The sequence below is a fragment of the Eubalaena glacialis genome, chromosome 13 (assembly GCF_028564815.1).
Source record: "Eubalaena glacialis isolate mEubGla1 chromosome 13, mEubGla1.1.hap2.+ XY, whole genome shotgun sequence".
Classification (NCBI taxonomy): Eukaryota; Metazoa; Chordata; class Mammalia; order Artiodactyla; family Balaenidae; genus Eubalaena; species Eubalaena glacialis.
In genome coordinates this window covers 55611232-55733127 of record NC_083728.1, presented here as the reverse complement: position 1 = coordinate 55733127, position 121896 = coordinate 55611232, and the positions used below count along the sequence as shown (strand labels likewise).

General features: G+C 55.8%; 11 protein-coding genes across 14 annotated transcripts; 4 read left to right on the top strand and 7 right to left on the bottom strand.

The window, feature by feature from the left end:
• Nucleotides 1–2621: 2621 nt before the first annotated feature.
• HBQ1 (hemoglobin subunit theta 1) lies at nucleotides 2622–3313 on the bottom strand. Its single transcript, XM_061208822.1, has 4 exons — nucleotides 3219–3313; nucleotides 3072–3128; nucleotides 2851–2998; nucleotides 2622–2750 (listed from the first exon to the last, which is right to left on the bottom strand). Exons 1-4 carry the CDS (start codon nucleotides 3311–3313, stop codon nucleotides 2622–2624), a joined length of 429 nt encoding a protein of 142 aa, XP_061064805.1.
• Nucleotides 3314–5234: 1921 nt separating this feature from the next.
• Nucleotides 5235–6040, bottom strand: LOC133103112 (hemoglobin subunit alpha). Its single transcript, XM_061208373.1, has 3 exons — nucleotides 5896–6040; nucleotides 5585–5789; nucleotides 5235–5459 (listed from the first exon to the last, which is right to left on the bottom strand). The coding sequence occupies exons 1-3, from the start codon at nucleotides 5988–5990 to the stop codon at nucleotides 5331–5333; spliced, it is 429 nt and encodes a 142-aa protein (XP_061064356.1). The 5' UTR covers nucleotides 5991–6040; the 3' UTR covers nucleotides 5235–5330.
• Nucleotides 6041–8160: 2120 nt separating this feature from the next.
• LOC133103117 (hemoglobin subunit alpha) lies at nucleotides 8161–8966 on the bottom strand. Its single transcript, XM_061208382.1, has 3 exons — nucleotides 8822–8966; nucleotides 8511–8715; nucleotides 8161–8385 (listed from the first exon to the last, which is right to left on the bottom strand). Exons 1-3 carry the CDS (start codon nucleotides 8914–8916, stop codon nucleotides 8257–8259), a joined length of 429 nt encoding a protein of 142 aa, XP_061064365.1. The 5' UTR covers nucleotides 8917–8966; the 3' UTR covers nucleotides 8161–8256.
• A 1670-nt stretch (nucleotides 8967–10636) lies between these two features.
• HBM (hemoglobin subunit mu) lies at nucleotides 10637–11430 on the bottom strand. Its single transcript, XM_061209387.1, has 3 exons — nucleotides 11294–11430; nucleotides 10934–11138; nucleotides 10637–10823 (listed from the first exon to the last, which is right to left on the bottom strand). Exons 1-3 carry the CDS (start codon nucleotides 11383–11385, stop codon nucleotides 10695–10697), a joined length of 426 nt encoding a protein of 141 aa, XP_061065370.1. The 5' UTR covers nucleotides 11386–11430; the 3' UTR covers nucleotides 10637–10694.
• A 625-nt stretch (nucleotides 11431–12055) lies between these two features.
• Nucleotides 12056–13344, bottom strand: HBZ (hemoglobin subunit zeta). Its single transcript, XM_061208815.1, has 3 exons — nucleotides 13250–13344; nucleotides 12349–12553; nucleotides 12056–12248 (listed from the first exon to the last, which is right to left on the bottom strand). Exons 1-3 carry the CDS (start codon nucleotides 13342–13344, stop codon nucleotides 12120–12122), a joined length of 429 nt encoding a protein of 142 aa, XP_061064798.1. The 3' UTR covers nucleotides 12056–12119.
• Nucleotides 13345–23926: 10582 nt separating this feature from the next.
• Nucleotides 23927–58840, top strand: NPRL3 (NPR3 like, GATOR1 complex subunit). Of its 3 annotated transcripts, XM_061210348.1 has the most exons (13): nucleotides 23927–24290; nucleotides 28338–28407; nucleotides 35100–35229; nucleotides 36127–36201; nucleotides 41190–41343; nucleotides 42515–42596; nucleotides 49737–49874; nucleotides 50775–50931; nucleotides 53552–53658; nucleotides 54097–54226; nucleotides 56137–56326; nucleotides 57017–57209; nucleotides 57773–58833. In XM_061210348.1, the coding sequence occupies exons 1-13, from the start codon at nucleotides 24173–24175 to the stop codon at nucleotides 57936–57938; spliced, it is 1710 nt and encodes a 569-aa protein (XP_061066331.1). In that variant the 5' UTR covers nucleotides 23927–24172; the 3' UTR covers nucleotides 57939–58833. The 3 variants fall into 3 exon arrangements, with proteins under 3 accessions (XP_061066331.1, XP_061066333.1, XP_061066332.1); XM_061210350.1 differs by lacking the exon at nucleotides 57773–58833 and having other exon boundaries at nucleotides 56970–57019; XM_061210349.1 differs by lacking the exon at nucleotides 28338–28407 and having other exon boundaries at nucleotides 24218–24290; nucleotides 57773–58840.
• MPG (N-methylpurine DNA glycosylase) lies at nucleotides 58546–66662 on the bottom strand. Its single transcript, XM_061210351.1, has 4 exons — nucleotides 66497–66662; nucleotides 64248–64481; nucleotides 61391–61595; nucleotides 58546–58990 (listed from the first exon to the last, which is right to left on the bottom strand). The coding sequence occupies exons 2-4, from the start codon at nucleotides 64467–64469 to the stop codon at nucleotides 58584–58586; spliced, it is 834 nt and encodes a 277-aa protein (XP_061066334.1). The 5' UTR covers nucleotides 64470–64481; nucleotides 66497–66662; the 3' UTR covers nucleotides 58546–58583.
• Nucleotides 66663–71632: 4970 nt separating this feature from the next.
• On the top strand, nucleotides 71633–87776 carry RHBDF1 (rhomboid 5 homolog 1). 2 transcript variants are annotated; one of them, XM_061207989.1, is made up of 18 exons: nucleotides 71634–71754; nucleotides 80307–80447; nucleotides 80517–80647; nucleotides 81594–81807; nucleotides 82248–82457; nucleotides 82531–82653; nucleotides 82726–82883; nucleotides 83394–83651; nucleotides 83752–83863; nucleotides 83984–84058; nucleotides 84139–84300; nucleotides 85384–85484; nucleotides 85645–85708; nucleotides 86094–86188; nucleotides 86404–86479; nucleotides 86552–86652; nucleotides 86760–86913; nucleotides 87118–87776. In XM_061207989.1, exons 2-18 carry the CDS (start codon nucleotides 80331–80333, stop codon nucleotides 87535–87537), a joined length of 2571 nt encoding a protein of 856 aa, XP_061063972.1. In that variant the 5' UTR covers nucleotides 71634–71754; nucleotides 80307–80330; the 3' UTR covers nucleotides 87538–87776. The 2 variants fall into 2 exon arrangements, with proteins under 2 accessions (XP_061063971.1, XP_061063972.1); XM_061207988.1 differs by having other exon boundaries at nucleotides 71633–71754; nucleotides 80307–80647.
• Nucleotides 87777–88395: 619 nt separating this feature from the next.
• Nucleotides 88396–91243, bottom strand: SNRNP25 (small nuclear ribonucleoprotein U11/U12 subunit 25). The gene is made up of 5 exons (XM_061208461.1): nucleotides 90999–91243; nucleotides 90131–90221; nucleotides 89800–89905; nucleotides 89100–89174; nucleotides 88396–88667 (listed from the first exon to the last, which is right to left on the bottom strand). The coding sequence occupies exons 1-5, from the start codon at nucleotides 91038–91040 to the stop codon at nucleotides 88610–88612; spliced, it is 372 nt and encodes a 123-aa protein (XP_061064444.1). The 5' UTR covers nucleotides 91041–91243; the 3' UTR covers nucleotides 88396–88609.
• A 177-nt stretch (nucleotides 91244–91420) lies between these two features.
• POLR3K (RNA polymerase III subunit K) lies at nucleotides 91421–94680 on the top strand. Its single transcript, XM_061209083.1, has 3 exons — nucleotides 91421–91574; nucleotides 92641–92728; nucleotides 93927–94680. The coding sequence occupies exons 1-3, from the start codon at nucleotides 91464–91466 to the stop codon at nucleotides 94052–94054; spliced, it is 327 nt and encodes a 108-aa protein (XP_061065066.1). The 5' UTR covers nucleotides 91421–91463; the 3' UTR covers nucleotides 94055–94680.
• A 6729-nt stretch (nucleotides 94681–101409) lies between these two features.
• LOC133103908 (interleukin-9 receptor-like) lies at nucleotides 101410–110773 on the top strand. The gene is given in 11 exon segments (XM_061209508.1): nucleotides 101410–101452; nucleotides 103558–103699; nucleotides 103701–103776; nucleotides 103778–103909; nucleotides 103911–104098; nucleotides 104179–104357; nucleotides 104649–104974; nucleotides 105301–105502; nucleotides 105795–106089; nucleotides 107449–107533; nucleotides 110276–110773. Coding segments are annotated over 11 exon segments (2166 nt in total).
• Nucleotides 110774–121896: the final 11123 nt, after the last annotated feature.

Genomic DNA, 121896 nt, shown 5'->3' with positions numbered 1-121896 from the left:
TTTGAGGATACCATTTCTTAAGAGAATTTCTCCAAGGAACTTCCCTGGTGGTCCAGTGGTTAAGACTCTGTTCTTCCACGGCAGGAAGCATGAGTTCGATCCCTGGTTGGGAAACTAAGATCCCACCTGCTGCACTGCACGGCCAAAAGAAAAAAAAGAAAATCTCTGCACATGTGCCTAGAAGGACCTGGAAGGCTTACATTACATGCTACCTTGTCACATGTCTCTGTGGGGCTGTTCTGCCTGTGGGTGTTTGCACCTGTGTGTGTGTGTGTGCATGTGTGTGTGTGGTATGTCTGTTCCCTTCTTTTTTTTTTTTAATTAATTAATTAATTTTTTGCTGTGTTGGGTCTTTGTTGCTGCACACGGGCTTTCTCTAGTTGCAGTGAGCAGGGGCTACTCTTTGTTGCAGTGCGAGGTCTTCTCATTGTGGCGGCTTCTCGTTGCGGAGCACGGGCTCTAGGTGCGCGGACTTCAGTAGTTGTGGCACGTGGGCTCAGTAGTTGTGGTTTGCGGGCTCTAGAGCGCAGGCTCAGTAGTTGTGGCGCACGGGCTTAGTTGCTCTGAGGCATGTGGGATCTTCCCAGACCAGGGCTCGAACCCGTGTCCCCTGCATTGGCAGGCGGATTCTTAACCACTGTGCTGCCAGGGAAGCCCTCTATTCCCTTCTTATCCACTGTTTCACTTTCCATGCTTTCAGTTATCCACAGTCCACCCAAGTCCAGAAATGTTAAATGGAAAATTCCAGAAATAATTCATAAGTTTTAAAATGTGCATTCTAGTATTGTGATGAAATCTCCGGTGTCGCACTGCATCTCGCCTGGGATGTGAACCATCCCTTTGTCCGGTGTGTACCACCCATTTGTCACTGAATAGCCCTCTCTGTTATCAGATAGACTGTCCCAGCATCTCAGTGCTTGTGTTCAAAGTGATCCTTATTTTACTTAATAATGGCCTCAAAGCACAAGAGGAGTGATGTGCCAAAGAGAAGACCTCACGTGCTTCCTTTAAATGAAAAGCTAGGGCTTCCCTGGTGGCGCAGTGGTTAAGAATCTGCCTGCCAATGCAGGGGACACGGGTTCTAGCCCTGGGCAGGGAAGATCCCACATGCTGCAGAGCAACTAAGCCTGTGCACGCTACAGCTACTGAGCCTGCACTCTAGAGCCGGCGAGCCACAACTACTGAAGCCCGCATGCCTAGAGCCCGTGCTCCGCAACAAGAGAAGCCACCGCAATGAGAAGCTTGCGCAATGCAACGAAGAGTAGCCCCCGCTCTCTGCAACTAGAGAAAGCCCGCACACAGGAACGAAGAGCCAACACAGCCAAAAATAAATAAATTAATTTTTTTTTTAAAGCTAAAAGTTCCAGACTTAATAAGGAAAGAAAAAAATCGTATGCTGAGGTTGCTAAGATCTATGGTAAGAACGAATCTTCTATCTGTGAAATTGTGAAGAAGGAAAAAAATTCATGCTGTTTTGAAGTGAGTGCTGTCTCACTTCAAACTGCAAAAGTTACAGCCACAGTGCGTGGTAACTGTTCTGGTATTGAGATGGAAAAGGTATCAAATTTGCACAGCAAGATATTTTGAAAGAGAGAGACCACATTCACATAGCTTTTATTACAGTACATTGTTATCGTCTTATTAGTTATTGCTGTTACTCTCTTACTGTACCTAATTATAAATTAAATTTATTGTAGGTGTGTACATATGGGAAAAAACATAGCATGCTTCAGGTTCGGTACTGAGGTTTCAGGCATCCACTGGGGGTCTTGGAATATATCCCTCAGGATAAGAGGGGACTCCTGTCTGTGCATGTCACACGTGTATTCTTGGATGGGACTCCCATGCCCTCCATTTGTTCACGCAGTTTCCCCATGTGTCAGGTGGGGAGTGAAGGAATAATGGATGTGCTGGGCCCACTGGGATACACAGGCAGGTGCAGCAAGTGGAGTAGTTCTCCGAATTTTTTAAAGGAAGGCGCTCTGAGGTCTGCCTCCTGAGAAGTGTGGCATGTGGGCAGGGCTCTCTGACGGCTCCCTGGTCCGCCCTGTCCGCTGCAGGAGCCACCTCCTTCCACCAGGTCCAGAGTCTGGCAAAGGCGCCTTTGACCCCAAGCCTACCGGTTACCCAAGGTCCCCAGCACGTTCCGGAGGCGGAGTTCCGGTCCGCGCCGGCAGGGGCGCCGGTCCCTAATTTTCTCCCAGGCTGTGCCGCGCGGTTCTAGGTGGATCTGAGGTGTCCGAAGTGGGCAGCCCGGAGGAGGGTCCGGCCTCGCCAGCTTGTGCCTATGACCGCCACCTGCCACCCCTTCCAGAGCGGCCGAAGCCCCGGGTCTGCACCGCTAAGTGGCCGCGCCCAAGGGCCACGAGTCGGGGTTTACCACTTGGGATTTGGGACCCGCTGTCCAGACTTGCCTCGGGCTGCCGGGGTTCGGGGGGCGTCCGCGCTGGGATCTGACAATTGGGAGTGAGACTCGGGCTTCCTCAGACCCCTACTTCCTTTGGGAGGGGTGCCCCCGCCCCTCGTCAGGCCCAGGGCGCGCTCCCCTAGAGAGAACACGCGCGCACGTGAGGCTTTGTCCGCGGACTTAAACACGAGCCCCACGCGACCACCCTCCCAATTTAGTGACAGTTGGGGACCAGCGCCGAGATCACGTGGCTCAGAAACTTGTCCAGCGAGGCCTGCAGGGAGGGGCTGAAGTCTCCGGGGTAGTGCCGGGCGAGGGTCACCAGCAGGCAGTGGACCAGCAGCTGCGGAAAGAGGGAGTCGTTCCCACGCGGGTGCACACCCCTTCCATGACGGGAGCCCCCTCCCCCGGCGACAGGGGTCAGGCCCCGCCGGCGAGCTCACCTTGAACTTGACGGGGTCCACGCGCACCTTGTGCGCGTGCAGCTCGCGCAGAGCCGACAGGGCGCCGGGCAGGTCGTCCAGGTGGTCCACGGCGAGGGTCAGCGCGTCGGCCACTTTCTGGCCGTGCGCTCTGACCCCACCCCCACCCCCACCCCGGGCTCTCTTCTCCACTGCTGCACTGGGGGGAGTCAGTGGGCCTCAGGGTGATGCAGTGGATCCAGGGGCTCAGGTCCAGGTGGAGGAAGTAGGTCTTGGTGGAAGGGAAGGCCAGGAAGGTCCTGCGGGAGGAACGGCGAGTCAGGCTGGGGAGGAAGGAGGACGCTTTCCCGAGCGGGCTGAAGGCAGGGGAGCTCGGGGCCTGTGCGCACCTCTCCAGGGCCTCGGTCGTGTAGACGCCGACGTTGCTACCCAGCTTCAGCCACAGCGCGCGCACCGCAGCCTGGTCCGCCGCCTCCAGCACCATCGTGGAGCCCGGCCGGCTGCGCGCTCGGCGCCTTGATGAAGCCCGGGTTGCGCCTGCGCGTATCTGCCCGCGGTCCCCTTGGCCTCCGGGGTTCGCCGTGCCTCTGGTCTCAGAATCTGGCCCCAGGGGCCCGGACCGCTCCACGGAGCGTCTGCTCCGACCTGGGGCCTTCCTAATCGCTCTGGACTCTGAGGCCCCTATTTTTGAAGGTTTACTCTATGGAAACTAATATTTAGTATGTATCATTAATATTAGGTAGCCCTGAATTTTAGCATGGATTTTGGCATTGAACGTCAGCTTATTCTACCTCCCTCCCGATTCTATTATGACACCTTTCTGAGTCTATTTTCTCATTTATGGTATATAAGGAAAGTAACAATTTCTTCTTTCCAAGGTTGTGCCTGGTTCATAACAGACGCCCCTTTCTGACAGTGAGCATTTATATTGGGTGCCTGGGATATATCCCAAAATAATAGCTAATACCTATGCAGCACTCATGCTGTGCCAGGCATCACTATACATACTTTTTTTTTTTAATTGCGTTGAAATTCATATAACATAAATTTTACTGTCTTAGCTATTTTAAGGTGTACAATTCAGTGTCTTTAATTACATTCACAGTGTGTGCAACCATCACCACTGTCCAGTTCCAGAACGTTTTCATGGTCCCAAATAGAAACTCTGTCCCCATTAGCAGTCAGTCCATAACCCCTGCCCTCCAGCCCCTGGCCATTACCAGTCTTTCTGTCTCTGTGCATTTGCCTATTCTGGACATTTCATGTGAATAGAATCATGCAATATATGGTCTTTTGTGTCTGGCTTCTTTCACTTAGCATGTTTCCGAGGTTTATCCATGTTGTAGCGTGTATTGACACTTCGTTGCTTTTTATGGACGGATAACATTTCATTTTATGGATAGATAGATCACATTTTGTTTGTCCACTCATCTGCTGATGGACATCTGGGTTGTTTCCACTTTTAGCCCAGGCCCTCATTTTTCCTAATAATAAAATAAGGAAGACTGCCTCTTACAGAGCTCATACTGTGCCACCAGCTGTGCTAAGAGCATGACACACTGAGTCAGGGAACCCGCCATCGCATTTTCTGAGGATGACACTTGGGCCCAGGGAAGAAAGGACACTGCTCTCAGTCGGGGGCTCAGGGCTGGACGACTACCAGGACTGGACACTAGGGGCACTAGGGGCATTCTCCATGGGAAGGAAGCACATCGGAGTGCAGGCGCCCCACCCCCACCCCCACCCCGGGCTCTCTTCTCCACTGCTGCACTAGGGGGAGTCAGTGGGCCTCAGGGTGATGCAGTGGATCCTGAGCTGGGCCCCCCAAATCAGGCCTTTAGACCCTGTGAGTGTCCTGGGGGGTGTACCAGGTGAAAGGGGCATATCCAGGAAATTGCCTGGCTCTGCAATGGCACTGCTCACCCCAATTTCCTCTAGACTGTGCATGTACTTGGGAGGCACTTGATGGGGAGGGGGCACTCAGTGAGCCTCTGAAGAAGTGTGATCTCTGTGTTCTCCCCACCACCCAACTCTGGGAAGAGCCCTGTGAGAGCTCCAAGGTCCTAGGCTGGAGGTCCACCAACTCTCAGCACAAGTGTGTGTGCCATAAAATGTAAAGACAGGAAACAAACCCATTATTTGAGCAAACCCGCGATGAATATGCAAGTCTCTAGAATTAATTCGGTAAAGGGCGGATGTACTCAGCAAGTCACTCCAGGGTGAGGGTGAGGGCTGCCCAGGGAATCCCGGGCAGTGGCAGTGGGACCGGCTCCAACCCACTCTTCTGTACTGTTTTCCCCTTCTCTCTCTTCACCTGCCTCGGAGAGTTGCTTGGTCCAAGGCAAAGAGAACCACTCCGACCCCTGGTACGGTTCGTGGACACAGAGAACTGAGGCTACAGAGGCTGCAGCCCACTCAGACTTTATTCAAAGATTGGGAAGTGAGGGTGCCCAGAGCTCCAGAGGGCCCCAGGCCAGGGTAGGGATCGCGGAGGCTCCAGCTTAACGGTATTTGGAGGTCAGCACGGTGCTCACACTGGCCAAGAACTTGTCCAGGGAGGCATGGACCGAGGGGGTGAACTCGGCGGGGAGGTGGAGAGCCAGGGTCACCAGCAGGCAGTGGCTCAGGAGCTGCGGAGAGAGGGGGTGTCAGGGGGCGTGGGGTTGGGGGGCACCGCCGTGCTCCACCTCTGGAACCCCACCTCACTCTCTGCCTTCCTAGCTCAGATCTCTCCCGGTCCGGCCCGCGAGCTCACCTTGAAGTTGGCCGGGTCCACACGCAGCTTGTGGGCGTGCAGGTCGCTCAGATCAGACAAGGCATCGAGCAGGTTGTCCATGTGGCCAACGGCTTTGGTCAGCGCGTCGGCCACCTTCTTGCCGTGCGCCTTGACCTGGGCGGAGTCGTGTCCCAGGTCGAAGTGGGGGAAGTAGGTCTTGGTGCTGGGGAAGTTCATGAACATCCTGAGTGGAGAAGAGGCGGGAGAGCCGGGCTTAGGCCGGTCGGCCCAGGACCAGGACGCGATGGGGCGACTGGCCCCGGTCCCAGCCGGGCAGGTGGGCTGCTCACCTCTCCAAGGCCTCTGCGCCATAGTCTGCACTGTGGTTGCCAATCTTAGCCCAGATGGCCTTGATGTTGCTCTTGTCGGTGGGAGACAGCACCATGGTGGGTTCTCTCTGAGTCTGGGTCAGGACCAGAAGCGTGCAGGGCTCGGAGTGCGCGAGCCTTTATGCCTGGGGCGCGAGGGGCACGCCCGATCGCGCCGCGCTCATTGGCTGGCGCGGGGCCGGGATGCGCCTTTGGACCTGGACAGCAGGGGGCGCGCGGCGCAAGGTCTGCGCCTGGCTGAGCGGTGGGTGCTTCGCTCCCAGTTTGTGGAGGGACCTGGAGACTCTGGCCAGGGTGTTCTCCCTGCCACCGGCTGCTTCCCGCCCGCTGCGTCCACCTTCCCCGGAAGTGATATCCTGGTCCCAGCTGGCGGGGGCCGGTTTGTGGAGCGGGGTGGATGCCCGCTCTTCCACCCTTTAGAACCCCCGAGGGATGGAAGGGAGTAGGTCATCCCGTCCCACCCACCCTGGACCTAGGCTTGGCACACGCTAGGCATTTTAAATTTGGGCAGAATCAGTGAATGAATGGGCGATTCAGTGCGTCTAGTTCAGGCCAGAGACGGATGCACACAAGACGTGTGCGCATCGCTCACATGTCCTCAACAAATCTCTCCTGGAATCCCTCCGGCTGGGGGGCTCCGGGTTCAAGTTTCTTCTTCCAGGGCGGTAGTTGCTGCACCCCAACCTTTTCTTTTTTTTTTTTTTTTTTTGGGCGAGCCGCGGGGCATGCGGGATCTTAGTCCCTGGACCAGGGATCAAATCCGTGCACCCTGCAGTGGAAGTGCAGCGTCTTAACCACTGAACCACCAGGGAAGTCCCCACCCCGGCCCTTTTAAGGCAAGATTTGAGGAACATTTCTCAGCTGATGTCTTACATTCATAATATGGGAAGACCTCCCACAAAGTTATAAGGAAAAGACAAATGACTTATGAGAACAGTTGACAGAGGATTTTAACAGGAAATTAATGGAAATATCAAAATGACCAACAAATACATGAAGTGAGACAGAGCTGAATGAATTGGCCAGAAGACAGGTAGAGGAGACACAGTTCAGTGAGAAGAGCAGGTTGAAGAAGAAAATGCCTAAGGTAGAATGGTATTTTTGACCAAAAAAAAGTACAGTTGTAGACGTAGCTGTGTCCCCTCAGCGCAGGATAGGAGCCAGTGGGCTCAGTCCCAAACTGTGAGCCTTGGCTCTTTCTGCGGGGGTTAGGTGGACAGGACAGAGGGACTCTCTCCCTCCTTTGAATCACACAAAAAGGGTGTGTGCGTTTGTGTGAAAAAAACCATGGGTGGATTTTAATTTAATTCTTCAGTGTTTTTCTATATTTAAATGAAAGTGAATTGGACTGTGGGGCAGAGGAAGAGTGCGTGGTGGAGAGGGGGAAGCCACTCCCCAGCTGTTCGAAGAGGTCCTTGTCCAGAAAGAAAGTGGTGAGCAGGGGCCCCACCACCCTCCCCAAACTTTTATCCAGCACTGGGTGTTGCCCTGAAGATTAGGGCTGGGCCGGAGGTGCTGATAGGGTCCCTAAGAGCTACAGGGTGGGTAGGGTGTGCAAGGTTCCAGCGTGGAGTCCGGGGCACTGGCGCGTGGGATGGGGGCCTTTGTGAAGGTTGCTCACAGCACCAAGGCAGAACTGCCGGGAGACCCCAGGAGCCTGGGGCTAGAGGTTGGGGGTGGGGTGCGTGATGAGCTGGGATCACAGGGCTGGGTGCACAGTCAGCTATTCAGGTGTATCTGGGACTACAGGGACAAGGGAGAGAGGAACTCTGCTCAAGGCTGCAGACAGCTCGAGGCCCCTCTTCTTCCCTGACTTCCCGCCTCCCTCCACACCACCGCAGGGAGTTACTGTGACCCAGGAAGGGTGCCTGGGCCTTCGACCCCTGTTCCAACTCACCTTCCCTCTGGTAGGAAGGAAGTGGAAACTCAGGGAGGTTGTCCAGCTCCTACATTTGCACCAGGAAAAGCCTATTTGTGTGGTTTGTTTGCTTGGATCTAACTATCTTTAAGGGGGATCAGAGAAACTGCAAAACAGGGTGGCCATTTTAGGACTCCCCACCTCGGGGAGAGCCCTTGCAAGTCAGAGCTTGGTTCACTTGGTTCAGCAGATTCTGGGAGGCCTCAGCCTTAGCTCCCGTCCCTCGTCCGCACTCCCACTCCTCGCTGCTGGGAACCACCCCGATCCCGGCACGGTTCGTGGACACAGAGAACCGAGGCTACAGAGGCTGCAGCCCACTCAGACTTTATTCAAAGATTGGGAAGTGAGGGTGCCCAGAGCTCCAGAGGGCCCCAGGCCAGGGTAGGGATCGCAGAGGCTCCAGCTTAACGGTATTTGGAGGTCAGCACGGTGCTCACACTGGCCAAGAACTTGTCCAGGGAGGCATGGACCGAGGGGGTGAACTCGGCGGGGAGGTGGAGAGCCAGGGTCACCAGCAGGCAGTGGCTCAGGAGCTGCGGAGAGAGGGGGTGTCAGGGGGCGTGGGGTTGGGGGGCACCGCTGTGCTCTACCTCTGGAACCCCACCGCACTCTCTGCCTTCCTAGCTCAGATCTCTCCCGGTCCGGCCCGCAAGCTCACCTTGAAGTTGGCTGGGTCCACACGCAGCTTGTGGGCGTGCAGGTCGCTCAGATCAGACAAGGCATCGAGCAGGTTGTCCATGTGGCCAACGGCTTTGGTCAGCGCGTCGGCCACCTTCTTGCCGTGCGCCTTGACCTGGGCGGAGTCGTGTCCCAGGTCGAAGTGGGGGAAGTAGGTCTTGGTGCTGGGGAAGTTCATGAACATCCTGAGTGGAGAAGAGGTGGGAGAGCCGGGCTTAGGCCGGTCGGCCCAGGACCAGGACGCGATGGGGCGACTGGCCCCGGTCCCAGCCGGGCAGGTGGGCTGCTCACCTCTCCAAGGCCTCTGCGCCATAGTCTGCACTGTGGTTGCCAATCTTAGCCCAGATGGCCTTGATGTTGCTCTTGTCGGTGGGAGACAGCACCATGGTGGGTTCTCTCTGAGTCTGGGTCAGGACCAGAAGCGTGCAGGGCTCGGAGTGCGCGAGCCCTTATGCCTGGGGCGCGAGGGACACACCCGATCGTGCTGTGCTCATTGGCTGGCACGGAGCCAGGAGGTGCCAGCCTGGAAAGCTCGGTCTCGAGAGGGTGCAGGAGTGCTGGAGTCCCAAGCGGGCCCCACCCAGTCCTGCCTAGAGCTGCCTAGATCCAGCTCTCTAGGGCCCTCTCTTTTCCCGCTCCTGTGGGTCTGGGAGCTCACACATGTTTCCGAGCCACCCAAACCCACTGGCATCCGAGTTTGTCCCCAGCTGGGGTAGCCTCGAGGTGTCTATTTGCCAGTCTTGGAGAGGAGCACAATCTTTTCCGAAGTGAAACAAGCTGCTTTCGCACTAAACTCTTCTCCAGGATGAAGAGCTGTAAACTGCCCATGTAAATAATGTGGGTGCAGGATGTAACAGGGGGGAAGTCCTTTAAGCAGCGTACCCACAATGGTGGGCAGGCCCTGGGGCAGCGCGGGTTAGCAGGTGTTGTCATGGACGGCGGGGGCATTCCACCCAGCCAGGGTCAGGGCTTAGCATCCAGCAGCCCCTCCCCACCCCCTGCTTTGGACTTGGTCCCCCACTTCCCAGCCCTGCACAGATGTGAGATTGTCAGTCGGGGAACCATTCTCATTCAGAGTTTGGAGAGCTCCCAGGGTCAGGCTCCTGCATTCGCAGAGGCTCTATCTAAATGGAGCACTAAGATCCCTGCACCAGTGCTGCAGAGGGAAGAGAGATTGACAGGGCACGTGTGTGTGTGTGTGTGTGTGTGTGTGTGTGTAAGGTGGGGCGCCATGGCCCAGGGACCCCAGAGACTGAGCGGGGCGGCTGGAGCTGGGGTGGGGTTTGGGTGGCTGTGGGCCTGCCAGGCACCCACCCTACATTAGGATCTTCTAAATTATTTCAAAGACCCAGCGAGGTTGGGGATTTTCCATCGGATGCATTAGGCTCAGCTCGCTTAGGGACAAGCCTAGTACCGCACCTCATGTTGACATGACACGGGTTGTGGCCGTAGAGGTCTTCCTTCCTACCCCCACTCCCTGCCCCAGGAGATTCAGAGGAAGGGACTAACTCGGACCAGGGCAAGGCAACTACAGAGTGAGCGCTGGAGGCAAGGGAGAAGATGGGAAAGGACCGAGATGAGGGTCCGTGGAGCCCTGGGTCACAAAGTCTGTTTGACCTCAGGCCAGAAACTTGCCCCCTAGGCCTCAGTGCCCTGCCTGTCTGTTAAAGAGGCGAAGATTGAGGCTTGTAGTTCCCGGAGCGAGGTAGGGACGGAGATGAATGAGTGTGTGAATGAGGACGTGCTTTGCGAATGGTACGGCACCGCACGGGTGTCAGATGCGAGATGAAGCTGAAGACCCTTCCCCCATCCGAGCACGCGCTAGGCCCCACCACATTCCCCTGCCCCGGGAGGGCAACTGTTCTGTGCAAGCCTCTGGGTGTACACACCCGGCCCGGACCCCCAGACTGTCAGACCGGGAACTGTCCTCGTTCAGGGTTTGTTGAGTGCCCAAGGTTCCGTTCCTGTGCCCCTGGTTCCATTGTCAGCAAAGGTTGGGGATCCTGCCCTAAGATTCCGCAAGGCTCCCCTCAGGACCCGGAGCTTCTCTGCCCGGCAACTGTGACGTCAGTCCGCCCGCTCCCCAAAGACCACACCTGCGCGGGGTCCAGCTTTTTGAGGCTTGTTTATTGACATGCGCAGACCTAGACCTGGGGCACAGAACTCAGTGGTACTTCTCTGTCAGCACTACCGCCAGGCCCGTCAGGAACTTATCCCACACCGCCTGCATCTCCACCGTGAACTCGCCCTGCAGGTGGGAGGCCAGCACCACCTGGAAACACTGGGTCAGCAGCTGCGGGAGAAAAGGCCGGTGAGAAGAGCTCTGTCCTCGCCAATTCCTTGCCGAATGCCTCCCCACCTCGGCTGCGCGCGCGAACCCTGCTGCGTCCCGGGGTGGCTCACTGGGAAGTTGGTGGGGTCCACGCGCAGCACATGTGCGTGCAGCTCGGCAAGCGGACTCAGGGCCGCGCGCAGGTTGTCCATGTGCCGGACGGCCACTCCCACAGCCTCGAGCACGCGTTGTCCGTGGCTCAGCAGCTGCACCTCGTCAGGGCGGTCGCCCAGGTGCTTAAAGTAGGCCTTGGTGCTGGGGTACACCGTGAAGAGTCTGCGCGAGCAAGGGTGAGGAGGGAGGGCGGTCCCTCCAGCGTCTGCGCCGCCCAGACCCCGCGAAACCCCGGTCAGGCCCGCCCCACTCCCGACTCAGGCTCAACACCCCAGTCTCCGCCTCGCTGCGGTTCTGGAGACCCAGCCCCAACCCACCTGAGCAGAAGCTCCGCCCCGAAGGGCGCCTCATGGCCGGCGATCAGGTCCCAGACCTGTGCTACGTGGGCGCGCTCTTGGGCGCTGAGCATGGCGTTGGCGTGGCGTGCTCTGGGGGCCGCGCCCGCAGTCCCGGCCTCCTTATAGCGGCCCTGCCCCCGGCGCCCTGCCCGCCCTTATCTTCAGGAGCGCGGCGCGAACCTGGGGACCCTGGTTGCCAACCCAGGGCCCTGTCACCGCGGAGGAACTGAATCACGCCGTGTGTGTGTGCCTTGGCTGCAGACTTTAGGGGGATCTACAATTATTCCACAGGGAGCCGATGGAGGGATTGGGAGAAAGAGCTCGGAGGGCCAGGAGGTATCAAGGGTCCTCTCAGTGCGTGAGCTGTGACAACAAGCTTTGAGGAAAGGCCCCTGAGTCCCTACACATACCCTACACATACACACAATACGCTGACTGAAGCGACAGACTGGGTGATTTGGGAGGCGGGAAAGAGGCACAAACTCAGGTCTGACCCGAGAAAACGGCGTGGGCGGTCCTGGGCTGTTCTGCTCCCTCCGGTCACGACTCTGGGGTCCTCAGGACCAAGGACCGCCCCCAAAGCACCCTTGGAGTGACCTCCAGGCCGGGGGTGACACTAGGGTCGGCCGTGTTCCTGCGAAGCCCCCATTCCCTCCCTTCATTCTCCTCCGCTTCCCCCAATACTGAGACGCACGACCAGGCTCCCTCCATCCTCATCCATTTATTGGGGGTCCCGGGTGGAATCGTAAGAGGGTGCAGGGGAAGGGGAGGGCTCGAAGCCTGCCCTGGGGGTCGGGAGGCATCCTCAGCGGTACTTCTCGGTCAGGACGCGGGACACAATGGACAGGAACTTGTCCCAGGCGGCGTGCGCGTCGGCCGTGAAGTCGGCGGGGAAGTGCGAGGCCACCGTGACCAGCAGGCAGTGGGACAGCAGCTGGGGCGACAGGGCGGCTCAGGGCGGGCGCGGCGCGAGCGGCGGGCACCCAGCCCCGCCCCCGGACCCCGCCCCGCCCCGGGCCCCGCCCCGCGCCCACCTTGAAGTTGACCGGGTCCACGCGCAGCACGTAGGCGTGCAGCTCGCTCAGCTTGGAGAGGGCGCCCGCCACGTTGTCGATGCTCTTGACCGCGTCGCCCACGGCGGCCACCACCTTGGAGCCGTGCGCGCGCAGCTGCGCGGAGCCCGCGTGCAGGTCGAAGTGCGGGAAGTAGGTCTTGGTCTGGGGGTAGCTGGAGAAGAGCCTGCGGGCGGGGCGGGCCGGGACACGTCACGTTTGCACGCGGGAGTTAAAACGTAAATATTAGGGCAAAAAATGCAACTTGACCCCAATATGAACATTTTAAAGACAGACAGGATCGGTATTGCGGACTTCAGCTGTTGCCCCGGCTCCAGTATGGCCCGGCCCACCTCACCCTCACCGCCCCGTCCTCCAGTCATTCGTCCCTTCCTTCACTCACTCATTCAATCAGCAATGATTGTGGAGACCTGGGTGCTGGGCGCGGAGGGAGAGACACAATCGAACCTCGTCACCCTCCCCATTCCCCTCCTCTTCCTGCCCGCTGACCACCGTGCACCCGCCTCACCGCTGCTCATGCTTACTAAACCTGCATATGTCCCCTCCTCACTGTTCCCTCCTCACTGTCCCTCCTCACTGTCCCCTCCTCACTGTCCCCTCCTCACTGACCCCTCCTCACTGACCATCCTCAGTGTCCCCTCCTCACTGTCTCCTCCTCACTGACCCCTCCTCACTGACCATCCTCAGTGTCACCTCCTCACGGTCCCCTCCTCACTGACCATCCTCAGTGTCCCCTCCTCACTGTCCCCTCCTCACTGACCCTCCTCGCTGACCCATCCTCCCTGACCCCTCCTACTGACCCCTGTCCTCACTGACCCACACTGTCCCCTACCAGGCTCCATCCCTCCCACCTGGCGCTCACCTCTCCAGGGCCTCGGTGCCGATGATGTCTGCCTGTGTGGAGATCTTGCCCCACATGGACACGATGATGGTCCTCTCAGCCCTGGTCAGAGACATGGTGGCGGCTGAGTGGGAGCTGGGCGTGCTGAGAGCTGGCGTCCGTGGTGCTCAGCCCCCAGGGTCCCCTTATATACGTGGAGCCAGGGTGGGGGCCAGGCTGTGGTCATCGCTGGGAGAGGGGAGGGGGCCATGGGGGGCGGGTCTCTTATCAGATCCAGTGACAGTGGGCAGTCAGGGCCCGGTGGGCCTGGTGGGGTGAGGGGCTATCACTCCGGCTGCCCTTGCTGGGCCTTAGAGGGGGCGTTGGCCGCAGCCTGACCAGACTCCAGGGGAGATAGGGGCCCAGGCAGCCTAGTGCCGCACTGCCCTTGTCCGTTTCAGAATCACAAAATGGGAGAAGCCAGAGGAGCAGTGCCCACACACCCTCCTCGGCTGGCCTGTGCCCGTGCTGCCTGCATTGCTCCTCGGTGGGTCCTGTGGCTGGACCCACGTGCCAGCACCCCCCTCCCCCCCAGACACTGGCTCTAGGATCCCTGGGTTTCCTCCAAGAAAGCAATGGTTTTGCCAAGTGGGCCCTGAGGAGAGGGGTACTGACTGGTCCTGTTCCTGAAAAGCTGGAGGAGGTGGCCAGTCAGTAAGAGAATCCTAATGTCATGTGCTTTTGGGGACTGCTCTGTTGCTCACCATGTTATAATTTCAAGATAATGAGGCAAATATGCCTTTTAATTTTATTTCAACAAACAATAAAGCTGATTTTTTTAATGTTCTGCTCTGTGAATTTTGACACGTGTGTAGATTTGTGTAACCCCACCACAGTCAGGACACACAACAGCTCTATCAGCCCCAAAACTCCCACAGGCTGCCCCTTTGCAGTCTCACCCTCCTCTGTCCTCTAAACCCTGACAACCACTATAATTCTGTCTTTTTCAAGAAGATCCTATAAATGGAACCATACGGCATGTCATCTTGTAGGACTGGCTTCTTTTACTTAGAGTAATACCCTTGAGATCCGTGCATGTTATTGCCTGTATCAGTAGTTGGCTTCCTTTTATTGCAGAGTAGTACTCCACGGTACTAATGTTCATTCATTCTCCCACTCAAACATGTGGGCATTTTCCAGTTTGGGGCTATTACAAATAAAGCTGCTATGAACATTCTTGTGTACAAGAATGGTCTTTATGTGAACATAAGTTTTTATTTCTCTGGGATGATACCATATCTAGGAGTAGGATTGTTGGTTCATGCGCTAAGTGTATGTTTAACTTTGTAAGAAACCACTAAACTGTTTTCCAGAGTGGCTTTACCATTTTGCATTCCACTCAGCAATGAAGGGAAGTCCTAGTTTCCGTGCATCTTTGTCAGCATCTTTACATGTTAGTAGTTCTGACGGTTGTGAGACAATATATCATTGTGGCTTCAATTTGCGTTTCCCTGATGGCCAGTGATGTGGAGCGTCTTTTCACGTGCTTATTTGCCATCCATGTAGTCTCTTTTTAATTAATTAATTAATTTATTTATTTATTTATTTTTGGCCGTGCTGGGTCTTCGCTGCTGTGCGCAGGCTTTCTCTTGTTGTGGTGAGCGGGGGCTACTCTTCATTGCAGTGCACGGGCTTCTCATTGCGGTGGCTTCTCTTGTTGTGGAGCACGGGCTCTAGGCACGCAGGCTTCAGTAGTTGTGGCTCGCAGGCTCTAGAGTGCAGGCTCAGTAGTTGTGGCGCATGGGCTTAGTTGCTCCGCTGCATGTGGGATCTTCCCGGACCAGGGCTCGAACCTGTGTCCCCTGCATTGGCAGGCGGATTCTTAACCACTGCACCACCAGGGAAGTCCCATATATTCTCTTTGGTGAAATATCTCTTCTGGTCTTTTGACCATTTTAAAATTGGGTTGTTTGTTTTCTTATTGTTGAATTTTGAGAGTTCTGTATATATTCTGGATGCAATCCTTTGTCAGATATGCAATTTGCAAATATTTTCTCCTAGTTTGTAGCTTGTCACTTCATCCTCTTAATAGTGTCATTTGCGGAGCCAAAGTTTTATTTTTGATGAAGTCTAATTTATCAAGTTTTTCTCTTAAGATTCATGTTTTTAGAGTCATGCCTGAGAATTCTTTGCCTAATCCCAGGTCACAAAGACTTTTATCTATGGTTTCTTCTAAATGTTTCATAGTTTATATTTTACACTTAGATCCATGGTCCATTTTGAGATAATTTTTGTATGAAGTGTGAGGTTTATGTCCGGGTTTTTTTTTCTTTGCCTATGAGTGTTCAATTTTTCCAACACCTTTTGTTGAAAACACTATACTTTCTCTATTGAATTGCCTTCTCTAATTCATTTGTAAAAGATTAATTCGACATATTTCTGCAGGTCTATTTCTGTACTCTCTATTTTGTTCCATTGATCTATGTTTCTATCCTTCACCAAAATCACACTGTGTTTATTACTGTAAACTTTATGTTCGGTCTTAAAATTAGATCCTGTCCCAAGAATGGGAGAAAACATTTGCAAATCATACATCTGATAAGGGACTGATCCACAATGTAAAAAAATCTTACAACTCAAAAATAGAGACAAAAAACTAATTGAAAACTGGGCAAAGAACTTTAATAGACATTACTCTAAAGAAGACATACAGATGTCCAATAAGCACATGAAGAGATGCTCAGCATCGTTACTCATTAGGGAAATGCAAATCAAAACCAAAAAGAGCACACTCACTAAGATGGCTATAATCAAAACCCCTAACCCTGAACTCTAGCCCTAACCTTACCTACACCTATTAGAATGGCTATATTTAAAAGACAAATGACAAGTGTTGGTGAGGAGGTGGTGAAATTGGAATCTTTAGACACTGTTGGTGGGAATGTAAAATGGTGCAGCTACTATGGAAGACAGCCTGGCAGTTCCTCAAAAGGTTAAACATAGAGTCACCACGTGACCCAGCAATTCCATTCCTTGGTATATACCCAATAAAATGAAAACATACATCCACTCAAAAACTTGTACTGTGTTCATAGCACCACTATTTATAATAGTCAAAAAGTGCAAAAAACCCAAATGTCCTTCAACTGATGAATGGGTGAATCAAACATGGTATAATCTATGCAATGGAATAGTATTCTGTCATAAAAAGGAACAAAGTACTGATACATAAATGAACCTTGAAAAAATACATATTGTGGGACTTCCCTAGTGGCACAGTGGTTAAGAATCCACCTGCCAATGCAGGGGACACAGGTTTGATCCCTGGTCTGGGAAGAGCCCACATGCCGTGGAGCTAAGCCCATGTGCCACAACTCCTGAGCCTGTGCTCTAGAGCCCACGAACCACAACTACTGAAGCCCACACACCCTAAAGCCCACATGCCACAACTGCTGAGCCCACATGCCACAACTACTGAAGCCCACGTTCTCTAGGGCCCGTGTACTGCAACTACTGAGCCTGAGTGCTGCAACTATTGAAGCCCGTAGGCCTAGAGCCTGTGCTCCACAACAAGAGAAGCCACCGCAATGAGAAGCCCGTGCACCACAATGAAGAGTAGCCCCCACTTGATGCAACTAGAGAAAGCCCGTATGCGGCAACGAAGACCCACCACAGACAAAAAAAAAATTAAAAATACATATTGTATGATTCCATTTATATAAATGTCAAGGACAGGCAAATCCTTAGAGACAGAAAGTAGATTAGGTTGTCTGGGGCCGGGGTAGTTGGGGGGTGTGACTGCTAATGCGGATGGGGTTCCTTTTGGGGTGATGAAAACGTTCTAAAATTGTGCTGATGGCTGCATAACTCTCTGAATATACTAAAACCCATTGAATTGCACACTTTAAATGGGTGGAATATATGGTATGTGAATTTTATCTAAATAAAGGTGTTAAAAGACTGGATGATGTCATTCCTCCCTCATTATTCTTTTCCAAAATGGTTTTAGTGATTCTGGTTCCTTTGCCTTTCCATATGAATTTTGGAGTTAGTCAAAGAGTTATCTGCACAAAAGCCTATTAGACTTTTTACAGAATGGGTAAACGTTTCCCGCGTGGAAAGTTCTGATCACAGATATTTTGCTGAACTATTCTTAGAGAAAATTGTGAGTCTCAGACAAGCCCTCTGATTGGAAAACGTGTACAAGAGTAAGCAAGGATCGAGCACCTTCTGTATGCCAGACACTGTGCTTGCCACGTTATTGTGCCATGATGTTGGTCTCTTCTACGCCCAAGCCGGGCTTGATGGGAGTGTGGAGGTTTGAGTGCAGGAGCTGAGTCCAATGGATGCCTCCCCACTGCTGAGCAGACAGGGCGGGGATCTCACCCGGGCTGTTGGTGCCTGATTGTGGCCTGGAGGTCGGGTCTGCCTTCATGGAAGCCCCTTCCAGGTCTCTCCCTACTTACATTTCACAGCTGTCCCCCTCTTCTACTGTGACAGGGTCGCCCTCTCCCGGGGAGGCGCTCACCCTCCACTGGCCTTAGGCTTGTTGCTACCTCTCCTGGCAGTGCTGACTCCAGGGCCCCAGGTGTTCACAGGGAGTGTGGCTTTGCCTCTCTGGGTTCGTTCCAGAATGGGATGAGCCCGGCCCTCCCCAGTCACCTCTGGCTGTTGCTTGGTTCAGAAGGAAACTCCAGGGCCACCGCCAGCATATGGGCCTTCCATAAGGGTATGTAAGGCTGATCCTGAGGCTTCAGCTCCTAGAAAGGAGAGGTGTCAGCAGGGAGACAGACAGAGACAGATGGACAGACTGGCAGAGAAAACAGACTGAGCGAGGGAGACAGAGGAGGCTGAGCGCCAGGCGGAAGGTCACGCAGAGGGAGGGAGTCTGGAGGTCCTGGGTGAGGCTGGAGCGGGCCTGCCAGGCGAAGGTATTAGGTCTGCCAGGGGGGAGGCACAGTGGGGTCTCAGTGAGGGATGTGTCTGGGAGAAGCCCCCCAGCTGCAGCGTCTGGGGTCTGTGGCCAGGAGCCAGTGCAGGAGGTAATGAGTGTGGACTCTAGGCCTCCCACTATGGGGCCGGTCCTCCCCTCCTCTCCGGCCTCAGGGCCTCCTGTTTCTCTCCTGGCAGCACTTCCCCCCATCCTTGGCCTCCATAGGAGAGGGAGCCACAGGAAGCCACTTTGTTTCTGAAACTACCAAGCCCTGCAAAGCACTGGTGTGGGCAGGGGTCCTTTTCTTTTTTTACTTTTTTCATTGTAAAATATAGCACAAGATTACATCATAGCCGAATGAATTATGTCATAGCCTAATTAATTATTATAAGGCACATCTCAGCACCCCAATCCTCCCCAAAGGTGACCCCTAGCCTGACTTACCTTCTTGCTTTTCAATAACTTTTTAAAAATTTTATTTATTTAGTTAGTTAGTTTTGGCTGCGTTGGGTCTTCGTTGCAGTGTGTGGGCTTCTCACTGCGGTGGCTTCTCTTGTTGAGGAGTACAGACTCTAGGCTCGCGAGCTTCAGTAGTTGTGGCTCACGGGCTCTAGAGCACAGGCTCAGTAGTTGTGGCTCTGCGGCATGTGAGATCTTCCCGGACCAGGGCTCGAACCTGTGTCCCCTGCATTGGCAGGTGGATTCTTAACCACTGCGCCACCAGGGAAGTCCTTCAGTAACTTTTTACTACCCAGGTATGTGTCCTTAAGCACTTTAGTTGGTTTTGCCTGATTTTGGCCTTTAGGTACATGAAACAGTACAGTGTCTTCTGTCACCCATGTTTGTGACATGCCAGAGATGCTGTGGGTGTTCATTGTCATCTCTGTGTTGTATTTCCTTGTAGGAATATATCACAAAGTTACGCAGGGTACTGGGGAATGGACATTTGGGTTGTTTAGTTCTTGGTTGTTGTGAATGATGCTGCAGTGAACATTCTGTCAGATATATTCCTAGGAGTAGGGCTGCTGCGTCTAGGGCATGGGAATTCTCAGCTTCAGTAATTAATGCCAGACCGCTTTCTGGAGCAGCTGTACCACCTTGCATTCCCCTAGTGATGGTTGAGTTCCTCTTTCTCCACATCCTTACAAACGTTTGCTGTGGTAGGTCTCCTGGTCTCAAATTTTACCTATTCTGGTGGGTGTGTATTAGTTTCTCACGTGGTCTTAATTTGCACTTACCTAACACTGATGAGCTTGGGCCCCTGTTCACATATTTGCTGTCCTTTGGATTTCCTCTTTTTTGAGGTTTCCAAGTCATGGCATTTTTCTACTGTGTTGCCAGTCTTATTGATTTACAGGAATTTAAAAAATATTCTGGATATAAGTTCTTTGTCAGTTTCATGTGTCTTATATCCCCCAGGTCTGTACCTTGCCTGCAGTCTCTTAGCACTGTTTTTGAACGGAAGTTTATAATTTTAATGCAATAAAATGTAGTGATTTTTAAAATTGGGTTTAAAAATGTTGTACCTTTCTATACCCAACAGCCAAAAGGTGGAAACAACCCAAATGTCCATCAGTGGAGGAATGGATCAACAAATACTTCCATACAATGAGATATTATTCAGCCATAAAAATGAAGTACCAACACACCCTGACATGGATGAACCTTGAGAACATTATACTAAGTGAAAGAGGCCAGATGTGAAAGGCCACACATATTGTGTGATTCTACTTATATGAAGCATCCAGAACAAGCAAATCCAAAGAGACAGAAAGTGGATGAGTGGGTGCCAGGGTCTGGGGGGAGGGCAATGGGGAGGATGGGGAATGATGAAAATATTCTGGAACTAGTTAGTGATGATGGTTGCATCCATTACGAATATACGAAATGCCACTGAATTAACTGTTCACTTTCAAACAGTTAATTTTGCGTTGTGCAAATTTTACCTCAATTTTTTTAAAAAGTGGAATAAGCATTGGACTGAAGGCTTCAGTGAAGTGAACCTTCTGTATTACTTTTCTAAGAACTTTACTGTTTGGTCCTTTGAGCCGGGCAACAGTCCACCTTGGACTGATTTTGTGTGGTGTGAGGTGAGGTCTGTTGTGCGGCCCTAGCTAACATTTACCAAGTGCTTTCTAAGTCCTGGGCATAGACCGATACTCTTCATGTTGGGTATTTGACCCTCACAGCTCTGTGAGAGAAGTTTTATTTTATTATCATGACATGTTTTAAGATAAGGAAACAGAGGCTCGGGAAGGTTACGAAACACGTTCAGTTTCAGTGGAGGGGGACCAGCCCCAGTGGGCAGAGGAGACCAAGGTTTGTTGTGGGCAAGGTCTTCTGTCTCTGGGCCTTGCATTCCCCGCCTGAAACAAGAGGGGCCCGAGCCTGTGCAGGACTTCAGGGTGCTGAAACCTGCTGGCCTCTGGGCCGAATTCCAAGCCCCAGGCTTGTTCTGAGCTTGTGTAGCTGGGGCTGAGTTCAGAGGGCCCTGGTCTCAGCAGAAGACCGAAGAGGGATCTGCATACCCTCACCAGAAAGCAGCCCCTGGGTGACCCTGGTCAGGGTCAGGTAACTTGTGAGCCCCAGTTTCCCTGGTTTAACCTCGGGTGGGGGTTAGAATAGCCTCCACCTCACTCTTAGGAGGGATGAGCTGTCACCATGTGACCTTGAGACACGGCAGCATGAATTCAAGATTATCATGGTTCCTATTGTAGGTGAATGATTCTTTCTGGGCAGAGATGGTAGAGATGTCAAGGTGGGTCTGAGATAGGGTCTGTGAGCCCCGCCTGGCCCTCTGGCAGTCAGTGGTGGCTCTATCAGGCCCAGACCAAGTGGCAGGACTGATAAGGCCTGGCCGTCCAAGGAGCCTCCTGGTCCTGCCCCGGGGAGTAGGGGGAGAACCCAGGCTGGGAGGAAAGGTCAAGAGTTTCAGTTTCCAAGAATCCACTTACCTTCCAAAAAGCAGGTTACTAAAGAGAGTTATTTAAATTTAAAATGAGGACTTAGAAGTGTGGGGTGCTGGCAGGGAAGAGTCTGAGGACATACCCTGCAGTGAGCAGAGGCTGGGCCTGGGCACGTCATTGTTCAGGAGACCATTTGTTCCCACTGCTGTTACTGGTGGGGAACCTGAGGCCCAAAGTAGGGCCAGCCTACCCTCGGTCCCTCTGGCTGCCGGCACCAGGCTGGATTGGCCAGGGAGTGACCATGAGCCCTGGCTTCCCTAACAGCCCAGTGAGGCAGACAGACAGACAGACATGGACTGAGATGCTGCCAGTGAGGGTGATGTGGGATTCGGACCCCGCTTCCTCCAGTCCAGCCCTCGACAGCCCTGCACCTGGGCCTTGGGAAGGGTTGTATCCTGTATCCAGGACCTCCGGGAGCGGGGATCCTGGTGAGCTCCCATCACCATTCATTGATTCCAGTGCTTGTTACAATAAAAAGACATTAGCCACACAGCCAGAAAAATAAACAATGGATGCTTTTGTGAAGGTTGCTAGCAGGGAGCGGGCCCTGAGGGGGTAATTGAGGAATAGTGGTTTCTCCATGTCTGGGCCTTCCCCCAGCCTAAGGACAGCCAGGTTCTGGGGCCATAGGACCATCCAATGAGGCAGCAGCATGTCCAGGGAAGTCGGCGGAAGGAGGCCTGAGTCGGAGTCCTGGTTCTTATGTCTGGGCACCCGCAGATTCCCAGCACCCCTGTGGGGAGGCCCCCATTACCACTGCTAGCCCATCTACCCAGCTCTCCCAGCCTCACATCCTGCTCCTGTGCCCTTGTTTCCATTCTGGGGACATTCATGGGAACTGGGGGGAGAACTCAGAAAACTTCTGATGATACATAAAATCAATATATTCTAGAGTGGGAAAAAGGCTTGCAGAATCTGTAACAGAGGGTAACTAACCCTCACGAAATAAAAATACATCAAAGAAGGACAAACAACCCAAAAGGAAACATGAAGGCAATTCTTAGGCTCTGGCAAATAATCAAGTGATACAGTTAGTTCTGCTCCTCAGTAATAAAAAAATGCAACGTAAGACACTATTTCCTTTTTTTTGAAATTTTGGGAAAAAATAAAGTCCATGCTATGCAGCCCTGGGCAGGGCAATATGTTGGTGGGAAACGTCTGAGACATTTCAAATGCATGTACCCGTTATCCTGGCAGATTCAACCCATGAATCTGCCCTGCAAAATACACGTTTGTGTCATCTTCAGTGCAAGAGGTTACTTTGGCAATGAAAATCTCATTCCTTAGCCCATTGGTTACTTTCTCATGCATCTGATGTGCTTGAAAAGATTTGGAAACAGTTGCAGTAGACTGTTCACTACAGTAATCTCTGGGGGAAGACTGGGATGGGGTGGGTGGGGTGATTTTTTTTTTTACTTTTTAAAAACAGCTGTATTCTGAGATAGAATTCACATATCATACATTCCACCCATTTAAAGTGTGAAATTCAGCGGGTTTTAGTATATTCAGAGTTATGTGACCATCACCACAATTTTAGAACATTTTCATCACCCAAAAGAAACCCCATCCCCATTAGCAGTCACACCCCTCAACTACCCCACCCCCAGACAACCTAATCTACTTTCTGTCTCTAAGGATTTGCCTATTCTGGACATTTATATAAATGGAATCATTCAGTATCTATTTTTTCAAGGTTCACTCATGTATCGGTATTTTGTTCCTTTTTATGACTGAATACTATTCCATTGCATGGATTATACCTTATTGGATTCACCCATTCATCAGTTGGAGGATAGTTAGGTTATTTGCACTTTTTGGCTATTATGAATAGTGGTGCTATGAACACAGTACAAGTTTTTGAGTGGATGTATGTTTTAATTTTATTGGGTATATACTAAGGAATGGAATTGCTGGGTCATATCGGAACTCTATGTTTAACCTTTTGAGGAACTGCTAGGCTGTCTTCCACAGTAGCTGCACCATTTTACATTCCCACCAGCAGTGTCTCAAGATACCAATTTCACCAACACTTGTCATTTTTCTTTTGGATTATAGCCATCCTAGTGGGTGTGATGTGTTCTCTTTCTGGTTTTGATTTGCGTTTCTCTAACGAGGAATGATGTTTGAGCATCTTTTCACGTACTTCCAGGCTACTTGTCTATATTCCTTGGGGAAATATCTATTCACGTCTTTTGCCCACGTCTCAGTTGGCTACTTGTCTTTTTCTTGTAGAGTTGTAAGAGTTTAATATATATATATTCTGGATACAATTCCCTCATCAGATATATGACTTGCAAACATTTTCTCACGGTTCGTAAGCACTCTTTTAACTTTGTTGGTCTTGTCCTTTGAAGCACAAAATTTCGCAACTCTATTCAGGCCAATTAACTTCTTCTTTGGTCGCTCGTGCACTTGGTGTCGTATTTAAGAAACCTCTGCCTAGCCCCAGGTCACGAGGACTTACCCCCGTGTTTTCTCCTAAGAGTTTTACAGGGTCAGCTCTTACATTTAGGTCCGTGATCCACTGAAGTAATTTTTTTTTTTAACTTTTTTATTTTTAGTACTTTATGTTTCTAAAAAAGAACTTTCTGCCCAAAGCAAGTGTTCCTTTTATAACGAAGAAAGCAACATTTAGAGAAAGAGTCCTTGAACCGGACGGCTAAGCCTGCCGCACCCTCCCGCTAGCGTTCCCGCTGGTTCTCCCCACTCCAGAAAAATGCCGCCCCCCGCATGCGCGCGAGCACAGCGCCCAGAGACTGCCTCGCGCCTGCGCACACGGCAGCCTACGCCTGCGCAAACTCCTTCGGTCTGCGCGCAGGCATCTTCTGCGCGTTTGCCCCGTGCTGTCGCGCGAGTCTCGCGAGCGTCGCCGGCCGCGTTAGGGGGCGCCTGGGTTGCGTCACTGTCGCGCGGGCGGCGTCGGCCTGGCTCCCCTCGCCCCCCGCCCCCAACCAGTCCTCAGAGCCCTCTGTCCCGCGTCCCCGGCCCGTCCTCCTGGGGGTCCCCACCTCCCCGTCCCGGCCCGGCCTTGGCCCCGGCCCGACTCCTCCCCAGGCCCCCGGCGGGATGGGGGACAACACCAGCCCCATCAGCGTGATTCTGGTGAGCTCGGGGAGCCGGGGCAATAAGCTGCTGTTCAGGTACCCCTTCCAGAGGAGCCAGGAGCACCCGGCGTCCCAGACAAGTAAGTGGGCGCCGGGCGGAGGGCCTGGCGCCGCCTCCCTCGCCGTTAGCGGAGAAGTCGTTTCCTTTTTCCTTCTCCTTATCGTACAGGCGGTGCCTCCTCATCACAAGAGTGTTGGGGAAGGATAGAAAAGCAAAAAGAAGCAGGGAAAAAAAAAAATCACTCGTAGTTTTGGCATGCCAAAGCCACTCCTGCTAACGTTTCATCGGTGTCTCTGGCCTTTTAAAAGAGCTAAAGCACCGTATGAATATATTCAGCTTGGATAAAGTAGGAAATACAGGTACATCGGAAGTTTTCTTTGACCGCTTCCCCCCAGTTCTGCTGCTCCTCCCCTGCTTGCAGGGATAACCACTTACCATGTTCATAATTGTTCCTCCTGTACATAGACACCAAATATACCTCCATAGAAAAATAGTTTATTGCTTTGGGTTTTTCTCCCTCTCACATAGATGTATTGTTCTCAGTCGCTCTTTTTTCCATTGGACCATCTGCCTTGGAGCATTTTCCAACCTAGTAAACAGATAACCTCCGTTTTTGGTTGTACACAGCTGCTTGGTAAGAACATGCCCTTTCCCTATGGATGGAAGTGTAGCTTACTTGCAGTTTTTCACTATCATGAATGTTCAATTTGTAATTTATGTGATTTTAAAAATTACTTTTTTAAAAAAATAAATTTATTTATTTGATTTATTTTATTTTTGGCTGTGTTGGGTCTTCGTTGCTGCACGCCGGCTTTCTCTAGTCATGGCAAGCGGGGGCTGCTCTTCGTTGTGGCGCGCGGGCTTCTCATTGTGGTGGCTTCTCTTGTTGTGGAGCACGGTCTCTAGGCACGTGGACTTAAGTAGTTGTGGCACGCGGGCCCAGTAGTTGTTGCTCGTGGGCTCTAGAGCGCAGGCTTAGTAGTTGCAGCGCGAGGGCTTAGTTGCTCCGTGGCATGTGGGATCTTCCTGGACCAGGGCTCGAACCCGTGTCCCCTGCAGTGGCAGCCAGATTCTTAACCACTGCACCACCAGGGAAGCCCTAAAAATTACTTTTAAGTTTGTTACTATGGTACAAAGTTTTAAAGGTACAAACGGATTTAGATTATGAAAAGAAAGTTCTTTCATCGATCCCAGCCACCCACATCCCCTTGAAGGGTCAGGTGCTGTTACCATTTTCTTGTGCATCTTTCCGAAACCTTCTGTGTAAATACAAGCATATACATGCATTGTTTTATTTTCTAAACACAAGTGAGCACACGATTCACACTGTTCTGCCCTGTTTTCATTTTCACTTTACATCTTGGATTATAGATTCAGAATTATCAGAATCATGGGAGGAACTTGCTGTGATTTAGTCATCCAGTCTTCTGTTGATGGGCATTTAAGTTGTTTCCAATCTTTTGCTAATACAGTGTGAATGTCCTTTATGGATATATATTTTCATTCTGCAGAATATATGATCGATTCACAGAAATGGGGTGTTTTTATCCAAGGGATAATCCGCTATGTATTTCTTTTTAATTTATTTTATTTTTGGCTGCGTTGGGTCTTTTGTTGCTGCACGCGGGCTTTTCTCTAGCTGTGGTGAGCAGGGGCTACTCTTCGCTGCGGTGCGTGGGCCTCTCATTGTGGTGGCTTCTCTTGTTGTGGAGCACGGGCTCTAGGCATGCGAGCTTCAGTAGTTGTGGCTCGTGGGCTCCAGAGCGCAGGCTCAGTAGTTGTGGCGCACGGGCTTAGTTGCTCCGCGGCATGTGGGATCCTCCCGGACCAGGGCTCGAACCCGTGTCCCCTGCACTGGCAGGCGGATTCCCAACCACTGCGCCACCAGGGAAGCCCCTCCGCTATGTATTTTTAATAGATCAGATTTTTCTGTTTGTTAATGAGATAGGTGAAAAATTGTATCTGAAAGTAGTTTTTATGGGCATTTGCCTTCCAGCTGAGAGTGATCATGTTTTCTTGTTTTCAAAGCCATTTGGATTTCCTTTTTAGTGAACCACCTATTCATAACCTTTGCCTAATTTCCTCTTGGATTGCTTGATTTTTTTTCTTTACAGATTTGAAGGAGTTTTTTATATATTTAGGATAAAGATACACCTTTTTGACAAAGCTGTACATATTTAGCCAGTTTGCCTCTGAGTTTTGATTTTTATGGAGTCAAGTTTTCAGTCTGTTCTTTCGTGGTTTCTGAGTTTTGTTACACATAGAAAGGCCTTCTGCTCTCCAAGATTATTAACAAAAGGAGTCTCTCGTGTTTTCCCGTGGAATGTTTATCTTCTTGTTTTTATTTTATTTTATTTTTTTTATTTTTATTTTTTTTTATCTTCTTGTTTTTAAAATTTGTTTCTTTTGGTGTAAGGTGATGGCTCCTCCCTGGAGCTGGTGTTTTCTGGGCACTTGCTGAGAGTTGTGTGTGTGCCCCCATTTGCCTCCTGGAGCCCTGTGGAGCGGGCGCTGTGATGGATGAGGAAGGATGTGGGAACGTGCGGCCCACACACGGCTGGAGAGGGGTTGGCTCAGAGTCAGTATAATTTTCTCTTCCGTGTGGCTGCCTAGTCCCAGCATCATTTTATGGACTGATTCATGTTGCCCTCCTGATTAGTTTTGCTGCCTTCATAACATGCTAAATTCCCATGTTTATTTGAGTTTGTTTTCTGACTTTTCTTACCTCTCCCAATAATCTATCTATCTATGTGTGTTCCACACAGATGAATTATTGTAACTTTATACTGTGTTATACCATCAGGTAGGATTAGTCATTTATCATCACTTTTCTTCTTCAGCATCATCCTGGCGTTTCTGCTTGCTTTCCTGGTAAACATTAGTAGTGACTGTGTTAGGCCCCACTCCCAAGCCATTGCTGTTGTTTTGGTGGTCACATTAAACATGGTGATTAAATGGGGAGAACGGGATCTTTACGTTGAATCTTCTCATTCAGGAACATAGTCTGTCCTCTTTTCATTCTCATCACCCTTGTTAGCATTTCTGTTTTCTTTTTGGGCCTGTTGTACATGAAAAACTTGCCTGTGATAAATGTCCTTAAGTCTTTAAACGTTATTATTTGGGTAAGATATTGTTGTTTTTGTATATGAAGGATATTGCTGTATGGACATTTAAAAATTCTTTCTTTTGCCTTTGCTTTTTCCAACCTAGTTGCCAGCATACAGTGAGAGCGTGTGTGTGTGCATGCGTGCATATATATATAAAATCCCTTTTTATTTATTTATTTATTTATTTATTTATTTATTTATTTATGGCTGTGTTGGGTCTTCGTTTCTGTGCGAGGGCTTTCTCTAGTTGCGGCAAGCGGGGGCCACTCTTCATCGCGGTGCGCGGGCCTCTCACTGTTGCGGCCTCTCTTGTTGCGGAGCACAGGCTCCAGATGCGCAGGCTCAGTAGTTGTGGCTCACGGGCCCAGTTGCTCCGCGGCATGTGGGTTCTTCCCAGACCAGGGCTCAAACCCGTGTCCCCTGCATTGACAGGCGGATTCTCAATCACTGCACCACCAGGGAAGCCCCCTTTTTTTTTTTTTTTTTTTTTTAACTTAACATAGTAGCAAGAGCATTTCCCATGTTATCACAACTTCTTGGAAACTATAATTTAAAACTTTTTTTATTTTTTTGTGGCCATGCCACGTGACATGCGGGATCTGAGTTCCCCGACCAGGGATTGAACCCACACCCCCTGCAGTGGAAGCACGGAGTCTTAACCACTGGACCGCCAGGGAAGTCCCAGTACCATGCTGTTTTGATTACTGTAGCTTTGTAGTATTGTCTGAAGTCTGGGAGGGTTATGCCTCCAGCTCCGTTCTTTTTCCTCAGGATTGCTTTGGCAATTCTGGGTCTTTTATGGTTCCATATAAATTTTAGGATTATATGTTCTAGTTCTGTGAAAAATATCATGGGTAATTTGATAGAGATTGCATTAAATTGAGCAGTATGGCCATTTTAACAATATTAATTCTTCCAATCCAAGAGCAGAAGCCATCACTTTTAATGGTTCAACAACCTTACTGTATGTGGATGGATCCTGTTTTCTTAGCTATTCTCCCCTTTTTGCCTTCACTCAGGTAAGCCTCGTAGCAGATACGCTGTCAACAGCACCAGAGAGCATGCCGAGGACCAGGACGGCGACTCCAGGTACGGGCTCTGCAGTCACTCCGTGGCAGGACTGGTCCTCCCATTGACCCAGATGTTTTCTCCCCTGAGGAACCCCGTGTTCTCTTTTCCACTTGGTGGGTGTTTCAGGCAGACAGAGGTGGGGATTGTGTTGCCAGTCTCTGGCTTTCTGCATAATTCGGTTTCATGGTCCTGCTGTGGGCTGTGTGGTTGGTAGGGCAGGTTGGAGAACAGATGAGGCCGTGTCCCTGCAGGACGTTTATCTCCCATTAGAGGAACATGCAGGACGGCAGATCCCGGTGTTGTCCTCAGACCCTAGTCGTCAAGCACATGTCCAGAGGTCAAATGTAGGTGCTTAGGTGCAGCACAGCCTGTCCAGGTGGTGAGGTGGCCTGAGAGCCAGGGCTGTTGTGACCCTTGCTTTTTAGGGCCCGGATGAAAGGCAGGTCCTGTTCTTTCCTGTGCGTGCTACCCCTCTTCTCTCTGGGAAGTGCTTTCTGGGTGGCAACCTTGAGAAATGACAACTTCTGCCTTCTTATATTCATTTTAAAGCTTAATGAATGGTAACTCAGGCCCAGATGAAGGAGAAAAGATTGTAAATTGCCAGTCCTGCGTGAGGTAATGTCTGTGGGAAAGTCGCTGAGGTCCCCACGCTGGGCCCTCGCCATGCAGTGTGTTAGTACGGTTTCCCTCAGTTCTCTGACACGGCACCACGCCTGCCATAGCGCTGTGTACTTCCAAGAGTGGTTTGTATCCCTTTGTGTAAGGATGTCAGGGGCCTCTGGCATGACCAGTGACTATCTCTGAGGGGAGTGGGTTCTGGAAGAGGGACCAGTGGTGGGGGGTGCTGCTGGATATCCCGTGGGTGTTCCTGCTTGACTTAGAGGCCTGTGGATGTCGTGTCCTTTAAAGATGGCAGCAGGGAACAAACTCTTGTTTGTGAGGCACATAGAAAGCTTTTGCCCCTGCACACCCCCTGAGTGCATTTTGTCCCCCACCTGTGTCATGGAGAGTTCAGAGCAGGGCTGGCCACCTGCCTGCTCCGTGACGTGAGGCTCAGGCTGCTGAAGGCTCAGAAAGAGTTCTTGGAACAGTCTGTGAGGAGGACTGACAACACCTAATTGCTGCAGTTACTTTTCAGAGGATTGTAATAAAATGACCATGAGGATGTTTTCTGGGGAATTCATTCTGTATTTAGCATAATGAAGAGAGGAAACCAGGGGAAGGGAATAAGACATTGTGGGTCTTTCGGGACCCCAGACATCCTTGTTCCCTAAGGAGAACAAGCTGGTCTCTTTAGACGTTCATTAAACTGAAGAATGCCTCTATTTGGTCATTTCAACACATTGTAGCACCTGGTGATCCCACTCCCCACCCCACACCTGCAGAGGTGCAGGTCAGTACCCCCAGGGGCCCGGCTGCATTTTGTCCTACAGACCTGCCAAGCTCCTGCTCTTGCCCTGGCACCCGGGGGGCCCTGTCCCAGCCCAGACATCTTCCCGGAGCCACGCAGTGACGGTGCCTCACACCCATTCTCCATTTTCCTTAGTTGTCATTTTCAGAGGTGCTTTTTCTTCTGCAGCCGGTGGAACGTTCCTGCTTGTCAGTTTGCCAGGTCAGAGGCACGTTAATAGGCCTGATGGGTCGCCTCTGCATGTGGTGATGGCCGGCCTTAGGGGAGGGAGGACGCAGAGCTGCGCTGCCCAGGGCTGTCCTCCCTGGCCCGGGTGGCCGTTTAAAATGAGGTGGACTGAAATTAAATAAAATTAGAAACTGGGACTTCCCTGGCAGTCCAGTGGTTAGGACTCTGCGCTCTTACTGCCGAGGGCGTGGGTTCGATCCCTGGTTGGGGAACTAAGATCCCGCAAGCTGTGCGGTGTGGCCAGAAAAGAAAGAAAGAAATTGAGTTCCTCAGTTGCACTGACCACATTTCAGGTGCTCAGTGGCCACACGTGACCAGCTGCCACTGTGTTGGAAGGCGCAGGTTTAGTGTCTTTCCATCGTGTAGAAAGCTCTGTTGGCTGCACTGCCTTAGAGCACGGGCTAGTTTTATAAGATGAATCATCATCATGATGTGTTTCAGGGTACAGGAATTGACCATCACAATTTTTTTAACCCTTTTCTAGAATTCACTAGGGAGAGAAGAAAATGGTTATTGTCTGTTTTTTCTATGGCCTGAAGGTCAAGCTTAGAAAAGGTGCGGTCTTCCTGTCAGGGAGGTCAGCTCTGCAGGTGGCCACAGGACCTCGGGAATTGGGGCTGAGATACTCACCAGCGCGCTGCGGTTTTCGTGAGGCTTCCACCTGTGGGACCTCATTTGATCTTGTTGAGACGGTTTGGTCAGAAGATTGAACACTTGTGCCCAGGCGTCTAGCTAGTGCGTGTGGTGCTGGGCTCTGACTGGGGTCCTCTGGCCTTGCTCTTGCTTCTGGGAACTGACTCATTCTTGCCTGGCCTGGGTTCACACGTGAGGATTGCAGCGTTGGTGGAAAGACTGTGCAGTACGTCTTCCACGTGGGGAGTGTCTGTCCTTGCTTGTGTGGCAAAGTGGCTTAGCCTTGACTTCAGTAGTTAATGTAAGTGGTGGTACTTCTGCCAGACCTTAGCACTGTGTTGATCACGACCTCGTAACTCTTCATGATTTTTAGAGTCGTTGTGTTCTTGTTTGGTCTCGATGGTTCTGTTCCCGTCTCAGCGAGCCGTGTCCTCCAGGCGATGGGCGGTTGGCTGCAGGGTAAGGCCAAGGGTTCTCCACCATCCTTCTGTCTCAGTTCCTGCCGCCTTCTCCTGTGGTTGTGCTGGACTCCTGATTTCCCTCAGTGTTGGAGAAGGACTGACGGGCACACAGGCTCACTGCCCTGTGCCCCGTGAGTGCCCAGGCTTTCCACAGCCCCTGCCCTTTCTCCCCCTGGACTTAGTTAGCTGGTTCTCTGTACCTGAGTGCCAAGACAGGGTTGGCTGGCACCAGGGACTTCTGGGACTAGGCATGCACACAAATGCCCCCTCCTCCAGGCAGACACCGTGCCCTGGGAGGGTGGTTGGCAAGCAGGAGCAGGTTTGCTTGTCTCACCCGCCTGCTGCCCCCCAGAGAGACCCTTGATCATTGCTCCTTGCCTTCATTTTATCAGAGGGGCTTAGTGGGGGTCTCTACCAAGGGCTGAGTGTTCCATGTGATGCTTGGGCTTGGATGCTGTTGTGTGTGCCCATTAGAGGCAAAAATGTTCCCATGGGGTTTATATGACACTTTTCTGGGAGGCAAGGATACATCCCCGACAGTGTGTACCCCCTGGGTGTTGGAGGTGCACAGAGCATCTGGGAGCCCCCAGAATGGGAGGGGGCAGAGCCAAGCTCTCTTCCGTGCTGTCCCTTCTTTTTTTGGCCAGGTCAGAGAACAAACCCTGTTCCCAAGTGTCTTAGCAGGAATGGAAGGTCTTGGCTTGTCTTCCAGCTGGGCTGATTCATCTTTCTAAATGTGTTTTCTTTCTTAATCTCTAAATTATTACAGGAATGTTAGTTTTTGTAGCAGCGATTTTATTGTGTTACAATATATTTACCAGGCCTTTCACCATCAAAACAAGGGAAAAGTATTTTTCTAAATTTTGGAAACAACAAACAAATATTGAGGGAATTCCCTGGCGGTCCAGTGGTTAGGACTTGGTGCTTTCACTACCAGGGCCCAGGTTCAATTCCCTGGTCAGGGAACTAAGACCCCGCAAGGCATGTGGCGCGGCCAAAACAAACAAACAAACAAACATTGACACTTGTTTTTGTTTCAATTTGCTATTTATGGCAGTTATGTCATGAGGGACATAACTCTGTCTTTGTGCATGTTATGTCAGCAGATGCTGTATAAAGTATAAAGCCACTCAAGTGTTTTTTCTGTCATCAGTGTGTAATATTAAGCTCTGGTGAGTGGATTTCTCTGTGAACCAGACTTGCTCAGACAAGCAGAGTGGCCAGACAGCAGAGGGACCTCCCTGAGTGGCCACTTAGGGCAGTGTGGCTTTTAACTTGAGCAGCACCTGGCTTTCTGGTTGGCTGCCTTCACAGACCCCAGCCTCTCTGGGCCCAAGTAGGGAAAGCGCTTTCTGTTTGGCCTTTGGATTTGGACATTTATAGTTGTGAACTAGGCCACCACTTCTTGCCTCTGAATCTCAGGCCCCATCCCACAGCCCGGCTAACTTAGGTTCCTGGAATGGTGGCTGAGGGCCAGGGCTCAGGCCCATCTGAGGCTCTTCGTGGCAGAGCAGAGGTTTTCGGTAGAGATTTTTGGATATCACGGTAAAAAGTGACGTCTCTGGGGTGGCGGGAGGTTGTTTTTCTATCTGTTAATTGGTGTGTCCTGAGTCAGTGGGTGGCAGAGTAGAGGGAGGTGTTTGTTCAGATAGGGCGGGTAGTGTTGGCACTGGGTCAGGCACTAGGGCAGCAGTGTTTGTTAGGTTCCACCACCCTGGGCCGTCCGTCACCCTAACCGGGCCCCCAGACGCAGCTTCCAGGGCAGAGTGAGCCATTGGGGGCTTTTGGAGAAAGCATGTAACGATTCCGGTCTAAGACACTGGAATATTCCATCTCTGGTTTAATCACTCCAGAGAGCAGTATTGCAGGGCGAGACACCCACAGGGGAGGCCAAGGGCTCCGGCTGTGGGGGCCGCGTGTCCCAGAATGTCTTTGATGGTATCGGTGTCGGAAGGTCTGACTGCAGCCCAGACTGTGCAAGTGGAACGGCAGCCCATTCTGACAGACCCTCTGCATCTGGTTTGTTTGGGGGCCACAGGGTGACTTAGGACGCCTAGAAGACCACGTCAATCCTGGAGGAAGGCTGGATACCAGCGTGACCCCACCCCAGGCTCCCCACCCGCTGGCGGGGAGAGGCTTGGGAAGTCCCGTGCTTTGTCTTGCTCGGTGCTGGTCGAGCGTAGCCAGGCCCTTGTTGCAGGTGGCTCCGAGTCACTCCTGCATCGGTTGGTGAGCCCTGCAGTGTGCGAGGAGCCAGGAGCGAGTGGCCCCTCTCCTAGATCCGTTTATCCTGGAGGTGTTTGCTGTTTTGGAGTTGCAGCAGTGTGCAGCACCCTTCCCTTCTCTGAAGGCGAGGGTTCTGGTGTGAAGTGCTTCCCTTCCCCCAGAGCAAGGGCCTCCTGGAGAGAAGTATCTGGTGTGGTGCCCGTTCACCACAGCTCCTCTGGAAGGCCCAGGACTCAACGCTGAGTGTTTGTCCTTGATGGGCTCTTTAGGACAGAATGCGGCCCCAGGGAGGCTGGAGCCCCTCCCAGCACAACCTGTCTTCCGACCTGCGTGATGGAGATGCTTTCCCCAGGTGGAGAAATGAGCACAGGACTTGTCTGCCTTCTGGCTCCAGGTTAGACACGGTTTCCAGAGTCGAGGCCCGGAGCCTGGGCTCTGAGATAAGAGTCTGCACTGTCCTCTCCTCCCTGCAGTGACTTTCCCTTATCTGATCCCCCCCGGGCAGGAAGGAGACCTAAAGGTGCAGAAGAGCCTGGAAAAGGGACAGTTTTACAGGGATCATATCCAAATCTGCTCTTACCTGCACCCAGTCATTCCTCCTCCGTGGTGTCCAGCCCTGTCCATCCCTCCGTCCATGTCAGTCAGTGGGTCTGCGCATCTAGTGCGTCTGGAACCTTTCTTCCCTAATAAAAACTGGAAGGTTTAAGTGTTGAGGGTAAGGGAAGGGACAGGCAGCCGAGCTGTGAGGAGAGTGATCCATATGCTGCAATTCGTGCTTCCTCTCGGCCTTCGCACAGCACTGAGGGGTGGGGGTCCCGGGGGCTGAGGGGAGCAGCCCAGCACACCTGGGCCGGTGGGGGAGGCCCCCAGCCTGACAAGCCACGCAGGCTCCCGCAGCTTCCTCCTCTCCGGGCAGGTGCCTTGTTCCTCCTGCCTTCCCAGGCGGGCAGGGGCCAGGGTGGCAGCACGCACCTTCCGCCTTGTAGTTCTGGTGACTTTGCGACCCTAGTCTTGGGGATTGCTTCAGAAGGGAGACTGTCAGGGGACTTCCCTGGTGGCGCAGTTGTTGAGAATCCGCCTGCCAATGCGGGGGACATGTGTTCGGTCCCTGGTCCGGGAAGATCCCATATGCCGCGGAGCAACTAAGCCCGTGAACCACAACTACTGAGCTTGCGCTCTAGGGCCCGCGTGCCACAACTGCTGAGCCCGCGTGCTGCAACTACTGAAGGCTGCGCACCTAGGGCGGTGCTCCGCAACAGGAGAGGCCACTGCAATGAGAAGCCCACGCACTGTGACGAGGAGTGGCCCCGACTCGCCACAACTAGAGAAAGGCCACGCACAGCAACGAAGACCCAATGCAGCCAAAAATAAATTTAAAAATAGGGACTTCCTGGCGGTCCAGTGGTTAAGACTTCGCCTTCCAATGCAGGGGGTGCGGGTTCGATCCCTGGTCGGGGAGCTAAGATCCCACATGCCTTGGGGCCAAAAAACCAAAAACATAAAACAGAAGTAATATTGTAACAAATTCAATAAAGACTTTGAAAATGGTCTACATCAAAAAGTAAATAAATAAAAAATAGAGGAAAAATCTCCAATGTCCAAAAAAAAGAAGGGAGACTGTCAGAAGCTTCCAGGTCAGTGGTGGGGGCAGAGCCACCCTGCGCGCAGCTGCCCCCCACCCCTGGGGCAACAGGCTTGGTGCTGTGGCACTTGGTTAACTCTTTTCCACTCTACCTTTTTTTAATTTTAAGGTTTTCAGATGTCATTCTGGCAACAATTTTGGCAACCAAGTCTGAAATGTGTGGGCAGAAGTTTGAACTGAAGATCGATAACGTGCGTTTTGTTGGGCACCCGACGCTGCTGCAGCACGCGCTGGGCCAGGTACGCCCTCCCTGGGCTGACGCAGGCCTGTAGAAGGCAGCCCCGTGCAGCAGACCCCATCAGGTGCTTGCCTAACTGCACCTCCTCCTGGGCCCTGAGGGTCTGGCAGAGAAGGACACAGGCATCCTTGCCCTGGTGTCTCAGCCCCTGCCCTTAGCTTTTGCTGTTTGCATCCAGCCTTTCTCCTGACTGTGGCCTTCTACTTTGTAGATACAATGCCGGTTTCTGGGGGGAGGCCAAGAGAATGAGATCAGCAGCGTTTGTCAGATTCTTGAACTTTATATAAAGTAGTACAAGCATTTCTTCTTACTTATAAAGTGATATCATAGCCAATATTGTTATTAATTTAGCTCTTACTGTTGTGCCATACCCTCTCTGACAGGCCTGATTGAGACGGCCCAGGGACTCCTCTGCCCTCTGGTGGCAACACTTGTAGGCAGCTTGGTGTTTGGGCCCTGGGCTGGCTGGGTGCCCCAGTGGCAGCCCTGTCTCTCCTGGGTGGGAGCATTGTCCTGAGTACTTGTACTGCCTGGGAGGACTCAAGTGGGCACGGGGGTTGGCGTGGGGAAGGGAGGGTCTGGGCAGGGAGCACTCCATCCGCTTGAGCACCTCTCCACCTTTTCTCCTCTGGGCACCTCAGCTCAGTCGAGGTGACTGGGACAGTCTCATCACTTTGGGTCTCAGCACCTTCCTGCTCCTTTCTCCACTGCGACTGTCTGTCCATGCAGCCAGCACTTGCCTGTGCAAAGGTGCTGGTCGCTTGTCAGAGGCCTAGGACTCTGTTTTTCTTTGGTTCTGCTGCATTCTGGAACACTTTCCCTGCCTGAAGTAATAGCTCTAAGTGCTTTTCTTGGGAGGTGGTGGCTCTCATTCACTAGAACTGTGCCTCTTTCACAGGTCTCCAAAACAGATCCATCCCCGAAGAGGGAGGCTCCCACCATGATTCTTTTTAATGTGGTATTTGCACTGAGGGTGAGTGTATAAATGGCTGAAGAGCAGATCAGGGAGGCGGGGTGGGGAGGAGGGTTGGGGAGGACGGTGGGGAGGGGGTGGGAGGGCAGAGCTCGTTTCTGGTGACCATGTTGTTGACTTAGAGCTCAGACCGCTGTGGGCACGGCACTGGCCCTCCTGGGGTGCTGGAAGAGTCTAACTTCATTGTTTCCCTCTTTTTTTTTTTTTTAAGTAAAATATACATAACATCAAATTTACCATTTTAACCATTTTAAAGAGACATTTTGGTGGCATCTGGTAGCAATGTTGTGTTACCATCACCACTATCCAGTTTTCGTTGCCCCAAAAGGATACCGGTTATTCCTCATTCTCTCCCCTCCCCCAGCCCCCAGAAACAACCAATGTGTTTTCTCTTTCTGTGGATTTACCTGTTCTGCATGTTTCATATAAAAGGGATCCTACAATACGTGACCTTTGGTGTCTGGCTTCTTTCACTTAACATAATGATTTTGAGATTCATCCAGTTTTTAAAATCTTTTTTTTTTTTTAATTGAAGTGTGGTTGATTCACAATGTTTCAGGTGTACAGCAAAGTGAATCAGGTATATATACGAACTATCTTCAGTATACTGTAATAATCTGTAATGGAAAAGAATCTGAAAAAGAATATACATGTATATCTACATATACATATATATCTCTACTGCTATACAGTAGGGATATATAGCAGGTCCTTGTGGGTTTTTTAAAATTATTTTTAGTTTTTTTAAAAATAATCTTTTAATTGAATCATCCATGTTATAATGTATATCAGTACTTTATTCCTTTTTATGGCCCAATCATATTCCATTGTATGATAGACCGTACTTTATCTGTTTATCTACTGGTGAACTTTTGGGTTGTTTCCACCTTTTGGCTATAAGAGCAATGCTGTTAAGGACATTTGTGTACAAGTTTTGTGTGGACAGGTTTTCCTTTCCCTTGGGGTCGATAGCTAGGAGTGGAGTTGCTGGGTCACGTGGTGACTCTATGTTTAACCTGTTGAGGAGCTGCCAGGCTGTTTCCCACAGCAGCTGCACCATTTTACATCCCCACCAGCCATGTACGAGGGTTCCAATTTCTCTACATCCTTGCCAACAGTTGTTATTTTCTGTTGTTTTATAATTAAGCGTAATTATTTCTTACGGCAGTTCCCAGCACTGTCTGAAGTTGTGTTTTCACTAGTTACAGGGAATTTCTTTTCAATAAAGCTGTCAAAATACAAGGGATCTAAATAAATATAAAAAGCACCCCTGGGTAAGGACTGGCTAGTGTTACGAAGGGACTTTGAAATTTAGCAAATGTGTATATTCCGTACTGTTAAATAATGGCATTCCTCAGAAATATCCCACTATCAGTTTTCACCAAAGAATCCAGTAGTTCGTTCTGGCTGGGCACATGTGAGCTGCACGACGGCTTTTGTACAGAAGTGTCAGTGAGAAAGTGGCTAGATCTTGGTGACAAGGAGCAATGTGCTCTGTACCCTTTGCTGTGGTGGGGGGGAGCCTGAGCAGGAGGGAACCTGTCCTATCAGGTGCCGTCTTAGTCTCAGAGTGTTTTTCCCACTGAGGCTTTTCTGTTGTGGAGACCACAGATCTTAATGAAGAGTTCAGAATCAAAATAATGCTAGGGAAAAGCTCCTAAATGGAGCTTTCTCCTTTCTGAAGGGAGCTTAATTCTTAAAACTGGCCCACCTTGTTGATAAATAAAGAGCTGCAAGTTAAAACAAAGTCAGCTGTTCCTGGTGGCTGTCCCTGGGGCTCGAGGTTCTGAGAGGAGACTCTTACTTTCTGCTTCGTGCACTGCCATAGTGTTTGCATTTTCACAGTGTCCCTTTATTACTTATATCATTACGTAATACAAACATCCATAAAGAGAATTCAAGTTAAAGACAGACAAACCAAAACCATGACCGGTGCTGTCCCCCTGTCAGCACTGATAGCCCTGTGGGGTGGGCCATGAGAAGCAGCCTCGGCCCCACCCTGGACGTTGCTGGCAAGCCCTCATCTCTGGGGAGCAGGGTGTGATAGCGGAGTGTATGACACCCATGGACATGGCAGTCAAGAAAACAGGCAGATTTTAAAGTTGTATGAAGATTTTTATAATAAGTAGGCTGGAAATAATCCTGGTATCCAGTAGTTGGGGAATGATTAGACAGCGTGGTGGTTTTACACACTGGAACGTCCTGTGGCCACTGAAGATGAGAAATGGGGTCGAAGCCAGACCCTGGAGCTGGTGGGTAGCTCACTGCCAGGTTAAAGCAGTGGGAACAGGGCAGTGTAGGATTTCCGAGCACAGAGGCCGTGAGGTGAACAGTGGGAGGAATTTAAAATAGCGTAAAGGGTGGACCAGTTTTTTTCTTCTTTTCTGTAGTCATTTAAAAATGTGCACGCGGGCTTCCCTGGTGGCGCAGTGGTTGAGAATCTGCCTGCCAATGCAGGGGACACGGGTTCGAGCCCTGGTCTGGGAAGATCCCACATGCCGCGGAGCAACTGGGCCCGTGAGCCACAACTACTGAGCCTGTGCGTCTGGAGTCTGTGCTCTGCAACAAGAGAGGCGGCGACAGTGAGAGGCCCGCGCACCGCGATGAAGAGTGGCCCCTGCTTGCCGCAACTAGAGAAAGCCCTCGCACAGAAACGAAGACCCAACACAGCCAAAAATAAATAAATAAAATAAATAAATAAATAAATTTAAAAAATAAAAAATAAAAAAAATAAAAAATAAAAATAAAAATGTGCACGCTAAAAAAAAAATGTGCGCCCTTTTACTTTGAAAAGTTTTAAACAAACCCTGAGCTAGTGACAATAGATTGATGGTCCTTGCACACCTGTCTCTGAGATCCCACAGCTGCTGCCTTGCACCCTGGCTCCATCTGCCCCCAACCCCATCGCTCAAGCATTTCAAGACAAGTCTCAGACCTCATGTCTGCTCACCCCCACATACTTCAGAAGGCGTCTCTGGAAAAGGGGGGACAGCTATTTTATACCATACCTGACAGAACTCACCGTAAGTTGGTATCAACTACTACCTGGTCCATGGAAACACGCCCTAGTTGCCACAGCGTTTTTTCCCGTTGACCTGTCTGAACCAGAGTGAAAACCAGAAGCCAGCCCACACAAGCTTGGGGGTTGTGTCTCCAGGTCTCTGACTCTCCCCTCCTTTGTCCCGTGAAGGGTCCACGGTCGGACCCATCTCAGTGTGCAGTCAGACTTGCTCCATGTCCGTGTGTTTTCTGCAAGCTGAACGTTAGCTCTGAAGGCCTGACTGGATTTGGGTACAAGTTTCAGGGTGAGAAAGTCTTGCAGGCAAGTCCCTACACTTCATTGTTGCTTCACGTCGCGTGCGGGGAGAGTGGGTGTTTCTCAGAGCTCCATTCAGGGCTGGCACGTCCTGGGTGGTCGCTTTCTCACTGTGGTCCCACGTAGCCCAGGCTCTGTGGGCACCCTGAGCCGAGCCTGGCCTGTGCAGCCGGTGGGGACACCCAGGCACGCTCCATCCTCGCTCATCCCGGAGTGTGAGCGCGCGGCCCCGGATGCCTGACTTGCGACACCATTGTGCCCCAGCCAGTAGGAGCGTGATGGAGGGTCAGGCCCTCAGGTGTGACTGGGCTACTTCTTCAAGGGAGTAACCACGCGCCCAGGTCATTCTCCTCTCTCTGCTTTGCTGCAGGGAGGAATTTTACACAGATTTCTCTAAAATCTAAAGCAAAACATTTTGTTTTGAGGCAGTTGTGTACACCCTATACCCCAGACCCTCCGTTCCGTGACCTTGTGGGGACACTTGAGGGGCTGTCCTGGGCATGGGGCAGGGCTGCTGCCTGTAGGTGGGCCCGGTGTGGAGTCAGCCCTCAGCCCTGTCCCCGCACAGGTGTGCTGCCTGGGGTGTGCTCTGTTTGCGAACATGGGTCTGCTAGGAGCTCAGAAAGTGTCTCCAGCTCCAGGTGGTGAAGGGGTTTACTGAGTCAGGTCAGGGTCTGGCCCAGGAGCCTGGCTGTGGACACTCACCGCAGGGCCCTGCCTGTAGATAACCGGGAGCGGGGGCTACCAGAGGTTCTAATCGTGGGCACCACTCCTCCCCCTCCTCCCCCTCCTCCCACCTCCACCCGCGGGATGACTCAGCTGTTTTGGCGGCCTCCTGGAGCGCTGAGTCACGGTGGGCTGGTTATCTGCTCCGTGGACCATCTTCACAGACCCCACAGCTGCCTGCCCCACCCTTGGCCTGGGTGGATGCGCCCGCCTGGCCTGGCTGTGGCCCCTGATAGGTCCCAGAGTGAGCATGGGCGCGGAGGGAAGGGGGTGGCCTGGCGCCTCCTGCTTCTCTGTTAGCCAGGGTCTCAGGAAGAGCTGCTTACTCTGAGGACAGGTCTTCACTGAACAGTGGGCCTGGTGCTTCTGTTTCTCACACTGTGTCCTTGTTGTAACATGGGCCGTGTGACCAAATTCTCACACAGCCGGTCCTGTCCACTAGCACTCAGCGGCACGTTGGTGACCGCAGACACTGCCAGGGGTTCTGCTCTGTTCTGAGCACTTGACATGTTGACTGATTGCTCAGAGAGGGGCCACTGTTCTCCTTTCTCAGATGGGAGCCTGTGACCCGGGGTCGCACAGCAGGTGACTGATGGGATCTGTGCCTTCCATTGCGCCACTGGGCTGCCCCTGTCATGCCCAAGGTGGATGCCTGAACGTCTTCTGCCTTCCTGGATGGCCCTGGCCTGGGGCCCTGGGCATGGGCACCTCTCTCTGCTTGTTAGAAATGCCTGTGTTCCCCCTCCCTCCCCACCGGGGACCCCCACGCAGCCATCTGTGCTGCCGTCCAGGCGGCCGTTCCATGCCCACGTTGCTGGGACAGGCCCTAGAGGGGACCCGGGACTGGGGACAGTGGTGGCACCCAGAGAGGGGCTCTGAGTGTTGCTGCGAGTCCTCCCCGAGTGCGTGCGCTACGATCGAGTTGGCTGTGGCCTCTCTCCTGCAGGCCAACGCTGACCCATCGGTGATAAACTGTCTGCACAACCTCTCCCGCCGCATTGCCACCGTGCTGCAGCACGAGGAGCGCCGCTGCCAGTACCTAACGCGGGAGGCCAAGCTGATCCTGGCGCTGCAGGACGAGGTGTCTGCCATGGCCGACGGTGAGGACCACGGGCGGCCTCTCTGGGCAGGGACCCCATTGGGTGGGCCAATGTGGAAACTAATGGTCTGTATGGTGGGCTGATCATGCCCTGGGTGCACAGGAAGACCCCCAAGGGACACAGCTAGACCCAGATTCCTGAACTGATATTCCGGGAGTGACTTCCCAGCCCCAAACATTCCCCTCCTCCCAGACCCCTGCAGGGTGGCTCTTCCTGCAGGTCAGGCACCGCCTGCCCCTCCCTGGTCCCGCTGGACAGTCCCCTGAAGCAGGGGGCATGCAGAGGGGCAGCAGGAAGATTGAGCTGGCTGAGGGGGGGCCAGTTCTTTGCTTTCACCTAAATTGAAGGGGGACCCAACTGAGTTATCAGCTGACCAGTTATTAAAAGTAATGTCTGCTAATAGATCCCCATGAGGCTTTGGTGTACTGTCAACATTTTAGAGCAGAGAGATGCCCACCTGTCACAGACTGTTCACCTCCGTCTTCTCGGGTCAGCACCTCCATAACAGAAGAGAAAACTAGGAACAGATTTGCCAGTGAACCTGGGCTAATTTTAGCAATAAGTAGAAGTGTACATGAACTGTGTCACTCGGGTGCATTTTTTCAGTAAAAATTAGCTTTTGATGTTTGACAGTTAGTTGTCAAAATGTGTAATATATTTGTTTTGCCCAGTTATGTACTAGCTAATAACAATCCAGAAGTTTTGTTTTTTAAACATTCTCTTTAGAATCTGTGACATTTTCACAGGAAAGTTTTAAAAGTTCAATTTAAGTACATATATTTTTTGTTAGATATTTATGAGAAAAGATTAACAAGAGACTTTGGATCCTGAAAATAAATTGCACTAGTGTAAGTGTGTGGGGGAAGGAGTGGGATGAGGCAGGGAGTGCTTGGTCTGAGGTCGGGGTGGCTCTGGCGGCCTGCAGGGAGCCTGCAGGGTAGCTGCAGAAGGGTTTCTTCCTGTGAGGGCTGTGGCTACAGGGTCAGGTTGGGCCACTGGTGAAGGGTAAATCCAGACATCCCATATAAAGACGGTTGAGCACACCAGTGGGGAATTTCCTGATGTTTGGTTTACAGCCACTTAAAATTCTTTTTAGGTTAAGCTTGTCTTCTGGCCTGTGCAAGCTCCTCGCTGTGCAGACTGTGAGTCCTCTGTGTTACAATTCTTACAGCAAATGATGGGCCTCAGTCCCCGTTCCATCACATCCTGCCCAAGTGCAAGCTGGCCAGGGACCTCAAGGACGCTTACGACAGGTGAGATGGTGGCCTGCTTCCCATGGGCCTCCCCGGGCTGGTGCCATTTCCCTGCTGTGCCTGAGATGGGGGGAGGCTGGGGAGGAGCCCCGCTGGGACGGTCACCTCCACACTTGTCTTTAGCCAGAAAATGAACCTGAAGAAAGCTGAGCATGGGGCCTGAAATGCACGGTGACGCTGACTGAGTGCAACACCGTGCCAAGTTCCAGGCCCACTTTCGTTAGGCGCGGTCACTGTCACCACCTCACCCACGAGGAGACTGAGGCTCAGAGGCTGGGGCTGGGGTTGGCTCTGCTTCCCCTGTGCCAGGGTCGTGGGGGTTTGGGACCCTGAGTGTGTGAGGGCAGCAGGCGTTGGAGACACTGCTCATATTAGTGGCTCAGCACCAACTCTCTTAAATGTGGACCAGCAAGGCACTTCTCTTCTTTTTAAAGAGCGTCCGTGTGGCTCTGACCACTGCTTCCTGGCCCTGGGTCTGCAGTGGGGATGGGATGGGGAATGGGGGTGGGGGGCCGTCTGCCCAAGTGCACCTGGCCAGTTGGCTCACCAGGGGCCTCTCAGGGCTGAGGGGACCTCGCAGCACCAAGCATGTTGCTGGACAGATAGTGTGCAGGTGCAGGCCTCCCTCCTCTCCACCACCCCCAACTTCCCCACATTCTCCTCTGCTCCCCCACCTCCCCCGCCCCGGCTTTCTCGGGGCTTCGCTCCGTCCAGTGGACCCACATTCCCTGCTGGAGGTGGACCTGATCTGAGAGCTGGGGCCACAGCACCATCGGGGATCTTCGTTGCAGCGTGCGGGATCTTTAGTTGCGGTGTGCGGGATCTTTAGTTGTGGCGTGCGGGATCTAGTACCCTGATCAGGGATTGAACCCGGGCCCCCTGCACTGGGAGCGTGGAGTCTTAACCACTGGACCACCAGGGAAGTCCCTTTCTTTTTTTTTAATGTTAATATTTTTTCTGATTTCACCAATGATATGTGTTTATTATAGACATTTAGGAAATATAAAAAAATATAAAGGAAATAAAAATCATCTATAATCCCATACCCAGTGATAATCACTATGACCTTTTGGTAATTTTCCTTTTTTTTAACTTAAGCCTTTGAAAAGGTCACCTGTCCTTTGAGTCTGAAAGTCAGAGCACAGAGTTTCTTTCCCGTTGCACCTTCGCCAGGTTTCCTTCCTGGTGGCAGGGTGCATTGCATCAGGCAGCCGAGTGTTGTACGCCCTGTCGCAAGGTGCTAAAGCACATACGGCGAACCCTTTCGCAGCCAGAGCGCACTGAGTGCACGGTTTGCCCTTTACCTCCTCACTTTAACGTGTAGCTTACCGACAGGCGTCTGTCTGTTGGTAAATAGGGACTGACTTCTCCTTGCTGTACAGCTGCCTGCCCCCTCCCTGGGGCATCATTGGCTCCAGCTTTTGCTGCTGAAAGACGTGCTGCTCAACTATATGCGTGTTATTTCGTGCGAGTGCCTGTGCATCCATGAGATAAATTCCTAAAAGTAGAATTGCCGGGCTGAATAGGTCAGGTGTGCGTGTCATTTGGAGGCACTTCCTTCTGTGGCTCAGTCTGCATTCCCATCAGCAGCACCTGAGCTTTGCCAGCACAGGGTCTTGTGAGCTTTTGGATTCTGCCCACTGTGATGGGTGGAGGACGGGGTCTCAGGGCAGCTTTATCTGAACGCAGGTGTGCACGACTTCACGTGTGGAACATCCCTATTTCCTTTTCTGTGAGCGCTATGCTCCGACCCCTCACCTGTTTTTTTTTTTTTTTTTTTCTTTTTTGGCCCAGCTGCACAGCTTGGGGGATCTTAGTTCCCCGACTAGGGGTTGAACCTGCGCCCTCTGCGGTGAAAGCGTAGAGTCCTAACCACTGGACCGCCAGGGAAGTTTTCCCCCCTCACCCATGTTCTGTTGGGGGCACAGGTGCCTTTATGTGGGAGGGAGAGCTGTCCTTTGGGGTGTGCATCCAGGCTGGAGTTTCCATTTCTTTATTTCGGTGACCTCTGGGCATTGGGGGAAATCAGAGCAGCATGAAACGCCCCTTGCTGCGTGATTGCCTTGGTTTCTGGTCCCTCCTGCTCTGGAGACCTCTTGGCGAAGCCTTGGTCTTGACCCAGAACAGATTTCTGGTCTTGTAGTCTGACCCTGTCTCTTTTTATCCACATGATCACATGGAAGTTTTTCCTGCAGTAAGAGAATTGCTGCCCTCTGGTCTGGGTGGGCTGGTATGAGAAACCCCTTCCTTGGAAACTGTTGCCATTTTCTGAGTGGGAGTTTGCATGCCTCAAGTAGGACTAGACTACAAGCTAAATTCACGCTAACGTGGAATTACAATAAAAAGCAAACCAGAACCACACTTTATGTTTCTAAGTGAATAATGAGCTGTGATTTCTTAGGTTTGAATTGTGTTGGAAAGTTGGAGGGAATGAGGCCCTGGAGAGTTGGCTGCTTCCTTGGTGACCTGCTGGGCCGGCCAAGCTGGGGCTTGGGGCAGCCCAGCACCCTCTAGTGGCACTAGTTCCAAGGACAGGAGTCAGCGTTTGCGGCAAAAACAGCTGCCAGGGTCCACCATTCAGCACTTAGCTTCCTTCCAGAACCCAGGTGTGTCAGTTTCCTCCAGGTGAAACCCCACCCCATCCTTCCTGTTTCCAGACCCCACTCTGACCAAGTGGGGTCTGGAAACAGGCTCCTGGGTCCGGCCCCAGGGAAACCGGCGGTGCTTCTCCCGCAGGAGTCCCAGGGGCATCGGTGTCCTCCCCGTCCCCTGTCCCCGCCTGGCAACAGCAGCGGCTCTGAGACTTCCCAGGAGCCCCCTGGTCTGTAGCCTTCCCTCTGACCCACCAGGTCTGTGTTGGCCTCGAGGGTCTGGCCTGGCCCGCTCCGCTCCTGCAGGGTGGACTGCACCTTGGAGCTAAGAAGGGGAGGCTGCGCAGGCGGCGGGGAACATGCAGCTCTTTCTTGGTGGAGACTTGCTGGCTGACCCCTGGGAAGGGCGTTCTCAGAGCAGAAGTGAGAGGCTGGAAGCTGTGAGAACTGGTTGAGGTTAGGGGTTGGGGTGGGACTTTGCAAAGGAATGGCTCTGGATTGGCTGCTTTAATTAAAATCTGGGTTTGTGGTGTGGCCTGGCGGTCCTGTGCCCCAGGACCTACGCGTCTGTGGCCGTCTCAACTTGCCCAGCACCTGTGTCTCCCCGTGCAGCTTGGTGACTTGAGTGACAGCACCCCACGAGGTCAGGGATGTCCCCTCACTTTCTGTGACACAGCCCTCGTGCTCGGCATGTGGTTGAAGGGATGAGTAAACAGGAGTCCCCTTGATGTGGATTCCGTGGGGCTCGAAGAAGTGTTTGTTGAAGAGTTCTCAGAGCTGACAGGGCCTGTGGTGGGCCCGGGAGGCTGGGAGCCTGGGGAAGCCACCCAGGTCCGGGCCTGCGGGTGGTGCTGTGTGCGCTGGGAATGCTGCCTCACTGCTGCCCATCCAGAGCAGGGGTGGGCCCACAGACACATCCGCAAGTATCCTGGGAATTTCAGTCCCTGTTGCCATGAAACGCACTTAAACTTAAATGTTAACATTTCAAGGTTGGCCTTTTGGAGCCCACCCAGACCTCGTGGGTCATGTGCAGTTTCGTCCCACTGCATGTTGTGTTTGGGACCAGAGGGTGCAGGGCTGGCTTCGAAGGCCTCTGGCCTGGGGCAGGAAGAAGGGTGACCGGTCCGAGGCTAGAGGAGGATGTTAGGTTAGGAATTGAAATTCTCTCTTGGATGCTGAGGTGTGAGCTGATGAAATGAGCTGGTGCACAGTCGTCTGGGGTGTGAAAGATAAGAGCTTGTTGGAAGGCCGGTGTGGCCGCCTCAGGACTCTGGCTCTGGAGGAGCATCTATCTCAAGTCGCAGGTGGGGCGGCGTCTCGGAGCTGTGTGAGGGGCCGGATAAGCCTCACACAGGGGCAGTGTTTTTCCTCAGTGTTCCCAGACCCAACCGTTAACTGCCAGCAAATAGAAGTGAGAGCTTCCCAGGACCCTTTTCGGGCCCAACTTCTACTCTACTAGTCTTGTCTTAAAACCACACGCACTTGAGAAACCAGGGCAAACGTTTCTCTTTCCTCCTCCTGACAGACCTCAGCACAGCTCCGGGCTCACCTCTTGATGACGGTGGGGTTTATAGGGCATTCCCAGTGCGACGCCCTCCCTCCTGGCTTGTTCCAGGGTGTCCCGGGGTTCGCCTGGACCTGCAGCTGGCCCTCGGGTGCTGCTGGAGGTGGCGCTCAGGGTCTGCACGCTACAGAACTCCGTTTGTTTGTAAAGAGGCATGAGCCTCAGTGCCAAGTGCCCCACGGGAGGAGGTCGCCAGTGTTGGGAACATGGAGTAAAGTCCACTTGGAAACTAGGGACCCAGGGAGGGCGTGTCTCCCCCCAGAGAAGAGGACCCCATGCCAGCGTGTGCCCAGACTGTGTGGCCAGGGCTCTGGGGACAGTGCCATGGTGGAGAGGCTGCACAGGCCTTGACTCTTCGTTTCCCTGGTACCCAGATTCGGCACTTGCAGCTGAGTCTCCATGATGCCTGTCCTGAGCCCCCTCCCAGCCCATACACACCCCTGCAGCCTCCCCCCATCCTTTTCTTACCACTCTCTCCGGCTTCTCGTGTTCACACAGTTTGCTTATGATTCCCCGTGTCTTTCTCGGCACCGCTGAGTGGGAGCCCCCAAGTGCAGGGCTGTAAATTGTGCCCCAGGAGCCCGAACCAGTGCTTGGGGCCTCCGCACGTGCCACGTGGCTCGGCGACCTGCACGCGGCATCCCTGGGCTCCTGGAGGAGCCCACACGGCTACCTCTGAAATGAGAGGCCTCTCAGTGTTTACTTCTGACTCTGTGGCATTCATTCCAGCAGGCATTTTGAGCCGTGTCCTAGAGGGGAGCTCAGAGACAGGAAGGCCTTGATTTTGAATCCACCAGCCTTTCCGAGCAGGGGTGAAGTGAATGGAGGAGGAGCTGGCGCCCGGTTTCCCCCGCCTGCTTCCCTCATACACAGATGCTGAGAGCATAAATGTTGCCCAGTCAAGTGGAGCCGCTACCCTGGGTCCCCTGGGCGAGTCTCTTCGTGTGACTTTTGATCCCAGAAGACGCTGTTTCTCAGGGTTTGACGTGCGCCGTCCAGCCCACAAAGGCCCTTGGCCAAGGAGTGGGGAGGCTCCAGGAGCCTCCGTCTGCTCAGGTGTACTTGCTTCCTTCTGGAAGAAGCCAAGAGCGGTGTCCTCCACTGGGACCTGGGGAAGGACCCGGGGTCTCTTCCCCAAATCGTGACAGTCACGAAACCCGTGCCTGGGTTTCACCCTGAGGGGCTGTGGCATCAGCAATGGCCAAACCTTTGCCCTCCAGACTCAGCCACAGCCTGCAGCCCCACCCCTGCAGCTCAGAGCCTAAGACCATCCCTTGAGGGGGGCTCCTGGGGGCCTGGTTCTCCTGACGCCCTGGTGGCAGGACAGGCAGAGGGAGCAGACGCTGGTGTTGGCAGGAGTCCTGGGGCAGTTGAGGTCACAGACGTGCTCTGTGTTCTTCCCACGGTCCTCTGCCCATTGCCCATTCCCTGCTGGAGACAGTGAAGGCTTATTTTTACATTTGAAACTGCTGACCATGGATTCTGCCGTCCGTCTGGGCGGAGCTGTGGGGAGAGACTGTAAGAACGGCCTGTGGGCGCAGGGCGGGGGCCACAGGGCAGCCTCCCAGCACCCTGCATCTGTGTGCCTGGGAGCCCTGAGACCTGGGCGCCAGCAGGGCCAGCAGAGTGGGGCTGGAGTGTGACGGGGAGGGCACCCCGGGCAGGGCAGGCGGGCCTTGGCTGGGCACAGACCCCCTTGCCCTCTGCTCCAGCAGTCGCTCCCCCCGCGTCCACACCAGGTGCCATGCCACGGAGCCGTGGCCCCAGCTTTGTGTGTGGTCCCCCTGCACGGCACCGCTAGGAGACTGTTCTCCTGGCAGGGGCTTCCTGAGAGATGGTCCCCCCAGAGCGGACACATGTTCCTCGTGCCTTTTCCTTCCTCCATTCAGGAAATGCCCTCAGTGCCCCCACGTACCCCACCATTACCGGCTGTGCGGTGAGCAGTGCACCCTGTGACTGAATTCTGGTCGGGAAGCAGCACTGACCGGCAGACGGCAGGTCGTGCTGCTGTCCGGTGCACAGGACACGGGAACTGTGAGCGGCCTGTGGGGCCTGGCTCATGGTTGACCCACTGAGAAGGTGGCGCTTGAGCTGAGATCTGAAAAGGGGGGAAGGAACCCCGGGGCACCTGGGGGAGAGTGTGTGGCCCAGGGCAATTACACGGGCCTGGAGAGCCGCAGGGCAGCCTATTCTGCTGGTCCCATGGGAGGCGGGGAGGGAGACAGGGTCGGAGAAGAATGGGCAGGTCCCACAGGGCTCCGGCACTCTGGGGTCTTGGTTGGGACTGCTTACGTGGGAGCCCTGGGGGTCTGAGTGGGGAGGGCGGACAGAGGGGGCCGGAGCGGAGAAGGTCTGGACTTTGTCCCTGCCGTGAAGCAGATAGGATTGACAGATGGTTTGAGGTGGGATGTGAGAAATGAGGGTCAGACACAGAGTTGCCATGTCTGGCCTGAGCAAGGCCAGGGCTTGAAAGAACCAAAGTTCCATCACAGAGACGAGGGAAGCCGAAGGTTTGAGCCGAGGCTGGCGTGGGCGGTGGCCGTGGAGCCCCTGGGGCTGCTGGTGTCTGCAGGGGGATGGGCCCCTCCCCGGCAGGACCTTCCTCTCCTGCTCACCTCTCCCTTTTGGTGACAGGCCCTGCCCTGCCTGGCAGCCCACTGTGATGGAGCCTTCCTCAGGTGTGCAGAGGCGGCCTCGAGATACTCCTAGTGCATTGAGCCTGTGGGACAGAGATGGGAGCCCTGGCTCTCTGGTTGGACTACAGATTCCAGGGCTGGCCAGGAATACAGTTTTTGTGGGTGTTCCTAATACTTTTTCTTCTCTTACACATACTGAGGTCTGGGACAAGATGCTTTCTTGCTCTGGAAGTCTTCCCCTGCAGTTTCCTCCGTGTGCCGGGAGGAGGCGCCCTCAGGGGGGGTCTGTGTGGCTTGTGTGCACAGCTGGGAGCTGCTGTGTGGGTGGCTGACGGCCCGCTCTCTGCAGCCTGTGCACATCTGGCGTGGTGCGGCTCCACGTCAACAGCTGGCTGGAAGTGAGCTTCTGCCTGCCCCATAAGATCCACTACGCGGCCACGAGCCTCATCCCCCCCGAGGCCATCGAGCGGAGCCTGAAGGCCATCCGGTGAGTGCCAGCCCCACGCACACCCTGCCGGGGCCCTGCTCTCCTGTGTCCTGAGGTTTACCAAGTACTTGGTTCCAAAAATCGTCTTTTCCTCTTTCTGCCACAGAAATTGGCAGGTAGGGCGCTGCTGTTTACAGAGTAAAAACACACGCTTTTGTGTCCAGTTTTGTCTAGAGATGACCACCCCAGGTTCCCCACGGGCCCTCTCAGCACTGCCTGGCCAAGCGGGGCGCTGTGCTGCGGTCCCAGACGAGGGCCTGGGCAGGGCTGTGGGGCTGGGCATCATGGCGGGGCCCGGGAGCCGACCACCGGAGGCGTTGTGTCTTCATGGTGGTACTCACTGGACCTCCTGCTCAGATCAGAACTTGTGAGATCTGTTTCTTCATGTCACTGATTTCCTTCAAGGAAAGCGCTGAGCCCAATCTTCTGCCTCCCCCTCCTCCACCAAGTCCTTTGTTACCTTAAATGTTTTTTAACCAGAAAAAGAAATCTGGGTACATAACAGAAAATGTTGAGACAACAGAAAGCAAAGCACTGCCTTGTCCCTCCTCCCTCCCCAGGCCTGTGCGCCGCCCTGGGCTTCCATGCTAAGCGTATTTCTAGGTAGTTCTGTTCATAGTCTGCAGTGGGGATTTTGCTTATTTGGGACTCTTTCCTTACGAAAGATTCACTGGTTTTTGAACGAACGTTTGCTGGGCAATCCCAGAGGTGGCGGGATGGAGCCGGGTCACCCATCAGGCCTTCCTCAGTTTTTGCTGTGGGTGATCCTTGCAGGTTTTTAAAGGCCTCAGGGCAGAGCGCTGTCTTCTGCTTCCTCCCTGGCCTCTTCTCTGCAGGTGCACACCCAGGGCAGGGGCCTGGGGCTCGCTGGTTGTGCTGACCCGTGTCTCTGCCCCACAGCCCGTACCACGCCCTGCTGCTGCTCAGCGACGAGAAGTCCCTGCTGGGCGAGCTCCCGATTGACTGCTCCCCAGCCCTGGTGCGTGTGATCAAGACCACGTCTGCTGTGAAGAACCTGCAGCAGCTGGCCCAGGACGCAGACCTGGCCTTGCTGCAGGTACCCTGGGGGCTTGGGGAGACACCCTGGGTGGGCAGGATGGGCAGCAGGGAGGGGCTGGACGCATCACAGCTGGCACCTCAAGCCGCCTCCCGAGGGCCTCCATCCAGCCGAGGGCTGCTGCATGGCCTGCTGTGGTGATGGGTGGATCTGGAGTCCGACCTGGGATCAGGGCCTCGGGATTGATGTCCTCCTCTGTGGAGGGAGGGGGCAGTGAAACTGCGGCAGAGGAGTGAGGCCGTCGTGGTGCCAGGTGATGGGGCCGCACAGGACCAGAGCCAGGGCTGGGGGCTTGCAGGGTTGAAGCAGGGGCACGCAGGGTGCCTTAGCCCATGTGGGAGCCGTGCAGAGCCAGCACCAAACCCAGTGGCCTTGATTCCCCCCGCCACGCCCCGCGGGCACACAGGCCTGTGTTCTGTGCAAGGTGCCACCTCCTCGCTGAGCCACGTGCTCATGAGCTGCCCTTTCTGATCAGATGGGGGCCCCTCCGCCCTGCCCGTGGATCTGGTTTGAACCTGGGCAGGGGCTGGGGCCAAGGAAGAGCACAGGGAGAAGTTGGAGGCCAGGGGCAGGGGGCCTTCCAAGCGACAGCCTGAGGGTGGACTCAGGGTCTGGAACGGGGCACTGTGTGACCGCCAGGGGGCAGCAGGGCCTGGCCCAGGGACCAGCGGCTCCTACAAAGGCCAAGGGTGGAGCACCATGAGGCAGGCCCACCTAGGCCTCTGCGAGGCACCTCCAGGGAGCCCTTGGCCTTTGCTGCTTAGCACATTAGGGGAGCTTGTCTACCAGGCCTGACTCTCAGGCCATTTTTCCCCAAAGCAGCCTTTCTGGATTCTGTCGTCCAGAATAAGCCCTTCCCCCGTCTCTACCCCATGACCTTTGTCCACCCCGTCTGAAAGTGTTTATCGGACTCTGCCTTGGTGTTTCACATGGGCTCCTGGACTGCCTTCCTAGCACCCACGAGACACAGAACATTTAACGCGCTAGCTGTTGTGTGTGTACACGGAGTTTGTGTTCTGACCAGTACTGGCTGATCGGCAGATGCCTGTGAGTGTGCACCTCTGAGGGGGTGACCCTCACTGTCCCCTGAGGCTGCCCATCACGGAGCCTGTTTGGACGCTGTGCCTCACAGTTCCCCCAGACACAGACAAAGCTCTGATGATGTCCCCTTCGCCTCTCCCCGGCCTTGCCATGGGGTCCCCTTGCTGTTTCCTTCCATGCCCCTCCCCACTGAACCCGGTGCAAATCAGGGTTTGCCGCTGGTGTGGTCGTGCAGACGCCCCCTGGGGCCCAGCCCTGGTGGTGGACCTTACCAGCCTCTGGGACTGCTGCTTCCTGCAGCAAACCACCTAGCAGAGGCCCCGTGGGGAGGGAGGCCAGCGAGCCCAGCTGGAACCTCAAGCGCAGGTGTGAATGTCACCAGATGATTTAAAATCACTCATGTTCCATCCTAGGCAAAAAAGCTCTACAAGTATTTTGAGGGTTTTTTGTCATGATGAAATTAATATATTCTTACAAAAATTCAAATATCATACAAATTATAAACAGAAAAAGAGAAAGTCCCTATAATCCCATATCCTAGCGGTAACCTAGATTCCTCCAAGCTTTTTATATACGTATTAACACATAATCTTTGAATAACAAAATTAGGATCACACCTTACTTGTGATTGGGTGAACAGTGGCCCCGTAGACCTAATCCCTGGGACCTGTGAGTGTGACCTTCCTTATGTGGGACTTTGCAGACGGGAATAACGCCCTTGAGACAGGGTGATGATCCTGGATGATCTGGGTAGGCCCTTGTTAGAGGGAGGCTGGGATGTGACCATGAGGCAGAGATGAGACGTGTGGTCACAGCAGCTTGGAAGCAAAGAACAGAGTCTCCCAGCTGACAGCTTGACTCCAGCCGGGTGATCCTGATTTCAGACTTGTGGCCTGCAGAGGGCGCTCTGGCTGCAGGGAGAGGTGGGAGGTGGAGCCCATTGGGCGAGGGTGGTGGCAGAGATGGAGGGAAGGGGGCCTGTGTCCTTTAGAGCCATCAGCACTGGGACTTGGGCTGAGAAAGAAGAGGGTCAGCGATGGAACTGAAATTTCCTCTGTGTTCGAGTTGGCTGTGGCACTGGAGGCCCTGTTTGCCAAGACGAGGTAGAGGTGTCCCCGGCACTGTCACAGGTATGCATGCACCCTCAGAGGCACTTGGCCGTGGTGCTGCAGGATGAGCGGTGCCCGTTGCCGTGGTCTCACCCTGGCTCCCTGTCCTGGCATCATGGTCTGTGTGTGGCCCATCCTGATGTCTTGAGAGTCCAGGGCAGCAGGATGGTGGGATGTTCTCCAGGGATGAGTGTGTGGAGTGAGGGCAGGTGCAGTGACCCACATCCACTATCACGTGGAGCCCCGTCCCTGTGCTGGGCGCCTGCTGGGCTGTGGGCTGGCCTCTGCCGGGATGTGCAGCCAAGCCCCTTGATCAGCTGGACTGGCCTCATCTCGGGTGCCCCAGCGTCCCCGTGCTGGTGCCAGCCAGAACGGCTCAGGGACCAGTGATGGAGAGGCTTGAGGCCATGAGCCAGGGGGCTGCGTGGGTTGGCCTCCCCAGCAGTGCTCTCCCGGCCCTCTGCCCACAGGTTTTCCAGCTTGCGGCGCACCTGGTGTACTGGGGCAAGGCCATCATCATCTACCCGCTGTGTGAGAACAACGTCTACATGCTTTCTCCCAACGCCAGTGTGTGTCTGTGAGTCCCCCTGGCTGCCAGAGCCCAGGGCCCCCGAATGGGCAGGGGTGTGGCTGGCAGGGCCGGCCAGGTGGTGCTCCCCAGGTCAGCTGGGCCCATGTTCCAGTTCTGGCCTGGTCCAGCCCTGCATGGCACCCCTGGCCTGTGCTCTTCCAGCACCTACGGCCTCCAGGAAGGGTCTGCGCCTGCCTGTACCTGTCGGCCAGTGGGTGCTGCATGGGGCACCTGGTGGGAGGTCGGGAGCCTTGGCCTTGACTTGGGGGCTCATAGGGGCTGTGGTGTGGGGAAAGCATCTGGGTTCTGTCCTCATTGCACCCATCCTGGCTCACCCGCCAGGCTGCACCTCCTCCTGTCCACCACAGGCTCATGGCGAGGGTGCAGACGCCTGAATGGTGGGGAGGTCTGCTGAGCTCACGGACCCTCACCCCCTGTCCCCAGGTACTCTCCGCTGGCTGAGCAGTTCTCACGCCAGTTTCCGTCTCACGACCTGCCATCTGTCCTCGCTAAGTTCTCCTTGCCGGTCTCCTTGTCAGAGTTTAGGAACCCCCTGGCCCCCGCTGTGCAGGAGGTGAGTCTCAGGAGCTCAGGGAGCCCAGGAACCACCCACCTGGCGTCAGTCCCTGATCCCAGGCTCTCAGTGCTGCCGTGCTTTTAGCCTTGGTTTGTGGGGAGGTGCTTGCTGTGTAGGTGGTACCTGCCCTGCCAGGGTGACCAGAAGCCGGGTCCCTGGCTAGGCAGCCTGCAGACACTTGGGCATTGCAAGTCCCTCCCCCCATGGAGCCCCCCTGCCCATGGTGGGCACTTCTTAGGGTTAGAACGCAGTTAAGAGGCCCAATTGGCAGGAGATCGGTGACCTCTCCTGGGAGGACAGAGCCACTTGGTGCCCCCTTCTGGGCCTGGGGATCCCATAGTTGGGGGACGCAGAGGGAATTTTGCTTTCACTGAGCCTGGTCCCTACACTCCTACTCCCTCCCCTGCCTGCCATGGTCCAGGTAGCCACAGGGTCTGTGGGTATAAGTCCTGGGCTCACTGGTCCCCGGAATCTCCTCATCCAAGGGGTCCTGGGTCTTGGTCAGGGCGAGAGGCAGGCAGGGGTGCTGGGTGTGGTGGGCTGGCCACCAGGGAGGGGTGAGACGTGTGGAGCGAACTGGTGAGTTCTGCGTTTGTGGCAGGGTTGAGTGTAGCCTGCATCCGAGAGGCTTTGCCTCCTCCCCTCCACTGCAAACCTGGGGCTCTGGGGCTCTGGGGCTCTGGGCAGGGCCAGGTGGGACAGGTGTCGGAGATGGGTCTGGGTGTTCTCAAGGCTTTGTCTTCAAAAGTAAAGTATTTGTTTTAATAAGTGCCAGGTCTGTTAGGCAAAAACAGTCCTTAAAAGCTTAAGCAAACTCAAGCTGTGAATGAGGAGACCCTGTTGGTCTGCTCATTTAGATGCCAAGCGTGACTGTTCTGAATGCCGTCTTTCATGGCACCTTTGGTTTCCAGGAACTGTGCCAGGTCGTGCCAGCTGAATAAAAGACACACTATGCATGTTCACCCTCTCCCCTCCCTAGTGGAAACTTCCCGATGGTCCGGATGGCGGGTGGCTTTTCTAGGCCGAGCCCGAGGGGCCCGGATGGAGCCGGTTCTGGTTCTGCTCAGTCCCAGGGTGAGGCCGCCTGCCTTCCATACCTACTATTTCAGGCCCAGAATGTGCTCAAGTGCTGATGAAGTCTCTTAATTTAATATAATTTTTATTTATTTATTTATTTAAATTTATTTATTTATTTTGGCTGCGCTGGGTCTTTGTTGCGGCGCGCAGGCTTAGTTGTGGTATGTAGGATCTTAGTTCGCCGACCAGGGATTGAACCTGAGCCCCCTGCATTGGGAGCAAGGAGTCTTAACCACTGGACCACCAGGGAAGTCCCTCATAATTTAATTATTTTACAATCCTTTTCAATTTTCTTTGGTGTGACTGGGTCACATATGCCCCTATTTCCATGCCCGGTCAGCCAGCCCCTCCCAGCAAGGGACCCCCAGGGATGAGCAGGCGGGTGTGTGGGTCTGAGGACGTGGACGCCATGTGCACACACGCCCCCCACTCACGGCTGCTGGAGCACCACCTGCACAGGCTTCCCTGTCCCCGGGCAGGCTTTCAGGTTGACCCAAGGGGAGGACTTTTCTGCTCTCAGGGCAGCTGCCAGCAGCCTCTTTCTGAACAGTGTCCAGGGACCCCAGAGGCCAGTGGGCTGGGGAAGAGGAGGCAGAGCAGGTCCTCCGTGTCACAGGTCCTGCTCCTCAGCTCTGGGCAAGAAAGGACAGCCGTGGGCAGCCCGGGCGTGTGATGGAGCAACGGCAGGTGTGGCCCCGCTGCCTCCCCTGGACGGGAGTTGGGGTTGCAGAGCGGCTGGCAGCTGGGCGCTCCCTCTCTTGAGGTGTGGGGCCTCACCCTGACCTCTGGGGTGACCTGGGGGTCATGTCTCAGGCCTGCCCATCCTGCAGACGCAGCTCATCCAGATGGTGGTGTGGATGCTGCAGCACAGGCTCCTGGTCCAGCTGCACACCTACGTTTGCCTGATGGCCTCGCCCAGTGAGGACGAGCCCCGCCCCCGGGAGGATGACGTGCCCCTCACCACCAGGGTTGGCGGCCGCAGCCTCAGCACGCCCAACGCCCTCAGCTTTGGCTCCCCAAGTAGGACCCCCTGCCCAGGGCATCTGTCTGGTGGGGGATAAGCACCTTGGGCGCCCTTGGAAGAGGCAGGCGGCCAGGAGGCCCAATTTGGGCGCCACAGGGAATGACCACAACACCTTCACAGGGCTGCACTCGAAAACGTGCACACACAGTGCCCGTGGGCAGCTGTGTCCCCGAGGATGCCACTTCGCCCAGCTGGGCAGCTCTCCCTGGCCCCCTTGCCTGCCTCCCTGAGGACGAGGCTCTACCTTGCTGAGTCAGGAGCAGCCTGGCCCAGCCTGGGGTCAGAGCAGACCGCACCCCATCCCTGGGAGGACCGCTGAAACCTCCGTGCTCAGGGCCTATGAGGAGACAGTGACTGTCATAGTCCCTTTTCGAAGGAGCTGTTTTGGCCACAGTGTGCCCCCTAAGGCGGCAGCCCCGAGCCCCAGGTCCCTGGCTTGGGGAAGACGAGGGGCTGGAAGGCTTAGGGGGAGGCACCTCCCCAGGCTAAGGCGGGGCCTTGGACGTCAGGCTCAGTGCCGGACCTGCCTGCCCAGGGCTCCTGTCCTCTGAGTGGGTGGGAGGGGTTGGATGACCAGGCTGGCCTTGGGGTGAGGGGCTGCCCCCAAGGGCACAGCAGTTAATTCCCAGGTGGGCGCAGGTGACTCGGGCTGGGGGTAGCCGCTCCCTGACTCTGCCCGTCCTCAGCCAGCAGTGATGACATGACCCTCACCAGCCCCAGCATGGACAACTCCAGTGCAGAGCTGCTCCCCAGTGGGGACTCGCCACTCAACAGGAGGATGACGGAGAACCTGCTGGCCAGCCTGTCCGAGCATGAACGGGCAGCCATCCTCAGCGTGCCCGCGGCACAGAACCCCGAGGACCTCCGCATGTTTGCCAGGTGGAGCAGGGGCCACATCTAGGGTCAGGACAAAGTGGATCTCAGCTTAAATCCCGATGGCAAACAGCCCTCACTGGTTGAGGTGGCATCTCCAGTACACAGCCGTCCCCACCTGGCATCTGCATGTGGGGGTCTCTCCTGTACTCCTGGGTGTTTCTTGTCACGTCTTGGGAAGCAGCAGCAGGTTCTTGTCCTCATGGGGATCGGGTGGGGCCCTTGGTCTCCACACCATAGGTGACACAGACTTGTCACACCCAACCCTGAGTTGGGTGCGCTGGGTGTATGGTGTTCTGGGAGCGTCAGGTTGTCAGGGACTGAGCCCCCAGCCGAGGTGCCCCAAGAGCCACAGCAGCATGAAGCAGAGAAGCTGCCAATGAAGCAGAGAAGCTGCCAGCTGACCCTGCACTGCCCTCACCTCTGTCAGGGCACTGAGGCGGGGTGATATTTCAGGGGCCACGGTGGGCAGCGGGTGCAGGGCACTGCTCGGGGCAGGGGCCTGTCTGAGGAGCCCCCCCCTCCCGCCAGCTCCGTAGTTGTGCTCATACCCACCCCCCACCCCCCAGGCTCCTGCACTACTTCCGCGGCCGCCACCACCTGGAGGAGATCATGTACAACGAGAACACGCGGCGCTCCCAGCTGCTCGCGCTCGTGGACAAGTTCCGCAGTGTCCTGGTGGTGACCACCCACGAGGATCCGGTCATCACTGTCTTCCAGGCCCTGCTCACCTGAGCTGGGGCACCAGAGGGAGCCTCCCCACGGGGCCCCTGCTCTCCACATCCTCACCCGCCTCCAGTCCTGGAAACAGCCTCAGGGGCTCTGAGCTGAGAAGGTGAGGCTCGAGCTGGGAGAGCGTCCAGGACTCTTGCCTCTGAGTGAGGGTTGCATGCTGCCCACACCAACTCGGCCCGTGTTTCTCTCAGAGCCCCGCCCCTCCCCCCCCCCCCCCCGTGTTCCCCAGGCCTGGGCCGTCCAGAGCTTCAGGTCCGAGGGCCTAGCCTGGACTGTATGGCCAGCACTGGCCGCCTGCAGGCACCCTTCCCCCCAGCTTGCCGGTGCCTGGCCCAGCCCCTCCCCCCTCCACAGTCCTGTGTTTGTTAGCCACCAGGAGGCCATGGCCAAGCGGTCACCCCCGTGCCACCTGAGGCACGAGGACCTGGGCTAACGGTGTCCCGCAGCTGTCTTAGCTTCCCCTTGGGGGGGGGGGGTGTCTGCACCGGTGCTCCCCACACACGGCTGCCTCAGGCCTGAGGAGGCAGTCTGCCTGCTGGCCCCGGGTCCTCCCACAGAGACGAGCTGACCACCGACGGGGGCTCCGGCCGAGACACAAGTGATACTGTTTTCTATAAACACAGCATTTATTTCATTTTTAAACAATTAAAAATCCTCATCCCGGCTGGCCTTTGCTCTGGCCTGTGCGTCCCGCTCGGCCGCTCTGTCTACCACACTGACCCAGGGGCTGCCCTGCACATAGAAGCGCAGGGGCTTCAGGGCCCACTCTCCTGCGTAGCCTATGCCCACTCGGGCTGCTGCCACCACAGCTGGCTCACTGGGCCCCAGGGGGCCCCGCTCCAGCCACACAGCCTCGTCTGTGGCCAGGTCCCGCTGGTCGAAGCTCTTGTCGATGGCCAGGGCCTGGCACAGCTTGGAGGGACCGTTGCAGAGCTCAAGGTCTTTGAGGGCTCGTCCGGCAGCGCCTTTGCGGAGGGTCTGGCGAAGCTGCCGCATGGCCTCCAGGCCCCCCAGGGGCTCCAGCGCTCGGAGCAGGACACACGCCCCGTCCCCTGTGGAAGAGATGGAGCCTCCCAGGCTGTTGCCCCGCTACCCAAGACCCGACCAAAGCTTCGGGGGTGACACCTGTGCTCACTCACCGTCCAGACCCTGTGCCTGCCTCCCCCTCCTGCACACCTGCACCCACAAGGCACCTGTGCCTCCTATGGGCACCAGCTGGGGAGGCATGGAGCTCCCTGGCTCCCTCTGTGAGGTCAGCACAGAAAACCCCAGGGTCCCCCAACCATCTCCCCCACTGGCTGTTGGGGAAGCTGGAAGCCTGGCTTGGAGCAGCCACCAGTGTGCACAGGACGCAGGTGAGCCCCACCCCAGGACCCAGTGCGGAAACTGACAGAGCAGGAGGTACCGGATATAGCGCCCCACCTCCGCGGGGTCCCCTCCCCAACCAGGCCACTTGTGGGATGGCAAACAGACACCCAGGCCCAGGGATTCCCTCGAGAAGACACATCTGTCCAGACCCTCTTGGATTCCTGGCTGGGGACAGTGATTACTTCCTGCACCCTGGACAGAGGCACCCTGACCCTCCAGCAAGGCCACTGTCCTGGGACACCTGCTCCCCTGACTCTCAGCCCACCCGCTAGCTGGGAGTCTGAGGGGCTCAGCCTGAGGTGTGGCCAGGCCAGTCCCTCTCTCAGGCCTCAGCCACACAGGCCTTCCCATCAGCACCCAGGAGCTGGCCTGCACAGCCAGCAAGTGGGGGGGGGTGGTGTACGACCAGATGCTCCTTAACCAGCTAGCTTTCAAAGCACTTCAGGATGTGCCCAAGGGCATCTAAAGCCTTGAGTTTTAGTCCCTCTGTGATTCCTGGGCCACTCCCCTCACTGGCCTCAAAGCTCCCCCGGTTCCATCCTGAGCGTAGTTGGGTACCACCTACAGACAGGTCTGGAGGAGTAGCTGACCCCTCCTCTCGTGGGACACACCTGAGTCCAGACTCTTGACGAACAGGACACCCCTACCTCGTCGCACCAGGCTTCCCCATCACCCCCCCGCCAAGCCCGTCTGCCTGCACCAACCGCGCAGCCCCAAGTCCGGTCTCTGCACGGCCTCCACCCCACAGGCAAGGACTGTCTCGGCTGCCCCTCTCCCTCACTCCACCCGGATGACCCTTGACCCTGTCTGTACCCATGTGGTTTTCTGCTCCCCTAACCTCGACGTTCCTGGGGCATCCTGGTCACGTAACCAGAAAGTAACACACCACCTCCCACATCTGCTCTGTCCACTGTACCTGCAGAAACTTGGGCTCCTCCCTTTCCTGACTGCAGCCCTTTGTCCAAGTGCAGTCTCCTCTCACGTGAGGGGTTGGTTCTAACGCCAAAGAAAAGCTCAGCGACCGGAATAAGCTCTGCGCCTGATAACAGGGCCCTCAGGGGCAGTCCCTGTCACTCAGTTTCACACAGCACCTGCCTTCTGCTGGGCACAGGGCCAGTCGTGGATTCCCCGTGTCCTCTGGCCCTGTGGCTCTGGCATCAGGCATCCCCAGCTGTCCATTCTGGGCAATCACAACTCACACGTCAATGGAATCCTTCCATGTGTGTGACCGGCAGCCCCTTACTGTCCTCGAGCCTTCATTCATCTTGCGACGGCGGCGGGAGGCTCGGCAGATGGACGCTAGGACTGGCTAGCCAGAGTGGGCTGGGCAGACCACCACCCACTCCTCACCTCCGCCGCTGCTGGTCAGCAGCGGCTCTGGCAAGACGGTGCTGGGCGCTTCCTTCCCAGCACAGACCACTCAGAGAAAACAGCTGCCTACCCACGGAAGACCCAGTGGGTCCCCCAAGGTGCGCGGACCCTCCCGGGAGCTTTAGAGCAGCATCTCTCCCATCGGCACCACTGACCTTTGGGGCCATGATTCTGTGGAGTTGCCCATCCTGTGCACTGTGAACTGTTGAGCATCCTCCCTGGCCTCCACCCACTAGAGGCCAGGAGCATCCCCACAGATGTGATGACCAAAAATGTCTCCAGACATTGCCTAATGTTCCCCAGGGTGGCAGTATCATCCCCAGTTGAGAACTGACCCAGACCCCATAACTGGCCGCCTGGCGAGGCTCCTGCCTGAGCCCAGCTCACCCCAAATCAATCTCACTCTTGTTTCCCCACATCAGCCCCTCCTGAGTCCTCTCTGGGCTGGCAGTGACACCAGCACTGAGCTCTGGGGCCAGCGGTGGGCTCGTGAACCCATGTGCTCTGTGTTCAAGTCAACCCGTGACCTCTATTCTGTGGGGCCCCTGGCACCTCTAACCACCATCCGTGCAGCCAAAGCTCCTGCAACCCCCGCCTAGCCTAGCAAGGGAACCCCTTGCTCAATCACCTAGCCAACCTGGTCCTCCCGGGGTTTGCCAGCTGAGGGGGCTCTGCCCAGGCCTCCTGCTTCCCCAAGCCCCAGCACTGCTCACCTTGGCTGGAGACATTCATGCAGAAGTACATGCCATAGATGAGGTACACATACAGCGTCCCTGGCTTCATGAACATGCCGCGGTTGCGGGGTGTCTGCCGGCCGCCCCTTGAATGGGCAGCTTCATCCTCTGGCCCCAAGTATGCCTCAGTCTCCACGACGCGGCCACGGAGCTCTGTGCCATCATCCAGCCGTCGGACCAAGACCTGCTCAGCGTAGGAAGGAGCCGGGTTCGCTCCACCCTGACAGTCCACAGCCTGGACTCATCTCCCCAGCTCAGGGTGTACAGGTATAGGACACGCAGGTACAGCCGGCTCTTCCCCACCATCCCCTCCATCCTGCTGGACCACTGGACCACAAGCCCTGCTCACCAAGTGCCCTGTCCACAGGGTGCAGCCATCTCAGGCCGGCCAGGGCTGGGCTGGGCACCAGCACTGGTGAATTCTCGCACTTCCTCTCAGCAGGGTCCCCTTGGACTTAAAGCTTAGCCTGGGGCCGAGCAGTGTGAAGGGCACAGGGCCCTGCCTGGGATTCCAGAGCCTGTGGAGCCCCCTCCCCCTGGACTAACTGCAAAGGACCATCACACTCAGCCGCCACCCAGCCAACTCTGAAAGCAGCAGGACCAGCTGCCCCGCACTGCCCCAGGCCTGGCCCACGACCCTGGGGGTAACGAGCTCCACAAGGAGTGGGTCAGCGCAGGCAGCAGGCCAGGAAGGCGAGCCTGGCGACGGTTGCCTCGGACAGCACACTGGGCAGGGTGGGTCCAGGAGGGGACAGAGGGGCCAGCCGAGGACAGGGCAGGGGGCAGTTGTCAGGGGCTGTCCCCAGAGGGGTGGGTGCTCTCAGGCCAGCAGAGCACCTAGGAGAACAGAGTAGGCCACAGGAGAGCCAGGCAGGGCCTGCGGAGCGCTGAGTACCCCAGGAGCTGAGTCCTCCCCCGCCTGGAGCCCCTCTGCCCTTCGCCACGCATCACCATGGTACGGCCCCAGGAATGGCCAGCAGTCATGCCCGTGTCCGGAGCCCCAGGTCTGACTCAACCAGGGTTCACTGTGGAGTTTCAGGGGCCAGCCACCTCACCAGGGCTGTCCCTAGCACCTGCCTTGTCCTTAGGCAAGTTGGATGGCCAGGCCACCATGCCTTAGCCCACGGAGCTCAATGTGTCTGCGGCCAGGGTCAGTGTCGTGGGGGCAGGGAGGGGTGTGCTGGAGGCTGGACTCGGGGGTAAGGGTTAGAGGAGGCCTTCCTGGAGACAAAGCCCATAAATCCCCGTATGTGTGCACAGGTGGGCTTGGCCAGAGCACCTCAGGTGAGGCCTCCTGCCCATCTTCCCAGGGGATGAGAGGGAGCATTCCCTGTCAGCCTGACACCTCCATGGGGCCTGGGGAGGAGCCTCCCACAGCCCTTTCCTCACTGTCTTCTTTCCTGTCCTGAATTTCACTGATATCATTTCCAGATAGCAGATGGTGGCTGCCCCTCACCCCCATTATAAGCATCTCCTCCTTGCTGGTGGAGGGTCCCGAGAGAGGCAAGACCCTTCTCAGCCGAGAGGGTGACACAAGAGTGGTCCGGGTTGTCATGGCAACTCATTGCTCCTTGCAGTGACCTGCTTAAGGATGAGTGCATGACCCAAGCCTGGTCAAGAGGTCTGTGAGGACATCCACTGGGAGGTAATGAAAAAGGCTCTCCTCCCTAACCAAAGGCACATACAGGATGAGACCCTCCCTTCTCTGCTGGACATCACCCTGTCTACCCTCGGGCTCCAACAGGCGTGATGTGAGCCTAGGGGAGTCTAGGGGGAGACTGTGACACACTGAGGCCCTTGGGCCCTCGACCTGATGCTGAGCCCACCTGCCCCATGTGCCCTTTTACGTGAGATCATAACCTCTCCTGACTTAAGGTGCTTTTACAAGGACCTTCTGGCCCTTGCAGCTGAAAGCATCCTCATGGGAACAGACTCTGGTCCCTTCTCGATGAGGTCACACTTTAGGTCACACTCCACTACCTCACATTTTAGGATCTGTTCCTGGCACCAATTTTCTATTAGCCACAGAAACTGACTCTCCTTGGCCATTTTAACCTAAAAGTAGGCTCACTAAAGGACACAGGGTAGCCATGGAACCTCCAGGAGGACCAGAAAGCCAGGCCTAGCCAGATGGTACTCCAGACGGATGTGGCCAAAACTCTGCTGCTGCGGCACATGCCATGTACACACCGCATGGTGACAGGCTCCACCCCCAAGGGCCCTGGGTGGTCCTGTTTCCCACCCCAGAACTTGGAGCTGCAGGGGCTGCTGGGAAGCCAGCTCTGGCACTGTGAGCCACTGTGGGGAGAAGGAGGCTGTCCTTCATCTAGACAATCCTGATGCTGGGCAGCCCGTAGGCCATGGCCTCAGCTGCCATGTGTCTAAAGCTGCTACACACATAGACAAGCTCCAGCAGGGGCACTGACTGTGTCAGGGGACGGGGCAGGCAAGAGCAGCCCCTCACAGACAGAGGGGCCAGCATTGACCGTGGTCCTTGTAAGAAACCTGCCCTGAGGGCAATCCCAGGTGGACCAGGGGTAATGCTCCCACAGCCCCAGGGGGAAGGCTAATGTTGTAGCTGCCCCATCCTCACTGCCCAGAGCAGGCAGGCACCCCTAACAACCTTTGCATTCTTCCCAGCTGACCCTGGACCCAGACGCTGCCCCAGATGACTGAGGTGAAGCTACCCAGGAGCAAATGTGGGCAAAGCGGCTGACTGCATGAGGCCACGCAGGGCCAAGTCAGGGACGTGAGCCCAGCGGGGAGAGGGCTGGGCCCACAGATGCTGCACGGTGATGACCCTTCAGCAGAGGCCACGCCGCTACATTTCCATTACCTGTCCCAGAAATGCCTGTGCCAGGGGGACTGCGGGCTGGTTGAAAAACTCTGATCCCAGGCGAGCAGGGCGGCCCTTTAGGCTTGAGAAATAGATGCTGCGCTGGGGGCCGAGGGTCGTGGGTGGCCCCAAGCGGGGCTCCTTGGGGGAAGCTGTCCGGGGCCCATCTGGTGGGCTCTGATGCCGCTTGGCCTCCAACAGTCGCTGCTTTTTTTGCCCCATTCTTCAGGAAAGCTGAAACAGGAAAGGACAAGATAAAGGGTCTGAAGAGGAGAGGACAGATGGTTGTGCAGTGAAGTCAGGAGCTCAAGGACTCATTCAACTGCCTGCCTGTCTCCTGATGTGCAAAAAGGGGGCAACCAGCCTGTGCAAACAGAATGCCATACCTGAGCCATACCTGGCATGCTCAGCCCTGCGCTGGGACCCAGGAGGACTTGGGAAATGACAGTACGTGAAGGCAGGCTCGTGGCGGCAGTGACAAGGTAGCCACTCTGCTGCACGTGCCATCCACAAGCAGGAGTGGCAAAGGGCTGCAGGGCCTGGGGAGGGGACAGTGGCACCCAAGCCTGGGACAGGAGGGCTACTACCCTCTGATTGCCACTCATCACGTGGTCTCCAAATGAACTTCTGAGCTTCTTTCTGGAACCCTGCCCTTTGCACCTGCCCCTAACCAGGAATTTTAAAACAGCTGTGACCTCAGTGGGGCCTGGTCGAGGAATGGACTGTGGGTCACTGTGTCATCCACACCCCTCCCCAATGCTGGCAGGGCTCCCACTGTGCCAGACCCCTCCTAGAATGGCCCAGAAGGCCTGACACACGCACATGGGTGAGCACCAGGCAGACCGTCTACTTGGCCCCATCCCAAGCGCTCAGGGTGTGACCCCCGATGAGTCCCCAGCTGTCCTCTGTCTCATGACCCAGGATGTCAGAATAAGGAAAAGTGAGGCAAAAGTGAGGTGCGAGGAATGAGGAGGATCTGCTGAGACCGGCGCACTGTCTGCCTCCCACCTGCTGCCACAGGGCCTGGGAAACCTGACCACACGCGCTTGGCCGTTCTGGGACCAGCTGCTCTCCAAGGAAAGGAGCAGCAGGGGAGCACTGGGGCCTGGAAACACCCTCCTCAGGGGCTGATTCCCGTACCTCCCTGGCATGTGACAGACCCATTATTTTTAACGTAAGTGCTGACATTCTATGCTGTCCGGAGCCGGAGCCGCCAGCCTGCTGAGAATGGATGTTGATATGACCGTGTCTGCAGCCAGGCGCATCTGCCAACACCCACCACAGGCTGACTCCAGGACGCTGCGGGCCCCTGTTCTCCGCCCAAGTTTGGCCCCCGGCCTGCCCCGAGGCTCTGGGGTGGCGCTGGGTCTCTGCCCTGACCCACCCTGTGCGGTAGGGGGAGCTCATGCAGATGCCCTGGGACTGAGGCTTAGAGAGGCCTTGACTCCCCCCCTGCAGACCTAGGATTTGAACCTGCCTCAGAGCCTCAGGCTGAAGAGTGGGGTGACCCTGCCGTTGCACCCAAGAGTGACCGCTGCCCCAGAAAGTGACCTAAGGTGTCTGTGCCTCTGTTTCATCTGCAGAAAGGGAACCAACATTGTCACACAAGATGGTTCTGAGAATAAAATGAGAAGCTGGGTAAGCACTTGTCTGGGTACAGCGAGCGCTCCCCAATGTTAGGAAGAAACGCAAAACCTGGGGACAAGGGTCTCTTCCCAAGCTGGGCCCAGCCAGTGGACGGCAGAAAACAGCAGCCTGGATGGGGGCACCCAAGGGACCCGCCAGCCCTCCATCAAAACCTGGGCAAACAGTGGGTTAGTAAATAAAGGGAGAGCATTTATCCGTCTGGGACAGACACTGAAGGGAAGAGTGTGGGGAACTGGCCCCTCGAGCCAACCCTATGGTCATTTCTGCGGCAGGCGGGCTCGGGGCAGGGGGCGTCTGAGCCAGGCTGAGCGCCCAGCACGTAACCAGGAAACCGGTGGCGGGCGCTCCTCCCAGACCTCACTGGCGACCTCGGGCCGGGCCTCGGCTTTGTTTCTGGCAAGTGGAGCAGCCAAGCCGGCCCAACCCCGCCGTCAGGCGCTCGTCTGGGAACTGCAGACGCCGAGGGGCGGCCCGTGCGCACATTACTGGCTCCCACTCAGGGCTCACTGCGGTGGCGGTGCGACTCCGGGGGGGTCCGCCCCCGAGCCAGTCCTTCGGCCGTGCGCCCGGCGAGGAGCACGCTCACCTGGGCGCGCACTCACCTGGGCCCCGCGGCGCGCGGGCAACCGGCGGTTCCGTCAGGGCTCTCGAAACTGGTACCTGCCGGCGCGGAGCCCAGCCCGGCGCACCCACGCGCCCACCCGGAAGCGCCGCCCGGCCCGGGGCTGGAGTCGGCGCCTGCGCTGAGAAGGACGGAAGCCCGGCGGGGGGAGGGGCCGGGCGCAGGCGCGGATCCGCCCCGGGGGAGGGGCCGGGCTAGTGACCGGAGTTCCCCGCCGTCGCCTCTGCCCGGCGCCCTACCTCCCATCCGGGACAAAGGCCCGGGGCTGCTGGGACAGTTGTGGTGTGAGGAGGGGGAGCAGGCAGCTGGGGTGGAGGGGAGCCCTCCGCCCCGCGCCCCTCCCAGTGACATGCCCCCCGCCCCACTTGCATCCTGGTCCCGCCGCAGCCGCAGCGCTCACTCCACCTGGTGACCTCCAGCTGGTGGTCAGACCACCAAGAAAGAGGCTTGGTCCCTGTGAACCTTGACTGGGCCCTAGGGGGGCTCTGGCTGGGGGTGTAGTGGTTTGGGGGTGCACCAGACGGTTCGGTGGGGTGCGCGTGGAGTGTGCGTGAGGGAGGTGGTGTCGGAGCCCCTGGTCCTTGGGACTGCGGAGGGGCATTACTTGCTCCATACCTGCCGAGCATTTGGGTGGAGGGGACAGATAGGGCGGGGGAGTGGGCCAGGAAGACTTTGTCCTGGAAGTGGACCCAGGCCTTTCTGGAAGCACCACCACTGCCATCACAATATGGATGGGTCCTGGGATTCTGTGTCTGCAGTGGGGCCCCCACCCTTCCCACCACCGAAGGGTGCTGAGAGGAGCCCGCCCAAGTCCGGGGGTGGGCCTGCTGGAGCATGGCCAGCCTCCTGAAGAGGCTGAAGCCAGCAGGAGGGCTGTGGGGACCCGCGAACACCCCTCCTGCAGGGCAGTGGCTGGGGGCAGTGTGAGGTATGCCACTGCCCTTTGGGGCAGCAGGGGTAACGCCCCTGCCCTGGACCATGTCCTGAGCTGTCTGACTTGTGTCACCCTGGCCCTGTGAGGGGTACCCGTGGGGCCTTGGAGAACAGTTGGGCAAAGGATGGTGTGTGTGTGCGGGGGGAGGTGCTGGACGGGCCACGTGACTGGGGCCCTGGGATGAGTGAGTGTGGCACCTGGTCTCAGGGCAAGTCCAGCTGGGAGAACCCTGGTCTCCAACTCCTCCTCCTCCTTGGACCAGCGCAGGAGCTCAACTCCAGCCCAGGCCCAGGCCCAGCTGTACTCCCCGCTCCCCCCAGGGCCCCAACCAGGACTTCCTGCGGAGGGAGGGGCAGCGGCCTTTCAGCCGCCTGCTGGAAGCCACCCAGCTGTCTGTGGCACTTTGTGCCGCTTCCTTCCGGGGGTGGGCAGTGTGTCGTCAATGAGTGCTTGTGAGGCGGGCCTGGATGTGACTCCCACCCCTTTCTTTCCTCCTTACCCGCTGCAGCCATTCTGCCCGAACAATGACTCCCCCTCCTGCCTTCCTGTGTGCCCAGCCTCCCTTCCCTCCTCCCTTCCCCCTCTCCCCGCTCTGGGAGGGAAACTGAGGCTACAGTTGGGCCAGTCCCCCTGGTGGGGGCAGGGGCAGGGTGGGTGCGGTTTTGTATTCATTTTCATTTTGATTTCACAAATAGTGCATGGTCCTTGTAGAAATCATGCGGAGTCCACGCATTCCCAGAGGGGCGTCTTTTTCCCAACTTGAAGATGAGGAAAGAGAGGCTTGGAGGACAGCCCAGGAGGAGGAGGCAGGGCTGGAGCCAGCAACCCCTTCTCCAGATGTTCCAGCCTGAGTGCAAGGCCTTGCACAACCTCTGCCCCCCCTTCCCCCCACCCCCCCACTTCCTTGTTTGTGATCTGAGGCTCCACCACAGGCTGGAAGTGGTGGGCTGAGCATTCCCACTGTGGCCTACAGGGCAGGCAGGCTGGGGGTAAGAAGGTGGTCTCGGTGGGAGGAGGGGCCTGGGGCCTTCTCTTCTCATCCCCAGAGTGCCCTGCTTCTGGGCTGGGAGAGGCTCTTTGGAGGATGTCAGTGGAGGATGAAGGTGAGGACACCCTCAATGCTCTGAAAGGGGCCAGTACTGGGGTGAGTTGCTCTGTGCCCTGCCAGGCCAGCCATGGCCTCCGGAGGAGCCGTCAGACCCTGGAGCCTTGAGAGAAAGGACGGCGGCTCCAGCAGCCACAGAGGCCAGCCCTGTTCCTACCCAGCACACTGTTCACTGTCCTTCTCTCTATGTAGGGGCAGCTAACACCGTGAAAGGGGCAGCACCTCCTGGGGGTGCCGTCTCAGCAGGGCGGCCTCTGGGGCCCTGCGCAGCTGATGGGTCCTGGGGGCTCGGAGGCTCCTTGGGCAGAGCGAGCAGCTGTGGGCTGCATCTTCCCTTCCTGGGGCTGTGCTGCCAGTGCTGCCGGGCCCTGAGGCCAGGTGCTTAAGGGCCCCCTTGCCAGGCCCCAAGACGTGAGGAGGGGCAGCTGCCTCAAATAGACAGTGACTTCAGGCCCTGGCTGGTCTGGCCCACTTCTGCCTCTTCCCCAAATAGCCAGGGGCTGGTCCCGGGCCCATTCAGGCCCCCCCGAAGCTCAGGCTGGCTTGCTGAGCTGATTCCAGAGTGGCTGGTGGGGATTCCTCTCAGTGGTCAGGACTGCCACCCCCTCAGGTCCTAGAGTGAAGTGTAGTCAGGGGGTGCTCCAGACACTTGCCCATCCCCAGTCACCTGCACACATACTGGGCAATTGCAGCTGATTTCTATTTCCAGGGCCTGGGAAAAGGAAAAAGAGGGACAGGGAGCTGGGTTTCCATGTCAGGGCCTCCTCCACCAGAACACAGGGCAGTGGGCCAGGTGTGAGGCACAGCACATGTGTGTGCACATGTGTCCCTGTGGACTGGGTCCAGGCCTCTGCTCATACTGTCCTTCTGATACCCGGGTCCTCGCTCAGGAGGCTCGGTGGGCTGAGAACCTGGGGATTCCTGGGTTTGCCTGCCAGGGTGTACTTGGGAGCCACGCCTGTGAGGGGCAAGGGTTTGCAACAGAGGCTGCTGGGGGTCCCACTGGAGCTGAGAGGGTCCTTTGGAGGTAACCCGAACGAATGAACCAGGGGGAAGCCACATAGCTGTGACTGGACACATAGACCACCCTCTCTGGGGAGGGGGTGTTACTTGGGGCAAGGCAGCTCTCATTCACTGAAGGTGACTCCTGGTGGGGCGGGGGTTGAGGTGGGGGGACTGGGGGATGGGCACCTGTCTCAGCTGTGAGCCAGCTATGGCTGTGCTCCTGGCAGCTGGGAATGAGTGTCTGGGTCATGGAGGGGGCCTGGGTACCCCACAGCACCCACTGCAGGAGACCTGGCAGCACTGGATGCCTGGCCATGGCAAGCTTTGGAGGTGAGCCCAGGCCCTGGACTCCAGAGATGACACCACTGCCGCTGGCCCTGCCAGCCCAGGCTGAGCGTCCAGGTGGATGGGGCATGCTTATTCCTGGGGAGGGGGTCGAGAATGCCAGGCATGGAGAGACTGTCCTTTCTGTGGGTGAGAGCCTGGCATGGGAGGGGTGGCAGTGCGGGCAGCCGGAGCCCTCAGTATCGGCACTGGGCAGCCTTCAGCTTTCTTCTTGCCCTGTGTCCCCAAGGCACTTGTAGTCACCACCCCACCCCCCAGTGAAGGAGTGCTCTTGTAGCCCCTCCAAAGCTTCCATTGTCTCCCTCTACTTAGGAATTGTGTTGATATACCTGAGTTCGTAAATGACCCAGAGTGTGCAGGCACCACTCTGTCCTGTGGTGTGGACGAGGAGACAGTCGGAGGATTCTGTCCCTTTCCCAGGCTCCAAGGCCAACTGTGAGTTGGCTGCCACCTCAAGTTGTCTACTTTCTGTGTAGCCAAGGACCAGGGCTTTGTCTGCGGTAGTACCCTGGGCATAGCTTGCTGACCTGACCGTGGCAGCACCTCTGTTCAGAGAGGACCACTCCCTCCTGGTCCCAGACCAGCAAAGGGCCTGTGAAGACACACTTGTGGGCCCTCCAAAGCTGGAGGGGCTGGGCCTCATGTGCCTCAGTATTCTGGCTCCCAGCGGAAGGGTCCTTAAGACACCCATGGTCCCAGTTCTGCGCCCTCTGGGGGAAATCTGTGCCCCTCCACCACTCACAGCTCCTGGTCAGCCCTGCCCTGCTATTGGCACCCCCTCCCCCATTCCTGGGTCTTTCTCTGGTGATTGTGCCCCACTGACTCCTGCAATGTCAGGAGAGAGGGAGAGGAATGCTGGAAAACTCCCGCCAGCAGCCTCAGCCTAGAGCAGATGGGCCATTTTGTGTTCGACTCAGGGAGTGCAGGGATGGGCCCACAGGGCTGGTGGGTGAGCCCTGAAAGAGGAAGGAGCACAGAGTGGTCGCCGGAAATGGTGCTGCCGCCTCTGCGCCTCTGCTCCAGGGGTTCCAGCCTGGCCTGGGAGTGCCTGTTGGGGGGGGCAGGGCTTCAGCGGGTGGGGAGCACAGGGGCCCCGGGAGGAGGTCACTGCTCTGATCCTGCCTTTGGTGCGAGTGCGACTGAGTGTGCATCAGTAGTTGTGTGCACGTGTGTAAATGGGTGAGAGTGAGCATGGAAGTGTTACAGTGTGTGTATGCGGAGGTGTGTGTATGTGAGTCTGTGTAAACAGGTGTGGGTAAAGGAACACGTGGGCGAGCATGAGTGTGAGTGGATAGAGAGCGTGTGTGTAAGTGCATGAACGCAGGGGCATGTGTGTGCGAGTGAGGCTGCCGTGCGGCTTAGGGTGAGAGACTGGGCAGCGCGGCCTTCGGAGGAGGCTGGCGGTTCGGTTTACGGTAGATCCAGGGCCGCCTCCCCGCTCCCCCTCCGCCACAGCGCCCCCCGCCCACTTCTCAAGCACAAGTCAAGGCAGAAAAAGGTCAGGACTCACTCGGAGTCCGGGAGTGGCTGAGGCTGACCATCAGGTTCGGTCCAGCTGGGCCACCAGGTCCTCCCTCCCCGACCAAGGCGCTTTCGACCCCCAGCCGCAGGTGTCCCCGCCGCCCTCCCGGAGGAGGTGACTCGGGCCGGGCGGGCCGCGCGCATTCCTGAGCCTTGAGTCAGCGCGGCCGCCCCCTCCGGCCGGGCCCGCCCCCGGCGCGCACGCCCCTCGCTCCATGGCATTCCCGGGCGGGCGGGCGGGGACTCGGCGCGGGTGCCCTCGGGCCGGCGGCGGCAGCCCCTCCCCGAAGCCCTCAGGACCCCCGAGGCCCCGGTGCCGGCGGCGGCGGTGAGTGAGCGCGCGGGGTGGGGGGCGCGGGGCGCGGGCCGGGTGGGTTCCGGGGCTGCGTCCGCCGCGCGCGGGGCCCGTCCCCACCCCTCCACGGCCGAAGCCGCTCGGAGCGGCCGGAGTCTGGCTGCGTCCCGGCTTCGGGCGACTCTCCGCCCGAGGCGGCCGGACTTTCCTTCCCGGAGTTTCCCGAGCCGCCCGAGGAGGCGGCCCAGCCCCGGATTCCTAACCCGGCGCGCCGCAAAAATAGCCCGTGGCCGGATTAGCGCGCCCCGGCGGCCTGACCCGGCCGGACATCTCGGCTCCATCCCCCGCCCGACAGCTGAGGGTCCCGGGAGCGGGAGGGCTCGGAGTCCGGGGTGTCCCCAGGCGCCTCTGAGTTGTACCCTCCCCCCCTTACGCTTTCCTTCCCGGCCACCACCAGTGGGTGGTGTCTCCAAGTCGAAACTCCAGCTCAGAGGGTGGGACTTCTCCGGATCATCCCTGTCCCAGCCGTGTTCCCTGGGGATGGGAATAATTTCAGCAATAATAGCAGTAGCTGTGGAGCTGGGGGGCGGGCGGTGCGAGGAGGGAGTGACCCCACCTTCCGCTTCACAACCCAATCTCCCCGGCTCTAAACACTGGAAGCTGCCGGGCACTTTTACTACCCTGTGCTCAGTGGCCAAGAGGAGCAGGCCAGGGCTGAGCCTGTGGCCACTACACGGTGCCTCAAAGCAGGCCTGCTCTTGGCTGGGGAGATTGCTGGACCCCAGGTGCTCAGGGCACTGGAGGAGGGCCTGGCTGTCTGCCCTGCTGGGGGCATGTCTGTGGGGCTGGGTGGGGAATGGGCAGGGGAGCCAGATGGTCCTGAGCAGAGTTCCTTCTTCTGTGTGTGCAGTTTGGGGTGGTGTGTCTGTGTGTCTGTCTGGGTGGGCGAGGTCTGGGTCTGGAGGCCCTAGCCCTGTGCTGGGAAAGGCCCCCCCACCCCCACCTGGGGACTTCCTGGCAGAGAAGATTCAAGGATGAAACTGGCTTTTCAGGTTTGGCCCAGCCAGATGCTGGGTTCTCCCCACCCCTGTGGAGCCAGCCCCAGCCCCCTTAGCCCCCACCCAGAGGTTGGGAGGAAGCTGGGCCACCCAGCAGATGGTGGGGGCCCAAGGGGTCCCTGAGGCTGAGTTACCTGCAACCAGGGGTTATTCTGGGCAAGCTGGATCCTTTTCCTTGAGAAAAGCAGGGGCTACTAGCAGGGGCTACTAGTGGGGCATAAGAGTTGAGTGGCCCTGGATGGAATGTGCCAGGCCCCAGGCTGCTTCCCAAACCCTCCAAGCAACCTCCGCCCATTGCACAGAGAGCTGACTGAGAGCACCAGAGCTGGAGCACTGCAGTGACAGCATCCCCCGTCCAGCGTCAGTGGGCCGGCCGGCAAACCACTGCCCTTGGGAGCTCGAATTTTAGGGGAGCCCTTGGTTCAGAGGGAGTCACCCAGGCCTTGCCTGCCTTCCTGGGCCCACCCTCAGGGCCTCTGGACTCAAGCTGCTGCTCAGGGCACCTCCTGTAGCTCCTCTCCCCAGATGTGAGGGGCTCCCCCCGCCCGCACCTCCCCAGCTCCAGTCCCTCCATGTCATCGGTGTCTGTGACAGGATCGACTTTCAGCCCAAGGATCAGATTCCTTAGCTTCTGCCTGTTTTCTGGGTTAGGTGCGTTTGAGGGTGACTCCTTCCTCCCTGAACTGAGATGCTCTGGGTGGAGGTGGGGTGGAGTGGTGGCCCAGAGGGGCCTGTTAGCCCTCCCCAGCCTGAGGGGCCCAGATGGTCTGCCCCTCCCCTGGGGGGCTGTGGCTACCTCCCCAGCTCCTGGGCAGGCATGGCCCCAGGCTTTGAACCCCCCTGGAGGCTTGGAGACCACAGGTGGTGACTGGCCTCTCTGAGCCTCAGTTTCCTGATCTGTAAGATGGACACAGAGGACCCCTGCAGGGGTTGTGACAGGTCAGTGGGGCTAGCCAGAGTCAGGTTTGAGGCAGGTGTGCCAGGCTTCTGCTGACTGAAGCCATTTCTGCTCCGATAATCGACTTCAGGGGCTTGGTGTCCCCTCCCGCGGCCTTGCAGATACTAATCAGCAGCTGATGTGTCCTGAGAAGGGTTGCTAAGCCAGAGGGTATGTGGGCACCGGGAGCTCGTGTGGGGGTGGGGGGTTGGTCAGGGGCACTTGTGGGGCCTCTAACTGGTGACTAGGCTGTTCATCTGCCTTCTGTCCAGGCCTGTTGATGGGATGTGGGTCTTTCCACTGTGCAGCTTGAGACAGACTTGCACCTAACTCCCGAGGTCCAGCTAGATCCCAGGTTGTCCCACCCAGAAGCTGCTATAGCTGAGCCCCTGCCCTACCCCACTGCTGGGTGTGTGGCACGGATGGGTCCTCTGACCTTTCTGAGCCTGGGGCTCCCCGACCCCAGGGTGCGTCCACCCTGCCAGACCCAGCCGGGTCATAGGCTTTAATTCTGGTGGCCAGTGACCCTCTGGGTCATAGTCTGCCGAACCTTTGGGCAGCTCCCAATCCACAGGGCCAGTGCCCCCTTTCCTGCACCACCCTCCCAGGGCAGTTACCTTCAGGGCCTCCTGTTCAGAGAGCCTCCTGTGGTTCTGTTGTTGGATCCCTGCATCCCTATCATCTGGGGTGACAGCTGGTGATGGGCGCCTTGGGGGGGCAGGGATCCTATGTGTCCTCCTGGGGACAGCACAGGGCACCCAGCAAGCCATTGGCCAGGTGTCAGGTCTGCCCTGCTCCCTTCTGAACCTCATGTCTTCCACAGAAAAGTGGAGGGATCTCTGGGAGGGGTGAGGGCCTGGCCAGGATCATTCCTGACAAGATGCCGGTTACTGATGATGAGGTCAAGAGGCACAGGGCAGCCAGCTCACTTTCGCTTTGCCACATAGTAGCACGTAGTGGAGGACTGAATTCTAGGCTGCCAGACAGCTGGCGATCCCCCCTCCCAAGGGAGACCTGGGGCCGGGCATCAGACTAGGGGTCAGACAGGACACTGAGGGTCAGAGGTCAGGGCTCACGTGGGGAGGTCAGAGGAGCTGGCGCCTCCTGGGACCATGCTCAGGTGAGCTGGGCACACGTCTGGGCAGGTGTCCTGGGGTGGGCCCAATTGCTCCAGCTGACATGGGTGGCCGGCGGTCCCCTGGGCAGGGTAGGCCCCAGGCTTGGTGGGTCTGGTCCTGGGGCCGGGCCGCTTGCTTGACCTCCAGCTGCCCCTGGTCCGTGTTGTCCCTCAAGTGTGCAGGGCAGGCCTAAGTGCAGAAATAGAGGGTCCAGCTTAATCCCGGCCACAGCCTGTCCAGGCCTGGGTGGGCCAGAACTTCTACCCGGTCTCCTCCTGCCTCTTGGCCACACCTTCCCAAACTGGGCCTCCCCAAAGGGTGTCGCCTGGGTCCTCCCACGCCTTGTGCTCTGGTTGAACGCGCTCCCGGGCCCTCCTTGGGGAGCTCCCCACAGCCGGCAGGCATCACCAGCCTGCTCGTTTGTTTGTTTCTTTCTTTTTAGTTGAAGTATAGATGACTTACAATATTATGTTCGTTTTAGGTCCAGCCTGTTTTTTCTTTTGATTCAGCTGCCGCTTCTCGAGCACCTACTGTGTGCCCAGCACTGCTGTGGCCCCTGATTTTCAGAGGGGAAAATTCAGGCTCTCTCAGGGTTGCAGGTGGTAGAGGGGAGCTGGGTCAGTGCACAGTCTCAGGCCAGGCTCCCCGACACTGGCCTGCCTGCACTGGCTCCTGCTTCTGGACCCTCCTGGACCCCTGCCCAGGGTCCCCCGTCATCCCCAGAGCAGGCATGGCTGCTTCTCAGGGCTGCCCCACAGCCTTCCACCCTGCTGGCTGCAGCGGCTCCCACTCCCCTCGCTCCCGCATAAAGCAGCCCTGGTGGTCCCGGTACCCTGCGGGCCCTCCCTCTGCATCCCCTCCAGCCTCACCCCACACTCCTGAGCTGCTCAGAGCTCCATCCTCACAGTTAGCTTTTGCTTCATCAGCCTCCCCACTGCGCTTCTAGTTGCCTGTTTGGGTGTCTCCTGGTGGGTCTGGGCCCCGGGTGGGCAGCCACGAATGTCACCAGAGTGACTCAGACGGCAGGCAGGCCCTCCCTGGGCTGTGGTCTCTCCCTGCACTGAGGGGCAGCAGAGCAGAGATGCTGTCGGGATTCCCCCTCAGGGACCGTCTAGGAACAAGAGCCCACTGTGCGCCTGGGGGAGACCCAGACACTGAGCCACTGTCTCCTCTGGGCGGGCGCTGTGCCCCTTCCCGGCCCAGACTCTTTGTCCGGTCTGGGCCCGACCCTCCCCCACACCCTCAGGGTCCACTGTGGAGCCACCCCCGACCCTGCTTGTGAATCCCACCCACTTGATGCCCAGATTGCCGCAGGGGCGCTGGGGGATTGGGCACACAGGGGCGGGTCAGGCCGGGAACCGATAGCACTGAGGGCAGGGAGCTGTGTGGGTTATGGGGCACCCTCCAGCCTCTGCCCCAAACACAGGAGGGATCTGGTGGGGTGAGGGCCACCGGGAGGTCTGTGTGTCCAGGCAGGGAGCTGGTGCCTCCCTCGTGAGGGGAGCGGCGCCTGTGTCTGGTGGGCCCAGGCCAGCGGGGGTCGGGGGGGCGTCTGGCTCCTGTGTGTGCTCACCACCCCCTTCCCACCTCCTTGCTTGTGCTGTTTCTGTTCCCACCCGGGCATGTGGTAGCTCCTCCTCCCAGACCCAAGTGAAGGGGCATCTTTGGGAACTTGCCATCACCCCACTTCATGGGGACGGGCCCCTGCTAGCTCGTGCTCTGAAATGACCAGTGATAATTCAGCAGTGGCTCTGGAGCAGGCCTGTCCTAGGCACTGTGGACCTGGCATGACAGGACCGGACAGCACACACGTGGGTGTGCTCCCGACCGTGCCAGGGGAATCCAGGGCCTGTCAGGGAGGGGCTGCCTGACTGAGGCGGGGGGGTCCTTGAACACATGGGCAGAATGCGTGTACTGGGAGAGCCAGGTGTGAGGAGAGGCTGTGGGAGCACAGTGGGAGCCAGGGAGGGTCGCAGGTGTGTGTGTGGTGCTGAGCCAGTCAGCTGGCAAAGGTTCCTGGCAATCTTTTTTTTTTTTTTTTAAATATTTATTTATTTATTTAGGCTGTGCAGGATCTTTAGTTGTGACATGCAGACTTCTTAGTTGCAGCATGCGGATCTTAGTTGCGGCATGTGGGATCTAGTTCCCTGACCAGGGAACGCACCCGGGCCCCCTGCATTGGGAGCATGGAGCCCTACCCACTGGACCACCAGGGAAGTCCCTTCCTGGCACTCTTGAGTGGAGAACCAGCTTCTGTCAGCTAGAGGTGCTGGGCGTGCGTGGGGAGGCTCCTGTAGGGGCTCGTCCCTGGCACCCAGCCTGCCTGGTACCAGCAGTGATCCCGGGTCCACACTTGGCCTCTCTGGACCTCACAATAGCTTCACCAGGAGCGTATGAAACTCTGTGAGGCATGGGGTGGTCGGGTGGCAGGGACAGACTTAAGGTACCATAGCCTCTCCCATCTGAAATGCTAAGGGGGTCCCCATCCTGTCTGGCCCCTTCCTGACAAGGCCCCATGGGCACAGCACCATCTGAGGGGTCCGATCGCCCGGATCTCCACCTGGCAGGCCCGGCCCGCCGTGGCTCAGAGGGTGCACCCAGGGTGCTGTCCCAGCCCTGCAGGTTCTGGGCGTGCCTCTCAGCACCTTCTGCCTTCTCGATACGCCTAACACTGTCTGAGGTTCCACGATTAGTGCTTGAGACCCGGAGCTGTCCTGCCCAGTCATTTCCTTACCAGCAGGGAGAGCGTACAATCACCTTGGTCTGTGAAGGGAGGGCTGGTGGATGACAAGGAAGACGCTGCCCTCCCAGGATGCTGACCTGTGGCCTGGTCAGCCACAGCCGTGCAGGGCTGGGCTGGGTTGTGGTGCGAGTTGGATGCCGAGTGCTGGTCTCCTGGTTCAGGTCCCAGAGGGACCCAGTTCTCAGTCAGGATGCCCTCATGTCAGACGCTGCCTCCATCCCCTCCAGGGACTCTCCATCTGACCACAGCTTGTGGGGCTCAGTGTAGGCGGGGCCAGGAAGGGATTCCCAGGGATGTGGGAACAAATGCTGCCCTCAGCCCTTTTCCTGAGACCAGAGCAGGTGAGGGCAGGGGAGAGAGGCTTGGCCCTGGGAGCTGTGTTGATGGAAAGACTCCTGGGTGCATAGTCAACTCAGGGAAAAGGTCGGAATGTGAGGGATGGGCCAAGAGTCAGAAGGCATCCCCGAAGGACTGCCTCCTTCTGGGCCTGTTCCTGGTTGGGGTAGGGCCAGTGGGAACCGTGATTAGTGTTCAGGCTCAGCCCCATTTGGTACAGGACCAGTAGGAGCTGCCAGCTGCATCCTGGCCTGGTCTCCGGTCAATATAGGGCCAGTAGGACCTGTGTGCTGGGTCCTGGGCTGGTCCCCGATTGTCATAGGGCCAATAGAAGCTGTGAGTGTTGTCCTGGGCCTATCCCTGGGTGGCAGAGGGCTGCTAGGAGCTGGGAGCAGCATCCTGGGCTCTCCGTGTTTTGTGAGCAGCACAGCAGTGTTCTGTGCCATCCCGCGTCTGTGTCGGGGGGCCGGGGGTGGGGGGGGGATGAGCGACATCCCTGGCTGTTCCCAGGTCCATAGGGAGCTGGGGGGTGGCACTGAGCAGGGTTCTGGACCCCTGGACCTTCCCTGATCTGTAAAGGGCCAGTAGCAACTGTGTCCTTAGTTATGCCGCCTGAATATGTGGCCTTGGGCAAGACAAGCCTCTCTTTCTAGGCCTCAGTTTCCCTATTTGTAAAGTATTTTCTCTGTATCTCTCCAGGCAGTTGAGAGGGAGGCTTCAAAGTAGAAGCTGTTTCTAGCGACCTCAGTGGATGGGTCACAGACCCCGCAGGTCAGAATCTTCAGGGTCTGAAGCTGTTTGAGAGGCTGAGGAGTTTTGGAGTCTCCACCACACTCCTGCTATCCTTGCCCCCGTTGTGCTAGGAACCCTTCTAGTCTTGGATATCCTGTTTCCAGGCCTTGTGATCCTTCTCTGGGGCCGGGGAAGCAGATATGCCCTGAAACTGCCATTTCGTAAAGGGGGAATTAAGTGCCAAGGAGCCATGCTTATGTGGCCACTGCCTCATGGTCACATGGCCAGGCTGGGGTGGCCCAAATCAAGCCCTGGCCTCTCTGCTCTGGGTCTCAGATGCTTAAGGTGGCACGGAGCAAGGCGTCTCCAAGCACTGTGGGGCTTTGCTGCTGTTTCTGGGCCTGTGGCGCCCCCTTGTGGTCACAGCGGCCTTTTCACCGGGTGGTTTCCAGGAGGTCCCTTGGCAATAGGAGCCCTTGGCCCCTGGGAAGCCAGGTGGTCCCTCCTCTGAGAGATGGAGGGACCACGCACCCTGTCGTGGGCATAGTGAGCCCTCTGTCTCTGGAGCAGCTGTCATGGTGGTTAAGAAACAGGTCTGTGTCCAATAGGCTTGAGATTTGCCCCGTGTACAGACCGGGTCAGCCCCTCAGCTTGCCTCTGCCCTCGTGCTTATTCATACCTCTGCACTGGCCATTCCCTGTGTGGGGAACACCCTGCCACCTAACCTTGCTCACTAGATCAACTCGAAAGCCTTTGCTCAGATGTCACCGCACAGAGAGGCATCGCTCCTCTGGCAACTGTAATGCGCTGTTTTCTGGTTTTTTTTAAATTAACTTTTAAAAAAAAATTTATTTTTGGCTGCGTTGGGTCTTCATTGCTGCACGCGAGCTTTCTCTGGTTGCAGCGAGCGGGGGCTACTCTTCGTTGTGCGCGGGCCTCTCATTGCGGTGGCTTCTCTCATTGCGGAGCATGGGCTCTAGGTGTGCGGGCTTCAGTAGTTGTGGCACACGGGCTTAGTTGCTCCGTGGCATGTGGGATCTTCCCGGACCAGGGATCGAACCCATGTCCCCTGCATTGGCAGGCGGATTCTTAACCACTGCGCCACCAGGGAAGTCCTAATGTGCTGTTTTATCCCTGTCACACGTTGCAGCCTTTAGCACAGTGTATCTACGTGTAAGCTTATTGTTTGTCTGGACTCTAAGCTTGAGGAGTGCAGGGATTTTTGTCTGTTTCTGTTTCCCTGCTTCTCCACCAAGATGTCCCAAGCACCTAGGAGTGGCTCATAGTAGGTCCTCAACTATTCATCACATGAATGCATGTCGTCTGAGGACCTAGTGCGTGCCCAGCCGTGTCTTTCGGGACACCAGAGGCAGGAACCGAGCGCTTGGGTGCTGAGCCCGTGCTGGGACTCTGGCAGTGGAGCCGTGCCCACGCCTGTTAGGCTATCCCTGCTTCTCCCTCGTCCTGGGTCTGGGCCCCGTGAACCCTCAGAGATCTGCCAGTGCTGTTTTTTGGCTGCGCCGTGCGGCTTGCAGCATCTTAGTTCCCCGACCAGGGATTGAACCTGGGCCCCCGGCAGTGAAAGTGTGGAGTCCTAACCACTGGGCTGCCAGGGAAGTGTCTGTCAGCGCTGTTATTGAATAACACACCACGCCCCCTAGGCCCCCCTAGCTCTGCCTGGAACCATGGGTGAGGCCCGCAGGGACAGCACCAGCAGCCTGCAGCGCAAGAAGCCGCCGTGGCTGAAGCTGGATATCCCGGCCGTGGTGCCCCCGGCAGCAGAGGAGTCCAGCTTCCTGCAGGTAGGCCCTGGCCAGCGGGGGCTGCAGGTGCAGCCCATCCAGCCGCCTCACTGGGTCCCCGTTGCCCAGCCCCTGAGACGCCAGGCGTTCCTGCGGAGCGTGAGCATGCCGGCCGAGCCCGCCCGCGTCCCCTCACCCCACCAGGAGCCCCGGCGGCCGGGGCTGCAGCGCCAGATGTCCATCACACAGACCATCCGCAGGTACTTCGCTGTCCTGGCTGCTCCGCGGCGGGCTGGGGTCTGGGCCGGTGGGACAGAGGCAGGCATACAGGGTCCCCTTCGGGCACTGGGGCTGGGAGTGGGGCAAGGGCTTTCTCCTCCATCCCGTCCCCACATCACCCTGTCCTCCTGCTGCTCTGGGGACTGACTGCTGTCACCTACTGCCTTTCTCTGCCCCCCCCCCCCAGCACTTGCTCTCTCCTCTCTCTCTCCCCACCCCCCCACCCAATGCTCTGGTCCCCCCCGAACAGCCGACAGGTGCGCTTTGGGCGTGTCCACACTCTGCCCCTGTTGGGCCCCCCTGCTGCCCGCAGGGCCCTCACACAGCGCTCGTCTCTCTCTCGGTCCCTGCTCAGGTACCTTGGGCAGGGCATGAGTGTGTTGGCGCCAGCTGGTGTGTGCATGGCTTGTGACCTCCCGGGAGCTGCCAGCGTGGTTGGTGTCCCCCGGGGCTCCTGACGGCAGGTGCTGGCAGTGTTTTTGCGTGCGCGTCCAAGGACTGTGGGCAGCCTGCCTGGGTGTGTGGCGCCCACTGCCTGAGTTCTGTGGTGTCCAAGGTCAAGCTGCTGCCCAGGGCCACGCTTTCTTTGAGCTAAGGGCTGAACTCTGACCTCTGTCTCCAGACTCAGTGTCTCCCCACAAATGCCCGTCTCAGGGATGGCGTGAGGGCCTGTGTGAAATACTCACCTATTTCACCAAGGCCTGCCATCTCTGGTGCTGGTGGCAGTTTGGAGCTGGCTAATTGTTTAGAGGGTGGCCAGGGCCGAAACCCACTTATCCTCTTAATCAGACCCAGCCCACCTGGACCTCAGACCCTGGAGTGTCCGGAGGCCTGGGGCGGGCATGCTGCCCAGGTGGAGTGCCTCTGAGGCCCCTGCTGGGGAGAGGGGACAGCTGGCCTCCCCTTGCTGAGTCCCTCCCCTGGCAGGGGCACTGCTGACTGGTTTGGAGTGAGCAAGGACAGTGACAGCACCCAGAAGTGGCAGCGCAAGAGCATCCGTCACTGCAGCCAGCGCTACGGGAAGCTGAAGCCCCAGGTCATCCGGGAGCTAGACCTGCCCAGCCAGGACAATGTGTCGCTGACCAGCACTGAGACGCCCCCTCCTCTGTATGTGGGGCCATGCCAGCTGGGCATGCAGAAGGTATGCCCTCCCGCTGCTGCCTCCCACAGTTCCCTCACTCTGCTGCCCTGAGCTGGGGCTGGGGACACAGCCAGTCTAAGCACAGGAGGTTGCTTGGAGCTCACGGTCTGGGAGGGTGGTCGATGGTCCCGTAAAGGCACCTAAGATACTCTCTGGGAAGGGGGGCTTGGGGGAGAGGACAGGGTCCTGGGATTGTACCACAGGCCAGCCTCTGGGTGAGAGAGCATCCCAGGATGAACAGCAGCGTAAAGGAAATACAGGCGGAGAACGGGACCCCTCTGGTGCAGTGGGGTGGGGTGGTACCCACTCAGCTGTCCAGGGACCCACTGGGGAGTGGGACGAGCAGCAGCTGTGTTCTCCACAGTGGGGTCTGGGGTGGGGAAGAAGCCCCCTTGGCGATGGCCCAGCCCCCGACTCCTGCATCTCCTCCCCTCCTCCAGATCATAGACCCCCTGGCCCGGGGCCGGGCCTTCCGCTTGGCGGATGATGCCGCCGACGGCCTGAGTGCCCCGCACACGCCGGTCACGCCGGGTGCCGCCTCCCTCTGCTCCTTCTCCAGCTCCCGTTCGGGTTTCAACCGGCTCCCGCGGCGGCGCAAGCGCGAGTCGGTGGCCAAGATGAGCTTCCGGGCAGCCGCTGCGCTGGTGAAGGTGGGTGCAGGGGCCGGGGTGGGGGCAGGGGCTGAGCCAGCACCACGCTGCGTCCTCACCCCCTCGCTGGCAGGGCCGCTCGGTTAGGGATGGCACACTGCGCCGGCTCCAGCGCCGAAGCTTCACTCCTGCCAGCTTCCTGGAGGAGGACACGGCTGACTTCCCCGACGAGCTGGACACATCCTTCTTTGCCCGGGTAAGAACCTGGCACCATCACCCATGACCCCGGTGCCTATGCTTCCCACGCTGACCGTGCGTGTTTGCTCAGGAAGGTGTCCTCCACGAGGAGCTGTCCACGTACCCAGATGAGGTGTTCGAGTCCCCATCGGAGGCAGCGCTCAAGGACTGGGAGAGGGCCCCGGAGCAGGCGGACCTCACGGGTGGGGCCCTGGCCCGCAGCGAGCTGGAGCGCAGCCACCTGATGTTGTGAGTGCCTCCCGGCGCGCTCCGAGGGGGCCGGGGGGCAGGTCCTGCGGCTCTCAGGAGCAGCTGGCCCCAAAGGCACGACCCTAGAGGGCCCCGGGAGGGGGTCATCTTGTGGACTGGGAACCCAGCTTGGCAACTGTGTTTGGGGAACCCAGGGGTGGGCACCATTCGAGTCTGGGCTGCCCACGCCTGGAACAGGATCGCAGTCCCAGAGCCCGCAGGCTGGAGAGAATCTCGGGGGAAGGAGGAGGTGACGTAGTTAACACTCGCAGATTAGCAGGGACCCTCCTGTAGGTCCGAACCCACCTCCCTGTCATGCCAGGAGTGGCTGGGGATCACGCTTTTACTGGTAAGGAGGGGGCTGACATCAGCCTGCCACACAGTGTCTTCACCGCTAGTTGGGAGCAGGACAGACAAGGAGGGTCGCCCGTGTTCGCCCGTGTCCCGCCGGGGATGGACTGCGGCAGGTGGGAGGTCTGGGGCTGTGAGTGATGGCACCCCTTACCCCAGGCCCCTGGAACGTGGCTGGCGCAAGCAGAAGGAGGGCGGTGCAGCGGCCCCGCAGCCCAAGGTGCGGCTGCGGCAGGAGGTGGTGAGCGCCGCGGGTCAGCGGCGGGGCCAGCGCATCGCGATGCCGGTGCGCAAGTTCTTCGCCAGGGAGAAGCGGCCGTATGGGCTGGGCATGGTGGGCCGGCTAACCAACCGCACTTACCGCAAGCGAATCGACAGCTATGTCAAACGCCAGATTGAGGACATGGATGACCACAGGTAGGCGTGGAGGGGATGCAGCTTCGGGAAGGCAAGGCTCCAGGTGGGCGTGGGGGCTCCGGGTTGGGGATGCTGCCTCTGCTGACGCTTTGCCCCGCAGGCCCTTCTTCACCTACTGGCTCACCTTCGTGCACTCGCTCGTCACCATTCTAGCCGTGTGCATCTATGGCGTGGCGCCCGTAGGCTTCTCACAGCACGAGACCGTAGACTCGGTGAGCCTCGGCGCCCTCCCTGGTGAACCCTGGGCTCTGGGCTCCCTCCCACCCATTCTCCTCCCACCCGAGGAGAGGGCTCGGCTGAGATCCGTCTGATCTTTCTCCCCAACCTCCCAGGTGCTGCGCAACCGAGGGGTCTATGAGAATGTCAAGTACGTTCAGCAGGAGAACTTCTGGATCGGGCCCAGCTCGGTGAGGGTGGGGCCTGGCGGGGTCGGGGCCCCTGGGCTGGCGGAGGGCCCGGCCGCAGCTGCACATCCTCTTCCCCACAGGAGGCTCTCATTCACCTGGGTGCCAAGTTCTCGCCCTGCATGCGCCAGGATCCGCAGGTGCATAGTTTCATCCACGCTGCGCGCGAGCGTGAGAAGCACTCGGCCTGCTGTGTGCGTAACGACCGGTCTGGCTGCGTGCAGACCTCGGAAGAGGAGTGCTCGGTGAGTGCCCGCCCGCAGCTCAGCTCGCACCCTTGTCTGCACCTTGTGTTTGTGGTTACCTTGGGACTTCAGATAGAGCCGGCTGGTTATCCTAAACCCCTAGTTCTCAGCACATTATGCCGTCCGTCTGTGCCAGGCCCCTTGCATCACATTCTTTCCTTTTTATCCCACACCTCCTCCATCTCCTGCTGCTCACCCTGTAGACCCTGTGTCCTTAATTTTTTTTTTTTTTTTTTTTTATGGCCGTGCTGCAAGGCTTGTGGGATCCTAGTTCCCCGACCAGGGATCGAACCCAGGCCCGGCATTGAAAGCGCCAAGTCCTAACCACTGGACCGCCAGGGAATTATGCATGTGTCCTTAATTTGGGTGTGCTCTTCCCACACGTGTCCATCTTGTTTTTGTGCACGTGTCTTAAGTTTCTATAAATGGTATTGCCTTTTCCCACTAAATTAAAAAAATTTTTTTTGAATATTTATTTATTTGGCTGCATCGGGTCTTATTTGCGGCAGGCGGGATCTTTGTTGCGGCGAGTGGGCTTCTCTCTAGTTGTGGAATGTGGGTTTTTTTCTCTTCTCCAGTCGTGGTGCGCGGGCTTCAGAGTGCATGGGCTCTGGAGTTTATGGCATGTGGGCTCTCTCATTGAGGAGCACGAGCTCAGTAGTTATGGCGTGAGGGCTCAGTTGCCCTGCGGCATGTGGGATCCCAGTTCCCCGACCAGGGATCGAACCCGTGTCCCTTGCATTGGAAGGCGGATTCATTACCACTGGACCACCAGGGAAGTCCCTGAATTTTAAAAACGTTATCCAAGTTTTTATCATCTTATGTGGAGGTGCCATAGTTTGTACCAGTTCTCTGATTTTGGACACTGGTGGTTTCTATTTTTAAGCTAATAGGAACTATGCTGTTGAATTCCTTATAACCATCTCCCAACATGCGAGCAATTTCCAGAGTGTAAGTTCAGAGCGGTGGGGGTGTAGAACCGGAGGGAGGAGCTCAGAATCAGTGCTTCTGATTCCCGCCATCTGGAAACTGCACCGGGACAGGGTGGGCTCTGACCAGGGCTGAGCCCGTGTCCTCCCACAGTCCACGCTGGCAGTGTGGGTGAAGTGGCCCTTCCATCCCAGCGCCCCAGACCTTGCTGGCCACAAGAGGCAGTTTGGCTCTGTCTGCCACCAGGACCCCAGGTCAGTCCTGCTGGCCCCTCCCTTACCTTCCTTTGTCCATGTCTCCCTTGGGAGTGTGGGTGGAGAGAGGTATAATAGCTCTCCTTGTTGTCCAGTCGGGCAGGAGGGGGCTAAGCCAAGGGCACAAAGCAAGGACTGACCACATCCTGGGCTCGTGCAGGGTGTGCGATGAGCCTTCCTCCGAGGACCCCCATGAGTGGCCAGATGACATCACCAAGTGGCCGGTGAGCCGGGGTGGAGGGGTTGTTTGAGAGTTGCCCTTATCGTGTGGGGGAGGAATCCACACCTCATCCATCAGTGATGCCAGAGGTCCCCATTGTGGGACCACCCTGTGCTTCCAGATGCTCTGCCCTGGCTGTTAGCCAGCCTGTCCGTCCACCACAGCCGACCTCTCTGAGCAGAACCCCACGTGGAGCCTTGGGAGGTCAAATGACATTATTCCAATTTGATAGACGGTCAGACTGAGGCTTAGGGTGTAGAACCTGCTTGAAGTCAAGGGAAGCCTATTTCCCACCCTAGGAGCCTGTCCATCTTTGCCCCAACCAAGCATAGCGTGGGGCCCAAGGTTAGGGGAGACCCTGACCCAACTCACCCCCGTTTGTGACACAGATCTGCACCAAAAACAGCGCTGGGAACCACACCAACCACCCGCACATGGACTGTGTCATCACGGGCCGGCCCTGCTGCATTGGCACCAAGGGCAGGTAGGGCTGCCTGTGTGGGCATGTGCAGCTGGTCCTGGGCACAAAGTGTTGCCCTGGGGCTGTGCCCTCCTCCCCTCCCCAGTCCCAAAATAACCCAAGATACCAAGGGGCGTGGGGTGAGGAAGGGGCTGGACCTATCCAGGGCCAACAAAGGTGGGCAAGTGGGGCCGAAACCTGGGCCTGGAAGCCCTCCCAACCCTGGCCTGACCTTCCAGGTGTGAGATCACCTCCCGGGAGTACTGTGACTTCATGAGGGGCTACTTCCACGAGGAGGCCACACTCTGCTCTCAGGTAGGCCTCCGGGGTGAGGGTCCCTCCCCGTCCCCGCAGCCACGGCGGGTGCTGACAGGCCACTCTGCACAGGTGCACTGCATGGACGACGTGTGTGGGCTCTTGCCCTTCCTCAACCCCGAGGTGCCCGACCAGTTCTACCGCCTGTGGCTGTCCCTATTCTTGCACGCTGGGCAAGTGACACCATGTGGGCTGAGCGGGGTTGGGTGGAGTGGGTGGTCCCAGGGACCCCAGGAGTAGCTGGTGAGCCTTCCCCGCTGAATGGCCCCCCTCCCCACAGGATCCTGCACTGCCTGGTGTCTGTCTGCTTCCAGATGACTGTCCTGCGGGACCTGGAGAAGCTGGCAGGCTGGCACCGCATAGCCATCATCTACCTGCTGAGTGGCGTCACTGGTAACCTGGCCAGTGCCATTTTCCTGCCATACCGGGCAGAGGTAAGGCTGCCCCCCAAGGTGGGGCCCTCCTACGTGCACCTGCTGCCCAGCACGAACTGGTTCCAGCACAGAGTCGAGTTGCTACAGTGCCCCGCCTGGGAGCAGCTCCACTTGGCTCCTGTCCCGATTCGCTCTGGGCGGAGGGAGGTGGGACGGGGCGACCTGCTCAGGCCCACCAGCTCACAGGCACCCACACGCCCCCAGGTGGGCCCCGCCGGCTCGCAGTTCGGCATCCTGGCCTGCCTCTTCGTGGAGCTCTTCCAGAGCTGGCAGATCCTGGCACGGCCCTGGCGTGCCTTCTTCAAGCTGCTGGCTGTGGTGCTCTTCCTCTTCACCTTCGGGCTGCTGCCCTGGATCGACAACTTCGCCCACATCTCGGGCTTCGTCAGCGGCCTCTTCCTCTCCTTTGCCTTCTTGCCCTACATCAGCTTTGGCAAGTTTGACCTGTACCGCAAGCGCTGCCAGATCATCATCTTTCAGGTGGTCTTCCTGGGCCTCCTGGCTGGCCTGGTGGTCCTCTTCTACTTCTACCCTGTGCGCTGTGAGTGGTGCGAGTTCCTCACCTGCATCCCCTTCACTGACAAGTTCTGTGAAAAGTACGAGCTGGACGCTCAGCTCCACTGAGCTGGCGGGGTGCTGGTGCCGTGTGCCCTGTGGGCCGGGGCCAGGCCTGAGGCTCGGGACTCCGCCTGCGAGCCCTGCTCCCCTTGCACAGACTCCTTGTGCCGTGTTCACTGCTGTTGAACCCCTCGTACTTCCGGGCATTTATCACAGTAGTTCCCGAGATTACCCTCTAACTAGCCTCTCGACGACCACCTCATGTGGCCAATAAATGGACCGGGAGCGTTTTAGCTGCCACTAACTTGACCAGAGCTGCCTCCTCCTTTCTGGGTTCTGGCTGGAGGCTGTGAAGGGAGGTCCTTCAGTGCCCAGGCCTCCCACTCACAAGTCCCCAGAACAGGGAACTCAGTGTCAGATGTACCTCCCAGGGAAGTCCTCAGCCAAGTGCACACACCCTGTCCCCGTTCTATAGGACTGGTAGGCGACAAAGGGACAAGGACCTATGAATGCACAGTCACACTTCCCCACCCACACTGAGAGGCGCCCCGCCCCAGCCCTCCCGGCCCAGCTGGCAGCTCCAATTCCAGCCCCGGGCCACCACCCTTTCCAGGAGCTGGTGAAGGCACTGCTGTAGGTGAGCCCTTAGGCTGAAGCTGGAGGCCCTGTCCATGGCTGGGCTCAGACACAGGCCTTTGTTTCCCCACAAGCAGAAACAGAGAGCCAGCCGCTCAGCTTTCACCTCCTCCTCGCTGCAGAGATTACAGGGACAGGTGTGTATGGCTTGGGGAATGGGGTGGCCAAGGGCTCAGGTGCAGCGTTCAGACCATGTGACGTGCCTGCACGTTCTCTGCCCTCGCCGCCTCACTGTGAGGGGCAGTGCCAGTCCCGCCTGCCCCCGTACAGTGGCTTGACTTTCCAAACTCAGAAGCAAATAGGTTTATTCTGTACACAGGGCCAGGCCCACAGCCCTGTGGGATCCGCTATGGGATCAGGGTTCACGTTGAGAGTCCAGGCGGGTCCAGCTGGGGTGAGGCTATCTCAACACTCTTCTGGGAAAAGGGCACAGTGGCCAAGGCTTCCTCCTCTCGGGGAAGAGCTCGGCCACCAGCACAGAGGGTTTTCCATGTCTGGAGATTCACTTTTGTCTCAGCTTTTTGAGGAAGGACACCTCATCCCGATTCCGGATACCATAACTGAGAGAGAAGTAAAAGCACAGAGTGTCCGATCTACAGAAGGGCACATCTGTGACTCCTCACCTGAGGCTTGTGAGGGATAACAGAGACCAGGTGGGAAGAGCATGGTGTCCGGGAAGGTGAGGAGGTGGCAAGGGCCATGCACACTCTTAATTCTCTCCTCTTGGCTCTATGCAGCCCTGAACCGCTGCTGGTGAGGAGCGGCAGGGCCCCTTCCACTGCTCCTCTGTCTCCCGTCCTCCTGGCAGGGAGGCCTCCAGGGGGCTCCTTGCAGGAGGGCCTCAGTCCAAACAGGGAGTCTCCTGGTCTCACACATTCCCTCCTTCCCTTACGAGCCTCTGGAGAGGACCCCAGCCCTATGGCACGGCATGGGGAATCAGAGGGCCACAGACCAGATACTTCCCTGCAGCTCAAGGCGTAGCCTGAACTTACTCTCGGAGCTTCTTCTGGTCTTCTGCGAGCTTCTCTCCTGCAGAGGTCAGGTGGTACGTCCTCCACACATAGGACCTGCAAGATGGGAATTCAGTCAACCACGAGCAGGGTGAGCAGGGTGAGCAGGGTGAGCAGGGCAGCTGGGATGCAGCTGTGCATAAGGAGGGCTAAAGGCGCTCAGCTCTGTGGGGCCTGAGGCCGCCAGCTTCCTCCCTGGGCTCTTTCCCTGTACCTTGTGTGTACCAGGCCTGAGGCAGGTTCAAGGACGCACTGCTCTCAAAGGGATGCATGGGGTGGCTGGGGGCCAAACCCACGTTGCTAATGAAACGGGTGGCTGTACGAAGACACAGTTAATGGGACACTTGATCCAGAAGGAGACTGAGAGCTGAGAGCACCCAGGCGAGGAGCTGGCAGCTGCACCATCTGTAACCAGGGAAACCACCTCCGGACACACGGAAGTGCCCTAAGGTGTCCTCACGTGACGATACCCAGCTGCCTGGGTGGGGTGATGTCAGTGAAGAGCAGCTGAGGCAGGGCTCGCGGCACAGAAGCACCTGCCCTGGCCGAGGCTCGGGACAGGGAGCTCGTTGCTCCAGGCCGCACTCTGGAGCAGAGCCCAGGTGATGAAAAGGCAAGCAAGTGCTCCTGTGAAGTCCAGCTCCGAGGAAGGGCTGCAAGGAGGAGCTGTGGCTGCACTCACCAGCTGATGTGCTGAATGCCCCCTTCGCGCTCCTGCCTGAGCTGCACGTATCTCTGGATGGCCTTCTTCAGGTCCAGGACCGTGGCGTTCTGGACTACAACCACAGCTGCACAAATGGGAGAAGATCCGTGGTGGGAGTCCACAGCCTCAGCCTCAGATGGCAGGAGAGGAACCGAGAAGCTTCTTCCTGAGGCTCAAGGCTGGGCAGGGGGAGCTTGTGGCTGCCCCAACACCCCTGGGCACGGGCCTGAGTTTCCACTGACCAGCCCCGCTAACATCTTCTCCCGTGAAGGTTCAGACCGCACGGCCTGAGGGGGAGGGCAGCACTTACGCATAACTTCTCCATCCATCTTGCACACTCGGACTGTCATTGCTTGGCCGTATTCTAGTGCTATTTGGGAATTGACCTCTTCCAAAGTAACCTAGAAAAGACCAAGGCTGGAGGTGGGAGCTCTCTTCACCGCCCCAAACAACAAAGAAAAACAGCTGATAGTCTTCAAAAAGTGGTGCCACATTTTTGGGAGGTTCTTGCATATATGTTAGGATTTCCCGGTTTTTCAGCATTTTAATCTCATGTCTCATCCACGTTTTCTATGAAGTGTATGGACGCTCAGGAGAAACAGGCAAGGAGAATGAATCGCCTTGAGGAACAGCCCCTGGCTCCTCCGGGCCAGGTGCTGGGTGGGAGGAGGAACACTGGGCCCCACTGTCCAGCCTGAGAGCCCCTGATCATCAGGATCCAGGGCCTCAGGCAAGGCTGGGGCACCAAAAAGCGGTAAAGATAAACATGTCAATACAACCGTTAACACAACAGAAGTTAATTTAAAAATTCCACGATGGGCAAAATAACAAGGATTTTAAAACAGGACAGTGCCAAAACTCACTGAAGATTGAGGAGAAAGGAAAAACCGGTAACAGTGATCATTTATTGGAAAATGATATTTTGTTTGCCGTAGGCTTTTGTAAACCAACTTTGAGTTTTAAAAACACTGGTGAAAAGTCATGTTTGCTAACTAGTGGGGGTTTTTGGCGCCCCTTTAAATTCCGCGCCAGAGGCCACAGCCTCGCTCGCCCCCAGGCCGGGCCGGAGCCTAGACCCTCGTTTACGCCCGGAGACGCCTTCCCAAGGCCTCTGGCCGCAGCCCCCATCGACACTCCGGGGTCCGTCCGCGCCCCGACGGCCCCCGGCCCGCGCGCACCTGGATCGGAAGGTCGCAGAGCAGCGGGTCCTGTACCACCATGGCCAGACCCTCCTGGAACACATCCACCGCCTCGGAGTGCGGCAGCGCCTCCTCCTCGTCCTCCTCGTCCTCCGGCGGCTCCCGCCGCGCCGCGGCCCCCGCCTCCTCCAGGCTGCCTAGCCTCCCGCGGGCTCCGCCCGCACGGTCGCTCCGCGCGACCGTGGTGCGGCGCGCACGCGCGGGGACCGCCACCGCAGCCTCTCCTTCGGGGCGTCGAGGGGCGGGGCTACCTCGAGGACCAATGAGAAGTGAGTTACTGGGAGCCGGCCCGCCGCAGTGCTCCCTGGGAGCGCGAAGTCGGCGTGACTGTTGGTGGCCTGGTTGGGGCGGGGGGGCGGCCGGGACCAATGGGAGTTCGGAGCGTCGGAGCGCCGGCGCCGAAGGGCCGCGAGAGCTGCCGGGAGACCCGGGCTAGTCGCCGCGATGCTGCTTTTCTGCCCGGGCTGCGGGAACGGGCTGATCGTGGAGGAGGGGCAGCGCTGCCACCGCTTCGCCTGCAACACCTGCCCCTACGTGCACAACGTCACCCGCAAGGTGGGCCCCGGCCGGCAGCGCGGCGTGCACAGCGCGGAGGCCGACCCTAACCTTCCCCGCCCATCCTCTTCTCGGATTTCGCGTCCAGCGGGCCCTCTGCCCGCAACGCCAGCCTCTCCGAGGCACTCCCGCCCGGCACGGGCACTGCTCCCGTAGCCTGTGCACGACTTTTCCGCCCGGGTCGCTCTTCTCCCTAGGTACCCATGTCAGTCGTTGCTCATGTCTTTGCTTAAAGGATTATTTAAAATTGCAGCCTCTTTCTAAGTTTTATGCTCCTTCCCCTAATTTTATTTTTTCCGTAAGACTCATTTGCCTTCCAATATGCCTTGCAATTTACTTATGCGGTTTGTTTATTAATACTAGGGCATACGCTGTAGGAGGGCAGGGATTTTTCAGTTTTGTTCCCTCTTATGTTCTAGTCTGAACAACTGCAATGTATTGGATGTTCATTACGTGAGTGATGCACACTTTATTATGACTTGTTACTCTCCCTCGGTAATGCATCTTTCCTTTTTAGAACACCTTTAAGTTTTAGAAGTAGAGCACGTTGGTACTACCTCATTCTTAATGTTTGTATAGTATTCCACCGTATAGCTGTGTTGTGGGAGTTTAGAGTCTGAAACTATGCAAAGGGTGACATTTCAAGGACGTCTGGTAAAACTTGGAAAACAGAAAACTCTCTGCCTGGGGAGAGTGCCTGGACTCCTTTTTGGCTTCAGTTGTATTTGGTTCTCTTATCTTGGATTACCAAGTATCTTAGAGGTGTGGGAGAAGAAGAGGGTCACACCTAAGCTATTTTTTTCCTCCTGCTCTGTTGCTTCATCCAGTCCTTGCAGAGATCTTCTCACTTCTTTTGGGGACATCCCAATCGCGGATCCTCTAAATTCTGACGGAGCATCCTGCTCTGTGACAGCAGGAACTCTGCTTTCATTTAGTATTCCTCCAGTCTGTGTTGAAGGAAGGAAGCGAAGGCTGGGGAGACACTTGAGGGCGGGTATGGTTTGGTGACCCAGGTTTGTACCGTTCACTTACTTGTAGAGTCTGAAGACCTGCTGTTGCTTATTAGGTAACAAATCGGAAGTATCCAAAGCTGAAAGAAGTGGATGATGTGCTCGGTGGAGCAGCTGCCTGGGAGAATGTTGACTCTACTGCAGGTGAGAGGGAAAACCTTTTCTGTTCCAGAGCTGTGGGTAAGGATGAGGCTGCTGGCTGTGCCACTCTGCTGCAGAGTCTGTGGTGTACTTGTGTGAAGTGGGCTTCTAAAACTAGAAAGTGTTTTCTTCTCTTATAATGTATTTGTTACGCAAACAATATTGGCACAAGCTTTGGGGTCCTTCAGACCTGAGTTAGAGTCTCAGGGGGTCCTTGATTTGTCTGGGCTAATCCATAGTCATAGATTGTGAGAGCACAAATGAGCGTTTGGCATATAGCAGGCACTTAGCAGGTGTGACTGGAGTAATAAAAAACCAGTTTAAGGATTTTGTTCTCATACAGATTTCTAAAAGTTAATGATACAGAGTATTAAACTGCACTAAACATTCAGTAAAATAAATATTTATTCCAAGTCTTGATTCATTTCTGGTAGAGATAGATGTGACCAAGAAGGAAGAAGAGCCCTAGACATTACCTGTATTGAGAGGAGGAAGGGCTAGCGCATGATCACTGCTGTCTTTTTCCCCCCGGAGAACATCCAGATCTGCTGTGTTAAAAATCCAGCACTGGCAGAATTTGTCATTAGGAGATGAATTACGTACCAAAATGGTGTTTGAGAGTGTTTGAAGGCATTTCCATCAAAAGCAAGGTTCTTAAATTGAAATCTCAGTGAAAGTAAATACGTGCCTTGGGACACTTTGAAAAGGCGTGGGATGTATGTTGAGATCTTGATAAGAACAGCCTGGACAACTTCTGCTGAGACAGATCTCTAAATTCATGGGGAAGTGGATTGGTCGTGCGTTGGGATTTCCTTTGGGAAGATGAAAGGGCCTGTCCATTACCAGGTGGTGGAGATGCACTTTTTAGGGGAGTCTGCAGGGCATGGACCCTGTAATGCACACGGCAGCCGTGTCACCTTTCACGTGGTGTTTCTAGCCAGTCTTCAGCCAGACTTGAAGAAGAGGGACCCAGGGAGAGGAGGACTGTTTCCAAGATCACAGGTCTCGTTCCTTCAGCGTGAGAGCGCAGTGGGAATGATAACGCTGTTGGTAACCTTAAATCGTGGTGCAGGACACCCTGGGCAAGGGATTCCAGATGAGCTGTCTTTCACGTAACACCTACTTCTAACAAGTGTGTTGGTCACAAGCATCATTTTTTTAAGTAAACGTGGGTCACTTGTTTGTTTTTTCTCATTGCCAGAGCCGTGTCCCAAATGCGAACACCCTCGTGCCTATTTCATGCAGCTTCAGACCCGCTCTGCAGACGAGCCCATGACCACCTTCTACAAGTGCTGCAATGCTCAGTGTGGACATCGCTGGCGGGACTAGGGCCAGGCTGGCCCAGCTGTGTCAGCGTCTGCTTACCGTATTCCCCAGGGTGAATTCCCAGCTGCGAGTGTGAACTGTGTGTCCTGAGGGTCTTGGCTGGTGTGGCGGAAAGCTAACCCATTTAGGGTGGCTGGCCAGGGGCTGAGGAGATGTAGCCCATCTCCCAGTCAGTGGATTAACTCATTAATGTCCAGCAGACTGTGTGTGTGGATAGGAGTATCCATAACTACGTGCATCCTGTTTAAGGTCCTGTTCTGTATCTTTTACATTTATTGGGCAGTTGACATTCTCTCACCATCAGCCGACACTCTTAAATATTTACATTGTTTGCACAACTAATAAAGTAAAACTTAGTAGTTTAGTACATTAGATGTCCCTCAGTATTTAACTGTTAATTGCAAACTTATTTAATCAAAATTTATTCTGAATATTTAATTAAAGTTAAAAGTCTAATATCACCTTCTCAGTGTTGTAAATGCCTGAAGAAGTAGACATCAAACCCCAAAACAGGATTCCAAAACTGACTGCTATACTTAGGGCCAAACTAGTTACAAAATTGTAAATATCATGGATTTCTATTTCTTTATGATTTGTATTCTTTTTTCCTAGGATTGCAATAAACTTAATAGGTAGTATGTTTTTTTTTACACTTTATACTTTCTGTGTCCATCTTTCTACTCTAAAGAGAAAAAGGACACCCTGGGCTAGCAGGGGACAGGATCTTGGTTATTGATGGATTGGTTTCTTGCTCAGACTTAATTGCTTTTTCAGATCTCTCTTTTTTTAGTTTATTGAAGTATAGTTGACTTACCACGCTGTGTTAATTTCTGGTGTACAGCAAAGTGATTCAGTTATACGTACATGTATTCTTTTTCACATTCTTTTCCATTATGGTTTATTACAGGGTATTGAATATAGTTCCCTGTATCTATTCTCTTCATAATGAAGTCTTACTTATAGAATAATGAGACTTACATTTATGCTTTTGATACAGATTTTTACTTTTTTGAAACTTGTTATCTTTCCAAGAAACTATTAATCTGTATCGGTCATGTGATGGTTGACCAGGTCCTGAGCTCACTGTGTCCAGTTTTTTCTGTTTCAGAGCAGTTTGGGCTGGATTTGCAATGTGGTTTTATCCTGTGGCTGTTATCTTCAGTGTCTTCTTTCTGTGCCGTTAGTTAGTTACATTTCCTCAGATGCCTGTTCTCATTTTGGTTTGTTGTTGGAGGCAGGGTTGGGTGGATCAGTGGCGAAGGTCGCGCTCTCTGAAGTCAGCCTGCCTGCCTGTCAAGTTCGTTTCCTCCTGTGTAAAATGGAGATAATAATAGTCTATTTCAGGGGTTTACAACTTTTCCTGTAAAGTGCCAGATAGTAAGTATTTTGGGTTTTGTGGGTCAAGAGTCAAAATCTAGGAAAACAAAGTCTTATAAAGAAATTCAAAATATAATCCTACAATATTTTGTAATGCAAGTCCACTGATGAAAGGAATGGATACCATTTTGCATAATTGAGGTTCAGAGTTAGTGTTCCTCGTCATCAGCGTTGCAAACGTGCATCTCCTCATGCTGGTTCAGGCCATGAGAGCAGAGGAAGTTCACTGTTGACATTGCTGATGGATTCAGTAGATGCAGTGTGGTGAGAGATGCAGATGTTTCCCTCAGCATATTTGCAGGTGAATAATGCAGTGCAGACTCACGGGCCATGAGCACTTTCTCTCTCTTTTTTTTTTTTTTTAAATTAATTAATTAATTAATTTTTGGCTGGGTTGCGTTGCTGCGCGCGGGCTTACTCTAGTTGCAGCGAGTGGGGGCTACTCTTCGTTGCGGTGCTCGGACTTCTCATTGCAGTGGCTTCTCTTGTTGCAGAGCACGGGCTCTAGTCGCGCAGGCTTCAGTAGCTGTGGCATGTCGGCTCAGTAGCTGTGGCTCGCGGGCTCTAGAGTGCAGGCTCAGTAGCTGTGGCGCACAGGCTTAGTTGCTTCGCGGCATGTGGGATCTTCCCGGACCAGGGCTTGAACCCGTGTCCCCTGCATTGGCAGGCGGAGTCTTAACCACTGCGCCACCAGAGAAGTCCAGGAATTCTGTTTTGTGTTGAGACTCTTGCCAGTGACGAGTGCTCAGTCTGGCAACGTCGACCATTGCAGTATCGTTGCGTGATAAACACTGCTCTGCGATCCAGTTTGCTGACAGGATAATCCACACTGCCCTGTGCCTTAAAAACATGACATTCAGTGCCCACTTTTCTTATTTTGACATGCTGGGTGTGCACTCATAGTAAGCAAAAAAAAAAAAAAAAGAAAAAAAAAGAAAATGGATACAACCGTATGGTGGCCCTTGAAACGCTGTTAAGGTCACTGCTGAGTTGTGAGCCGGCAGAGCAAGGGCTGGAAGCCCTGTCACCAGTACTTTGCTGTCAGCGCATGAGAGCAGCTGCAGACAACACGAGTGGGTGGTGTGGCTGTCTTCCAGTGAAGCTGGATGCTGACATCTGAATTTCTTAGTAGTTCCACATGTCGTATAATTATTTAAGCTTTTCCCCCCAACCATTTAAAAATGTATAAACTCTTTTAATTAATTAATTAATTAATTTCTGAGGTGCAGCTTGCAGGGTCTCATTTCCCCGACCAGGGATTGGGACTTTATTTATTTTTCATTTTTTTAAGATTTTTTTGATGTGGACCTTTTTTTTTTTTTTAATAAATTTATTTATTTTATTTTTTTATTTTTGGGTCTTCGTTGCTGTGCACGGGCTTTCTTTAGTTGCAGCAAGCAGGGGCTACTCTTCATTGCAGTGCGTGGGCTTCTCATTGCAGTGGCTTCTCTTGTTGTGGAGCACGGGCTCTAGGCGCGCGGGCTTCAGTAGTTGTGGCTCCCAGGCTCTAGAGTGCAGGCTCAGTAGTTGTGGCGCACGGGCTTAGTTACTCTGGGGCATGTGGGATCTTCCTGGACCAGGGCTCGAACCCGTGTCCCCTGCCTTGGCAGGCGGATTCTTAACCACTGTGCTACCACGGAAGCCCAATGTGGACCATTTTTAAAGTCTTTATTGAATTTGTTACAATATTGCTTCTGTTTTATGTTTTGGTTTTTTGGCCGCAAGGCATGTGGGATCTTAGGTCCCCGACCAGGGATCGAACCTGTACCTCCTGCGTTGGAAGACGAAGTCTTAACCACTGGACTGCCAGGGAAGTCTCCCACAAGGGATTGAACCTGGGCCCACGGCAGTGAAAGCCTTAACCACTGGACTGCCCACAGATTCCTAACCACTGGCCTGCCAGGGAATTCTCCGTATAAACTATTTTTAGCTCACACGTTTTTTTTTAAAGGGTGGGGTGGATTTGGCCTGTGGGCTGTAGTTTGCTAACCTCTGGTCTACCTCATAGGGTTGTGAGGATTTATGTAGCTTCACATATAACATCCTTAGGACATGTCTGACTAATGGTGTTTGTTATTGGCTGTTCCTTTCTTTCAAGGGGCTGGGTTTCAACAGGTATTTGGTGACTCTGGTTGTATGGTCTTTTTCCCTCCATCTATGGATGTTGTTTTTCTGTTTATCTCCATTTGTTATGGGAGGGGGTGGGGTGTCAGGTTGTGCCATCAGAACACTTCCTGGGCAAAGAGGCACTGGTCTTCTTCCCGCATCTAAGTGTCCATGATAACCCACCTTTGTAGCCTTGGTGGTCTCTCCTTGTGGGGTTGTGGTGTGGGTGGTGTATGGTCTGCTGGTCTCAAGGTAGTAAGTTCTAGCCTGACAGAGAGAAGGAAGCTCTTTTGATAAGGATACTAGGGAAGGGATGGCGCCAGTGAGTATAAAAGTACATGCTTATAATAGGTAAGATAGGGGCCAAGCTAATTGAAATTTAAATATTAGAAAGAAGTATGATTATGTCCCTGGTCATTCTTAAGGTGTTTCACAGACTTGAGCCTTTGATTCCATCTCTCCATGGGTCCTGGTTTCTCAGACTCCAGAGAAACTGGAAACCAGCTCTGGGGTCTCTAGACCTTGCCTCAGATGTTTTGATGCACAGAATACAGACATGCACACTCACACCTAAACGTAGGTACAGGGACACACTGAAATGTGACCTTATTTGGTACCCCAAAGAACACATAGCCAATAAGTATATGCAAAGATGTTTATCTTCACTGATAATTAAGGAAGTGCAAATTAAGACAACGTTGAAATGTCTTTGCCTATCAGATTGACAAAGATTTAAAAGACTGATAATGTATACAGTTGGTGAGGGCTACAGGCATTCTTACATATCTGGTGGGAGTAGAAGTTGGTGCATTTTTGGGGGGCCACTTGGCAATATCTATCAGTATTTTACAACGGTCAACCTTAGACACAACAGTTCCACACCTAACCTTTTTTTTTGTTAATAAATTTATTTATTTATTTTTGGCTGCATTGGGTCTTCGTTGCAGCACACCGGCTTTCTCTAGTTGCGGTGAGTGGGGGCTACTCCTCGTCACGGTGCACAGGCTTCTCATTGCAGTGGCTCCTCTTGTTGCGGAGCATGGGCTCTAGGCGCCCAGGCTCAGTAGTTGTGGCTCGCGGGCTCTAGAGCGCAGGCTCAGTAGTTGTGGCGCATGGGCTTAGTTGCTCTGTGGCATGTGGGATCCTCCCAGACCACAGCTCGAACCCGTGTCCCCTGCATTGGCAGGCGGATTCTTAACCAGTGCATCACCAGGGAAGCTCCTACCTTCATTTAAAATAGCATGTAGCATATATACACCTGAAACTAATATGATAACGTCAGTTATATATATGACAATTAAATTGAAATAGCGTATGTAGGCAACAATCCAAATGTCCATCAGCAGGATTATTAAACCATGGCCTGTACCACCAGTAAAGGTGTGAGGTAGGTTTTTATGTACTTCCCTAGAGAGATTTTGAAAAGAGCCAGAGCAGCGAGGAGGCCGCAAAGCTCAGAGTGAGGAACGAGGCCATTAAATGTGCATTTGTTGGAGCTTCGACGTGGTCTGGAGGGACTTGTGCCTAACTTCTTACAGGGGCTTTCTCTCTGAGGTCAAAGAGGACTCCCATTTTTTATTTCCTTCCTGAACTGAGACTGCAGTACTTCTGTGTTTAACACCCCCTCTACCCACCCCAGTGCTCCCGGATCGCCTGAGCGGCGCCTCCCAGGAAGCCTAGGAAGGGAGACCTGCTCTGTGCCTGGTCAGGGTTCTCACCTCCCGGCGCTAACTTAATACATCTCACTGGTGTTTCCTGAGAGGAACGCGGCGGACACTCATCCGCCAATCAATGGACGGGTCACCAAAGTCCACGTTCAGCAACTTTTCTGTTCCTGAGGACTGAGAGGTAGGATTTATGACTGGGGTGATGGTCGCCTGTCACCCCCACTTGGGACAGCTGCTCGGCTCTGCGCTCGTGGTTTCAGATGTGGGCGGCCTATGTCAGCCTGCCATGGGAGGCTTACGTCACCGGGCCGTGCAGTTATCTCCTGAATCAGGCTGAGGGACTTGCTGCAAACGCAGGGGTGGTAGGGCAACAAGTCACCTCCAGGGCTGCAGGGTTGGGGGCCAGTCAGACTTGCCATGGGACCTAGCAGATGCTTCTGGGAAGGTGAGTCTGTAATCTGGGCTTCTTAACCACTCAGGTCAGCGTGAACTTGGCGGGACAGAGAGACTGGTGGCCTGCCATCCCGGGCCCCAGGAAGAGCCTGGGGACCACACTTGGACGGGAAGGGCGGAGGGCATTTGGGCGGCCACCCTCATTTTACCGCCTTTGGTGTCCTGGCCTCGGGCATCTCCCAGAGACAGCAGGATTGCAGTGCTGATCACAGGATGCTGGGCTGCCATTTCCAGGCCTGTAGGGGTCACGGGTGCCTCTGGGCAGAAAGAAGGGCACTGAGCTTGTCAGGCAGTTTGTAGTTCCTGACCTTTGTGGGGACGAGTGAGCGGGCGTTCTGGGGCCAGGTGGTCTCAGCCGTGACGACCACAAGTGGAGCTGAGGTCCAGTCCTGAGGTTGGTAAAGCCCCTTCTCTCCCCGACACCTTTGGGGGGCTTTAGGGCAGAAGAGGAGCTGGGAGTCTGTGGACCCCCCTTGGAGCTGTGGACGGGGCAGTGGGTGAGGGTGGGATTCCAGGAGGGTTACTCAGCTAAGCAGAGGGAGGGGAGTAGAGGGTTCTGCTCGAATAATGTTTCAGAGCCCCCCAAGGGACCCAAGGCATTAACACCGCCTATCCCAGGCAAGGGCGGGCCTGTGGGGAGGTTCAGGATGTGTTTCTTCAACAGTGAGGGGCTGGGTGCAGGGGACGCAGCATAAATCAGACAGGTTCTTGCCCTGGAGGAGCCAGATGCAGGGGCGGTGCCGGCTGAGCCTCGCTGCCAGGGCTGCAGGGGCAGCACGGGAAGAGCAGGGGCATTGCTTCCCCCCATTTAGCCCCAGGCCTGTGTCAGTGTCCTTCCAGCCCGTGCCCATAGCCACTGCCCGCCCCGCCCCCGCCCCTGTCCTAAGCAGGCTGGGCCTGGCTCAGGGGTGTCTGCTCTGGCTGGGGAGACAGCCTGGGGGACTCGGGGGGCTTCATGAAGGCTCATCACGCAGAAGGCAGCCGGGCAGAGGGGACAGTGAGGGCTCGTCCTGAGGTCCCTCAGGTCCTCTCTGCTCCTCCGACTTCCATCCTCGGACCTCCTCCTCCCTCTGCCCTGGGCCCCGCCCTCTGTGCCCCTGTCCACCCGAGGCCGCCCCTGGCTCAAGCCTGGCCTTTCCACGTCTCCCAGACATCCTCCCCACTGAGGCGGGCGCCCGTCCAGCTCAGCTCTCTAGGAAGGCAGGCGGCAAGTGCGCCGTGGAGCCTCCTCCCTCTTCTGCCCTCTGCGCCTTCTCCGCGCTCTCCCCAGCTGGCCTTGACCTCTTCTGCTCCCTGCCCTTCCCCAGCAGGGTCGGCACCACGGCACCACCACGGCACCACCGTGGGAAGCAGAGTCCTCCAGCACTTCCGCCCCACAGCGTCAGGTCCCACGGTGCTGGGGTCGCCCACCTGCGCATGTGGGGCCCAGAGCGGGAGCCGCCTGTTCCCATTTCCAGCCTCATTTCCTGGCTAGTCCCCGTCTCCCCCAGGTTCCAGCTACTTCTGGGGAGCCAGGACCTGGATTTCTTCCTCCTGCCCCAGCAGAGAGGACAGTGGTGGATAAGTGTGCATTTAAGCAGCAGCCTCCGTCCCACCCCCCTCTGTGTTTGCCAGCTTCTGGGGTGGTCAGGGAGAGTAACAGGGTACCCCTTGCTCCCCATTAAAAATACAGACTCTGTGTGAAAGGGGACAGAAAGTGGGTGCAGTAATTGCCATGAAGCCAGTCCGGAGGGCGTGCTGCAATGCACCAGCCCCATGACAGAGGCCTGCTCTGGCCGGGCAGTTCGCCTGGCAGCAGGTGAGCGCTTGGGAGAGGAGGGGCTGAGTCCTTCTGGAGACCTGGCCCTGGGCTGGCAGCGTCTGTGGGCCCTGAGGCAGGGGTCCAGTGCACGGCAGCCCATGACTTCATGTTGGGCCGGGAAACCAGGGCAGGCAAGCTGTGGGGACCAGTGGTCATTTGGGCCAGAACTTGACCCAGAGGCCAGGGAGGAGATGGGGTCCTGAGAAGGGGCCAGAGTGGTTGTGTGCTGAAGGTCCTGATGGAAAGGAAAAGTGCTGGGTGGACATGTCAGCCAGGCTCCCAGCAGGATGGGAGGTGTAGTGGGCAGCTCTGCCCGAGGGCCCAGACTCTGGGTCCCATCCTTCTGCCGTCACAGCCGTCCTGTGACCTGGTCTTGTCTGAGCTGTGATTAGGCCTCCCTGGGGCCATCCCAGTGCCTCTTCCAGGACCAGGGAGTAGTCAGGTGGGGTTTCTGCCCCACCTGGCCCAGTGTCTGTTGCCAAGGATGGGGGCAGCCCTGCCTCAGTGTTGAGGCTCCCTGAGGAGAGAGACTGATGCCCCGGGGAGGGGGAAGCTCACAGGCTTGCGTGGGAGCTGGTGGGGCAAGTGCCCAGGCCAGGTGACCAGTACCCCCGATCCTGCAAGTCTGGTGTCTCTGGGCCTCAGCCTCCTCGTCCATAGGAGGGTGATGGCCCTGCCCGGCTCACTATGTTTGGACAGAATCGTTGTGCAGATGAAAAGCAGGGACCCTCCCCCTAGATGGCCGAGTTACCGTGTGCCCTGCCCACCTCTCCCCAGGGTGGGCCTGGCCTGCTGCTTCGCACGAGTGTCCCGTGTGGGTCCTGTCCTCCCCACTCCTGCCCCTGGGGCCGGCTGAGCTTGGAGCGCCCCAGTCCACGCTCCTGAGTCAGCCTGTGGCCTTGCCGGCCCAAGTCTCACAAATGCAGGAGTCCCTCCACCGCTGGGACAGTGGCCATCCCCACTGTGGCCTGGGCCAGCTCTTAGCCGGGCAGCGGTGGCTGTGCCTGAGCCGCCCCCATCCTGGTGCTCCCTCTCATCCCGTCCTCATGTGCCCTGAGAGCCAGCTGCTGCCAGGCTGCCTGTCTCCATCCAGTGGCCACTGCAGCCTCTCCTGCCGTGGCTGGTTGTAGCAGGTGATGCTTCAGTCTAGGGAAGCGTGGGGTCTTCCTGACTGTTGGCCTTGACAAGGGTCCATCCTGTGGGTCCACGGAGAGGCTGCGGGGGGCGGGGTGGGAGGGTGTCTGCTACCGGGTGAGTGTGTGCGGGCTCCTGGAGTGCTTCCGTGCTGCGGTCTGTGCATGTCTGCTTCTTTTCTGCTTCCTTATCACTCATCAGGCTTGCATAACCAGGCTGGTCCTGCTTCCTGCAGAGGAGCTATCAGTGTACCATCTGGAGCTGCAAATGGGGTGACAGGGTGTTAGCGGCCTGTTCAGCCCCAGGCGCTTCCCAGCACCCAGCCCCTGTCTCCAGGAATCCTGGGGCTGACACCCCTGCATTGAGAGCCCTGCTCCCGGGGGCGTTCTCCTCTGCGGGGCACCTGGGGACAGGCGTGTGACAGACAGCGTGTGGGAGGTGTTGGCTGTCGCGTGGACACCCCGCTGCCATCCTCCTCCACTTTCCTGGGGCAGAGCACCAGGATGGGAGCAGCTAGCTGTGTGACCCTGGGGTCAGCTCCCTTGTCAGTGATCAGGGACCGTCCCCCACCTCACGCGGCTCTGGTGGGAATTCGCGTGGGTGATGCGCCTCACACAGTCGGCCCAGGTGTGAGACCAGGGGGTCCAGCAGAGCTTCCCTGTGGTCGTTGTCTGCGACCCCATTCTCCCAACCGTGCCTCCCCTGCGGGAGGGGACCTGGGCCCAGGGATGGGGGGGCCGGGCCCAGAGAGGCGCCCGCTGGGCAGGCCTGGACACGTGGCTGAGTCAGAGTCCAGTGACCCCGGGAGGCCTGAGCTGGAGGTTCTTGCTGGTGCTGCATGGACAGCGGTGCTCAGCCTCCTTCGCGGGACAGGGTAAGGGTGTAGGTGGTGACCCACTCGGAGTGCCCCTCACGGGAGCACCCACTGGGGCACTCCGCCCACAGCCCCTCAGCCCAGCCCCTTCCAGGTTGGACCTTGCAGAGTGAGGTCCTGATGCGAGAGGTGGGCACCTGGCTCCTGACCTGCACCTGCATCTGCGCCTGGGTCGGCTTGGGCGTCTCTGTCCCAGGGGATGGAGGAGGTGAGGGCTGGCACTGTGTGTGGGGGGGGCTGTGGGGGCAGAGCTGGGGGCAGGGTTGCCCCCGTCAGGCTCCACGGGGAAGGGTTGGGTTTGGGCTGTGCGGGCACCCGTCTTCCTGAGATCAGCTGGGGCTTCAGCCCCACCCAGGTTGCACGCTCAGAGCCCATCCCCTCGGGGTCTCCCAGCCCTGCCCGCGGTAACTTCTCCTGGGCTCCTTCTCTGGGGCCTGCCCTGTCGGAGGGGTCAGCTGCCACGCCCTCCCCCTCCCCCAGCCCTGCCCTGAAGCAGCCACTGTGGGCTTGCAAGGGTCACTGTTCCCAGGGCCTGGGACTTTCACGTGCCACACCAACAACATCCTCAGGATTGACTGCCACTGGTCTGCCCCGGAGCTGGGCCAGGGGGCCGGCCCCTGGCTGCTCTTCACCAGGTGAGGCTGGAGGGCAGGGGTGAGGGTAGGGAGCCGGGCTGGTGCAGTGGCCCTTTGGTGCCGACATGTGCCCTTTCCAGCAACCACGCTCCAGGCAGCAAGCACAGGTGTGTCTTCCTGGCCAGTGTGTGCACCGTGGAGCTGCCACCCGAGGAGGTGCTCGTGCCTTCTGACAACTTCACCATCACCTTCCACCGTCACGTCTCTGGGAAGGAGCAGGTCAGCCTGGTGGATCCACAGTACCTGCCCCGGAGACATGGTGAGGCCTGGGTCGGTGCGTTGGCCGGGAGCGTCCTGGCTACATCACCCCCACGGCCCAGTCAGTGCTCCTGGTCCCTGCTGACGGATCCAGGGCTAGGAGCAGGCGGGGCCCCCGTGGAGGGGTAGGGTTTTGGAGGAGAATGAAGGTGCAGGGCTTTGAGCTGGGGCAGGAGCTGCAGTTTGAGTCACTTGCGATCTACTTCAGTCACAGCAAGAAGGACTTCAGTAAGACACTAGGAAGAACTTCCAGCAGCAGCTTAGATTTGAAACTCACCTTGTCTGGCTGCAGAGGCTGGAGGAAGTCATTGCTGTCTTGTCCCACCTGGGGCTTCTCTGGACCAGTTTTCCAGTGAGGCCTCTGCTCTGAGGAGGCCTTGGCCACGTGCCCCATGCTTCCCGGGAATCTTTCCGATCCCCAGTCCTGGGTGTGCTGGCCCCCACACCGTTACGCGGCTTCATTCTGTTTCAGTGAAGCTGGACCCTCCCTCTGACTTGCTGAGCAACATCAGCTCTGAGCACTGTGTCCTGACCTGGAGAATCAGTCCTGCCTTGGAGCCGCTGGCCTCACTCCTCAGCTATGAGCTGGGCTTCAAGAGGCAGGAGGAGACCTGGGAGGTAAGGCTGGGTCTGCCTACCCTGGGGGCCTCTCTCTCCTGGGAGCAGCAGCCAGGGTCACTCCTCGTCCCATCTAGGGTGGTGTCACCTTGGAATTGTGGGGAGGGAAGTGACCAGAGATAAGGATAAGTGAGTGCAGGTGTGGTGAGTGTGCCTGTGTGTACGTGTGAGCGTTCACAGGGCGTGCGTGTGTGGATGAGTGTGCATGCACGTGGATGCATGTGTGTGGACACGTTTAAGTGTGCCCACGCTGTGTGTACGCGTCCTCGAGGGCTGGTGTGCCCAGTCTCACCCCCAGCACCTCCGAACTGTTCTCCACCCCACAGCGGGCTCGGCACAAGGATCACATCGTTGGGGTGACCTGGCTCAAACTTGAAGCCACTGAATTGGACCCTGGTTCCACCTATGAGGCCCGGCTGCGTGTCCAGATGGCCACACCGGAGGACGCGGTGGCGGAGGAGGAGTGCTACGAGGGCCAGTGGAGTGACTGGAGCCAGCCTGCCTGCTTCCACTCCCCCCAGAGACAAGGTGGGCGCTGCCGCCTTCAGGGGCCTGGGTGGGGCCTCCCCACCCCCTCGCGTCCCACCCCTTCCCCCTCCTGGGACCCCCTCCCTCGTGGCCCAGTTGACTGCCTTCCCCTGGAGGTCTGAGATGTGTGAAGGGGAAACACCTGCCAAGTGCTGGGCCTCCCAGGGAGCTGCAGCTCCCGGTCTCCTTGGAGCGAGCGTGGCCCCAGCTGCACAGCAGGCTGGTGCTGCTGTCTCTGGAGCCCGGGCAGGGCCTCGTCTGCTTAGGGGGCTGGGCTGACCCTTGTGCACAGAGGTACTGGAAAGGATCTCGGACCCTGGTGATCTTGTGGATGGGAAAGGCAAGGCCCAGGGGTTTGTGATTTACCCAGAGTGCTCTCGGAGGCACGACATAAACCTTCCATTTTGGCCCGAGGCACCCGTCCAGGTGCCTTTGCCAGGTGAGTTTGGAGGAACACAGCCCTGGGCCCTTCCCGCCATAGGTCGCCTGGTCCCAGCTTTGGGGCAGCCCATCAGCACCCTGGTCACTGTGTCCATCTTTCTCCTGCTGACCAGCCTGACCTACCTGCTGTTCAAGCTATCATCCAGGTCGGTAGCCAAGGAGTGTGTGTAGGAGTGTGTGCATGTACGTGAATGTGTTATTGTACGTGTGGGTGTGAGAATTTGTGTGTGCATGAGCGTGTGTGTGCGTTTGTGGGTGTGGGGTAGGCGGTGCATTGAGGGCCCAAACCCGCACCCCTCCCCCAACGCTCCTGGGTGGGGAGGGGTTTTCAGGCCTCTGCCCCGGACCAGTGGGGATGTCCCCAGTTGCCAGGTACATGTGGGTGGCGGGCAGTGTGGCCCAAAAGCGCCCTGGAATGACCCAAAGTCCCTGGGGCCGAGTCGCCTGAGGCCCTTGTCTCCTGCCTCTGGAGGTGCTTGGCGCTGGCTCATTTGCACAGTGGTTCTATGCAGGCAGTGTTAGGCATCTGGTTTCCACGGGGCCCTGTTCCCCGCCCTGATGGGTGCCACGGACAACCAGATGAACAAAAAAGCCCTCCTGAAACAAGCCATCACACATGTCAACTTACGAGATGGGGTACAGGGGCCTCGTCCCGCAGGAGGGGATCCCGCAGGAGACCGGCCAGGCGTGGATGGGTAGCAGAGAGGATGAGAGGAGGTTGGACAGAGGCAGCCAGGGTGAGGGAGGGACGGGGTGCTGGGCAGGGCCCGATGAGTGGCCAAGAAGGCCAGGGAGGGCTCAGGCTTGCCTTCGGGTCCCAGGAAAGTGCCTGAAGCCTGGTCGCGTGGGATGGGATCTGGTTTATGTTTTGGGAATGGAGTTTTGTGGTACAAGTGAGGAGGAGGACCTGCGGGGTGGCCAGAGGTGGGGTCCAGAGGGAGGCAATTGTGTGTGAGCTGGCGGGAGAGGCAGAGCTGGAGCAAAGTGCAGGGAGTGACAGGGTCTCATGACGGGAAAGTGAGGGGACGTGGGGTGGATGCGATGTGACTGGTGGCCCCTGATGCCACCCTGGGGTGGGGAATCGGGACAGGCCCCCAGGGAGGCTGGCGAGGTTGATCTGGACCTGCTGGGTCGGAGTCTGGGGCGCTGTCCTCAGGGGAGGAGCAGTGGGTCTTGGGCGGGTAGAGCCGGTGCTCAGGGAGAAGTCTGATGGGGTTCCCGGAAGTGCTGTCTCTCCCTCCGGCTGAAGACACAGCTGGTCACCCCCACCCCTGAACCCCCCATCACCACTCACCTTAAAGGGACCCATGTCTTGGTATAAATCAGTTCTGTGGGGTCATTAGCGAGGGGGCCGCAGGTGCCAGGTGTCAGGCCTGGACCCAACGAGAGGAGAGGGCGACAGCAACACCGACGGGGCAGGGCCGGTCCCTGCTGCTTGGAAGGAGCCGCGTTCCTGGCAGTGACCTCCTGGAGTTGGGCCTCTGACTGCTGTCTCCTGACCTCAGGATGAAGACAGCCTTTTACCAGGACGTGCCATCCCCAGGCCCGTTCTTCCGGTCCCTGTACAGTGTGCACAACGGGGACTTCCAGGTTCGTGACCCGGTGGGCCCGGGCTGCCCAGATGTCTGGACTGCCCAGGGTGTGGGCTCTGGGTGAGGGTTGGGGGCCTCTGTCAGTGCTTTGAGCTTTTTTGGTATATATAGTGGTATATATAGTATATATATAGTGCTCTGAGCTTTTTTGGTATATATAGTATATATGTAGTATATGTACGCACTGTGGCTCAAAGGGGCCAAAGACAAATTAGCTTTATTCTCTATTGCCGAGTTCTTTTTCTTCTCATGTATCTGATTCCATTGCTGATGGGAAAAAATGTAAAGCTTCTCATGACATTATCTCTGCCTCTTCTGGTTTGCAGCAGCCCTTGGAGGTAAATGGTCAGTTCAAGGTGCCAGCTCAGGGGGCTGGCTGCACCTGAAGGCATCTGTGTCTTGTGCTGCCCCTGGGGCCCTCCCTGGTCCCTGGGCTACTCTGGTGGCCGTCGTGGAGTGCCTGGCCCCTCCCAGCCCCCTGGGTAGCGATGAGTTGACCCTACACCCCACCCCCACATCGTGGTGCCCTGGTGGGCTCTCACAGGCCACGACGCTGAGAACAGCCTGGAGACCCCGTCGGACCCTCCCTGCTGGCCTGGTAGTTCCTGCTCCACAGGCAGGAGGAGCGGGGGGAGGAGCTCCAATGGGTGGTCTCTGGTCCCCACCCTCTCGGGCCCCTCACTTTGGGCAGAGGATGGAGGTGGTGCTGCCCAGGTTCTCCCCCACCGGCTCTGCGTGGCTGCCTTCCGCCTGGCCCTTTTCTCTCTTAACAGGGAGTCTAGTTTTCAAGCTTGTCATCCAAAAATATAATTTGAAGCTTAAAGCCGAGCACTTTGTCGGGGCTGCATGGGGGGTAAATGTTCTGATGCCCTGCACTCATCTTCTGGGCTGTAGGCACCCAGCCCCTTCTCTGTAGAACCACAGCACCTGTCAGGGGTTAGTTAGACCCCTTGGGAGGTGGTCTGGAGCCACGGGCTGGCTCTCCAGGGGGCAGGACAATGATGGAAGGTGTGGTGTGTGGTGCACTCGATGGAGACTCCTGGTCCCACCTAGGAAACAGCTTCCTTTTTTTTTTTAAATTCTTTTCCATTATGGTTTATCATAGGATATTGAATATAGTTCCCTGTGCTATACAGTAGGACCTTGTTGTTTATCCATCCTATATACACTAGTTTGCATCTACTAACCCCAAACACCCAGTTCATCCCACCCCTACCCTCTTGGCAACCACAAGCCTGTTCTCTATGTATGTGAGTCTGTTTCTGTTTTGTAGATAAGTTCATTTGTGTCATATTTTAGATTCCACATGTAAGTGATATCATATGGTATTTGTCTTCCTCTTTTCTGACTTACTTCACTTAGTATGATAATCTCTAGTTGCATCCATGTTGCTGCAAATGGCATTATTTCATTCTTTTTTATGGCTGAGTAGTATTCCATTGTATGTATGTACCACATCTTCTTTATCCATTCATCTGTTGATGGACATTTAGGTTGTTTCCATATCTTGGCTATTGTGAATTGTGCTGCTATGAACATAGGGGCGCATGTATCTTTCTGCATTAGAATTTTGTCTGGATATATGCCCAGGAGTGGGATTGCTGGGTCATATGGTAGCTCTATTTTTAAATTTTTTAAGAAACATCCATACTGTTTTCCATAGTGGCTGCACCAACTTACAGTCCCACCAACAGTGAAGGATGGTTCCCTTTTCTCCACACCCTCTCCAGCATTTGTTATTTGTAGAGTTTTTAGTGATGGCCGTTCTGACCGGTGTGAGGTGGTAGCTCATTGTAGTTTTGATTTGCATTTCTCTAATAATTAGTGATGTTGATCTTTTCATGTGCCTCTTGGCCATTTGTATTTCTTCTTTGGAGAAATGCCTATTTAGGTCTTCTGCCCATTTTTCGATTGGGTTTCTTTTTGTTATTGAGTTGTATGAGCTGTTTGTATATTTTGGAAATTAAGCCCTCGTTGGTCGCATCATTTGCAAATATTTTCTCCCATTCTGTAGGTTGTCTTTTCGTTTTGTTTATGGTCTCCTTTGCTGTGCAAAAGCTTATAAGTTTGATTAGGTCCCATTTGTTTATTTTGTTTTTATTTCTGTTGCCTTGGGAGACCAACCTATGAAAACATTGGTATGATTTATGTCAGAGAATGTTTTACCTGTGCTCTTTTCTAGGAGTTTTATGGTGTCCTGTCTTATGTTGAAGTCTTTAAGCCATTTTGAGTTTATTTTTGTGTATGGTGTGAGGGTGTGTTCTAATGTCATTGATTTACATGCAGGAACAGCTTCCTTTTGGAGGTAGGGGGCCTCCTGTGGCCCCACAGAGGGGTCCAGGTCTGCTGGCCTTGGCCCCAAGGTGCCAGGCCCAGCAGCACCTCCTGTGTGTGCGTGCGTGCGTGTAGTGGGGTTGGGGTGAGGGTGCCCGGGCTCTGCAGCTGCTGGCAGTGTGTGAGGCAGCAGTGTCTTCAGCCCTGTCACCGTCTGTACCCTGGTTCAGGCCTCTGTGAGCACAGGCCCTGTGCTGGGAGCCGGGGGAGGGGCCTGAAGGGAATGGGGGTTCTGTGTTGAGGCTGGGCTGGCCCATGGGGGGAAGACAGAATGTTCTGGGCACAGGTGCTCTTGGCCTCTGGGCGTGGATGTCTGGAGAGCTTCCTGGAGGAGGGGAGGCTGCTCCCACAGTGAGTCCTGAACACACTGCCTGAGGCCTTCCCTCCTCTTGGTGCTCTGTTCCAGACCTGGATAGGGGCCCACAGAGCTGGTCCACAGCCAAGCCCGGACTGCATGGGTCCCGCACGAGGAGCCTGGGAGACCCGTGTCCAGGAGGCCATCGCTTTGCTCACCTATGACCCGGTGGACGTGGGGCCATTAGCGGGCCTGGAGGGGGAGGGGAGCACTGGCACCGGCCTCCCAGCAGATGCGCTGCCCGCAGGATGTGTGGAGTGGGGGGGGCCACCGCCCGCCTACCTGCCACAGGAGGCCTGGGCCCCCTCAGGCCCTACCAGGCTGGCTCCCCCGCAGTCCCAGGGCAGCAGCAGCGACTACTGTGCCCTGGGCTGCTCCAGGTGGGGCTGCCCCTCCACCTTCACAGGAAACGCGCAGAGCTCTGAGCCCGACCCTGCCTTGGCCTGTGGCCTTTTCTGTGACCAGCAGAGCCTGGATGCCCGGCCAGGAGGTAGCTGTGCAGGCGTTGGTCACAGTCAGAGGCAGGACGCTGGCGGATGGGCCGCATGAGGCCCTCCTGCTCTCGGCAGACGGTGGGCTCCGTCCCCACGGTGCTGCAGCACGTCCATCCTGGGGAACATGGACCAAAGTCCCCGGAGCCAGCGCTTGACTGGCACTGGACCTGCGGAGGGCCACCCATGCAGCCGTCAGATGTCCGGTCCGGATGGAGGCAGGAGGCTCTCCCCTCCTCCCCTCCCTCTGCATCTGTTGGGAGGGGGCTCTGCCCTCAGCATCCTGCCATCCTGGCCTCCCGTCCACCACTTCCCTCCCCGCTTGCTGGCTTAACCCCAGGGCCCACAGCCAGTTCTGCCCTCAGTCCCTTCAAGGGCCAGCCTGGGCCCCGTGGACACAGGTGAGACACCGTGACCAGGCCTAGTGTCCTGTTTCTGTGCCTTCCTGAAGTCTCTCCCCTACTGAGATTAAAAGGGACACAGCAGCTGTTTCAAACTGCTGATGGCTGGGAGAGGGGCCCAGAGGACATAGGAAGGGTGGCGTCTGGCTACTCCTGGGCTTTCTGGGCTCCAGGAATAGCAGGGGGAGGCTCAGTGACCAGCTCCAGGGAGGCCGCCTCCCCGCCCCTCCTTGTCCTCGTCCTCCCATGGCCCCCCGGGGGCTGAGAGCTGTGGCCAGAGCCCCCAAGGGTCAGGGCCAGAGTGACCACTCAGCAGTGGTCTTGGTCTCTGAAGGGCCGTGCCTCTACCCCCACCCCCGTGGTCTGGAGAGAGGAGGACAGAGCAGAGGGCGCCTATGTCCGTCCCTTAGGGCTGCCGTAACGAAGTCCCACAAACTAGGTGGCTTAGAACAACAGAGATTTATTGTCTCACAGTTCTGGAGGCTGGAAGTCTGACATCTAGGTGTTGGCAGGGCCGTGAGGGCACCAGGGAGGATCTGATTCAGGGTTCCCTGCGCCTCTGGTAGTTTCTGGCTTGGGACAGCGCAGCTCCAGTCCTCACAAGGTGTTTTCCCTCTGTGTGTTCCTGTCCAAAGCCCCTCTTTTTATACCAACGTAATCATAGTGGATTAGGGCCAACCTGAATGACTGACTTTATTTTGGCTGGATTATCTGCAAAGACCCTATTTCCATATACGGTCATGTTCACATGTACTGGGGGTTAGGACTTCAACATATGAATTTCTGGGCAGTGCCCATGCCAGCCATGCCCACCTCCCTGCTGGCCTGAGCCGCCGTGGTCCCTCCCGGGGCAGCCCCGTCACTCTTACTGGGGGCCTCGGGCAGGAGACCCTATCCCGCCGCCGGGCTGCGGGACTTGGGTCTGGTGCTGGGAATCCTCCGCCCAGTGAGGGCTGGGCCAAGACTGTCCTGGGGTTGGAGGTGCTGAAGTACTGAATGTGGGATAGATGGAGGTCTGTCTCCCTGGGTGCTGAGCCAGAGGGGGGCACCTCTCTGGGGGCTCCAGGGTCCCCTGCCGCCTGAGCAGAGAGGAGCACATGCAGCCCCAGGCCCGTGAAGGCAAAGGTCCCTCTGGCTCAGACAGGCCTCCCCCTCCCCTCTGTGTGCCTTTGGAGCCCTGAGGTTTTGCGGGGGCCGCAGCGGAGCCGGATCCTGGTCAGCAGGGACGAAGAGGACCCCGCATGTATCTTTAGTATCCAGAGAGCGGAGGGGTGTAGATGGAAATGAGGCGCAGGCACCATCCGCTCTAACCAAGGGTAAAAATACCAGCGTGACTCCACTTCCTGGAGCCAACCCTGGGGAACCCCCAGCTGCTGTGTATATGACAGCAGCTGCATGGCTCCTGTGGCTTCACGTGGACTCGGGCCCCCATGGGATCCCACACCCGGGGACAGTGTTCGTTTGACTAACACACTCGGTCCTGGTGGCGCCTGAGTGAGGAGCCACTCAGAGGCCGGTGGTTGTAGGTGAGCCACGCTCGCCCCTCGGGACACAGGCCTGGCAGTACCTGAGCCAGGTGCTTGCATGTCGTGGGGCTCAGAAAACGCTAATTTCCACTTATTCCGATGAGACGACCCTTGGAAACCGCACGCTGAGATCGCAACGTTCGAAAGACCCCGTGAGCCCTGGTGAGGGGTCGCTGATCCCCAGGCATCTAGGAAGGAGTCAGAGGAGGTGGCCTGGGACTCGATGAGGAAGCTGCTGGCGGAGGAGCTGAGTGCACGGTGTGGCTGGAGCACAAAGGTCCAAAATGTGGCTGGACTGGGGAAGACCTCGGAGGCCAGGCCAGGGCAGGGTGAGGGGAGCAAACTCACCCTGTTCAGGGGAGGCTGCAGGACGCTTTCTCTTTCTTTGGCTTTTAATGAGGTGAAGTTTACATAGTACGAAAGTAACCATTTTAAAGTGTACAATTCAGTGACATTTAGTATGTCTGTAATATTTGCAACTATCACCTCTATCTAGTTCCAAAACATTTTTACCCTCCAAAGGGAAATCCCCTGCCCCTTAAGCGGTCACTCTCCTCCCCACGCCCCCTCTGACCTCTCGCCACTACGAGTCCACTTTCTGTCTCTATGGATTTACCTACTGTGGATATTTCATATAAATGGAGTCATATAATGCATGGCCTTTCGTGTTCATTTTTTCTCCTAGCGTAGTGTTTTTTTTAAAAAAATAAATTTATTTATTTTATTTATTATTTTTGGCTGTGTTGGATCTTCGTTGCTGCACGGGAGCTTTCTCTAGTTGCGGCGAGCGGGGGCTACTCTTTGTTGCTGTGCGCTATTGTAATTTTTTTTTTTCATTTCAAATTCCAATTTGTCCCCTACATCATTGCTGATTGCCTTAGTCCATCTGGGCTGCTATCACAAACTACCACAGACGGGGTGGCTTATAAGCAATAGCAATTTACGTCTCCCAGTTCTGGAGGCTGAAAGTCTGAGATCAGGGTGCCAGCCTGGTAGGGTGAGGGCTCGCTTTCTGGTGGCAGACTTCTCCTTGTATCTCACATGGAGGAAAGGGGCTAGGGTCTCGTTTACAAGGGCACTAATCCCATTCCTGAGTATTCCACCCTCATGACCTAATCACCTCCCAAAGGCTGCCCCTCCTACCACCATCACATGGGTGTTAGGATTCCCACGTGTGGATTTTGGGGGGACACAAACATTCCGACCATAGCACTGTGATATAGAAAATCAGTTGACTTTGGTTGACCTTCTACTTTGCTTTTCCTTACCTGTATATTTTCTGATCAAGGCACAGGACTGGTGGGCTCTACTTCAGTTGGAATTTCTAAATTATGGCATTGAATAATCAGAACACTGAATTTCAGAGATTCACCAGGACTGTCGGAGGGGATGAACTGGCCACTGCTAAACTGTGAGTGGGGCGTGTTGGGTGCTGCATCCTGGAGGACACAGCTGGGATCGTGTTGGCAGCTCTGAGTTCGCAGTGGGGAGGTGTGGCATCCTCCCAGAGATGTTAGTCTTCTACGCTTGTCTCCTGGACTCTGCCACATGGTGTATCTCTATTTCTCCTGGAGTATTTCAGCAGGACTTATTTTATAAAAGCATCCCTGCATGAAGGCTTTAGGCGCTCTTACTCATGGCACCCTGTGGTTCTTAAAGATTCAGGGTGTTTACGGGGAGAAGTCCCTGCAGAGAAAGAGGAGAAACTCTTGGGCCATGGGGATGGCAGTCCTGCGTCCACCTGAGGGCCAGATGCCCCTGTGTTCTTGCCCTCAAGAGTGTTGTAATGGTCCTTTTTTGTTACAGTGTTAACACAGTTGAAAAAATAAATTGACACACTGAAAAGTAGGTGTATTAAAACTCTCAGCATTATTTAAGTTTAAATTTAATATTTAGACCCAAACCAGAATTTATTAAAAATGTACTTTTCTGGGGACATCCCTGGTGGTCCAGCAGTTAAGACTCCACACTCCCAATGCAGAGGGCCCAGGTTCAATCCCTGGTCAGGGAACTAGATCCCACGTGCATGCCACAACTAAGAGTTCACATGCCGCAACTAAGGAGCCCTGGAGCCACAACTAAGGAGCCTGCCTGCCACAACTAATACCCAGCGCAACCAAATAAATAAATAAATCTTAAAAAAAAAAAAAGAGCCTGCCTGCTGCAACTAAATGATCCCACATGCTGCAACTAAGAGCCTGCATGCCACAACTAAAGATCCTGCATGCCGCAACTAAAGATCCTGTGTGCTGAAACTAAGACCCGGCACAGCCAAATAAGTAAATAAATATTTTTTTTATTTTAAATTTACTTTTCTGGCTTTAATGGAAGTAATCTCATCAAGAAATTTTTTTTTGAGCAAGTCAAAATTTAGTTGGCATCAAAGTTTTAATGGTATGTAAAATAATGTCTGTTTTGTTAAACGTTGACATCCTATATTCGATGAAATATGTAAGTACATCAAGCTTTGATATTAAAATCAGAATGTGTTAAAGGTCAATTAACATTCAGTTGTTAACTGTAAACCAATATTTTCCAATGGGAGCTTTTATATTTTCCTTAGTTTACTGTCCATTTTGTCAATGTGTATTTTTACTAGGAAATCACCCATTTCCTCTGGGTTTAGAGTTTTGAAACCAAGCAGGACTCTGCAGGGCCTTCCCTGGGACAGAAACACCACCCCCCTTCTGTGTCCATGGCCTCTTGTTTGTAGAAAAGCTTTAGCCTCCTAGGCCTTCCCCAAGTTCCAAAGAACAGATATAATCAGAGAAGGGAAAAAATGCAGAGACAAAGGAAAACAGTCAGACAAGACAAAATAATAATAGTTTAGCCATTAAACAAAGTCAAGGACCTTTAATTCCTCCTCAAGGGCTATAGATAATATTCTGAGCCATATACTTTGAGCTGTTTTGCAGATACTGAAACCCCCACCAGGTGAAGAAGTTAACTTCATGCTGACCACAAACACATAGAGCCCAGACCTGTTAGAACCAGAAGGTTGATGATGCTGACTCCCAATTACCTCACCACCAACCAGTCAGAAGAATGTCCATGAGCTGATCACGTACCCCGCAACCCTCTCCCTCAACCTGTCTTTTAAAAAAAAAAAATTTTATTTATTTATTTTTGGCTGTGTTGGGTCTTCGTTTCTGTGCGAGGGCTTTCTCTAGTTGTGGCGAGCGGGGGCCACTCTTCATCGCGGTGTGCGGGCCTCTCACTGTCGCGGCCTCTCTTGTTGCAGAGCACAGGCTCCAGACGCGCAGGCTCAGTAGTTGTGGCTCACGGGCCTAGTTGCCCCGCGGCATGTGGGATCTTCCCAGACCAGGGCTCGAACCCGTGTCCCCTGCATTGGCAGGCAGATTCTCAACCACTGTGCCACCAGGGAAGACCCCCCTCAACCTGTCTTTAAAAACTTTTCCCTGAAAGCCTTCGGGGAGTTTGGGCCTTTTGAGCATGAGCTGCCCGTCCTCCTTGATGGCCCTGAAATAAACGCTGCACTTTCCTTCACCACCACCCGGTGTCAGTAGGTTGGCTTTGCTGTGCGCAGGTGAGTGGACCTGAGTTTGGTTTGGTAACATGCCCACCACCTCATCATGAACTTCCAGAAATAAATTGGCAACTCGCGTTGTGTATCTTCTGCTGCATCTAGAGAGGCGATTGTATCCATGATTTAGCATGTGAATAAATATGCACGCCTAGGACATTATATCCAGTTTTCACCTGAAAATTGATATCTAGTGAATGCTAGCTTTTCAATAAATGGCTACATTGCACATAAATCAATGAATCTGTATGATAAAGAATGTGACCGGTTTTGTATGTGTTTTTATCAAGACACTCTTTTGCAATCCCTTTTAAAATAAATGTGTTAAATTCTATAATTAATCAACTTAGACCTTGTTAGCAGGCTGGCATTTTCAGTCAATAAAGGGCAGTGAGATGCGTCAGATCCCTTAATCGGCCTCCACGTAGGAGCAGCTCCATTAATTCAATGGTTCTTTATGGAGCACCTGCTGTGTAGCAGCTTCTGTGTTTAGCTCTGGCCCTGGTTAGCTCCTGTTTAATAGATGCTTAGATCTGTGGGTGGAGGACAAAGGCCAAACGGTCTTGGGGACATTAAGCCCATGAGTTAGTTCTTTTGTCTCCTACACCATCTTCCTGTGTTGCCGCAGACCGGCTGCAGAAAGCTGGGAGTTCCTGGCGGTGAGGGGTAAGGAACTGAAAAGCACCAGTATGGGATCAGAAGGGCCAAGACAACTGATGGTTGCAAGGCAAGTTTATTCAAAGAACATGATCACATATATAGGTTAGTTAAGGAACAGAAAGAAGGCAATAAATCAGTAAACCTTGTTTTCCACATGATCCTGTTGCCACCTGACTATGCGTCAGCATGCCCAGTGGGCCATTCTTTGGAGTTACAGACCGTCCCTTCAGGGCAGCACGTCCTTCTTCTGGGGAGCAACCAGGGGCTCTTTAGCCGGAGCAGACTCCTGGGATTAACCAGGGGCTCTTTGGCCAGAGCAGACTCCTGGAACGAAACTGGCCTCCAGCCATTTTCCTTTTTTACGCTCAAACCACAGAGTCAGGAGTGCATACCAAGAAAGAGGCAAGCAGTTCTCCGATAAGCAGAAAGCTGATTAAGCTTGCAGCTTGGGGGCTACCACACTGTGTTCATTGCTCTCAGGAAGTACATCTAGGTTTGGGGGAGATAGGTTTGGAAACCTGGCCTTTACTTGAGGTCACTGCTGCCTGACGTCAGAACCCCTGGTCCGTCCCCAGACTTGGTCCACAGTTGTCATGTCACTTGTCTTGCGTGTGCAGAACCAGGCACCTATTCACATCTATGCTATAGTCTTTGTGTTCTTCTCATTTCAGTAAACACTGTTACGTGAACATCTTCTCTTGGTCTGCAAAGGTTCCAGAGCATTCCTTTGTTTACTTAGTGCCGTGTTGCTGGATATTCCACTTTTTAAGCTATAATAAGTAATGTTAACCTTCTAAAAAATACACTTGAGTAGTATTCGGGATTAAGATATCATCGTAGTAGATATCAAATTGCTTCACTTAAATTTTGCTTCTCTTTTCCAAATGAAGTGTCTGTCGTGTGGGCTGCTCTCCTTCTGGAAGTGCACATGCCCAATCCAGGGAGGGAGGTGAGACGTCTTGCCTGCCCTCGGGGAACGTGCAGTGTTGGAGGCATCGGCTCCCTCTCTGACTCAGACACAAGGCCCCGATGGCATCTGTCCCTAATGGTTGTCAGGCTCAGGAGATTGAGTGTCACCTGGTGCACAGGTGTGCAGCCTCCCTGAGGTCAGACGTTTTGTCTAATGAGAATTAGGAAGAGCGGGCACTCGCCTACGTGCATGTGACCAGGTGACACCCACGTGCGGCTGACCCAGACATCCAGGAAGCCCTAAGGAGCCACACCACATCCCGACAGTCACAGTGAGGGCACCGCTTTGCTCACAGTGCGCTCAACAGGCACTTGTTCTCTGTGCTCTGTTATAAAAAGTGCAGGGCTTTCCTGGTGGTGCAGTGGCTAAGAATCTGCCTGCCAATGCAGGGGACACGGGTTTGAGCCCTGTTCCGGGAAGATCCCACATGCCGCGGAGCAACTAAGCCCCTGTGCCACAACTACTGAGCCTGCGCTCTGGAGCCTGTGAGCCACAACTGCTGAGCCCACGTGCCACAACTACTGAAGCCCGCGTGCCTAGAGCCCGTGCTCCGCAGCAAGAGAAGCCCACGCACTGCAAGGAAGAGCAGGCCCCGCTCGCCACAGCTAGGGAAAGCCTGCACGCAGCAACGAAGACCCAATGCAGCCAAAAATAAGTAAGTAATTTAAAAAAAAAAGATCAAATTCTAAAATAAAAAAAAAAAAGTGCAGCCGCAGGAGAACTGGAGCACAGAGAATGGAAGGCAGGAGGCATTTGCTGTTGCAGGAGAGGCACGCTGGCAGCGGTGACCAGAGGAAGAGACCGGAAAACTGTGAGCAGCAGATCTGAGAGATCAAAAAGCCCAGCACACAGGGCAGGTGGTATCAGGGCTTCTTCCTTGGGTCCAAGAGCCGTTCTTTTGTTCAGTGAGGCGTGGCCTGATCTTGCAGACGTGCATGCCGTGGCCCCGGTGGGCAAGGGATTTCCCAGGCTCTGTAGCAGGTGCTTTGCAGTCATGACTCAAGCTGGTGTCTTTCTCACTGTCCGAGGAACAAGAGCATCAGTGGTCTCTGCAAGCTGCACCCCAGGCCTCCAGGTCTCAGGGGGCTGCAGTAAAGACGAGGCCTCCAATGCAGCGATGTCTGACCTCACGGGGCCGCCTCCTCGGCAACCTTTGTGCACTTTGGAAATGGGCCTGACATTAGCTAATTCAGCCTCATCAATGTCAATAAGATCAAATTAGGTTCTATCATATTACATTAGTTGACAGCAAATCAAATTATGCAAAAAATCTGAGTTGACAGAGAAGGCTACCCCCACAAGTAAGTTTTCCAGAAAATAAGCCACGACTTACGGAGCAGCAACTCACAGCCCAGTGACTTGGCTTGTAGCTGAGGCCCTCCTATAAACTCCTCTCCGTGGCTCATGCCACATTTCCTGCTGCTGCCTGGTGGCGATCAACCCCAGGGCCGGCCTCCGTCCATGGCACGTACACGCCTCAGCACTACCAGATGGGCCGCTGGCATGGAAGCTGGAATGGAGACTAACAATTCTCTGAGCCCAGATGTAACGTCCAAGGGGATCCAGCCCGCAGAGCAGAGCTACCTGGGCATATGGCTCTGACACAGACATCCACGGTGCTGAAATGACCCCCTGGCCTCTCCCTACCCCACCTCCTCCTGCCATAAACGGATGACTAGAAATTCCAGTTCTAGGTGAGTGAGGGGGTATTAGCCCTGGGAGGTGGAGGGCAGCAAACTGTCCCAGGTCCGATTTCTCCCCCTTCTGGCCCATCCCTGGCAGCATCAAGTCATCTTCGGCCCCAACCTCCTGCTTCAGGACCAGATGGAAGGAGACCACTTGAAAAAGCCAATCTCACAGAATCAGCATTTCTTTCCAAGACTCCAAGTCACATCTGAGAAAGGAAAGATCAACTACAAGCAAAGAGCAGCTCTCAGCCCAGTGCTTCACACCAGCCCTAGCTGGTGCTCCAGGGTCCAGGGTTCCGGGGGGAGGATTCATGGGGTCGGGGAGGAGAGCTGCTTCCAAAGGTCTGGGTGTCTCTTCTTCATTTCCACCACTGGGTGTGATTTTCTTGGCTTATCCCCCTGCAGCCTGCAGATGCTCACCTCTTCAGGGTGACAACCTGTCCACCAGAACATGTGTGCTTTAGGGGCACTTCGGGGCTGCAGAGGGGGCAGGAGCACCCGCAGGCCTGCGTTCCTTAGAAGAGATGCCCCCATGGTTAGGATGTCCGCTTATCCCAGTGTGGAGGCTGAGGAGATGGTTGCTGGGGAGTGGGGGGGGGGTCAGTGTGACTAGGGGAAGGGATGGGGTCCAGCAGCTGGAACCCCCTGAGACCTTGACACTTGGAGGGGCCTCGAGGTGACATCCCTGGTAAGGCCTGCACCCTCTCCTTCCAGCCCACTTTACCTTGCTCGGACCCACCTCTCAGAGGTCTTCATGGGAGAGTCCCCTCGTAGGTGGCCTTTGATGTGTCAGGTGACCGGAGTGTCACCTAGAGACACATTCTGGGTGAGGGGTCCCCCACCCCGACCCCCATCCCAAACCAGGAGATGCATGTGGGTCTTGGGACTGCTCTCCTCCAGGAGGGCATGAGGTCCTCTGTGTTTCAAAACCGCCCACATGTGAGGGAGGTGCTTGGTGAGGGCTGCTGTCCACCAGTTCCCTGCTTTTCCAACCCTGCCTCTGCCAACAGGGGCCCTTATAGGAAAAGCTCCTCAGATTCTTCTTTTTCAATTTCACTCTTCTCTCCCTCATTTCGGAAGGTTCTGAAGCACATTCTCTCGTTCCTTTGTCAAGCTGCTGTGTCAGAGTTTGAGATACCATCAGGAGACCCCTGAGCCTGGCACTGCTGTGGCTTCATCAAAGGGGCTTGGGTGGAGCACAGAACCACTGCAGCCCTGCCGATGTCCCCACTGGGAATGAATCCCATCAGGGCACCAGGGCTCACAGACTTCAGGGGACCCCTGCCTTTGGGACTGGTCTTCCTTCTTCCTCTCACCTGCTGGTCAGAAGCCCAGGCATCCCCACCTTGGCTCCAGCCCCCTGGGACAGCTTTGGGGTAATTCAAGACCCTCACACTCCTTTATCTGCCTGGGGATGAGAATGTCTTTTTTTTTTAAGATTTTAAAATTATTCATTTATTTTGGCTGCATTGGGTCCTCGTTGCTGCGCGCGGGCTTTCTCTAGTTGCGGCGAGCGGGGGGCTACTCCTCGTTGCGGTGTGCGGGCTTCTCATTCCGGTGGCTTATCTTGTTGCGGAGCGCGGGCTCTAGGTGCGCGGGCTTCAGTAGTTGTGGCTTGCGGGCTCTAGAGCGCAGGCTCAGCAGCTGTGGCACACGGGCTTAGTTGCTCCATGGCACGTGGGATCCTCCCAGACCAGGGATCGAACCTGCGTCCCCTGCATTGGCAGGTGGACTCCCATCCACTGCTCCACCAAGGAAGTCCCAAGAATGTCTTAAAAACTACAACTGGCTGATTATGGAGGGCTGAGTGTGTGCTGCAGGTGTGGGTGGAAAGATGGGGTGTGAGGTTCCTATGTCTGCAGGGTCTTCCAAGCGTGAAGATCTGTGTGTTTCCCCCAGCCAGTCGACTCCCCACACCGTCCTCCCAGGAAGCCCAGATCCAGGATTATGAGGGCAAAGGTTTTCCCCTTGCTTATCTGTAACTTCCACTCCCTATTGGGTTCAAGTCCCAATCTGAGTTGCATGGTGTCATATGTAGATTCATCCAAGTCTTTGCATGGGTTGATGGTTCATTTCTTTCTATCGGTAAATAGTATTCTATTGCATGTGTATGGGAGGAAAAATAATTTTCCCTCTACCCTTCTAGGTTCTTGCTTGAGATCCCCTTACCCCCCACCAATAAAAGACAGATTAATAGGCGAAAAAAAAAATAGAAGTTTGATAACATGTATACCTATTGTATACATGGGAGATACCCAGGAAAACTAACTCCCTGAAATGACCCAAGTTATTTCCTTAAATGCCATCTTCAGCTAAAAACAAAAGAAAGATGATGGGGTTGAGGGGGAGCCAGTAAGGGAGCTTATCAGGCAAAGCACAGTGAACAAGGGTA

Coding starts and splice junctions, on each gene's coding strand:
- HBQ1 (XM_061208822.1), bottom strand. CDS start 3,313: ATGGTGCTGGAGGCGGCGGACCAGGCTGCGGTGCGCGCGCTGTGGCTG. Junction 3,129..3,218: donor ACGACCGAGGCCCTGGAGAG/GTGCGCACAGGC, acceptor TTCCTCCCGCAG/GACCTTCCTGGCCTTCCCTT. Junction 2,751..2,850: donor TGGACCCCGTCAAGTTCAAG/GTGAGCTCGCCG, acceptor CTCTTTCCGCAG/CTGCTGGTCCACTGCCTGCT.
- LOC133103112 (XM_061208373.1), bottom strand. CDS start 5,990: ATGGTGCTGTCTCCCACCGACAAGAGCAACATCAAGGCCATCTGGGCT. Junction 5,790..5,895: donor GGCGCAGAGGCCTTGGAGAG/GTGAGCAGCCCA, acceptor TTCTCCACTCAG/GATGTTCATGAACTTCCCCA. Junction 5,460..5,584: donor TGGACCCGGCCAACTTCAAG/GTGAGCTCGCGG, acceptor CTCTCTCCGCAG/CTCCTGAGCCACTGCCTGCT.
- LOC133103117 (XM_061208382.1), bottom strand. CDS start 8,916: ATGGTGCTGTCTCCCACCGACAAGAGCAACATCAAGGCCATCTGGGCT. Junction 8,716..8,821: donor GGCGCAGAGGCCTTGGAGAG/GTGAGCAGCCCA, acceptor TTCTCCACTCAG/GATGTTCATGAACTTCCCCA. Junction 8,386..8,510: donor TGGACCCAGCCAACTTCAAG/GTGAGCTTGCGG, acceptor CTCTCTCCGCAG/CTCCTGAGCCACTGCCTGCT.
- HBM (XM_061209387.1), bottom strand. CDS start 11,385: ATGCTCAGCGCCCAAGAGCGCGCCCACGTAGCACAGGTCTGGGACCTG. Junction 11,139..11,293: donor GGGGCGGAGCTTCTGCTCAG/GTGGGTTGGGGC, acceptor TTGCTCGCGCAG/ACTCTTCACGGTGTACCCCA. Junction 10,824..10,933: donor TGGACCCCACCAACTTCCCA/GTGAGCCACCCC, acceptor TTTCTCCCGCAG/CTGCTGACCCAGTGTTTCCA.
- HBZ (XM_061208815.1), bottom strand. CDS start 13,344: ATGTCTCTGACCAGGGCTGAGAGGACCATCATCGTGTCCATGTGGGGC. Junction 12,554..13,249: donor GGCACCGAGGCCCTGGAGAG/GTGAGCGCCAGG, acceptor CCCCGCCCGCAG/GCTCTTCTCCAGCTACCCCC. Junction 12,249..12,348: donor TGGACCCGGTCAACTTCAAG/GTGGGCGCGGGG, acceptor CTGTCGCCCCAG/CTGCTGTCCCACTGCCTGCT.
- NPRL3 (XM_061210348.1), top strand. CDS start 24,173: ATGGGGGACAACACCAGCCCCATCAGCGTGATTCTGGTGAGCTCGGGG. Junction 35,230..36,126: donor TGCAGCACGCGCTGGGCCAG/GTACGCCCTCCC, acceptor CCTCTTTCACAG/GTCTCCAAAACAGATCCATC. Junction 49,875..50,774: donor CGGAGCCTGAAGGCCATCCG/GTGAGTGCCAGC, acceptor TCTGCCCCACAG/CCCGTACCACGCCCTGCTGC.
- MPG (XM_061210351.1), bottom strand. CDS start 64,469: ATGGGGCAAAAAAAGCAGCGACTGTTGGAGGCCAAGCGGCATCAGAGC. Junction 61,596..64,247: donor CACAGGCATTTCTGGGACAG/GTAATGGAAATG, acceptor TACGCTGAGCAG/GTCTTGGTCCGACGGCTGGA. Junction 58,991..61,390: donor CATGAATGTCTCCAGCCAAG/GTGAGCAGTGCT, acceptor TCTCTTCCACAG/GGGACGGGGCGTGTGTCCTG.
- RHBDF1 (XM_061207988.1), top strand. CDS start 80,331: ATGGGTGAGGCCCGCAGGGACAGCACCAGCAGCCTGCAGCGCAAGAAG. Junction 81,808..82,247: donor GCCAGCTGGGCATGCAGAAG/GTATGCCCTCCC, acceptor CCCCTCCTCCAG/ATCATAGACCCCCTGGCCCG. Junction 83,652..83,751: donor GAGGACATGGATGACCACAG/GTAGGCGTGGAG, acceptor TTTGCCCCGCAG/GCCCTTCTTCACCTACTGGC.
- SNRNP25 (XM_061208461.1), bottom strand. CDS start 91,040: ATGGTGGTACAGGACCCGCTGCTCTGCGACCTTCCGATCCAG. Junction 90,222..90,998: donor TCTGCGACCTTCCGATCCAG/GTGCGCGCGGGC, acceptor GGTCTTTTCTAG/GTTACTTTGGAAGAGGTCAA. Junction 89,175..89,799: donor GGCATTCAGCACATCAGCTG/GTGAGTGCAGCC, acceptor CCCATCTTGCAG/GTCCTATGTGTGGAGGACGT.
- POLR3K (XM_061209083.1), top strand. CDS start 91,464: ATGCTGCTTTTCTGCCCGGGCTGCGGGAACGGGCTGATCGTGGAGGAG. Junction 91,575..92,640: donor TGCACAACGTCACCCGCAAG/GTGGGCCCCGGC, acceptor GTTGCTTATTAG/GTAACAAATCGGAAGTATCC. Junction 92,729..93,926: donor GAATGTTGACTCTACTGCAG/GTGAGAGGGAAA, acceptor TCTCATTGCCAG/AGCCGTGTCCCAAATGCGAA.